Below are 143716 nucleotides of genomic sequence, written 5' to 3' on the forward strand. Positions count from 1 at the left end.
CACCTTAAGTAATCACTCTGGTTACAGTGTGTATGGTAACACCCATTGTTTCATGTTCTCTATGTATATAAACCTCCCCACTGTATTTTCCACTGAATGCAGCCGATGAAGTGAGCTGTAGCTCACGAAAGCTTATGCTCAAATAAATTGGTTAGTCTCTGAGGTGCCTCAAGTACTCCTTTTCTTTTTGCGAATACAGACTAACACGGCTGCTACTCTGAAACCTACACTCTTGTCACATTCAGACATGTTTTTATACTATTGAGGCAAAATAAATGTGCCCCTTTAAATAAACAGGTGGTGCCAATCATAATTTTAGGGTCCATCTTGCATTCTTTATGTACCCAAAACAGCCAGCCATTTCAAGGAAAGTGGGAAATGTACCTTTGTCATTCTTTTGTTTGACAATTAACAGCGTGCTTGCTTCTATATGCTGTAAATAACAGGACAAGAAACCAGGCTTTTCAACTTGGAGGTCTGTAAAATTCTTCTCTCTCACTGGATAAGGGGTTGCTATGGGAGAACTCTTCAATCTTCCTGGACATTCTATAACAGGCTTGAAAGTAGCTATACCTTGAACAAAAAAACTTCAGAAACAGACTTCAAAGAGAAACAGAACTAAAATTCATTTGCAAAATTAACACCATTAATTTGGGCTTGAATAGGGACTGGGAGTGGCTGGCTCATTAGAGAAGCAGCTTTGCCTCTCTTGGAATTGACACCTCCTCATCTGTTGTTGGGAGTGGACTACATCCACCATGATCAAATTGGCCCTGTCAACACTGGTTCTCCACTTGTGAGGTAAGTCCCTTCTCTTCATGTGTCAGTATATTTATGCCTGTATCTGTAACTTTCACTCCATGCATCTGAAGAAGTGAGGTTTTTTACCCACAAAAGCTTATGCTCAATTTCAATCCATGCATCTGAAAGAAGTGAGGTTTTTACCCAGGAAAGCTTATGCTCAAATAAATCTGTTAGTCTTTAAGGTGCCACCGGACTCCTTGCTATTTTTAAAAATGACTTAACAGCAAGGAGAGATGTCCAGACTTAAAAAAAAAATTATACACTTCAGATAATAAAAAACGAAGCACTTAAGTGTCTTATTAGTAATGTAACTTACTTCTGGAAGGTCATTTAAGGCATAAAGAAAAGGAGTACTTGTGGCACCTTAGAGACTAACCAATTTATTTGAGCATGAGCTTTCGTGAGCTACAGCTCACTTCAAGCTCACGAAAGCTCATGCTCAAATAAATTGGTTAGTCTCTAAGGTGCCACAAGTACTCCTTTTCTTTTTGCGAATACAGACTAACACGGCTGTTCCTCTGAAACCTGTCATTTAAGGCATAGTTTTCAAGACCGACAGCACCCACATCTAATAGAGGCCATTTTGGACTCTGATTTAAAAGGGTTTAGCACATGATCTCGAAGTCACGCTCCCAATGATCTATTTGCGAAATTCCTGGGAAGTCAAACTAAGGCCCCGGAGCTGCGGGAGGTGGCAAATAGCATGTTGTAATGCACTTAACATATGCTAATGCAAATGACAGAATAATGTCTAGAGGAACTACAAACAAATACATTTCCCGGGGCAGGTAAATTACTGAACTTTAGAAGGAAGACAGGTAAAAAAGGAGTGACCTGCCTCCATATCCTCCCTCAGGTGCGAGGCGAGCCCATGAACGATCATTGTCCTTTCCAAATGCAAAAGGCAGCCCATTAAAAGCAAAGGGCGGAGAAGGTGAGGTGTCAGGAAGAGGTCTGTTCTTTCCTGGGATGAGTGCGCTTTGCAAACCGCCCGGGGGAGGAAGAAGTAGCTACACGTGGTTTCTCGCTAGGCGCGGTCCCAGTCACAGGGCCCCCTGCTGCCCCCGGCAGGGTTCCTGGTGAAGACGACCCCAGCCGCTCCCCCAACTCAGCCACCCTCCTGCCTTCTCGGGGAGGAACCCCTGAGCTCCCACTCGCCTGCAGAGGGCTACACCCTGCACCAGTCCGCAGGGATTTAAATCACCGGTGCAGTGGGGCTGTAACAGGAGCTGGGCTAAGCCGAAACGCAAACACCTGCACAGCCCAGAGAAGGGAGCCACAACGCCAGGTGTGTTTCTGCAATCGCACCAAAGTCCGCATTTCGCTTCCGCCGTCAGGGCGCCTCGCTACCCCCCTTTGAACGATCTCGCCTCAAGACCCTCCCCTTCCACCCCACAGCAAGGGGGGCGCGTTATGAACCACCGGCCTTAACACCCGCCCCCCCCCGGCAGCAGCCCGGGCCCCCTTGGCGGGAGATCTGGCTGGGCCAGCCCCCAGGGAGCGACTGTCTGGTTTTCACGCCCCGGGGAAGAGCTGACTGGTGCCCGCCGCCTGGCAGGCTACAGCCCCTGGACGCCCTGTCTCCCGCCCCCTCCCCGAGCGCTTTGTGGCAGCCGAGCCTGGAATCCCGCCCGCCCGGGCGGCCCAGCGAGCTCCGGCGGCCACCAGGCTCCCGCCAGCGCCCGGGGAGGGGAGGGGAAAGGTGAAGGGGAGGGCAGTGACTTTGCACCACGCCGCCACCTGCCCCTTTGCCAGCCGCTCCCTCTCCCCCCGCCAGGCTCCTCCCCGCCCGCGGCCGCCGCCGCTCCGTGACTTTCCCGGCGCTGGGCAGGGGGAGCAGCAGCGGCGTCAGCGGGGCAAACTCCACGGCTCGCCCGGCAGCGGCACCGCTCTGCAGGGACCAGGGGAATCCCGCCCCACCGCGGGTTAGAGCAACGCGGGAGGCTTCCCCGCTGCGGCAGGCGGTGAGGGGGTTGCGGTGGCGCGCGTGTGTGTGTGTGTGTGGGGGGCTCGTTGACCCCGCCTGCAGCCAGCGGCGACTCGTGTGTGTCCTTGGCAGCTGTCTTTGGAAACTCGCTTTCAACTTCTTGGCTGGGCCGAAGGCAGCGCCTCGGGTGGCCCCGGCGGCTTGTGCCAACGCCGAGATCCCAGCCCTGGAATCGCACGCCGGCTGCGCTCGGTAGGGGCTGGAGCAGGTTCGTCCCTTGGCTGTGATCGTGGGGGCGGGCGATCGGCACGGAGTGTAGTTACTGGGTGGTTAGGTATTGCTGAAAAATAGCCCTTTCCATATGCAGGTAACCATTCAGGAGCCCTGGCTCCCCCTGGGAGTTTGTGGAACAGTAGATGTTGCCTTTCCAAAGGGATCTTTTGATGCCCCCTCTGGTCCCCCTTATATGACAGCTGGTGCTTCATAAATAACCCATCCTTCATGCCAGGCAGGTGTCTCAGAAAGAGGTGTCATTCGACGAGGATGGGATGGCTTTTGTTTCCAGGATCATATAAGCAAGAAGGAAATGAGATTGTTGTTACCTGCCTTGTCTTAGCTGTTTGAAATTTGGCGGCTTTAGGCTCATCTTGATGTTCTCGGGGAATACAGATCTGATGTGAATGTAGAACTGGGTGCTAGGACCTCTTGAATTTTGCAACAAACTTGCTACCTGCTACTAGGGATTCATGTGTCTGCTCTGTGCCTCTGTTTCCCCATTGGTAAAATGTGGATAATGGATATTTTCCTTACGGGGGTGTTGTGAGGCTTTACTTGGCAAAACACCTTGAGGTCCTTGGATGGAAAGCATTATGTAGTGCAAAACATTAAATGTGCATCCTGATTACTGTATATAATGTATACAATAGTAGTGTCATTGGTAGATATGGTGTCTTAAAGGCAAAACAGACACTTCCTTATATTGTAATCATTTCAGAGGAACATCTAATTTATGAAATTGTGCAAATAGTCTTTACGCATGTGAGTAGCTCATTGGTTTTAGTGGGGCTACTAGCGAGTGTGACTCAAATGAGTAAGGATTGAAGCATTAGGGCCTAACTTGCTTAGACACCCACCACTGTATGCCCTTGCCCACCACACACATCTCTTGGGTACCACAGTGGTTGTTGAGCATAATACACAACCCTGGATAAATACATTTTTCCATCCTCTGCCCCACAGTAGATAAGAGGAATGGGAAAGCCTGAGTGAATACTGTAGATGGAATAATAGAGTACTTTGATATCCCTGGAAAAAAAGGCCACTAGTGCTCTGCAAACAGTAAATTAAACCTCCTAATACCTCCTGAGTAAATATCCACCTTTCACAGTTTGTGGGGGAGGGGAACTAAGGCACTGAGAGATTGAGCAATTTGTCCAAGGTCACACTGAATGGCTGTCAGAGGTGAGACTAGCTCAGAATTCTTTACTAGTCCTGTACTCTTATAATTCAATATCAACATATTTTTATATATTCTTACAAAAGACCCCATTTCTGGGTACACATTTCATGCATTTTCAACTAAATTCATATAAGGTAACTCTTCCCACCCCCAAACTATCTCTTCTTCCCCCCCAGCCCAATTTAAAAAAGGATTCTGGGGGTGAAATTTTTGACCCCTTTGAAGTCAATAGCAGAACTTTCATTGACCTTAATAGGGCCTGGATTCACCCCAGGGTTTTTCAGCAGTAGACCAAAGAGAGACAAGTATAGTCTGACTTAATTCCTTTAAATATCCAGTTTTTAATATCTCTTATTTACTAAGTGCTAACAATGTCACTGGCTCTGTAGAAAGCATTAAATTACAAAAAGAAAAGGAGTACTTGTGGCACCTTAGAGACTAACCAATTTATTTGAGCATGAGCTTTCGTGAGCTACAGCTCACTTCATCGGATGAAGTTCCGATGAAGTGAGCTGTAGCTCACGAAAGCTCATGCTCAGATAAATTGGTTAGTCTCTAAGGTGCCACAAGTACTCCTTTTCTTTTTGCGAATACAGACTAACACGGCTGTTACTCTGAAACCTGTCATTAAATTACAGTCCCTCCTTTGCAAGCTTCTATTCTAAAAGACCCAGAGGAAACACCAGCACAGATTGGGAAACTCAGAGGTGGGAGCAACTTTGAATTTTGATTTCAGTGGTTTGTTACTTCAGATGAGCATCACAAAAGAAATGATGCTGTAGAGGTAGATGGATGAAGACAGGGAATTTGCTATAATCATTGCCGTTATACAAATGTGTGTGGGACACAGAGGAAAAACATAATAAATTCATATTAGGTTGGGCTAAAACAAATAAAAGCTGAGAAATACAAATTAAGGCTTGACTAAAGTAAACACAGGCTGAGAAATTTAACCTTTAATTTGACACCCAGGAAAGACAACAGTGTCAGCATAATTTTAAAAACTATTAATATAGTTCAAATATAGTACAGTAGTGCTACCAGGAAATCCCCCACCAACTTTAAATAGCAGGTTGGGTGTTGGCCAAGGTAACTTTTTGGAGACACCCACTATCTTTAAGGTCCCAATCCTTCAAGCTGATGCTCGTGGATGAGCCCCTACTCCCATGCACTGTTCCAGTAAAGTCAATGGATGACATATAGATGCAGGGGTCTGTACATGCAGTGCAAGTTGCAGGATCAAGGAAATAAATTAGACACTTGTGGCAGCATAACTAATCATAAATAGAGAGGAGCACATTTATTTTGATTTAGTCTATTTTCTGGTCCTATAATATGCACTAGTAAATGAAAATTACTGATCACTTATTTATTGAATGTATTCAAATATTCTTGATTTTTTTTTCCACTTCCCGTTTCTGGATTCCTTGTTTGCACTTGTAGTGGAAGGCCAGTTGAGTCAGGGCTTTGGAGCGGAGCCTGGAGCTGGAGCACGGAGCAGCTCCAGAGCAGCGGAGCTGCAGGTTTTTGCCTGGAGCTGGAGCACAGCTCCAAAGCCCTGAATTGAGTTGCATGGTATTGTTTCTGTTCCCTACCAGAATTAGCACACAAGTACTTCTGGCATGAACACTGGCTGATGTGTGTGGTGGGTTGCTTTTTTGCTTAAATTGGATGTTTAACTAGACTTTGCTACTGCCCTATGGCTCTCCAGTTCCTCCCTGTGGCACTTAGTATGAAGGGGGCAGAGTTCTGGTAATGTACATGTGCAATATAAATAGAACCATTTCTGTTTTTCTTTAAACCTTATTTTAAGTACCATATGCAGAATAATTCAGCAGTTTAATGATGTCCCAGAAAATACTCTGGTCTGAAACAATCAAGGAACACAGGAGCATTTACATTTTATCAGTGGTGTGAGTCTTCTGTCCAGATACTAGAGCTGGGTGGGAAATAGTTTTCCTATCCTGAAAAAGTTGTTGAGACTCTGAAATTCTTTGTACTGAATTAGGACAAAGAATTTCAATCTTGAACATTTTTGTGAACAGAAAATCCCCTCCCCAAATTTGGTTTGTGTTTATCAACATATTTCATAAGGTACCTGTTCCCTACCAAACACTAGGTGGGTGAGGTAATATCTTTTATCAGACCAACTTCTGATGGTGAGAGAGAAAAGCTTTCGAGCTTACACAGAGCTCTTCTTCAGGGCTGGGAAATGAATTCAGAGGGTCACAGCTAAATACCAGATGGAACAGATTGTTTAGCATAAATAGTTAACACATATTTCAAGGGACCATTTAAGATGAAGTGGCCCATTAACACCCTGCCAGTCACAGGGAGGAAAGGGGAAGGGAAAGCATTTGAGGGGAGGGTTGTTAGTGGGTTTCAAATTGTTGTAATAAGTCATAAATCTGGTGTCCAGTCTGTGATTTTTAGTGTCTAGCAAAGTTATGAATTTAACCTCCCAGGCTCGTCTTTTGAAAGTGTTGTGCAGATTTCCTTTTCGAATGAGGACTGATCGCTTTGTGAAAAGTGTTCAGTTGCAGATGATGTGGTGATTTTGTCTTATATAGTTTTTATTTTTTCTGAGAGCATAGTGGTGGTTTTGTTTCACCCACATAGTTGCTGTTGGGGCATTTAGTGCACTGGATGAGGTACACAACATGTTGAGATAGACAGGTATCTGACCCCTGGATCTTGAAAGGTGTGGTATAGGAGGGGGTATTGACCATTGTAGCAGTGGAGATATGTCTGCAGGTTTTGCATCTCTTTTTCTGGTAGGGTCTGGTACTGCTTTGAGTTGGTGTGCCCTGCTTGTGAAGAGCTTGCTTCTGATTATGAGCCTGGAGAGGCTGAGGGGTTGTTTGAAGGCCTGAAGAGGGGGTTTAGGAAAGATTTATTTCAGAATGCGTTCAGGCACTGTAACAGAAGCATTTGTTAATACTTCCCTGATAAAATGAAAGATGTCAATATTTTGATGAACATATAGTGCAGGAGCTCAAATGAGCACAGATGATCCAATAAGACCCTTTCTTTTAAAAGTAATCAGAATTGGAATATTTCAACAATTTTATTACACTTGTGTGTAAATCATGACATTATTAATTTGACTAATGCAAAATGCTATTGCTTCTTAAGTAGGGATATTGGCCTTGCTCCATGTATCTTGCCTATGCAATAAGGACTGAAGGATTGGGGGATGTGTGAAAAGATCACACAAAGTGAACCTGTAAAACAATTCCTTTCCCTGTTGTTTTCTCCTTTTCCACTCAGCTAAAATTCTTCAGTAATCTTGTTTACATATACACTGTTGAAAACTTGTTGGGGGTCACAATTGAATGATGGGTTTCAGAGTAGCAGCCGTGTTAGTCTGTATACGCAAAAAGAACAGGAGTACTTGTGGGACCTTAGAGACTAACAAATTTATTTGAGCATAAGCTTTCGTGGGCTACAGCCCACTTCATTGGATGCATAGAATGGAACATATAGTAAGAAGTTTTTATATATACAGAGAACATGAAAAGGTGGAGTAAGAGGTTAATTAATTAAGATGAGCTATTATCAGCCGGAGAGAAAAACTTTTGTAGTGATAATCAAAATGGCCCATTTAGACAGTTGACAAGAAGGTGTGAGGATACTTAACATGGGGAAATAGATTCAATATTTGTAATGACCCAGCCACTCCCAGTCTCTATTCACACCCAAGTTAATGGTATCTAATTTGCATATTAATTCAAGCTCAGCAGTTTCTCATTGGAGTCTGTTTTTGAAGCTTTTCTGTTGCAAAATTGCCACCTTTAAATCTGTTACTGAGTGGCCAGAGAGGTTGAAGTGTTTTCCTACTGGTTTTTGAATGTTATGATTCCTGATGTCAGATTTGTGTCCATTTATACTTTTTGTGTAGAGACTGTCTGGTCTGGCCAATGTACAATGATGGTAACTGATAAAAGGTGGGGGAGGATTTGTGGTACTCATAACAAAAGGGCTATAAAGTATAGTGTATCATTTTTAAAGACAAAATTTTGCAATGGAATTGTACTATTGCTTACTGTGTGAATTTGGGCAAGCCTCTTTAATCTTTCTATGCTCCAGTTCTCTATCTGCAAAATGGGAATTATATTCTTTCTCCCATGCTTTGTCTGTCTTGTGTATTTAAATTTTAACTTTTTGGGGCAGGGACTCTCCTATGTATATGTAGTGTCTAGCACAACGGGGTCAGGATCTCAGCTGGGTCTGTTGGAGTTACTGAATGACAAATAATAGTGTGGAGGTTTTAATATACTGCAGTGTACCTTTCTAAGGCCATGTCTACACTACCAGTTATGTTGGTAAAACTTATGTTGCCCAAGGGTGTGAATATTCCACCCCCCGGAGCAACATAAATGACACTGGCATAAGTGGCAGTGTGCACAGCAGGAGAGTTTCTCCAGCTGATGTAGCTACCGCGGCTCGTCAGCAGTCGTTTAATTGTGCTGACAGGAGAACTCTCTTCCATTTGCATAGAGTGGCTACACAAGAGATCTTACAGTGGCACTGCTGCATTGGTACAGCTTTGCCACTGTAAGATCTCTAATGTAGATATAGCCTAAGTAACCATTCTTTGGTAACTTGGGAGTTTTTCTACCTGTAACGTAATGTGTTTTTTATTGTGTATTTTGTTTAGCCATGACTATTGATCAGGACCATGATTTTGCATCATTTACAGTTTAGTGTGTTTGTGTTTTACTTTCTTCCTTGTCTTTTATCCTTCCTCATCAAAGTGTTTGCTCTGACGTAGCTTGACTTATAAATAACTGGTCTGATTTATTTACTGCTGATTCGTATCTCAGAAACTGGGCAAACAGCTAATAAGATTGCTAAAAACGTATAGTGAGTACAAAGGTGGAGGACATATGCTGTCATCATGAAGCTGGAGATGTCTAGACTAAGGTGAGTGAGTTTGCTTAAATTAGGCTTCTGAAAGTACTAGCATAGTACTGGTTTCCATACATGTTGTGTTGCTGTCAAAACTAGTGCTGTCTTTCCTTTTAGGTTATGTCTACACTACCACTTATGTCGGTATAGTTTGTCGCCCAGTGGTGTGAAAAAGCCACCTTCCTGAGCGACATAAGTCACACCGACCTAAGTGCTGGTGTGGACAGCGCTATGTACTGATGGGAGAGCTTCCCACACCAACATACGCCAGCCTCCACGAGTGGTGGTAGCTATGTCAGCTTAGAGCGGCTACATAAAGAGCTTACTTACAGCTGCGCTGCTGTAAACTCTCTAGTCTAGTGTAGCCATAGCTGATTACAGAGTCTGAGGAAGCTAATGTAATTAATAATAGGACTTTTTGTTTCCAAAGCTCTGTACGACTATAAAGTAATTCAGAACACTGTGTATGGCTTGTAAGCATTAATGCCGTTTTCCAGATGGGGAACCGGAGACAGAAAGAAATTACTTACTGTCAAGCTTTGAGGAAGTCATTGGCAGAGCTGAGATTAAAAGTCAGGATTTCCTGATCCCCAATTCCTTCCTCTAGAAATTGTTTACTTGTTTTAGTAATAGAGTAAAGGCTCCTAACTAGTGGGACTTTTGGAGACATTATGGTGTGAGAGGTCTTTCTTACAGTGTGCAATAAGCTTTCAAATACCACACAGTGATTTCAAATATGAAAAAGCTACTAAATTTAGGAGCAGACTAACAGTGATCAATTACTTTAAATATTTGAACAATGACCGGTCTTTTGTTCTACTTTTAGTTTTAGCTACAGATATATGTTTCAGTCGTGACTGATTAGAACAAACAAACAGGGATTTGATGTCCTCGTTCCTTAAATATTTGTCTCAATTTCAAATGAGGAGACTGGGAGGAAATGGCTGATTTTGTTTACTGTATTTTTTGAGGTGCAAAATTTATTGTAAAACTAAATTAAGATATTGGTAGCTTTGACACTGAGTAGCTTCAGGCTTCCCATAGGGTGAAATCAGATGGCTAGAATCTTTTTGAGGAATTTTCCCCAATTCCTTAAGAACATTATTGAGGCACTGCATTTTATGTGTTAAACATTAGAACCATTAAAAATGCCATATTAGTAACTGTACCGTAAAAATGCAAATGCAACAGGACTTGAGCTTCCCTTTCTCCGGGTCTGTGATTGGTGGATATTGTCAGTGTCTATGCTGGGTGTTCAGGGCTAAAATTCCACCTTTGTTATTGCACAGTGTTTTGCCAGCTACTTAGGGTAAAAAGAAAAGGAGTACTTGTAGCACCTTAGAGACTAACCAATTTATTTGAGCATGAGCTTTCGTGAGCTACAGCTCACTTCATCAGCTGTAGCTCACGAAAGCTCATGCTCAAATAAATTGGTTAGTCTCTAAGGTGCTACAAGTACTCCTTTTCTTTTTGCGAATACAGACTAACACGGCTGTTACTCTGAAACCTACTTAGGGTAGCAAGTTATAGCCGTGACTAAAGGGATGCTGGGAAGGCTGATGGCTCAGATTTAACATATAAGATATAATAGGGATATGTCTAATGCCCAATTAGTTGTGGAAAATTTATCTACTGCTCTAAAATAAGCTTTGCAGCATCCTCTGCCTGGCAATCCTATGATAACAAGCACAATTGCACGTATGTGACATTCTTCTACTCTGGAGGAAGTGCCTGGGGGAGAAACTGTGGGAGAAGGAGGTAAGAGAGGTGCCAGTGAAAATATTTAAAAAAAAAACATGCTTTCAAAATTCTTTCTGGTGACTTCTAGTATGTTGGTTATTCAAACATTTTTATTATTGTGATTCAGAGTTTTGTTTCTGACGGTTGTGAGGTCATCTGAGTAAAAAGTTCTGAATTGTGTGTCATGATCAACTCTTTGCATAGGCAAGGAACTACCCAATAACAACCTACACTTTCATAGGTTGTTATTTTAATAGTCTCTATTAAAGGATCTAGCTGTTTCTAATAGCAAGGAACAGTTATGCGGCCTTCCCCCTCCCACCTTTTTAATAAGCTATATCTTGTATATGCACTGAAAATAAACCCTGTACTTTTGCATAAGGCTTTTGGAAAGTTTCTGGTTCAGTCATAGCAATTTTTATTTACACAAACATTTCTGATTCATGCTTTGAAATATTCTCTTACTGGTTTTATTTACACTATGAACTGGCAGGCCTGCAAGCTGACAAAACATCTTCCAAACTGAACAAAAACAGATTTTGGACTGACCATATAGTTACAATATCATAATTAATTTGATCTATCACTTTAATGGAAATTTTGATAGGCAGAAAACTATAAATGTGCCCAATATGCAGGTAAAACCATCTTTGGACAGCCCAAGCTAAGGAATGTCCAGTATTTTACCTTGGATGGCTGGTCTTGAAGATAAACCTAGAGTGCTTCAGGAAGTGTTGCTGGTGGTCTCCCAAAGGCCTTCATTCTTCCCTGTAAACCAGTTATCAGCTAATGGTGCAGCATTTCAAGGTCATCAGATATTCCAGGGCACTGTTCCTGAGCGTGGGTGTAGGGCAGAGGAAAACAGTTCTAAGAGGGCACCTGGTAAGGTGACCACTCCAACTTCCATAAAGTCAGTGGGAGTTTTTCTGTTAACTTCAATGATTATTGGAACAGGAGTACTTGTGGCACCTTAGAGACTAACAAATTTATTTGAGCATAAGCTTTCGTGGGCTACAGCCCACTTCATTGGATGCATAGAATGGAACATATAATAAAAGATATATAAGATATAGTACATATAGTAAGAAGATATATGTGTGTGTGTGAACACAGAGAACATGAAAAGGTGGAGTAAGAGGGTAATTAATTAAGATGAGCTATCATCAGCAGGGGAAAAAAACTTTTGTAGTGATAATCAAGATGGCCCATTTAGACAGTTGATGAGGGTGTGAGGATACTTAACATTGGGAAATAGATTCAATATTTGTAATGATCCAGTCTCTATTCAAACCCAAATTAATGGTATCTAATTTGCATATTAATTCAAGCTCAGCAGTTTCTCATTGGAGTCTGTTTTTGAAGCTTTTCTGTTGCAAAATTGCTACCTTTACATCTGGTACTGAGTGGCCAGAGAGGTTGAAGTGTTCTCCTACTGGTTTTTAAATGTTATGATTCCTGATGTCAGATTTGTGTCCATTTACTCTTTTGCGTAGAGATGATCCAGTTTGGCCAATGTACATGGTAGAGGGGCATTGTTGGCACATGATGGTATATATCACATTGGTAGATGTGCAGGTGAACGAGCCCTTGATGGCATGGCTAATGTGATTAGGTCCTATGAGGGTGTCACTTGAATAGATATGTGGACAGAGTTGGCATCAGGCTTTGTTGCAAGGATAAGCTCCTGGTTTAGTGTTTTTGTTGTGTGGTATGTGGTTGCTGGAGAGTATTTGCTTCAGGTCTGTAAGCGAGGGCTGGTCTGTCTCCCAAGATCTGTGAGAATGAGGGATCATTTTTCAGGATAGGCTGTAGATCTTTGATGATGCGCTGGAGAGGTTTAAGTTGGGGGCTGAAGGTGACAGCTAGTGGTGTTCTGTTATTTTCTTTGTTGGGCCTGTCCTATAATAGCTAACACAAACTGGTAATTGGTGTTGGTAATTCTGGTGCAAAAGCCAGTGACTGACGAGGCACTATAACTTCATCCCTTTCTGCAAACACAGGAGGAAATAGTTCGTGAAATAACAAAGGATAAAGTGAGTATGAGAAACTTACTTTAAAAATTCCTAGCAGTATCTTACGCTATGGAGAGTGAAAATGCCTGGTGAACCTTACAAATTTGGGTTGACATAGTTACAGCACTTGGGGTGTTAAAAATCCGCACCCCGAGCACTATGCTGACCTAATTCTTGCTGTAGGGGCAGCTAAGCTGACAGAAGAATGCTTCTGTTGGCCTAGCTACTATTGCTTAGGGAGGTGAAGTTTACTACTGTGTTGGAAAAACATCTTCTATTGCTGGTTTCAGAGTAACAGCCGTGTTAGTCTGTATTCACAAAAAGAAAAGGAGGACTTGTGGCACCTTAGAGACTAACCAATTTATTTGAGCATGAGCTTTAGTGAGCTACAGCTCACTTCATGTCTGTGATTGCGTGACCAGAGAGATTGAAGTGTTCTCCGACTGGTTTGTGAATGTTATAATTCTTGACATCTGATTTGTGTCCATTTATTCTTTTACGTAGAGACTGTCCAGTTTGACCAATGTAAATGGCAGAGGGGCATTGCTGGCACATGATGGCATATATCACATTGGTGGATGTGCAGGTGAATGAGCCTCTGATAGTGTGGCTGATATTATTAGGCCCTGTGATGGTGTCCCCTGAATAGATATGTGGGCACAGTTGGCAACGGGCTTTGTTGCAAGGATAAGTTCCTGGGTTAGTGGTTCTGTTGTGTGGTATGTGGTTGTTGGTGAGTATTTGCTTCAGGTTGCGGTCGGAGAACACTTCAATCTCTCTGGTCAAGCAATCACAGACATGAAGGTCGCTATCTTAAAACAAAAAAACTTCAAATCCAGACTCCAGCGAGAAACTGCTGAATTGGAATTCATTTGCAAATTGGATACTATTAATTTAGGCTTAAATAGAGACTGGGAGTGGCTAAGTCATTATGCAAGGTAGCCTATTTCCCCTTGTTTTTTCCTACCCCCCCCCAATGTTCTGGTTAAACTTGGATTTAAACTTGGAGAGTGGTCAGTTTGGATGACCTATTGCCAGCAGGAGAGTGAGTTTGTGTGTGTGTGTGTGTGTGTCCCCGGGGAAAAAAGGGGGGGGGGTGAGAGAGCCTGGATTTGTGCTGGAAATGGCCCACCTTGATTATCATGCACATTGTAGGGAGAGTGGTCACTTTGGATGAGCTATTACCAGCAGGAGAGTGAGTTTGTGTGTGGGGGGGTGGAGGGTGAGAAAACCTGGATTTGTGCTGGAAATAGCCCAACTTGATGATCACTTTAGATAAGCTATTACCAGCAGGACAGTGGGGTGGGAGGAGGTATTGTTTCATGATCTCTGTGTGTATATAATGTCTGCTGCAGTTTCCACGGTATGCATCCAATGAAGTGAGCTGTAGCTCACGAAAGCTCATGCTCAAATAAATTGGTTAATCTCTAAGGTGCCACAAGTACTCCTTTTCTTTTTATCTTCTATTGCTGTAGTCTATGTTTATACTACCAGGTTACAATGGCATAGCTATACTGCTGTAGTGCAAACATGGCCTAAGGCCTGGTCTATACCGAAAACCTAAGTTGACCTAGCTATGTTGCTCAGGGCCGTGAAAAATTCACACCCTCGAGAGATGTAGTTAGGCCAAACTAAGCCCCAGTTTAAACGCCATTGGATTGATGGAAGAATTCTTCTATCGATCCAGCTTAGCTACCACCTCTCGGGGGTGGATTAACTACAGCAATGGAAACCTCCCCCCCCACCCCCCCCTTCTGTTGCTATAGCAATTGTTTACGCTATGGTGCTAGGGCAGCAGACCTGCAGCTTCATAGCTGTGCCGCTGTAGCATCTGTAGTGTAGATGTAGCCTAAGTCTTTTATTTAAGAAGCTGACAAAGCAACGGGTATTTCTGAGGTTGTGTTGATTACCATTCTGTTTTCATATCACCTTTTCCAGAGAATAGAAAAACCCCTTCTGCGAAGTGTTACTCAACCACTGAGGTGGGGCAGAACTGCATGCCACCATTATATGATGTGAACAACTGAGTAAGAATGGATGAGACATAAAACAGAGGTACTGACGACTTGTGTTCACTGGATTCGTTGCCTTTCCTGTAAGTAAGAGTGAACGGTGTTAACCCCAGTGTCTTGCCCAGATAAGACTAATAGCATTCTGCTGACCTAAATTTCTCCTGTAGCTTTGACCGGTTCTGTTCCCGCCCTTGACCCCCACCCCCCGTCTTTCCTATTCTAAATTGCTGTGGAGTGTTGGGATGTTCTAACTGTTTAAGCCACTGGTGCAATCCACCAAAGAGGTAGCAGCAGTTTAGCCCTATTCTCCCCATTACCAATCTTCCTATACCACGGTCCCCTGTGCCAGGGCTCTGTGCAATCCCATCCTTCCTTCTCCTCCCCATTCATGGCTCTAGCCTAAGCCTGAACATCTATATACGGCAATTTTATAGCCCTGTGAGCCTAGCACAGGCTTGCTGCTGGTGTTTGACTGCAGTGTACACTGAAGCAAAAATTTGCGCCTTTCTAAGGGGGAGACAAAGCCTGAGAGTATCAGTACTCTTGTTCTGAGAGCGAGCATGGCGTTCAGTTAACCTTCTCGGGCTGTGGGGCACTTATGCAGCTGGCTGTCACTTGCTGCTGTACAATAGTAAAGGCTGCATCAGTGTGTTGAGTTTTATAAAAGCATGTTTGTTTGCATGTAGCTTGAATGTAAAGATGAACTTTGTGCTGAAACTTGCACAGGAACATTCCTTTCTGCCTCTCCTTCAGTGCACCCAACAGGAGTTCATGTTTAATGTGTGGCTGCTTAATAGAGAGCAAACTTCTTCCCTTTTCTTTTCTGGGTGTGTGTGGTGGTCTAACTGAACTTGAAATTTTCCATGCCATTTTATTCTTAGTCCATAATGTAGCCTACATCCAGTGTTAATTTTGTAGTGTAGGGGAGGAGGATGGCTTTTTTAGTTTTGTCTCTTGTTAATTAGCCATCACTGCCTACCCTTCTCAACAATATTATTACATATTTGAGAACTAGAGCCTAACAGGAAAACTCGGGTATTAAATCTGTAATGCTGCTAGGTTTATTTCATGCTGTTATATTTAGTTAATGTTAGAGGGTTGAGAAACTAATTACCTTTAATTTAGGCAATATATTTCTAGTTATAAGTGGATGAGTTAAGAGTGAAATGAAAGTCATAACTAAGAACATCACTGTGCTTGTTGGTTTGCATCTTAACTAGAGATGGTTGAAAAATGGTATTTCTGTCCTGCAGGAGATTGAGACTTTGAAATTCCCGAAGTGGGACAAAAAGTTAATCTCTGATTTCTTCCCCCAACAAATGAAATATTCTGAAAAATTTAGTTTTAACCTTTATTGTTTTGAGAAGATCAAAACATTCTTATAAATTATATACATATTTCAGTAATTTCCAGGTATGAATTTTGAAATCATATGTTCCTGCAGAACATTTTGATTCTGTTTGGAAATGGCATTTTCCAACTGAAAACTGCTGTCACAACTTTTTCAGCCCGCTCTAATTGTAACACTATGAATGCATGTGTTTTTGTATATTTACAGGTTATCCCAAGTTTTTCAAACACTTGAGCTGTCTCAGCACTGTTGACAAAGCTGAGATGGCTGTAAACTCAGTAAGTAGTTAAATATTCAATTTTGTTTTCTGTGGGTAGCAGCCTATTGAGTAATGAATTAATAGTCAGGTCCATTAAAAGTGGACATAGGTATGCATGATTTTATTTTTTTAAGAAGTTTCTTGACTTTAGTTTCCTATTCTATAAAATGGGGAAAATACTTGCCTGTATCACAGGGTATTGTGGGGATGAATGAACTAATTCTTCAAGTCTCTGATATCACAGTGATGGATGTAGTTTATGAATCTAGCACTCTGCCATCAACTAATTTGTTCTATAGTGTATTTGGTAAAAGTAATGAAGTCTTATCAGATCTCACTACAGCACTCCGCTAATTAGCATTGAAGCGATGCTGTCAACTGGAAAATCAAATTTATTGCTGAAAAATTTGCACCGAACGTAGTAACTACCCCCTAAATTATTACAGCTGAAATAAGTTATCAGAAAAAAATATGCAATTTTTCCAGTTTGTTTGTTTGTTCTTTTTTCTTTTATTTTTCACTGTTTTTTCAATAAAAGAGAAACTAAGTGTGCAGAAGAGATTCTTAAGGAAGCAACATTTTTTTTTCTTTCTAAAGAAATTTAAAATCTAAAACATATTTAGAAGGTGATGTGATCTATTGGAAACTAGTTTTGGTGGGGTTTTTTTTGCTGTTTTTTTTTTTTTTCTTTAAATTAATCCGTCAGTTGAATGTGTCTCTAAGTCTCTCACTCCACTTCTCAGGAGACTTTGTATATCTATTTTTGTGTGTGTGTGAGTGTAATGAATTTCTGAATGAGTGCAATGAGAATTGGTGGGCTTTTACTGTATTTACATAAGTGACAATGTTTTTTAGAAATGATTATATTGTTCTAACTTTGCAATATTAATGTTTTTTCCCACCTTCACCTCAATTTTGCTATTTAGGGGCTACCACCTTACTATGAAAATCATGGTTATCAGCCAGAAAACTTCTATATTTCCAGACAGCCTGTGGATGCTAACGTGTATCCACCATATTATCCTCCATCGGTGCCACATTATGTCCCAAGAGTTCCTGCTCATCAGTCAGCTCCCCCAGTAGTACAGCCAAAGCCGCCATCAGCAAAACTGTGCACGTCAAGTAAGATTTGTCTGGAGTTCTTTTTATGTAGACCGATCAAAACTTGTTTCCTTTCAAGCTCTTATGTTGAGGGACTATCCCAGGAGCACCTCTTTGTCCCTCAGGGTGCTAGGTAGCTGAACAAGTCAATTACTATTATACTTTTTTGTAAAAAAGTGTGAGGAGTTGAGTGGTTCTTTGAAGTGATGATGAGATGGAGAGACTCTAACATCTGAATTGCAGATTCACGCCTGCTTACTAGTGATTGAAAGCTGTCCATCTAAGGGCACGTCTTCACTAGCAACATTAAAGCGCTGGTCATGGCAGCACTTTAACGTGGCTGTGTAGTCGTGGCATAGCACTGAGAGAGAGCTCTCCCAGCGCTATAAAAAACCCATCTCCACTGGGGAATAGCTCCCAGGGCTGGTGCACTGTCCACAGCGCTGCAACTTGCAGCGCTCAGGGGTGTGTGTTTTCATACCCCTGAGCGAGAAAGTTGCAGCACTGTAAAGTGCTAGTGAAGACAAGCCCTAATTTACTTGCAGGGAGATAGGGATGGAGGCTAGCCTAGTAAAATAATTTGTTTGCAAACCTAACTCTTCTTTTTCTCCCTTTTTAATTGCAGAAGTTAAGAAAACTCTATGCATCGTTTTATCCGTTGCAATAATACTATCGGTTTCCATAATTGCAGCTATGCTTATCTGGTATTTTGGTAAGGATGTGTTTGTGTTGATAGAAATTTTTTATTCAAAGCTAAAATGTCTTGAGTTTTTCCATTTCCCAACGTAAGTGTGTCATCTTCCAGAGGGTGGTAAATTAGAGCAGTAAACTCTTGTTATCGATCTCTTTTCTGAATGCAACTTATTTTAATATCTAAAAGCTTAATTATTTGCCATAACCAGTATCGCTGTTGCTGTTGTCCTTTCCTTTAACTTCAAATATATTTACATTTGATAAGTGTCCTTGACTCAGCAGCAACCTCTTATTCATCTGAATTCTCTGAGATCCCACAAACTGTTTAGCAACAGTTGGTCTAGGACAAGCTTTTGTACAACTATTTTAGTAATGTGATATCTAGGTATAACTGTGCCTCAGTGGGTCACAACTGAGGATGCCAAATTCAGGACGAACTGCTGAGAAATAGGGCAAATCCTATAGGGGATTAGCCACCAGTCTTGGGGTGTATCAAACCAGCAACAAAAGTAAACTTCTGTTTCACCACACTGGCTAACAAGAAGTCATAAAAATAGTTTCCTTGGGCATTCCAGTTCTTTTGTCACCACCAAAAACACTGGATTCAGAGATGAGTGGTTCTTTACAGCCAGTCTCATCAAAGAAAGGGTTCTTCTGATCTCAAAGGACCAGCCACACACCCAGGTCAATATACAACTTAGATCTTACCCAAAAATCACGCTGATGCCAATCCTTTAGTATCTAAAATCTAAAGTTTTATTCATAAAAAAGAAAGAAAGAAAGGTGAGAGTTAAAATTGGTTAGAGGAATCAAATACATACAACAATTGCAAAGTTCTTGGTTCAGGCTTGTAGCAGTGATGGCATAAACTGCTGGCTTGATAAGTCTTTGGTTGCTTCCAAATCATTGGAAGGTCCTCAGTGCCTTGGTTAGAATGCTCCCATTAGTATAAGTTCATAGTCCAGAGGGTTGAACAGGATAGAGGCAAAATGGGCTTTTTATAGCTTCTGCCATGTGGAGGGAATTCCAGTGTTCTCACTGTGGAAAATTACAGCAACAAGATGGAGTTTGGAGTCACATGGGCAAGTAACATGTCCATGCATTTCGACTAGTCACACCAGGAAATTCCATTAAGTGTAGATAAGTGTAAGTCTCCCATGGTCCATTGTCAGTTAAATGTTCTTTTGATTGGCCACTCAATTTGAATAGTCCCTCCAAGATGTGCTGGCTAGCTACCTTGTGGCGTTACCCCAGGAGCAAACATTTGAAATCCAGATATAGAGCCAATACTCAATAGCTTCAAATACAAAAATGATACATGCATACAAATAGCAGAATTATAGTCAGCGAGTCATAACCTTTCCACAAACACCTCACTTGACAACCTTGTACAAAATTTATTGCAAATTTATGACAGTGGTTACAACAATGATCTATATGGTCATATTTTAATCAGATAACGTCACACTAGGATTAAGAGTGCAGTTTACCCCAGAGCAAAGGGCATTTATAAGGTCTAAGTGACATTGGGCTTTGCGTGAGCCCTGTGTAGTGGGGTGAATTTAACCTAAGAGACTACTGATATGCACAAGGGCAGCCCATCCATATAGGTGAACTAGGCGGTTGCCTAGGGTGCCAAGTTAAATGGGGCACCAAATTTGAGGGAAAAAATCAAATTTAAAAAAAAAAAAGATGAAGGGAAAAAAATACAAATAAAATAACGAAGATGTCATTATTTCAATTCTTGTGTGCATATGGAGGGAATATGAATGATAATTTCTCTACACTTCTGAGAATTTATTAATGTCAAATCTTTTGTTTACTGCAAAAATAATATTTTAGCGAATATATATATATATATATATTTTCAATTTGCAACGTAGGGTCAAGATGACCCACTCCACAATTTTGATAAGCAATAACTCAGCCACAATGAAACGCATCCTCCAGCAGCAAGAGCTGCAATGCTAGTGACACCTAACTCGAATATACATCAAGGTCACATAGCTGGAGATTCATGTAGAGTGGAGATATCACCAATTGATACGTGTCAAACGGTCATTTTAACACATGTCGCTGGTAGATGGTTAAGAATTGAGTGAATACTGTGGAAAATTGTGTTTCTTGGTGCCAAAGAATAAAGAATAATGTCTTTCAGCATTATAAATCCATTATTAAACCTTAGTGTTATTATCGGGCTCTATAATTATGAACTTTTTCTTTGTTATAACTGGTTCACATGTAATAAATAAGGTCCATAAAAGAAAAGTAACAGCGTTAACGCTTAATAGACTATGAAAGTGATGACGTCACACTCCAAGTGGGTAACCGTGAGGAAGGGGATTAGTTTCCAAACAATCGATGTTGGGTTATAATGTCAAAAAAGATCATTTTGTTTCCATGTAAATGCTGTAACACTCACTCACCTATTAAAACAGTTAGTATGTTACTAATCATTGGACCTTGCAGCAATCCCAACATGTCTTTTCCCTGCTTAAATGTGGTTTAAATCGCCAACCATGTGGTGGGTCAGCCATCCTTAATGCTATAATACTTGCAGTCAGGAACACAGTTAGTACGTAACATGCCCCATGGCAGAAAGAGGAAAAAGAAAACGCTCAAAAACTGAGTATCGTAAATGAAAGGCTGAGAAGGAAAAGGACCAAGCAAAACAGCAGGGATCCTTCCTGAAATATCTTCTCTTTTAATCCAAATAAAGATGGAAGCAGTTCACAGCATCCAGATGAAGGAATTTTACTTGGAGAGGAGGATAGCATGGAAGCAGTTTGGAAACCCAAGATGATGGAAACTTACTTCTAGATGAAGGCAGCTCACAGCATCAGACTGATATGGAAGTGGAGAAAATGTATTTACCTTCAGAGAAACATGCAGAATTTGAAGTAAATGAAGTAGAAAGAAGAAAGGATGAGGAAGTTACAAACAAGTTACAGTAAGGGGACCCAGCTTCATAGCCCAGATGTGATGACAGTATGCGGCAACTTCTCGTGGAACATGGACCCAAAAAAGTTCACGAATTTTCCTTTCCTAAGGATGGAAATAAAAGAAAATTCTCTGCTCAGCATTACAAGAGGAAACTCATTAATGGAGAAGAAATTCATCGAAACTGGTTACAATATTCAGTGTCGAAGGACTCTGTTTTGCTTTTGCTGCAAGTTGTTTAGAAATCAAGCAATTGGTACATCACTTACTGAAAATGGTTCAAAGGACTGGAAAAACATCTCTTCAATTCTCTCTTCACATGAAAGAAGTACAGAACATTTGGAATGTTTTCAAAATTGGAAAGAATTTGAATTATGATTGAAAAAAGGAAAAACTATCGAAGAAAATTTACGTGTGATCGAGGAAAGAAGAATACTGGCAACAAATATTAGAGCGTCTGTTTGCTTTAGTGAGAGTTCTTGGTGGGCAAAATTTAGCATTCTGCGGCCGCGGTAGAAGTGAAAAATTTATATACTCCAGGTAATGGAAACTTTTTAAAAAATTTGTTGAATACCTCGCTTTGTTTGATTCAGTCATGAAGGACCATCTATGTAAAATAACTGATCATGAAACACAGGTTCATTACTTAGGAAAAAATATGCAGAATGAACTGATTCAAATCCTAGCAAATGCCATTAAAAAGAACATTGTAGAAGCTGCCCATTCTGCAAAATACTTTTCAATAATACTGGACTGTACACCAGATGTGACTCATGTTGAACAAATGACGATCATTCGTTTTGTGGATATGGAAAAGTCTGCAGATGAAGATAATGTCGGCGTGCTCATAAAGGAACATTTTTTGCGTTTCGTACCACTGAAGGAGACGACTGGAGCATTTATGACTGAAACTATTCTACAAGAGCTTGAAACAGTGTAATTATCTGTTGAAAACTTACATGGCCAAGGCTATGATAATGGGAGTAATAGGAAGGGTAAAGACTTGGCGTGCAAAGGAGAATGATGGAAATCAATCCTAGGGCCTTTTTCGTTCCTTGCAATGCACATTCCCTGAATTTGGTTGTCAATGATGCTGTTAGGAGGCAAGCAGTTTCTTTCACCCAGTGCAACATGTTTGTGTTTTTTCTCAGGCTCAACACGCCATTGGGAGATTCTGACTCACCATGTGAATTCTCTAACTGTGAAACCACTTTGTCAGACAAGATGGGAGAGTTGCATTGATGCTTTGACGCCTCTTCGCTATGAACTTGGAAACATTTATGAAGCCCGAATTGAAATTTCTGATACTACCTTTACTGGGTCATCTGGCAATAAGGCACGTTCAGATGCAGAAGCTCTTGCAAATGGCCTTTCCAAGTTCAAATTTGTGACTTCACTCATTTTGTGGTATAAATTCCTTTTCAGGATTAACCTCACTAGTAAGCAGCTTCAGGAAAAGAACTTGAACATACGTTCTGCTATTCAAAAACTTCAGCAAACTAAAAATATTCTGGAGGAATTCAGAAGTGATGAAGGGTTCAAAAGAACACTGGTAGAGTCTCTTGAGCTTGGTGAAGAAATAGACTTTCTGACAGAATTTGAACCAGAGCCAGTTCGCATTCGGCAAAAGAAACAGCAGTTTTTGTATGACTGACAAAACACACCCATTCAGAACCCAAAACAAAGGTTCAAAGTGAATTTCTACTTTTCAGTCCTTGATACTGCTATTCACTTGGTTGATGAAAGATTTCAACAGATGCAGCAGCTAGAGTCCATACTTGGCTTTCTATATGATATCCACAGCTTTCAAAAGAAAACAGAAAAACAGATAAGAGAATTTTGTATAAAACTGGAGTCTGCATGGACTCATGAAAATTCAAAAGACATTGATGCTACAGATTTGTGTAGTGAGCTTCAGGCTTTTTCAAGACAACTTAAGAAACGTTCCACTCGTGAAGAAGTACGGAAGTTTGTTTGTGAAAGTAAACTCTCAGACAGTTTTCCAAATATTTTTATAGCTCTATGCATTCTTTTAACTTTGCCAGTTTCCGTAGCTAGTGGGGAACGTAGCTTCTCAAAGTTAAAATTGATAAAAACATATCTGCGTTCAACAATGGTGCAAGAGAGATTTGTTAGACTTGCCACAATGTCAATAGAGCATGAAATAACTGGAAAACTGGATCTAAAAGGACTCGTGACTGAATTTTCAAAACTTAAAGAAAGGAAAAGTAATGTTTTAAGAGCACAGAGTTTTTTATTTGAAGTGTTTTGTAAATACAGGTTAAAGTTCATTGAGGAGTTTTCTTATTTCTTTCTACATTGGATGTGGTGGTAATGGCAGTTAAAGCAGGATAACGTAATGGACGATTTCAGATTTGTAGTAATAAAAATTATAATTAACATTTTTAATGCATTTTTATTTGAAATTGGACTGAAATATCATCTAACTGTCTTGTACAAATTTATTCTGAAAATTTTGTGTCTTTTTATCAGATCTCAGAAACATTGGTTGGATGGACGGACAAACCGAATAATTAAGCCTCTGTTTATTTAAAAAAAAAAAGCTTAAAAATATTAGAAGGAAAAAAGGGGCAAAATGTTTCCCAGTTTACCAAAAACCTCAGCCTAGATCTGTCCTTGGGGTTTGGGGGCACCGATTGCATGGTTCACCTAGGGCACCAGTTGCTGGCAGCTAGTCTAGGGCCGCTCCTGGATATGCAGTCTCTGGAGTGAGGTTTTAAGTTATACAGCTTCCCCCTAACTGCAACCGTGAAGGGAAGAAAGGAAGGATCAGGTATGGTAGACATATTAGGCCTGACTAATTTTTCACAAGTGCTGCATAGAACTGATTGGAGCACTTTATTTCCATGAAATATGCTGTTTTGTCAAAGCTGAAATGTTTTGTGGAGATGTATTGGTTTTCACTAAACTTTTGAAGAGAAGGATTTCGGGTCTGGGGCAGAGGTAGACAGTTGGAGATGCAGACACACCGAACACAACTTCCTGTGTCAAATGTGAACGCATTTCCTTAAACTGTCTGCAAATGGAATAGACCTCCTCTGGACCACTCTGCTGCTGAACACCAGCAGCTCTCACTTACTTCAGGTGGAGTCAGGAGAACTCATTAGCTCTTTAAAAAATATAAAATAAAATCAGACCCTCTATTCCATCTCCTAATATTAGGGCTGGTTCAAATAGTTTAATTGAAGCAGTTTTTCAGTGAAGAAACTACTTTTCCACTAAAACACAAATGTTCATTTTAGTAAAAATTTTCTGGTGGGAAGAACTGAAAATCTTGTAGTTTTCTGGGGCTTTTTGCCCTCTCTTCTTTTTCTTCCCCACACCTTTTTCGTGAGTGAGTGTGTGTGTGAGATGGTGATAGTGAAAGGAACAGGTGAAGAAGAGTGAGGGGGAGAATTCAAAAAAGAGAATATTTCAACTCTCAAACTGGAAGACCAAGGAATTCTGGGGTTGGGTGTAAGGGAGGGAAAAACACTGACCCCCTCCACCCGAAGTTTGAAGTTTTTCATAGAGGAAAATATAACACTTTTGGACCAGTTTTAATGAACATATACAAAAAATTGCAGAATGACCCATTCAGTACAGAGTGGATTTTGCTTGATATTGAATTCACTTCCTCCTCACAAGAAGAAACTTTTCCTCATTTTTATAGTGATGATTTGAAATGGAATAAGCTACTTAATTGGCATCCTAACAGAAATCTGGCTCCCAAGCAGGCTGTTAAGTATATATGTATAGTTTCCTTAAATTTAGTCAAACACCTGTTGCTGGGCTCAAAACAGGGGCACCTGGGTAAAACTTAATGGCTTGCATTATTCAGGAGGTCAGTCTAGATGGTTTAATAGTCCCTTCTGGCCTTAAACTCTATGAAAATTTATAATTGAGAACACTTCCAAAATGGGGAATGCCTGCTTAGATATTAATACCTATTTTAATATCCACCGCATGCATTAATCACACCAGTTACAGAATGCTGAATCTCTGAAAAGCAAGTTATTTTAAAAAGAGGTTCATGTATTCCTCTCATCTAATGGTCTGCTGCCCTTATAAAGTGACCAGTGTATCCCAGCAGGTCTGTCTTTGAGGTTTAAATTTATTTTTCAATGTATTTTACAACCTTTGATTGTATGGGAAAAAATAGTGTTTTAAAAAAAAAATCCTGTCCTGTTTAAAAATGGTATATATCTAGTGGTGGCAGTTAGTCTATATTAATTTCTTGCCTTTTTCATTTATAAATTAATCTTCAGTGCCAGCTGTGAGCTTAATGGTGCTAGTTTAATTCACGGTTATCACCATCAGGTTTAACTAGCTAATAAACAAAAATTTCCTTGACAGTTACCTCTGGCAACAGGTGCAATAGAATAGAAGAATATACATTCTTCCATTTTACCAGCCCTCTTGTCCATAATTGTTTTGTATGTGCTTTCCCCAAATTGTACAAACAATCAAAAGTTCTTTCAACATATGCCTTGATTAAATTGATATTCTCCTAGAAAACTCAGCAGAAATCATAACAATTTGTGGCTCACTCTTACCTTAAGGATCCTTTTTAATGACCCCTCACCTATCACCTATCTCCTTTCCACTCTGATCCCCTTGCAGAGGCCAATAGCTGTTTTGGCTCATCAATAGTGTGTGGATCTTCAGGAACATGTGTGTCACCATCTCAGTGGTGCGATGGAGTGGTCCACTGTTCCAATGGTGAAGATGAAAACCGATGTGGTAAGTATTTCAAGTATGCAGAGGTAAAATTGTTCTTGGAAACCTCTTGGTGACTTCTCCTTCCTTAGTCCTCATTTACATTAGAAAGTGGCACTAGCTTAGTTTAAGGTGTGACTTTAACTGATTTAGTTAAACCAGTTCAAACCCCTGTATGGACAGTTGTCTTTTGGTTTTAGAGTGGCTTAATATCAGTTAGCTTAAGTCCATTGCTAATGGAGTTGCTGGACTAAAATAACTCATACTTAAACCAAATCAAAATGTCCTCCACAGGATTTTGTGCCAGATCAGTTTAAAATCGCACCTTAAATTAAACTGGTGCAACTTCCTAATATAGAGTATGTCTACACTACGAAATTAGGTCGAATTAGTACTGAGGCAACTGTCGACTTCCGGAGTGTTGCACTGTGGGTAGCTATCCCACAGTTCCCGCAGTCTCTGCCGACCATTTGAATTCTGGGTAGAAATCCCAGTGCCTGATAGGGCTAAAACATTGTCGCGGGTGGTTCTGGGTACATATCGTCAGGCCCCCCTTCCCTCCCTCCTTCCGTGAAAGCAAGGGCAGACAATCGTTTTGTGCCTTTTTTCTTGAGTTACCTGTGCAGATGCCATACCACGGCAAGCATGGAGCCCGCTTGTCTGTATGTCTCCTGGGTGCTGGCAGACGTGGTACTGCATTGCTACACAGCAGCAGTTTATTGCCTTTTGGCAGCAGACAGTGCAGTATGACTGGTAGCCGTCGTCGACGTAGTCCTGGGTCCTCTTTCAACCGACCTCGATGAGGTCAGAGGCGCCTGGGCAAACATGGGAGTGACTCAGCCAGGTAATTTCCCTTTTAAGTTTCGTCTCATGGCGATTCAGTCCTACCGGCAGTGCACTGTCTTTTAATCGGCAGCCAGCAGAAGATGATGGCCAGCAGTCATACTGCACCGTCTTCTGCCAAGCACCCTGGAGGTGACAATGGCTAGCGGTCGTACTGCACAGTCTGCTGCCAGCAAGATGTATAAAGATAGGTGAAGTGGATCAAAACCAGAAATAGACCAGATTTGTTTTGTATTCATTTTCTCCTCCCTCCCTCCGTGAAATCAACGGCCTGCTAAACCCAGTTTTGAGTTCTATCCTTGAGGTTTTGAGTTCTATCCTTGAGGGGGCCATTCTGTTTCTCGCAAAGCCACCCCCTTTGTTGATTTTAATTCCCTGTAAGCCAACCCTGGAAGCCATGTCGTCAGTCGCCCCCCCTCCATCAGGGCAACGGCAGACAATCGTTCTGCGCCTTTTTTCTGTGCAGATGCCATACCACAGCAAGCATGGAGCCTGCTCAGATCACTTTGGCAATTAGGAGCACGTTAAACACCACACGCATTATCCAGCAGTATATGCAGCACCAGAACCTGGCAAAGCGAAACCGGGCAAGTAGGCAATGTCAGCGCGGTGACGAGAGTGATGAGGACATGGACACAGACTTCTTTCAAAGCACGGGCCCTGGCAATGTGGGCATCATGGTGCTAATGGATCAGGTTCATGCGGTGGAACGCCGATTCTGGGCTTGGGAAACAAGCACAGACAGGTGGGACCGCATAGTGTTGCAGGTCTGGGACGATTCCCAGCGGCTTCGAAACTTTCGCATGCGTAAGGGCACTTTCATGGAACTTTGACTTGCTTTCTCCTGCTCTGAGGCGCAAGAATACCAAGATGAAAGCAGCCCTCACAGTTGAGAAGCTAGTGGCGATAGCCCTGTGGAAGCTTGCAATGCCAGACAGCTGCTGGTCAGTCGGGAATCAATTTGGAGTGGGCAAATCTACTGTGGAGGCTGCTGTGATGCAAGTAGCCAACGCAATCAAAGATCTGCTGATATCAAGGACAGTGAGCCTGGAAAATGTGCAGGTCATAGTGGATGGCTTTGCTGCAATGGGATTCTCTAACTGTGGTGGGGCCATACACTAAAGCCATATCCCTATCTTGGCACTGGAGCACCAAGCCGGCGAGTACATAAACCGCAAGGGGTACTTTTCAATAGTGCTGCAAGCACTGGTGGGTCACAAGGGACGTTTCACCAACATCAGCGTGGGATGGCTGGGAAAGGTACATGACGCTTGCATCTTCAGGAACTCTGGTCTGTTTCAAAAGCTGCAGGAAGGGACTTTATTCCCAGACCAGAAAATAACCATTGGGGATGTTGAAATGCCTATAGTTATCCTTGGGGACCCAGCCTACCCCTTAATGCCATGGCTCATGAAGCCATACACAGGCAGCCTGGACAGTAGTCAGGAGCTGTTCAACTACAGGCTGAGCAAGTGCAGAATGGTGGTAGAATGTGCATTTGGACGTTTAGAAGTGCGCTGGCGCAGTTTACTGACTCGGTTAGACCTCAGCGAAACCAATATTCGCAGTGTTATTACTGCTTGCTGTGCACTCCACAATATCTGTGAGAGTAAGGGGGAGACGTTTATGGTGGGGTGGGAGGTTGAGGCAAATCGCCTGGCTGCTGGCTACGCACAGCCAGACACCAGGGCAGTTAGAGCACAGGAGGGCGCGGTGCACGTCAGAGAAGCTTGGAAAACCAGTTTCATGACTGGCCAGGCTACGGTGTGAAAGTTCTGTTCGTTTCTCCTTGATATAATCCCCTGCCCCTTGGTTCATTCTACTTCCCTGTAAGCTAACCACCCTCCCCTCCTCCCTTCGATCACCGCTTGCAGAGGCAATAAAGTCATTGTTGCTTCATGTTCATGCATTCTTTATTAATTCATCACACAAATAGGGGGATAACTACTAAGGTAGCTCAGGAGGGGTGGAGGAGGAGAGAAGCACCAGGAGGGGTGGTGGAGGAGGGAAGGACGAGGCCACACAGCACTTTAAAAGTTTAAAACTTTAAAACTTATTGCATGTCAGCCTTCTGTTGCTTGGGCAATCCTCTGGGGTGGGGTGGCTGGAGGCCCCCCACCGCGTTCTTGGGCGTCTGGGTGAGGAGGCTATGGAACTTGGGGAGGAGGGCGGTTGGTTACACAGGGGCTGTAGCGGCGATCTGTGCTCCTGCTGCCTTTCCTGCAGCTCAACCATATGCTGGAGCATATTAGTTTGATCCTCCAGCAGCCTCAGCATTGAATCCTGTCTCCTCTCATCACGCTGTCACCACCTTTCAGCTTCAGCCCTCTCTCCAGCCTACCACCTCTCCTCCCGGTCATTTTGTGCTTTCCTGCCTCTGACATTGTCTGCCTCCATGCATTCGTCTGTGCTCTGTCAGTGTGGGAGGACAGCATGAGCTCAGAGAACATTTCATCGTGAGTGTGTTGTTTTCGCCTTCTAATCTTCGCTAGCCTCTGGGAAGGAGAAGATCCTGTGATCCTTGAAACACATGCAGCTGGTGGAGAATAAAAATTAAGGGACAGTGGTATTTAAAGACACATTTTACAGAGCAATGGGTACACTCTTTCACGGTAAACCTTGCTGTTAACATTACATACATAGCACACGTGCTTTCGTTACAAGGTCGCATTTTGCATCCCCCCAGCACGTGGCTAGCCCCTCTCCCTCCCCGTGGCTAACAGGGGGGAACATTTCTGTTCAGCTACAGGCAAATAGCCCAGCAGGAACGGGCACCTCTGAATGTCCCCTGAAGAAAAGCACCCTATTTCAACCAGGTGACCATGAATTATATCTCACTCTCCTGAGGATAACACAGAGAGATAAAGAATGGATGTTTGAACGCCAGCAAACATACACTGCAATGCTTTGTTCTACAATGATTCCCGAGTATGTGCTACTGGCCTGGAGTGGTAAAGTGTCCTACCATGGTGGATGGAATAAGGCTGCCCTCCCCAGAAACCTTTTGCAAAGGCTTTGGGAGTACATCCAGGAGAACCGCGAATGCCAGGGCAAATTAATCATTAAACATGCTTGCTTTTAAACCGTGTATAGTATTTTAAAAGGTACACTCACCAGAGGTACCTTCTCCACCTGGCGGGTCCGGGAGGTAGCCTGGGTGGGTTCGGGGGGTACTGGCTTCAGGTCTAGGGTGAGAAACAGTTCCTGGCTGTCGGGAAAACCGGTTTCTCCGCTTGCTTGCTGTGAGCTATCTACAACCTCATCATCATCATCTTCCTCATCCCCAAAACCTGCTTCTGTGTTGCCTCCATCTCCATTGAAGGAGTCAAACAGCATGGCTGGGGTAGTGGTGGCTGAACCCCCTAAAATGGCATGCAGCTGATCATAGAAGCAGCATGTTTTGGGCTCTGACCCGGAGCGGCCGTTCGCCTCTCTGGTTTTCTGGTAGGCTTGCCTCAGCTCCTTAAGTTTCACACTGCACTGCTTCGGGTCCCTGTCATGGCCTCTGTCCTTCATTTCCTGGGAGATTTTGACAAATGTTTTGGCATTTTGAAAACTGGAACGTAGTTCTGATAAGCCCGGATTCCTCTCCCCATTCAGTGATCAGATCCCGTACCTCCCGTTCGGTCCATGCTGGAGCTCTTTTGCCCTTCTGGGACTCCATCATGGTCACCTCTGCTGATGAGCTCTGCATGGTCACTTGCGGCTTGCCACGCTGGCCAAAGAGGAAATTGACATTCAAAAGTTCGCGGGCCTTTTCCTGTCTACCTGGCCAGTGCATCTGAGTTGAGAGTTCTGTCCAGAGCGGTCACAATGGAGCAGTCTGGGATAGTTCCCGGAGGCCAATACCGTCTAATTGTGTCCACAGTACCCCAAATTCGACCCAGCAAGGCCGATTTCAGCGCTAATCCCCTTGTCGGGGGTGGAGTAAGGAAATCGATTGTAAGAGCCCTTTAAGTTGAGAAAAAGGGCTTCGTCGTGTGGACGGGTGCAGAGTTAAATCGATTTAACGCTGCTAAATTTGACCTCAACTCCTAGTGTAGACCAAGGCATAGACAAGGCCCTAGAAATGTCTGCATTACCTATTGTGTAGCTGTTTTCTTACAACAATCTCGGGGGTGGTGGTGATACTATCTGCTTGAGTTCAATGACCTGGCTTGGCTCACTTCTTATTAAACTTCCTTTTCCACCAGCTCTGGATAAATTCATGGAGGTTAAGTCCATTAATGGCTATTAGCCAGGATGGGTAAGGAATGGTGTCCCTAGCCTCTGTTTGTCAGAGGGTGGAGATGGATGGCAGGAGAGAGCTCACTTGATCATTACCTGTTAGGTTCACTCTCTCTGGGGCACCTAGCATTGGCCACTGTTGGCAGACAGGATACTGGGCTGGATGGACCTTTGGTCTGACCCAGTATGGCCATTCTTATGTTCTTATGCCTTCCCCGTGGAAAAAATCCACCTGTCTCATATTAGTGTGTGCCAATCTAACAAAAGCAAAACAAATCTGGAAGCTTACTACTGCCACCAAAAAGCTTCACCTTCCAAAGAATGCTTTACATAACTTTCAGCGTAGGAGGCTGTTTAACTGATTTGGTGATTTCTGCTGAAGAAATGGAGAGAGGGAGACTTTTGTGATGAGCTGGTTGTAGTCACTAATGTGTACCCTCAAAAGCCACATCCATCTTGTTTTTAATATCTGTTTTCTGCAATACATGACTTCCAGAAAATGGTCTTGAAGAGGACACACTGCTCCATTTTTTTCTCCTGCAGATAGTAGCTCATCTTAATTAATTAGCCTCTTACAGTTTGTATGGCAACTTCCACCTTCTCTGTATATGTGTGTGTGTGTGTGTATATATATATATATATATATATATATATATATATATCTTCTTACTATATGTTCCATTCTATGCATCCGATGAAGTGGTCTGTAGCCCACGAAAGCTTATGCTCTAATAAATTTGTTAGCCTCCAAGGTGCCACAAGTACTCCTGTTCTTCTTATTGCTCCATTTGATCCTGTCGTTAAAGCTGGGCAAGAAACAGTTTTCCTGTCCCATGAAAGTTTTTGAGATTTCAGAGAGAGACCTTTGAAACAGACACCCCTCAAACTCTTGAGAGAAACAACTAGCTATCCAGCCCAGAACAGTCCACTGGGAGGTAAGAGACCTGGGTTCAAGTCCCTGCTCCAATTTAGGCAGAGCAGGGATTTAAGCTAGAGTGCCTCGCATCCCAGTTAAGTACCCTAACTACTTAAGGTAGTGGTTATCGTCAGTCTCTTTCTGACCGGAGATTCCATCCTGGACTATTGAAACTGAACCTTTACTGGAAAAGTTTCAGTTTTAACTAATCAGAATTTTCTGACCAAAATTTTTTTTTTGTCAGTAATAATGATGATGACGATAATAATAAAAAACCCCCACACCAACGGCCCCCGCCTCCCTCCCAACTAGCGCTCTACCTATACCTGCTTTTGGAACTCTGCGATTCTGACCTATTCTGCATAGTACTGACACTTAGCTGATGATTTTTCCTGATTTTTTGGTTGTATAATTGGGTCTCTTTACAGTAGTATAGCTTATTCCAACCATTATCTTGCTCTTGAACTTTTCATATTGAACTCTTTTTTTCTGTCTTCCCTCTGTGACACACTCTTTCTTCAAATCAGAAACATAAGAGGGCTAGATGGTATAGGGCAAGCTCTTCCATGTTAAAATCTTTGCTTTGTGATCTTCTATACTAGTACAGAAAAGGAGTACTTGTGGGCACTTAGAGACTAACCAATTTATTTGAGCATAAGCTTTCATGAGCTACAGCTCACTTCATCGGATGCATACTGTGGAAAATACAGAAGATGTTCTTATACATACGAACCATGAAAAAATGGGTGTTTACCACTACAAAAGGTTTTCTCTCCTCTCACCCCACTCTTCTGCTGGTAATAGCTTATCTAAAGTGATCACTCTCCTTACAATGTGTATGATAATCAAGTTGGGCCATTTCCAGCACAAATCCAGGGTTTAATAAGAACGTCTGAGGAACGGGGGGGGATAGGGGGGTAGTAGGAAAAAACAAGGGGAAATAGGTTACCTTGCATAATGACTTAGCCACTCCTAGTCTCTATTCAAGCCTAAGTTAATTGTATCCAATTTGCAAATGAATTCCAATTCAACAGTCTCTCGCTGGAGTCTGGTTTTGAAGTTTTTCTGTTGTAATATAGCAACTTTCATGACTGTAATTGCGTGACCAGAGAGATTGAAGTGTTCTCTGACTGGTTTATGAATGTTATAATTCTTGACATCTGATTTGTGTCCATTTATTCTTTTACGTAGAGACTGTCCAGTTTGACCAATGTACATGGCAGAGGGGCATTGCTGGCACATGATGGCATATATCACACTGGTAGATGTGCAGGTGAACAAGCCTCTGATAGTGTGGCTGATGTTATTAGGCCCTGTGATGGTGTCTCCTGAATAGATATGTGGGCACAGTTGGCAACGGGCTTTGTTGCAAGGATAGGTTCCTGGGTTAGTGGTTCTATTGTGTGGTTGCTGGTGAGTATTCGCTTCAGGTTGGGGGGCTGTCTATAGGCAAGGACTGGCCTGTCTCCCAAGATTTGTGAGAGTGTTGGGTCATCCTTCAGGATAGGTTGTAGATCCTTAATAATGCATTGGAGGAGTTTTAGTTGGGGGCTGAAGGTGACGGCTAGTGGCGTTCTGTTATTTTCTTTGTTAGGCCTGTCCTGTAGTAGGTGACTTCTGGAAACACTTCTGGCTCTATCAATCTGTTTCTTCACTTCCGCAAGTGGGTATTGTAGTTGTAAGAATGCTTGATAGAGATCTTGTAGGTGTTTGTCTCTGTCTGAGGGGTTGGAGCAAATGCGGTTGTATCGCAGAGCTTGGCTGTAGACAATGGATCATGTGGTGTGGTCAGGGTGACAGCTGGAGGCATGTAGGTAGGAATAGCTGTAAGTAGGTTTCTGGTATAGGGTGGTGTTTATGTGACCATCGTTTATTAGCACTGTAGTGTCCGGGAAGTGGATCTCTTGTGTGGACTGGACCATGGGTACCCTCATGGCCCCACAGTATGCCAACATTTTTATGGCTGACTTAGAACAAAGCTCCTCAGCTCTTGTCCCCTAACGCCCCTACTCTACTTGCGCTATATTGATGACATCTTCATCATCTGGACCCATGGAAAAGAAGCCCTTGAGGAATTCCACCATGATTTCAACAATTTCCATCCCACCATCAACCTCAGCCTGGTCCAGCCTGGCAGAGGGGCATTGCTGGCATATGATCGCATATATCACATTGGTAGATGTGCAGGTGAACGAGCCTCTGATAGTGTGGCTGATGTTATTAGGCCCTGTGATCAGGTTGGGGGGCTGTCTGTAGGCAAGAACTGGCCTGTCTTCCAAGATTTGTCAAACTGGACAGTCTCTACGTAAAAGAGTAAATGGACACAAATCAGATATCAAGAATTATAACATTCATAAACCAGTCGGAGAACACTTCAATCTCTCTGGTCACGCGATTACAGACATGAAAGTTGCGATATTACAACAGAAAACTTCAAAACCAGACTCCAGCGAGAGACTGTTGAATTGGAATTCATTTGCAAATTGGATACAATTAACTTAGGCTTGAATAGAGACTGGGAGTGGCTAAGTCATTATGCAAGGTAACCTATTTCCCCTTGTTTCCCCCTCCCCACCCCGTTCCTCAGACGTTCTTGTTAAACCCTGGATTTGTGCTGGAAATGGCTCACCTTGATTATCATACACATTGTAAGGAGAGTGATCACTTTAGATAAGCTATTACCAGCAAGAGAGTGGGGTGGGGGGAGAGAAAACCTTTTGTAGTGGTAAACACCCATTTTTTCATGGTTTGTATGTATAAGAACATCTTCTGTATTTTCCACAGTATGCATCCAATGAAGTGAGCTGTAGCTCATGAAAGCTTATGCTCAAATAAATTGGTTAGTCTAAGGTGCCACAAGTACTCCTTTTCTTTTTGCGAATAAAGACTGACACGGCTGTTACTCTGAAACCTATACTAGTACAGGACATAATTTTCTTATCTTTTCATCAGCTTATCTGTTATTGCCATTCACTCAAGCTGAGGGTGGAGCATGGGAAAGAGTTGTGCTAATTGTAAAATGTTCATACAATAAGAAATGAACATTTAAAATGTAAATACGACTTAAGGTAGTAACTCATGGCTTTAGAAAAAAGAATTAAAATGACGTGTCAAAATCCAGTACATGAAAACTTCATAAAAAGTGTGTCAAAATATCGCATCAACTGGAAGTTTTTCTTTAAAAGGAAAAAGTAATTTCAGGTGCTACACCTGTCTGTAGAGCCCCTGACAACTTTTGTGGTGTCACAATCCCATTTTTTATTTATAGGTTTTAAAAAATGAATATACAGGAAAAAACCTGAAACTATCTATCTACAAAGTGCTGTCAAATGAAGAAGTAAACTGAAACGTTATCCTTCTATCTTTTCTTTAATCTTGCAGCTCTAGTACTCTTGCTTGTAAGAGTAGTAGGTGCAAAATACTTTTTAGGAATATGAAAATCATAGGCTTTGAACAGGATGGTCAGCAATATTGTCTTCTTTGATTGCAGTTAGACTCTATGGACCAAATTTTATCCTGGAGGTCTATTCATCTGTCAGCAAATCCTGGTATCCAGTATGTCAAGATGACTGGAATAATAACTATGGAAAGATAGCTTGTAAAGACATGGGATATAATGTGTAAGTATAACGATCTAATCGTGAAAGATGTACAGCCAACACAACTGTTTCATTAAATTTTTCAAAGAATGGACACCTGCAGCAAAAAAATCAGTTACTGCTTTTTCTGTTGCTAGTCTAATTTTCATGAAAACAGTCCAGTTAAAACAAAAACAAGTAGGCGATGCTGAATCAAAGTGACATTTCTTGAAAACCATGTAATGCATATGCCATATACAATAGTTGTGGGATGTGTTTGTGCATCAATACATGCATGCGCGCACACACCGTGCTTGCTTAGGAAACTCTTGGACTGATAGTGCTGTCTGAACTTAAAACCATATAGAAAAAACCTATTCATTGTGACCAGTATTACACAGACCACTCTGACCTTTGGAGGATACTAAAGATTTCATTGTGCTCTTTCACAAGAATGTTGACATTTAACCAGCTTCTGTACAAATTCCAACTACAGTAACTTCTTTTTATCTACCTGAAATCCTTTGTAGCTATAATTATCTATGTTGTTGCTGTTGGGAGTGAGGGGTGGGGGACGGAAAGACTCCCAAATGCAGATGGGCTGCTGTTGCTGCATTTCTATTCATGAGGTGGTTGGAGTGATTGATTTAGTCTGGTCAGAATTTGGCGATCTTCACCATGAAAAAATGTTAGATGAAAGCAAGGTCTTATTTGACTGTAAAAGTGGACATAGTGAATAGTTACTTAAAAACTAAAATTTAATTCTGCCATAGTACAGTGCCTTTGTGGTTCTTATGATATAGTATTCCGTAACATTGTGGTTCATGTTATAAGCTTTAGATTGGTGGAAAGTTTTACATTACTAAAAGGAACTTTCTGTTAGGATTTGAAATACCTTGAGTTTCTTACTAAATATTTTGTTTTATACAGAAAGTCTTATTACTATAGTCAAGGAATAACACATGAAAGAGGTTCTACAAACTTTATGAGGTTGAATACAAGTGCTGGGAACATAGATCTATACAAAAAACTGTATAACAGGTATTTATGTTTCATATAAGCATTTTTTATATTTGTTTACTTTTAAGTATTGGAAGTAAGGTGGCTTCCACCATTACTGTGATGCAAACACCTCTGATGGGAATTATTAGAGCTGGACAAAATTTTTTACATAAAGTTTTTATTGGCAAAATATACAGATTTGGTGACTATTTAATATTTCATCAATTCATATTGATTTTTGCCAAATTGGTTTGGGTGGAGGGAAAAAACAAAGCAAAAAAATGCCAGTAAAATCAAAACATTTGTATGGGTGTTTTGTTTAGTTTTTTTGTTTTGAAATGACTTTCTTTCAAAATTTCCTTTAAAAAAAAAAATTAAATGTTTAAAAAATGGTCAAAATTTAAATGCAACTGTTTGTTTGTTTCTGGTCAAACAAAATATTTAATTTGACCACAAACAAGTTTTTGACTTTTTTTCCAGACACGCTAGTGAACCAAGAAATCCATTATCCACCCTGCTCTACTTTATTTTTTTAAAATGGGGGGGAGGGGGGGAGAGAATTTCCTGTGGCTGATCACAATAACTGCTGTTCGTTATATTTAATCCACAACTTTTGAATAATTCCTGGCACTGTCTCGTTAAAGGTTATTTTTCAGGGCCCACTTAATAAAGCTTGATTTCTTGAGGACACTTGATTTTCCCTTCTTGCATTCAATTCTATTCTTTGCACGCCATCCAAAAGACTGTTCTGAGGAAAACTCATGATGTTAGTTACTATATGAACATTTGCGTTTAGAGTGGTAATAACCATAAAGTATTAAGACACACAGCATTATTTTGGTATCACTTTTTTAGAGTTGTATGAATATGCATGTAACAGAGTTAAAAGGACACCTTCAAGAGTGGCAGACCCCAAGTTAAACTACTTTATGAAACATACGTATGTTCTCATTTCAGTTCCCCAGTATGTGGGCAGGTGCATTTAGAAAATTCACCAATTCCCTCTCCTTTTTATTTTTTAAAATATTGCTGTATGAAGGACCGAGGGCCACCCTCCACCCCATGAGTAATAGGGACTGGTGTGATCAGACCTCTCTTCCAGTGCCCTATATCTTACTCTCTTCATTGTACTGATGTGCCTCAGAGTTCTATGTTTTTGCCGGTTACAATCAGAGCTGCTTGCTTCCCACTAATGCTGTTGCTGTGAATGGAGGAAACAGAAGTGAAAGTCGTGTGAGCACTGGCAGGGCAGTCAGAGAGAGAGAGAGAGTGAGTGAATGGGGGAAGGGGACAAGTGTGGCTGGATGGAGGGAACAGTGTATTGCTGTGGCTGGAGACTTGTCTCTGACTGCCATTTGCTAAGCACTATATGCACTATAAACACTAACTGTATGCTGATTTATTTTAGTGACTATTGTGCGTCTGGAAAAGTGGTATCTCTGCGGTGCATAGGTAAGTGTTCTCTGTTTCTTTAGAAGAATATAACTTTTTCATTTGTCTGTGCTTCCGGTCATTGTCTAGAAATCAGCTGCGCAAGGGTTCTGTGTGTTGAAGCACATCTTATTCTGATGGGATAGGCGTCTTGGTTGTAGTTGAAGTGCAGAATCTGGGGGGAGGGGGGGCTAGCAGATTGGGGGAGAGTTAGGGGAGACAAGCACGATGTTGGATCCCAAATTTTCTTTGTCTAACTATATTGTTGCAGGCTTTATGAGATCCTTTGAATAATCTACCCAAGATTAAATTAATATAGAAATTGCCATATAAAAATCAGACCTGTAGGCCATTTAATCCAGAATTGTGTTTCACAGTGGCCGGTATCAAATGTTTTAGAGGCAAGTCCAAAAAATCCTGTAATGGGCAATTGAGGAATAACCTGCCCATAGTGTAAATTTTTTTATGAATCCCTGACAGTTAGTGAAACATTCGTCCTTTCTAGCTTCTTTTACTCCTACCTGTGGATGTTCTCCTTACCCATAGTAATATTTATTCTCTTTGGCTCAGAGGGGAGAAAAGGTCTCTCCTCAGTTCTGCTTGTGCCTAAGTGTAGTTTTCCCCTTACCTTTATGGGAAGGTCCCTTGTTCTAAATAAATAAGGGACATTTTGTTATATAGTTTTGCAAGGACAGTCTGCCATCCCGGCAAACATCTAAGGACAGATTCTTGTATCTGTAGTAATGATACTTCACATAACTGTTATGTCTTTTATATATTAACTCATAATACATATTTTATGATGGGATTGTCTGCAATAGAGGGGGCTGAACATAACCCAGGAGATCCCTTCCAGTCCTGTGTTATATTTATCCCTACAATTATACGTAGAATCCAGAATGATCAGAATACGATGATGTCTGGCTTTTCAGCCTATATCTATGAGTATGGGAGCTCTTCTTTTTCCCTTGTGCAGGGTCTAGTACAGGAACACTCGTATGTGTGACAGCATGGTACAAATTCATATAGTTATGCAGTTCTTCTAAGGCCGCCCCAATTGTCACCCTTCTGTGTCAGTCATTTACAAGTAATCATGCATCCACCTCCTCCACATACCTTCTCCAAGTTTGATGGGAAGAAAGGTGGAATGAAAAGTTAAGCTAGTCCCACGTCCTTCTGTTAGAGAAGTAACCTGGTGACTCCTCTCCATTTCTTCAGTAGTGAGATTTTTAAGGATGCAACTTGGAGACCAAGTACCTTGGGGGGAGGAGAAGGGGAAATCTCTGAAATGTTATGCATTCTAGTGGTAAGCAGAAAGCAACAGCTCATATAGACTTACATTCCAAAAAAAAAAAAAAAACCCTCTGGGGGAAGAGGGTCAGTAATCCTATATACTGGGGGTATCCCTGATTTGGGTTTGTTTGTCTTCCACCTGAAATGCTCATAGTTAAAAGGACCCACACTTTCATTTCCCATCTAGAGGCCAGCATCTACCTGCAATAGTTCACACTGCAAGAGCAGTGTGAAGTGAGAATTGGGCATTTAGTATGGAATTTTGAACCCATGAGACTACTGATCCTGTCTAATTTAGACACTAATTTAGTTTAAATGGCAGACAATTAAAAAAGCTACCAAATAACACACCGAGAGTAAAGAAGCTATACGTATGTCATCTAGGTTGATACCAGTGTGAGTCTACATCCCCCTCTAGCAGATGGACCCCATAAGGAAGGTTACAGGTCTGCTCCTGCCTCTGACCCTCTAATTCAGGCAGCAGAGGCTTATACTTTTAGAGCCAAAGGTCCTGGATTCAATCTCTACAAAGACCCATCCAGAGGGTCATGACGCGTTTTTGTTGATAAACTGCATTTAAAATCTTCAGCCTCCAGAGTTCCTGTTCTCCACCTTGTTAACTGGTGGTGGTTTTTTAAATGGGAAAATCCCAGCATAACTTTTGAGTTATCATTATCCTGAGACGTGCAGCCAATAATAGTTGAAAACAATCTCTCTCCCACACACCCCATCTTTGTGTATTTTTTCAGAGTGTGGCTTATCCCGTAAAAATGTGAATCCTTCAGGCAGAATTGTGGGTGGAAGTGCTGCAAAGCTGAAGGAATGGCCATGGCAGGTCAGCCTTCAAGTCCAAGGCTCCCATGTATGTGGAGGCTCCATTATCACCCCTGAATGGATAGTGACAGCTGCTCACTGTGTAGAAGGGTAAGTCCTAAACTACTGCATTCTGTCAATTGGTTCCCCAAAGTGAGGGAATTCTGGTATTGCACAACAGACACGGTTGAGTGTAGATTTTTGGGATGTGGACATACTGACTTCAGGTTGTAGGGGAAGTCCAATCTAAGAGAACTCCTTCTGGATTTCAAACTGAATGGATCAATTTTCCCCCCTCATTTGCATGCACATCTTCACTGATTGCATGTGCACGTGGCGGGTGGGGAGAGACAATCTGGTTGTATGTTCTATGGTATTCTAACTTCGTACCATTTTAACACTATTAAAGGAAAATCACTTTGTCAGAGGGTAGTTTGAAAATTTGCTGTTTGCAATATGTGCTGTTATGTGCAATATATGCTGTTTGGGAATATTTTGAACAACACAAGTCCCAGTAGAGATCCTTGAGGGACCCTGCTGTTTACCTCTCCCCACCGTGAAAACTCACCATTTATTCCTACCCTTTGTTTCCTATCTTTTTTTTTAAATCACTTACTGATCCATGAGAGGACCTTCCCTCTTATCCCATGACTGCTTACTTTCCTGAAGAGCCTTTGGTATGGGACCTTTCTGAAAGTCCAAGTACACTGTATCTGCTGGATCATCCTTGTCCATGTTTGACACACTCAGACAATTCTGATAAATTGGTGAGGCATGATTTCTCTTTACAGAAGATGTGTTGACTCTTCCCCAACAATCATGTTCATCTGTGTCTGATAATTCTGTTTTTTACTATAGGTCCAACCAATTTGCCTGAGGCTAAAGCTGTGCTTACCAGACTGTAATTGCCAGGATCACCTCTGGAACCTTTTTTAAAAATCAGCATCACATTAGCTATCCACAGATAGCTGTCTGGTACAGAGGCTGATTTAAGTGATAGGTTACATATCTCAGTTATTCTGGATTTCTTCTTTGCATTCCTTCAGAACTCTTGGGTGCATACCTTCTGGTCCTGGTAATTTTTACTGTTTCATTTATCAATTTGTTGTTCCAAAATCTCCTCTATGGATATCTCTGTCTGGGTTTGTCTTTTAGGTTTGTCACCTAAAAAGAATGGCTCAGGTGTGGGAGTCTCCCTCACATCCTCTGCAGTGAAGACAGGTGCAAATAATTCATTTATCTTCTCTGCAATGGCCTTGTCTTCCTTGAGTGCTCTTTTAGCACTTCAGTTGGCGAATGGCCCCACCGGTTGTTTGGCAGGCTTCCTGCTTCTGATGTAATTAAAAAATTTTACTGTTAGTTTTTGTGTCTTTAGTTAGTTGCTCTTCCAATTCTTTTTTTGGCCTGCCTAATTATATGACTTGTCAGTTTGTTCCTTTCTATTTTCCTCAGTAGGATTTGACTTTCAATTTTTAAAGGATGTCTTTTTGTCTCTGCCTCTTTTACTTTGTTGATTTGCCATGGTGGTGTTTTTTTGATCCTTTTACTGTTTTTTATTTTTATTTAGGGTATACATATAGTTTAAGCCTCTATTATGGTGTTTTTAAAAAGTTTCCATGCAGCTTGTAGGCATTTCCCTCTTGTGACTGTTCCTTTTAATTTGCATTTAACTAGCCTTCTCATTTTTGTGTACTTCCCCTTTTGGAAATTAAATACTACTGTGGTGGGTTTCTTTGGAATTTCCCCCCCTACAAGGATGTTAAATTAACAACCATAATGTAATTCATTACCGAGCAGTTCAGCTGTATTCACCTCTTAGACCTGATCCTGTGCTCCACTTAGGACTAAATCAAAAATTGCGTCTACTTTTGTGGGTTCCAGGATTAGCTGCTCCAAGAAGCAGTCATTTAAGATGTCAAGAAACTTTATCTCTTTATCCTATCCTGAGGTGACATGTACCCAATCAACATGGGGATAATTGAAATCCCCCATTATTATTGGGTTTTCTGTTTTAGTAGTTTATCTCATTTCCCTGAGCATTTCACAATAACCATTACCATCCTAGTAAGGGGGTCGGTAGTATATTCCTACTGCTATACTCTACTCTTGTTCAAGCATGGAATTTCTATCTATAGAGATTCTGTGGTACAGTTTGATTCATTTAAGACTGGTACGATCTTTCATTCTATGCTTTTGTTTACATATAGTGTCACTCCCCCACCAATGCAACCTATCCTGTCATTCCTATATATTTTGTACCCTGTATTACTGTGCCCCTTTGATTATCATTGTTCCACCAAGTTTCTGGGATGCCCATTCTGTCAAAATCCTTACTTTAATGTCAGGCACTCAAGTTCACCCATCTTTGTATTTAGACTTCTTGCATTTTATATACAAGTACTTGTAAAATTTGTCAGTATTTGGTTATCTGCCTTCATGTGATGCAGTTAAACGGGACTCTCTTTCATTTTCTTTATCAGCTTCTATCCTCTCCTCTTTGCTAGGATATAGGGTATCTATCCCCTTTAATAAATCCTCCCCATGGATGTGTCTGTCTGAACCTTGTGCTCCTTTGCACCTGTCAGCTTTCCCCCAGCCCTTAGTTTTAAAACTCCTCTATAGCCTTTTAAATTTCGCATGCCAGCAGTCTGGTTCTATATTGGTTTAGGTGGAGCCCATCCCTTCTGTATAGGCTCTGCCTTTCCCAAAAGGTCCCTCACTTTCTACTAACCCTAAATTCCTCCTCTGAACACCATCATCTCATCCATGCACTGACACCCTGCAGATCTGCCTGTATAACTGGTCCTGCATGTGGAACTGGAAGCATTTCAGAGAATGCTACCATGGAGGTCCTGGACTTTAATCTCTTTCCTAGCAGCCTAAATTTGGCCTCCAGGACCTCTCGCCTATCCTTCCCTATGTCGTTGGTGCCTTCATGTATCACTGCCACCGGGTCCTCCTCAGCCTAGCACATAAGTTTATCTAGCTGTCTTGAGAGGTCCACAACCTTTGCTCCCAGCAGGCAATTTGCTCTGCAGTTCTCCTGGTCATCGTAAACCCAACCATCTGTATTTCTAATAATTGAATCCCACATTATTATTACCTGTCTCTCCCTAATAACTGGGGTTCCGTCCCCCAGAACTACATTTTGGTAGTTAGGCCCCCTTGTGAATCCCATCGTGATCTGCTGTCTTCATGGTCAGTCACTGAAATGGCACCAAGACTTCAAAAATGTGACTGTCTCTTTCTTATATTGTATGTCTACATCTTCACATTGTGGGTAAAATGTGGAATGTCTGTGCCTGGATTTCTGTACTGTTTGTTTCTTCTCTCACTACCATCTCCATTATGAACACTGGCTTTCCCAGCTTCATTGCCACATATAGATGAAATGTATTAACACTCTTCTTGCTATTAAATTTGGCAACCGAAGAAGGATTGGGAACAACAGGTGATAGTTCAATGTGCGTGCTTACCCATTCACAGTAAAAAGTCAATGAGATCTGAAATCATTTGGCTGTTGCAGGAGAAAGAAGATGGGGCTTCTGCTTAATACAGAAGCATATAGTCTAACCTTATTTTACTCTCCAGACAGCTTTCTTCTCCATACTACTGGAGAGTGTATGCTGGGATTCTGACGCAAAAGGAAATGCGCGAGAGAAGTGGATCCAGGGTGCAGAACATAATTTCCCATCCAAATTATGATTCAGATTCTAAAGACAATGATGTTGCCCTGATGAAGTTACAGACACCGCTGAGTTTTACTGGTAGGTATTCTCTTGTTCTGTGCTAAAACCCAAAAGCTCGGCTGCAGAAATTGCCCACCCCCTTTTATTTATTTTTTAAATTGTGTCAGCCGTTAAAGAGGAAGGGCTTACTCTGCAGACACTTAAAAAACATGAGAAAAATACAAAGCATGGGAAGATATTTTAATAACGTGTAGTCAGCGAACCAGGACTGAACACTAAGCTGCTACAAAATAGAAACTGTGATAAATTGACACCCAATTAAAAAGTATGTTTTTCTCAGAGTCTGCAGGTATGGCAGGGATGTAATGTCAGCACTACCCTCTTCAAGTACACTTAAATGATCTGCCAACTCTACTGGAACCCGGGATTCTTAATGAATGAGAAATTAAATCCTTGCTGTATGTTGATGACCTGGTCATTCTATTAACTACCCATAGTGGCCTTCCAGAGAGTCTGTACGTGCAAGGAATATACGGCAACATATGGAACTTTGCACATCAAATGTGACGAGTGATCTTCTTATGAAAAGAGGAGGTACATAAGGAAACACTCTCTAAATCCAGAGTGTGTGTACCACATAATCAATTCATCAGGGATTTTCAGACTAGCTATAACTCCTAGTGTCCTCTCCCTCAAAACAGCATACAGTTCTTCCACTATAAAGCACTTGAAAATGAACTACTAAAATCAAACAAACATAGTCCATTCCGGTGTACATAACTCCCAGGCCCTGCTACTAACTTCTGTACCTTGCCCTTAACTAAATAGTGCACAATGGATCAAGACCTAAAGCAGTTTCCAGGAAGAAGCAAAACTATTTCAGATCCTTGAAGAGCGTGCAAAACTGAGATGGGCATTTTTTTAAATGAAGCACAGTGGCCAAACTAGAAGTGAAAACTGGAAGACCAAGCATAGTGTGAACCCAGAGAGAGATGGCAGAGAGGATGCTCTCTGCTCCAGTGCCCCAAATTTTAAGGCATTCAAGAGACTTCTTCAGATTACCTGAAGTCCTAAGATTTTCTAACAAGATGCAATGAAGAAAAACAGTGTATAGCACTTGGAGAAATGGCAAAACTAGCATGAAGAAAACTCCCCCTTGCTGCTGGTGATAGGCAAGTGTGTGTGTTCACTAGGAATAGCATGAGCCCTATATGCTAAGGTGCAAACAAAGGTTTGCTTAACAAATATTCTACTGCTCGTATGCCTACGGTGCACAACCTATTTGGAATCTGTGGAAGAAGCAACATGCTAATTTCAATAGGACTTTGCATGGAAAGTACACAATGCTCATGTGAATTAAGCATTCTTGACCAATGTTTGCCCTCAGTCTGTGTCCTAGTGGATCAGTGTCTCGTCTCCATGTCTTCTTCCCTCTGGCCTCCCCGCAAAAAGAAACCCTCTCAAAACAGTTGGCATTAACTTGTTGATTAAATGTTACTTGAGTGATGGAGAGGGAACTAACCTCCCTCTGAATCCCCAGAGGCTGAAACTTTAGGTCAAGGCTTAGAAACATTTGGAAGCCTACACTCCTTTTACCCATCCTGTGCTTCTTGTGGATAAAGAGGTCTCAGTGTTCTCAGGCTGGTAGCTTTTATGACCACAATAATTGCTTAGATGCTAGGAAGCTAAATGGACAGGGGAGGAGCCTTTATATTTAAAAGCACTAGCGTGTACTTGGAGTCCCTAGTATTCAGTGTAGCATGGGTCTCCTCCTGGGTGGAAGACCCTCTAATAGAATTTGTTTTTTAAATTTATGTTCTCTCACTTAGGCTTGCTAATCACCAGTATATTCTTACTTCCCAGACACTGTAGCACCTGTTTGTTTGCCTAACCCTGGAATGATGTTCCAACCTAATCAACAGTGCTGGGTATCTGGATGGGGAGCAGAACACCAAGGGGGTGAGACTTCTGGTTCTAAAATACTGGGACATGTCTAGTTTTGTTCTACATTTGTACTAAACTAAAAAATGCTCTTCATCCGCGGTATGGTGATAACTTTCATGGGGTAGGAGACAATTTGAAAGATCCCTGCCAACTTGCTGTCACTCGCTCTGTCTTGTTGTCGTCTTTCTGAGGAAAAATGTCTGGTATTGTCAAGAAACTTGTCTCTCCACACCAGTCTGCAAAGCAGCTCAACTAAGAATGGGGTTAGAAATATTAGTGCAGGAAGGGGGGGGGGGAGGGGAAGGAAACTAGGATCATCCTGGCAGTCTAGCAATCGAACAGTCTTCTGTATCTCTGCTAGCAGGGGCTCGAAACACTGTAGTGACCGTGTGCCCCACCCATGTGACAGAGTAGTGGGGTGCATTCTACAGCAGTTCCTTGTGTGTGTGGTAGGGGGGGAGGGAGGGGAGTGTGGATTTTTGTCTGGGAGTGGATGAGGGTGGTGTAGTGTAGTGTTTATATTCGCTAGAGGGAATATCCTCTGGCTCTTGATGCTCTCCTTGGGACAAGACAGGGTTGCAGTAAAGCTGCAGTGAGCGGGAAAAGCAGAGATTTCTCAGGCCATGGAGGAGGGTGGAGCCTGATTAGGGAAAGTGTCAAGTGCCTCCTGTAAGGTGCAGGGCACCCCAACTCCTAGTGAACTTGCAAAAAGTTGTGGGAGGGAGGTTCAACACCTTGTAGGTTCATTCTCTCCTATAGTTCTGCGGGTAACTGATCAACTTACAGCTGTGCTGGCAGTTTTTATGTTCTGGCATTTTAACATACTTGTTCAGGATAAAGTATTGTCATCTTCAAAAAGTGGTTTTTAATATGTGTTCTTTTTATAATCAAATGTCCCTGTTTATGCCAAGGCATTGCTGACTTGTTTTTGATCTTGTGAACCACTGAAAGCAACTTTGTAACTTCTACACATGACAATCTGAGACCTGTTCTAACTTCATTTTTGTGTGTGTGCATGTTTCAACTTTAGGTAAAAGTTCAGGTGTCTTGAATGCCGTAATGGTGCCTTTAATACAGCGTTCTAGATGTAATTCTGCCAGTTTCTATAATGGCTTAGTTTTGCCTACCATGATATGTGCTGGGTATCTGGAAGGAGGAAAGGATTCCTGCCAGGTAATAATCTGTGTTCATTTTAGCTCTTAAATATTAATTTTTGATTATGCTAATACTTGCTGGAGAGGGTATTTAAAATGCTAGTGACTATGACAGGTCTAGCTAAATAGACAAGTGACTGTCTTTGAAGCATTGCAGTCAGGCTTCTGGTTTTCATCATGCTGAGAGAACTGCTAGAAGTAGGGCTGCTATTTGGATTCTCCCATCCCAGTTCCTCAGTCTTTGATGAAGGTATCCACTTGTTGCTAAATTTGTCCCCTCATTTTCAAATGCAAATCTGTAACAATTTCATGAGAGCGCTGAAAATGCGTGACTTTTCACAAATTTAGCAACACTTTTCTCTTGCTTTTGAGAAGAGGGAAAACCAGTCACACTCAATCTTAATACACATCCAACAATATATGAATTCTTGCATTTTTGCTGGGTAAGCTGACTGTGTAGTACTGTAACTGAGGTAGCACTTGTTTTAAGATCATTTGCTTTTTAAACTGGGGTATGCCCTCCCGGGGTTGGGGATGGGGCACAACAAGGTTATCGGGGAGGCAAGGACCTGGCTGGTTAAGAATTGTCTTGTTTCTTCAAAACATCATTGATAAAATACGAATTTCTTCCAATAGCTGAGCCTCTGGCTCAGCTCCTGCTGCCAGGCTGAAATAACAAGGAGGAGGGAGGGGTGGAGTGAGAGGGCATGGCCTCTCCCTGTGCAGGAGGGGTGGGGTGGGGTGGGTCGGGTTGGGTCATTGCAGCTCACTGGCCTCTCCAAAAGCTGATGTGTACACACCCCCTTGGGAGGTGGGTCCTCTCTGCCTGCATAGGCTCTTGCACATGCGTGCTGGGAATCATGCCAAGGCCAGAGGATCCTGCGGCCTGTTAATGATTCCGGCAGGTTCCAGAGGCAGGGACACAAGGAGAGCGCACAGCATGGCTGGCTGTGTCCTGCTGAGGCTGCCCGCCTGAAATAAGTCCTGGACAGGGGAGGCTTGTGGGCTGGGGAGCAGTGGGGTGGGGTACTGGACCCTAGGTGTTCATGGAATACATGGAATATGAATAGGTGTTCATAGAAAGAGGAGAGCATGCCTGGACATGAATCTCCACAGGGCATTGCAGCAAAAAAAGTTTGGGAACATCTGTTTTAGATGCACTGTGGAAGCAATACTCAGTGGGGTTTTTTATTGTTCCCTCTGGGACTTGGCCACAATGTTTGAATCTGTATTTATCAGCTCTTTCCAATGGGCAAGGTCACTAATAGCATGCTTGTGGGCTCGTATTTTTGTCCAGGGTGACAGTGGAGGTCCGTTAGTAACTGAGAAAAACTCAGTGTGGTGGCTAGTTGGTGACACAAGCTGGGGAACTGGCTGTGCCAGTCGCAGAAAACCTGGAGTTTATGGAAATATGACAATGTTCACTGACTGGATTTATAGAAATATGCAGGTAAAATATATATTCATGCTCTTTCTTCAACATTTTATACAGGCTTATAGAGTTTAGACCTTAAGGCCAGAAGGGACCATTGTGATCATCTAGCCTGACCTCCTGCGCACTGCAGGCCATAGAACCTCACCCACCCAGCCCTGTAATAGACCCCTACCTAACCTATGGCTGAGTTACTGAAGTCCTCAAATCATGATTTAAAGACTTTGAGTTAGAGAGAACTCACCATTTAGTATTCCAAATTCCCATTATTCATATTATGAAAAATAACATCACATTTTTAATGACCTTGAGAGCCATTATCTGGCTCTCATCATATCAAGTGATTGAGAAAACTGAGACATATGATACTCACCACTTTTTTTTTTTTTTTTTTTTTAAACAGGCAAATAGATGATCATGGTATCTGCCATTCGTGCTGAATCATTTTCAAGAACAATCCTAAATGGAACTAAGGCTTTCTTGGCTACCTTATTATGTACTTTTAAAAAGAATTTCTAGGTCCTTACAATTTTTTTACTACTTGCAAATAACCTGAAGTTTTGCACACTCAGTTCTGTGCTGGCTGCAGTGACTGATCTATTTAATGAAGTAGAAGACTCACAACAAGCACCTTTCTCATTATGATGTCTGGTGGCACAAAGTTGCTGTCAACTGGTAACTGACCTGTTCCTTTAGTTTTGTAGCTTCCGAGTTTATAGGGTTTTCCGTAATCACATTTGTAACTGAAATAATCACTGTTTCAATTACAAGCAGGGTGGTTTGACACTTGCTTTACTGGCATAATTTAATTTAAATGTAAGTAGTGGTGTAAATATGAATCTCTGGAGTCCTAGCTGGTGACTTAAAGAGGAAAACACATGGCAAATGTCAGTCTTGGCATTATAGGTGAAGGGAAGCTGTTTTGTGCATTGGAGAGTAGAGGCAAGGAGAGATGTCTTGGCATATATTCAGGTAGTTAAAAATCCTCAGGATCTTTACAGGTGCAGTAACAGCCAGGCTGATCTCTTTGGATTTACCCCAACATAAATAGGATCAGCATTTAGCTTGGTAATTGAAAATGTGCCATTGTTCTTCACGGTTGCCCTTCCTGGGTCCCACATCTATCATGCAGGAGAAATACGGTAACTACTGATCTAAAGCTAGCCAGCACAGAACAGCTCTTCCGGCTTGTGGCAGGACACTGTGTACCAGTAGCATGCTCAGTTTTATGAGCGGGGAGCCGCTAACTGACTGTGAGAACCCTCCTCTTTGAAATGCAAAGAACAAAGCTTTGCTGTGCAGCTGCCTGCCATGTAGTCGTTCTCTGTGATCGAAGTGTAGGTATGGAAGGCTTGGAAAGTGTTGAAATCAGAGATGCAAGAAAAAACACAACCAACCCCATTTCCACTTAAACACATGACTACCTCAGTTTTAAAGGAATCTGGCTTTTAATTCCATAGAAAGTTCTCTGTACATGTCCATGTAGCTGTTTTAGCAGGAGACCAATCACTTAAGCTTTTTTTGAAAAACAAAACAAAAAACAAAGCCAATAACCTTTCACATAAGTCTGATGATTTTAATGTTCTAGGAGAGGAAAAATAAAATGCTCTAATTCTGGATGTGTATGAAAAGAGACTGGTATGGCTCTGACAAATTGACCAAAAGTAATGACTTAGTATGTCTCTCTTGCTTTATGTGCTCTCCAATTCTAAGGGAGTGAAATGATCACGTTTGCTGTTACTTAATGGTACCTTAATTCCCAAAGCTTGAGTTGGAGAAATTTCTACTTCAGTTTTGGAACCACAATCTGTTATATATCAGAGTGCCACTTAATTAATATTTTAAAAATGGTTGTAAAGGCTAGAATGTTCATGGGGGGGATAAAGGCCATAATGAGTCACTTTTTATAGGAATGACAAATCTCTTTTGGGGAATGATGTTTTTTGTTTTTAAAATAGCAAGAAATTTTGTCTTGTTTTGGTATACATTAAGAAAACAAATGCAGTTGTCTTGCACACAAGTGGTACAACTAATAAATCTTTTACAAATCATTTCTCCTTGCAGTAATTTATTATGGCATTTCTACCTCCTTCAATCTTTTTGTCTGACTGAAAGTCTATAAAGCAGAGGTGGGGAAACTACGGTCCGTGAGCCACATGAAGGTCCACGGGACTGTCCTGCCCGGCCCCTGCGCTCCTGGCCCAGGAGGCTGGCCCCCGGCCCATCCCCCGCTGTTTCCCCTCCACTGCAGCCATGCTGCTGCGTGGGCAGCACTCTGGGTGGCGGGGCTGCGCGCTTCTGCAGGGCAGTGCGGCAGCGTGTCTGGCTCTGGCCAGGCAGCGCAGCTGCCAGACATGCTGCTCTGAGTGGCATGGTAAGGGGGCTGGGGGGTTGGATATGGAGCAGGGGGTTCTGGGGGGCAGTTGGATGGGGTGGACGTTGTGGGGGCAACAAAGGGGGTTAGATAGGGGGTGGGGGTCCCAGGGGGTGGTTAGGGGTGGGGGGTTAGGGGACAAGGAGTGGGGGGGGGGGTTGGATGGGTCAGGGGTTCTGAGGGGGGCGGTCAGGGGGCAGGGGCCAGGTTGTTTGGGGAGGCACAGCCTTCCCTACCCAGCCCTCCATACAGTTTCACACCCTGCTGTGGCCCTCAGGCCAAAAAGTCTGCCCACCCCTGCTATAAAGCACCTTGAGAGCCTCAGAGATGAAGGATATCTTCTGATTTAAGCACAAGAAGGGGCACCAAAGGGAACTGTTTTTTTTTCTTCCCTCCAATCTTTCAGCAAGCTTCCTGGTAGTCCTTTAAACAAGTTACTTCGCTTGATTTTCAGAAGTGCTGAGTACCCCCACTGCCAAATAACTTCAGTGGGAAGGACAATTTTAGTGATACTGGATCAGTGGACTTACAAGTGGCAAGGAAGCTCATTTTAAAGGCAGTAAGGGCTGAGGGGAACTATGTATTTTGCTACTTTGATGGATAGAAGGTTGGATTTGAGTCAGTACTGGACCTATCTTTAGTTGTAACAGGCACATGCTGTGTTCCGATGATACTTGAAAGAAAAGTATTCACCAAATTCACTACTGAATGAAAGATAACTTGAAATTTAACCAGAGAAAACTTGTGTGTCCAAAAGTGTTACTTTCTTTTTTCTTTTTAAGATTACAAGCCCACATTACTGTTGACTGAATAGCAGCAGAGTAATGTACCTCTTTTTATAAACAGAAACTTCAGTTTCTGGAGCTGAGTAGGGCCAAGAAAGTTTCCACACCACACAGCTGTAGTGAACACTAAAGATAGGTCAGTCTATGCCCATTTGCCCCTCAGCTCTTCCATGGTGGCTAACAAACACAGGTCCACCTAAGCTATGTATACTTCTCTACCACCCCCTTGGGTAGGCCATTGAACCGTCTGATAGTGTCAAACTCAGTCGCTTTATTAAAACTCATATTGTACTTGTAGAGTTTCACAGAAGCATAATTACAGTACACACTCACAGAAACAACTCATTATTTATTGAGCCACATTAAGATTAGTTTATTTGCCAGTGATTGGGCCAGGACATCAGGTGTCAAACACATACACCGGATCCAGCATCTAACAACTTTATATCTTCATGCTACACTTGCAAAGTGACATTTACCTTTCTTTTTTTTAAATACTTCCAAAATGTTAAAAAGAACTAACTAGTTTCTATGGCTAAAATAAAGCATGTGGAAGAACACAACCAAAAAAGTGAGTAAGAAAGCACACATTTAAAATATACTTACACTTTTGGTTCAGTCTCTGACTGCAATATGGTTTAATTCATTTGCCTACTGAAGGTTGTATGGTCTGTACCAGAGAGCTCATGTCCTCACTTGTTAAAATGAACATATGCAGAATGTTTCGCAGTAGCAACGTAATTACGGGGAAGCATAAGAAATTCATAATGCTATACACTAAACTAACTAAAACAAGACTTTCAAAATAAAATGGTTCACAGATGAACATGTGACACACACATAACTGATGATGTTAAAGCAATTATGTGATTTAGCTAAATTTTGAATTAGTTCATTCGGTTTTTAAGGCCAATGTAGACAGATGCACAATTTCTAACGGGTTATACAAAGCTCTGCTATGGGTCTTTTCAGTACCAAGAACTGACATTTGAAACAGACCATTTAAAGCAGAGAGGCTACAGCACAGAAAATTTTATTAAGCAAAAGCGAGCTCGTGTCAGACGATCAATTCGTCCACTCAGAAACTGCCTCCGATCGGCAGTATCTTTCCGTTCCTGAAGAAAGAAGTTCATTTTTTCTTTTTCTTGTAAAAGTTGCAGTATTGAATTCTGTAATTTATCTCCAAAGTCCTGAAGGATGTAGAATTGGATGATCAGAGGAATCTGGCTGGAGAGACGTTTACCTGCACTCTGAAAACAGAAGATGATTGTAAAACATGACTATCAAAGAGAGGACATGGGAAGGGCTCTCTAGCGAAATTCAGTAAGAAGCTACAACATTCTGTGTCAAGTGATTGTTCCAGTGAGTATCTTCATGAATTAGTCTGGAAATGGTTCAGACAGCTGAGATGCAACTTTTCCTTTTTAATCCCATTTGAAAACATGAATGAGATGCGCTGCTAATTTCAACCACAAGTTTTCTCAGGAGCATAAACAAAAGACAGACCAGTCTACTTGTATAACCTAATTAATGCTGACATTTGCCAGCAGAGCGCCATCCTGTAAATAATCAGGACCACATTAAGTGAGGAGTTACTGTAAGTGTTAACATTGTTATGTTGCTGCTCAATTAGGGAACATGCTCGTTTAAAGCTGCGCAATGCTCCCTTATAATGTTTGGCAGCCGCCTGCTTTGTCCACTGCTTGCAGAAAGAGCAGCCCTGTGGAGCTAGCAGGTGGGGGCTTAGAACCAGGGTGGCCCGGCAGCCCCCCGATCAGCTCCCCTAAGTTCCCTGTGCGGCAGCCACCCAGCAGGCTGTCAATTGCTGGGCAGTTCAGCTGTCCCTCTCCCCACTGTCATGTGCTGCTCCTGCCCTCTGCCTGGGAGCCTCCTGCTTGCTCTGCGTGGATGCGGGGGAAGAGGGGTGCTGATGTCAGCGTGTCCCCCTCCCCCCACTCTTGCCCCCCATCTCCACAGAGCATGGTGGGACACGCAGGGCTAAGGATGGAGGGAGCTTGTTGGCAGCAGCTGCCTCAACTTGCTGATCTATTTAAAAAGGCAATGTACTTACAGTGGGGTCAGCATACTTAAAGGGGCAATGTGCGTGTCTCTGTCTCTCTCTGCCATGCTGTCTCCCCTCCCTCCATTCGTGCTGCCTTGTAGAGTGTGTGGCTACATTAACAACAACGTATTAACCCTTGAGGGCTCAGCTGAGTGCTAGATCATCATTAAGCAGTAAGGCATTCCCTGGGAAATATCCCACCCTCTGACTCCACCACCTCAACCAAGCTTCACAAACATCACTGCTGTGTAAGTATTCAATTGTTTGCTCAAAACTTAGTGTGTGCGTGCGCGCACACAGACAGACACACACAAAATTTCCCTGGAACCTAAACTCCCCTTATTTACATTCGTTTTTATGAGGAAATTGGATTCACTTAACATCGTTTCACTTAAAGTAGCATTTTCCAGGAGCATAACTACAGCATTAAGGAAGGAGTTACTGTACTGTTGTAAAGAAAACTCCTTCCACAGAAGCCATAGCGTGTGGCTGACCTGCTTTCACAAACTGCTGAGGGTAGTAATGGAGTGGCCCATAAGTAATTATGTAGGACAAAACCTAAGGTACTATCACAAACTTCAAATCGTAGGATTCTAGCTTGAATCCCTTTAACATAATCAACCCGTCTGGCACAAGCAGTCTAATGGGCACAGCCCAAAGTCAACTCCCAGTATCTAGAACTTATTTGTACTAGTCCGGTGAAGTACAGGGCTGCCTTAGTACTATGCCCGAGCCTTAAAGGATGTCAACCTGGGGCTTTGATCACTTATTTAGAACCATGAAAGCTAACTGCTTTTAACTGAGCTAGTTCCCTCTTAATCTAACAAATCAGAGTACAACAGAGGCAGCAATTTATAATTCAGACAAGCTATTCAAGATGACTGACTGGCAGAGGAAACTTAAATGAAGGACACTTGTGAGAAATCTCAGTCTGTTGCCCAACATTTCTCCTTTCAAATCATCAAGCTAAGGGTAAAATTTTCCAAGAGTATTTAGGTGTTTAAATGCCATTATCAGAAGTGACAAACCGGAAAATTGATGGTATTTAACTGTATAGGGTCTCTTGAAAATGTTGCTGATTTAGGGTTGCCAACTTTTTACTTGCACAAAACTGAACATCTTTGCCCCGCCCCTCCTCTAAGGCCCCACCCCTGCTCACTCCATCCCCCTCCCTCTGTCTCTCTCTCATATCACACTCACTCACTTGTTCATTTTCACCGGGCTGACCCAGGGGGTTGGGATGCGGGAGGGGGGTGAGGGCTCCAACTAGGGGTGCGGGCTCTGGTGGGGCTGGGAATGAGGGGTTTGGGGTGCCGGAGGGTGCTCTGGGCTGCGATTGAGGGGTTCAGAGGGTGGGAGGGGGATCAGAGCTCTGGCATGGGAGGGGGTGTAGGCTCTGGGCAGCTCCCGAAAGCAGCAGCACATCCTCCCACTGGCTCCTACGCAGAAGTGCGGCCAGGCATTCTGCACTCTCCCCCTCCGCAGGCACTGCCCCTGCAGCTCCCACTGGCCGCAGTTCCTGGCCAATGGGAACTGCAGAGCTGGCATTTGGGGCTGAGGCAGCATGCGGAGCCCCCTGGCTGTCTCTAAGCCCAGGCGCCAGAGGAGGAACATGCTGCTGCCTTCCGAGAGGTATGAGGAGCCTGCCTTAGCCCAACTGTGCCACCGACTGGACTTTTAATGGCCCGGTCAGCAGTGCTGACCAGGGCTTCCAGGGTTCCTTTTCGACCAGGCATTCCAGTTGAAAACTGGACACCTGCCAACCGTATGCTGAGTGTCTAACGACTCTTTGCTGCAGATTCACTGTTCTAGTGTTATTTAACCTATTGCCAAGTGAAGCACTTTAGGATACTGTAAATATGTGAGAGATGATGTAAAAGCAAGTTCTCTTTTGCCTTTTCACCCTACCTCATAACATCTACTGCTAACATAACCACTTCTAATAACAGGAGCTACATGTAGTTTCCATTTTGTTCTCGGGGAGAGAACAGAGGTCTGGTTGTTCAATAACTGCCTCTAGTATTATGAATGCACTGATTTGTATCTACACATGCATCCATTTTTGTGCCATTGCACTTGAATTTTGCCAGTGGTGCATCGCTGCAAACCAGGCTATGGCTCACCTAAAAATCAGGACCTTAATTTCTGAGTTGATGTAGGGCTAAATTCAGAGGTGACATAAATTTTGTCATTAAGTTGAAAGTTGGTGTAATTTGAAAACTGCTTTTCCTGCCATAAGTCTACCTTAATCAAAAGGCAGATGCAGGATGAAGCAGGCCTCTGCTACGCACTCAGCCTGTGACTACACCTACATAATGATTCTGTACATTGATACTGTACATCCCTCTCACATCACTTCTGAATTTGCCCACAGACATTTTGCATCGGCTGTTCAAAATTCCAGTTAATGCAAAAAGATGTTATCCATGGACATAGGGGGTGTGTGTGTGTGTGTGGGGGTGTTATTTGCCTTTAAATGGTACCAGTGTTTTCTTAAACTGAAAACAAAGAGATACATTTTTCCTATTGTCTGCAAAGGGAACAGTATTAGTACATGCTGAAGGATTTGGAATGGAATAAAAACTGCTGTGGTAGGAATCCATAAACTCACACTGAAGTATGCCGCCAGGTGATAAGCCATTTCCTTAATGGCAGAGTGGTTCTGGGTTGGAACAGTTCCCAAATTTAAAACTGAGGAGGCTGGTTTCAGACTGTTGGCTGCTTCCTTTGGTGTTTCTTCCCTGATAACTTTTAAGTCTTGGCTGTAAACATTGTCCTGGCAGTATACAAGCTGCTCCATTTTAAACTGGACTCGGATCATTGTTTCGGCTTCCTGTGCTTGTTTGTCTCTAATGTCTTCAATTTTGTCCTGTAAAGGGATTGGGAGGGGGAAAGAAAACTATCAAAAACCACTAAACAACAGGTGGTACAGGTGAGTACAGGACCAACCCTATGTGACATGTAACATGGTGTCACAGGGTTCTCAAGAGCACAGGGTAAGTGCTAGATTCTGGTTCTGTGTCAACGGGCAGGAGAGGCCACATTGTTCTGTGTCCCCATTACACTTGTGGACAGGGACAGCCAAAAGCCTGCTGCTTGAGTTCCCTAAGTATGAACAAAGGAGGAGTGTTTGTGCTGCCAACTATGTGAGAAACCCCCCCAGGGATGGGTTTGTAGGGCAGGGGAAATATTGAAGGGATCATTCGATATGTTCTGATACAGCATGTAGTGATTGCTGATGCTGTATTCAGCCTCAACATATTCATTAAGGTGATATGTCTGCAGTAATCTCCACAAGTTGCTTTAAGGTGCAACTATCAAACAAGTGACTGATCAAGAGTGAAGGAGTAACATGTAGTTCTATATACAATATATTATGCCATTCAGTACTGCTGGTCTTATATCAGGTTACATAAAGTCATAGCAGTGTCAGACTGGAAAGGACCTCAAGAAGTCATCTAGTCCAGTCCCCTGCACTCAAGGCAGGACTACATAATAAATAGACTATTTCTGACAGGTGTTTGTGTAATCTGTTCCAAAAACCTCAGATGACAGAGATTCCGTAGCTTCCCTCAATAATTTGTTCCAGAGCTTAATTACCCTGACGTTTAGGAAGTTTTTCCTAATGTCCAACCTAAACCTCCCTTGCTGCAATTTAAGCCCATTGCTTCTTGTCCTATCCTCGGAGAAAAGGAGAACAATTTTTCATCTTTGCCCTTGTAACAACCTTTTATGTACTTGAAAACTTATGATGTCCCCCTCAGTCTTCTCTTCTCCAAACTAAACAAACCCAATTTTAATCAATCTTTCCTCATAGGTCACGATTTCCAGATCTTTAATAATTTTTTTTTTTGTTCTCTGAGCAGCATGTGGTGTCTCACCTTAGCAGCTCTGTTAAGATTGTGAAAATCCTTAAAATGATCTTTGGCAACTTCTGTAAAAGATTCTCGGACAAGTTCTGAGGGGAGAAAAGAGACATAAAATAAAGGTAGCAGTATAAACGTGATTACTGAACTACTGGTAGTACAAGATTTGTGAAAACTGGTCATTCACCATATCTATCCAAATGACACTACCATGGAGCTATGCTTCATCAATGCAATTTTTAATCCCTCCTTGTCATACCTATGATGATCTTTCATTTTACTATCGTGGTCGATTTCTAACTTTTTCAGAAATACTGTCCATTTAGGAATTTGTACTTTCAAAGTCTGAAGGCCAGGCATAGAGGATTGAGGTCTAGAGATCTGTCTCAGGGCTTGAAACTGGTTTGATTCAGATTCATTTTCCCCTGCCTGAAGCAGCCAAGATATGGCTCTTGCCATGTCAACCAAAATATAGACAAACCAATATTTCCGAAACTTAGGGTAAGCTTAGTAAATGAAACTCACCATTTACTTTCTTCAGTATCTCAATAGCTGGTTCTTCTAGTACCATGATTTGCTGTCTTACAATAGTCTCAAATGCCTTGTAACTGACAAACCCTGGGAGCTCTCTTCCACGATACTGTTTTTCAAATCTCCACACTTCATGTTGTATAGTTTTCCTAACTATAACATTAAAACAACAGCAATATTTAAATACACTAAATCCAATGAATTTATTAAAAAAAAATGGATTTAAAAGAAGTTTAGTTCTTTTTTCTGAAGACACTTGACTGGAAGAACTAATACACAGCTGGTCATTTAAGCAAGCTGATTTCCGTAGAACTGAGCCAAAATATGCTGTTACGACTTTTAAGAATGAACCATTTCAGTCATTGAGATGACCATATAAACTAATGGAAACAGGAGTTGCTGTACTGGATCAGACTACTGGCCCATGTTCCTATCAGTCTGATATCTTTTCAGCAGCTGAAAAATTGCCACAAATAAGGAAGTCTATTCTAGACCTTCGAGTAAACTCAGACCATCACTAAAACATTGTCAACACTGGAGAAATTTACCTTCCTAAATAATATTTGTTCCCCTTTTTGATACGTGTACCTCGCATCCACAAGTACAAGTGCTTTAAAAGGTGTCCAATATTGATTGATCATGAGTGGATTTAGAAATTGTAGCATAATCATAGAATCACAGAATATCAGTATTCAGGAAGTCACCTAGTCCAACCCCCTGCTCAAAGCAGGACCAATCCCCAACTAAATCATCCCAGCCAGGGCTTTGTCAAGCCTGACCTTAAAAACTTCAAAGGAAGGAGATTCCACCACCTCCCTAGGTAACCCATTTCAGTGCTTCACCACCCTCCTAGTGAAAAAGTTTATCCTAATATCCAACCTAAACCTCCCCCACTGCAACTTGAGACCATTACTCCTCGTTCTGTCATCAGCTACCACTGAGAACAGTCTAGAGCCATCCTCTTTGGAACCCCCTTTCAGGTAGTTGAAAGCAGCTATCAAATCCCCCCTCATTCTTCTCTTCCGCAGACTAAACAATACCAGTTCCCTCAGCCTCTCCTCATAAGTCATGTGTTCCAGTCCCCTAATCATTTTTGTTGCCCTCCGCTAGACGTTTTCCAATTTTTCAACATCCTTCTTGTAGTGTGGGGCCCAAAACTAAACACGGTACTCCAGATGAGGCCTCATCAATGTCAAATAGAGGGGAACGATCTTGTCCCTCGATCTGCTGGCAATGCCCCTACTTATACATCCCAAAATGCCATTGGCCTTCTTGGCAACAAGGGCACACTGTTGACTCATATCCAGCTTCTCGTCCACTGTAACCCCTAGGTCCTTTTCTGCAGAATTGCTGCCGAGCCATTCGGTCTGTAGTCTGTAGCAGTGCATGGATTCTTCCGTCCTAAGTGCAGGACTCTGCACTTGTCCTTGCTGAACCTCATCAGATTTCTTTTGGCCCAATCCTCTAATTTGTCTAGGGCCCTCTGTATCCTATTCCTGCCCTCCAGCGTATCTACCTCTCCTCCCAGTTTAGTGTCACCTGCAAACTTGCTGAGAGTGCAATCCACACCATCCTTCAGATCATTTATGAAGATATTGAACAAAACCGACCCGAGGACCGACCCTTGGGGCACTCCACTTGATACTGGCTGCCAACTAGACATAGAGCCATTGATCACTACCCGTTGAGCCTGACAATCTAGCCAGCTTCCTATCCACCATAATCATGCATGACTGGAGGCAGGAGGTGCACAGGTAACGCCTCATTCAATTCTTAAGGACCATTCCTCCTACCAGTTCCAAGAGATTCCAGAAACTTATGGGCTTATCATTAAACACTGCAAAAAAATTGCGGGATAGTTTGTATCAAATAGACTGGAATTTAAGAGGCAAAACTTTAGAAGGAAGGTACGTAGGGGTTTGTAAAATTAATCAGTCAACGAGAAAAACATCTTCCAATGTACTTTACAATAGGAAGCCCAAAAACCTGAATAATTTAGTAAAAGTATTGTCTGTTCCATTTATCTGCTATTTTTAATATGTATTCCAGCTCTCTGATGATTTGCAACTAGAACTGTTAGATGAACTTTCCTTGCAATGACTTCAGCTATATAAACAATAATACCTGCCTCATACACGGTTCTTTTCATGGGTAGATCTCAAATTACTTTCTAAAGGAAGGCAGAAGTATCATTATTTCCATTTTACTTGCAATGCAAGTGCACCTCCTATTGACACACACAAGCGCATCAACTGATTCTCAAAGGGAATAAGTAACATCATAAAGAAACTGGTTTTTAGTTGTTTTCTCCTCTTCTATTTTTCCTGTGTTTTTGTTCACCTGCTATCTCCTCTTTCCACCTGTTTTCCTACTTTTTTCACTCACCTAATACCTTTAGATTAACTGGCTCTGGGTATGCGGTGGGACAGGACAGATTAGACGATAGAATACACCTGTGTCTACATGTAGTTGCCCCTCAGTGACATGTACCCCTGCACACATTTTGGAACTATTCCTTTAGAATTACATTTAGCGATGTTTATGTAGACATGCACGGACAGCTAAAAACGTGTAGCAATAGGGGCCGCTCGACAGAAATGTGTGCTACGTGTTGACCAAGACGAAGAATTAATAGGTATTCGGAGAGTTTTAGAAATGTTTTGAGCTGATCTTAAACTTCAATTTCTGTGAGACATTCTTCTCCTTTTAGATCTGGATTCAGTAACCAATTAGCAGACTGGGTTATCTGGGAAACATGGGTGTTCTTTAGGTGGTTATTTTATTACTCATAAATTGCTGCGTCTAGACTTTAAAAAAAATCTTTTAAACACGTTATTCAGAGAATCAAGGGCATATTGTCAGCTGGTGAAATTGTCCTATCACCATTGACTTCAATGGAAATGGACGGAATCCATTGATTTCAATGGAGCTATGTGAGTTCACACCAGCCAGGGATCTTGGTAGATAAATTCTCATCACTTCAAGTTTTAAAATTTCATTAACATGATCTATTAGCTGTATTACAACGTTAGTCAAAATAAGTATTTCATAGCAGTTTCACAGGCAAGCCCCTGTACTTACCAGTCAATGCACTGTCATCAAGTATCTTCCCCCATTTTTGAAACTCTGTGCGGATTTTTGTAAACAGTCTAATTTCATTTTCAAACAACTTTTCTTCTCCTGTCACTGAACTCATGATGTCTTGATTAAACAGTTTGATTTTCTGTAATGAGATTGAAAAAAAACACCCTGAGTTCTGTAAAGGCAGCATAGCTAAGCAACAGTGAATTTGATTCTATTTTCCTTGTGGATCTAGGCAATCTTTTATTAAATTCCAATCAGTTAGATTTATGCAAAGCCAATGAAGGTACAGGTACAATGTACACAGGTATCAATGCTGAGGGCCTACTTTTGTCTGCAGAACCTATATTACTGGGGGAACATTCAAAAAGAAAAGCATCTATCTTGACTTGCAGATCCCAGGTTGAGATTACAGGCCTGGCAGTTAGAAAAACGACAACCATATATTTGTAAACTGAGGACGTGTGTTATGGAAATCACTGAGACGTAACCATGGAACGCTATAATGTCATATTGACCAAGTTCTGTCCAGCGTTGAACTGCTCTACAAGTCCGTGGGATTTGTGCTGCTAACTCACTTTGGTGCTTTTGAAAATCCCAACCTAAATCTTAATTCACCTCCTTTGTCCCTTTCTCTTTACCCTAAAAGCTGATCTAATATCAGCCAAGATTTTCAGAAATGGGTGCCTATATCTAGGCTCCTAAATCCAGATTCAGGCACATGGTGCGGCCAGGTCACCTCCTTGCACAGCAGCTGCTGGAGCCTGAGCTGCACCCCACAGGGAAAGGCAGCAGCAACTGCTGGGAGCTGCAGAGGGCGTAGCACTGCTTTCTGGGGTGGAGTAGGGAGGAGAGACTGAGTGGAGGAACCTTGATCGGGGGGGGGGGGGAGGCATGATTTGAGCTGTTCCGGGGGTGGCCAAAACTTTAAATTGCCCCCCAACCCATCAGCATTTATGGGTCGTCTCTGCTGTCTCCCTGCAACCATATGGTAACACGTAATCCCAGAAGGAGAACTTTGGCAGGGCCCAAGATCAGCTGGACCTGCTAAGTAGTATGGTTGACAGCCAGGGAGGTGTAACCTGGAGACCCAGTCAGAGAGTGATTGGATCACAGCATCCCACCCCAAAAGAGAAGTGGAGGCACAGGCCTCTGTCTTGACAGGGGTTCACTTGTGGGACTGGAAGAGGGTCTCTGTGGGAGGAGCCTACCCAGGGACTGTGGGAACAGCCATTCACCACAGTAGGTCTCAAACTTTAATGCCAGAAAGGATAGTTGTGATCATCTAGTCTGACTTCCTGGACATCGCAGGCCACCAAATCTCACCAACCTACACCAGTAATAGATCCATAACCTCTGGGTGGGGTTCATAGTAAAGAGATAGAAGAAACAGGTGGAAGAGCTTCATCAAACTGGACACCATGAGCCAAGAGCATCCATGGTTTAAATCCAGGGATGCACTTAGGCTTATGTGTATTGTAAGCAATGAAAGCCCTACAAAGTGTTGATGGCAGAAATGAATTTGTTCCCTTTGAAATTCTTGAGCTTATCAAAATCAGGAAAGTTTAGGACTTGTTCAGCTCTCTTTGCCGTGCCACACAACCAAATACATATTTATACTTACATCTATTAGGAAAAATAACTTCTCGCCTTCTGCTTTTGGTGTGCCTTTGCCATATTTGCGTAACTCTTCAGTTGCTTTTTGGAGTTGAATGTTTATTTGCTCTTCTAAAACAGGCAAAGATTTCTAGGGGAGAAAAAACAACTATACTTGTACAGTTTGGACAATTCCATTCTTTGAAAGAAACAGAACATTTCAGAGTGTGACATGGAGCTTTATGAATCTTGCACGGCCCTTAAACGTCCAGGTATGCTCTGAAGTCTAAACCAACACTGCCTGTACTGAGAAAAGAATGGGGAAGGTTTAAAGAGTGGTGTTCTTCGGTGCTTCTCTTACATAAAAAAAAGCAGTGTTGCTCTGCTGGTCTAGTACAGCATCCTAGTTAGAGAACCAGTGCATCTTAGCAACCTTTTCATTCTTACTAAACAGTTGTTTACAAAAGCACACATAGTATCTGAAATATTTCATATTCACTCTGTATAAATTATTCAGGCTTCCAAAAGTTGTCAGTGATGATAACAGTTCGCTCTAGTTAGCACTATTCATCCATAGATCTCAAAGCGCTTTACAAAAGAAAGCAAGTATCAGAATCCCTACTTTAAAGACAGGAACACTGAGTCATGGAGAGATTACGTGATTTGCCCATGGTTAAACAGTAGGTCAGCTGCAAAGCTGAGAATCGAATACTGGCCAACTGACTATCGCTGGGTAAAATTTTTGAAAGAATAGTTTATTCACTGAAAAAAGCAGTTTCTGTCGACCCAAAACTATCTGAATATGATCCGATAGTTTCAGGTGGGGAAGAGCTGGACTCTTCTACTTTACTGACAAATTCCAAACATTTTTGGAACCAAGATGAATATTTCCCCCGATTATACCCCCGGTTTGGCAGCTGAACTGAAAAATCAATTAATCTCCCAGCTCTATACCTGACTACCAAGCCAAGGCTCAGTATAGTGGACCATGTACTTCCAGATTGCCATCAGGCAGGGTAATTAAAGCTATTCATAGAAATAATTTTTACAGGCCCAGTCCTCCAAAACTGCAGGATTGGGTCCTTTTTTTTTTTTTTAATGGTTACTGATGTAAAGTGTTTCTTTGTTAGCTTACATTAATGTGTTCCACAAGCTCACTTGTAAGTTTCTCTGCCAAAATGGGGATAGTGGCCTTGTTTTCATCCAGAAGAACTCTGAAACAGAATAAGGAATATGAATATTCCTCGCATTTGCTGAATGTGACTCGCATTTGCTGAACAAGAGAGCAGTGTCTTCCCAAGTTCTGCAACACAAAGCAGGTAAATACAGTTTCTTCTGATCAAGCAGGGGAATGCTAGTGAAGGTGCAGCCATAGCCTCACTTCATCCTGCCAAATCTGCAAGATTAGATTTGAAATGATGAGCTGTTTGCTGAACAGACTGAGAACAGAAAAAGGTTCGGAACCATAACTTCAGAAAAAGATCATGAGATAAGAATATCCACATTTATTGCTGTATTATAAGAACGTATGTACTGCTATATATGGTAGGGATACTGATTCAGAATCACTTTTGGGTTCAAAAATTCTCTTTATGACTGAAATGCTGAAAAGCAATCATCTGTGGAGGAGAGCGTTCTCCTGACACAGACCATATCTTTCCTGGGGGTGAGTTTCCCCCCATACTTCCCAGTGGACAGAACGATATGCATGAATGCCTGAGCCAGCAAAGCACTTTAAAGCACGTGCTTAACTTGACTCCTATGGGACTACTTCAGAGTTTAATGGTCACCATGTTTTTAAATGGTTTTCTGGATCAGGGCTTAAATCAAACCTGAATCTGAAAAGAAGCTGAGTTTAAGAGAAGTTAGTTGACATGTAAACTCTTTCTTGCATTTTGGAAAACACTACCACACAGACAATGCAAAACAAACAAACAGAACAAACAAAACCCCCACCCCAAGCACCCCAAGCTACGTTTGAGGATAATTCTCATTGTGGGCCTAACCCAAATCCGATGGGAGTGAGCAGGAATCTTTCCATTGACCTCAATGGACTTTGGATCAGGCCCTTTAACTGTTTGAAAACTACCTAAAATGTTCATGCTGCTCAAAGAATTCTCTCTCCTTCTGGATTGCAGATGCCAGGGTGAGCTTGTCATGAATGTCTTGCTGCCCACGACATTTAACAATCATATAACCCTTCCTTAGGTGGATGACAAGGTTTCGTACAATATCAACAACTGACGACTCAGTTCCCCTGTCCACCAAATCTGGTTTTGTCAGGATCCCTGTGAAGTAATATGATGAGAAGATTAGACAAGCACAGAAATTAATGATGGGAAAGATCTATTGCGGGTATCTAGTCACCCAATGCAGCACTGTTCCCGACAGCATATACTAAAGCGACTTCTACAGTGGTGCTGTAAGTTTCCCCGCCCCCCGCATCTCCTCCCACTTTTTCCAGGAACACCAAATTAATAGCAGAGCTTTTACAATATTAACTTTTAATGTTTTCAGTTTTCAAGATATTTATAGGCATAGTATCAATGGCAGTAGGGCCCCAAATTGAGCTATCCCTTTAGGTATCCGTTCCCTTTTATCGGTGTGCAAAATTCATGTTATTCCACAGAGCTTGTTTTTTCCTCATAGCAGGTAACTCTTGGCAGGGTTGGGGCAGGGTGGGAAGAATATTAGAACTCTATGACCTACCTTCCCCCCATTTGTATTTTTAAAAGTACGTCTCACCTAGAGTTCTCTCTCCATCAGGGTCTACCTCTTGAGCCATTTTCAGTGCCTCTGTTGTTGCGATATCCACATTACTTGGCACCACTACCAAATTTATAGTCTCTTGCTTAGCAATAAATTTTTTAATTAGCTTTTTGATCTGTAATAAAATATGGTAAGAAAGAAATGCAGCAAAGTTTGATGTGACAAATGGCTTTGGATGCCAGGCTGCTCATCATCTGACTAGGTGGAATGTCATACACACGATGGATACAATCATACAATAGAAGCTCAGGTGCAAATGTCAGTGGCTGAATTCAGCCTGATTATCTAAAGGTAATCCAAATGTGGTACATGCCACAGAACAGACTGGTTTTATATCAGCCTTGGGAAATGGTCATAAAATTTTACTAGGCCCGGAACACAATCTATTCAATGATGAATATTCTTATGATATTTTACTTGCATTAGAGACAACCAAATGCTATCGTCTATTCACAGCTAAGAAAAAAAATCTAGTTGGATTATATTTATACGTCAAGTTCAGGTAAAATGTAGAGCTAAATACATCTATCTCAAAAGTGTACTTCTCAAAAGAAAGCAAAATGTCTTTGCCTTTCAATGAGAAATTCATGAAAAGAAAAAAAAGGACATAAATTGTTACGCAAAAGTCAACATGGTTTCTGTAAAGGGAGATCATGTCTTATTAATCTATTAGAGTTCTTTGAGGGAGTTAACAAACATGTGGACAAGGGGGATCCAGTGGACATAGTGTACTTAGATTACCAGAAAGCCTTTGACAAGGTCCCTCACCAAAGGCTCTTACATATATTAAGTTGTCAGGGGATAAAAGGGAAGATCCTTTCATGGATTGAGAACTGGTTAAAAGACAGGGAACAAAGGGTAGGAATAAATGGTAAATTTTCAGAATGGAGAGGGGTAAATAGTGGTGTTCCCCAAGGGTCAGTCCTAGGACCAATCCTATTCAACATATTCATAAATGATCTGGAGAAAGGGGTAAACAGTGAGGTGGCAAAGTTTGCAGATGATACTAAACTGCTCAAGATAGTTAAGACCAAAGCAGACAGTGAAGAACTTCAAAAAAAGATCTCACAAAACTAAGTGACTGGGCAACAAAATGGCAAATGAAATTTAATGTGGATAAATGTAAAGTAAAGCACACTGGAAAAAATAACCCCAACTGTACATACAATATAATGGGGGCTAATTTAGCTACAACAAATCAGGAGAAAGATCTTGGAGTCATTGTGGATAGTTCCACGCAGCGTGCAGCGGCAGTCAAAAAAGCAAACGGGATGTTAGGAATCATTAAAAAAGGGACAGAGAATAAGACGGAGACTATCTTATTGCCCTTATATAAATCCATGGTACGCCCACATCTTGAATACTGTGTACAGATGTGGTCCCCTCATCTCAAAAAAGATATATTGGCATTAGAAAAGGTTCAGAGAAGGGCAACTAAAATGACTAAGGGTTTGGAACGGGTCCCAAATGAGGAGAGATTAAAGAGGCTAGGACTTTTCAGCTTGGAAAAGATATGGGGGGATATGATAGAGGTGTATAAAATCATGAGTGGTGTGGAGAAAGTGAATAAGGAAAAGTTATTTACTTGTTCCCATAATATAAGAACTAGGAGCCACCAAATGAAATTAATGGGTAGCAGGTTTAAAACAAATAAAAGGAAGTTCTTCTTCACTCAGCACACAGTCAACCTGTGGAACTCCTTGCCTGAGGAGGTTGTGAAGGCTAGGACTATAACAGGGTTTAAAAGAGAACTAGATAAATTCATGGAGGTTAAGTCCATTCATGGCTATTAGCCAGGATAGGTAAGAAATGGTGTCCCTAGCCTCTGTTTGTCAGAGGGTGGAGATGGATGGCAGGAGAGAGATCACTTGATCATTACCTGTTAGGTTCACACCCTCTGGGGCATCTAGAATTGGCCACTGTTGGTAGACAGGATAGTGGGCTGGATGGACCTTTGGTCTGACCCAGTATGGCCATTCTTATATTCTTAGAAATTTCTTTAGTTTTGACCTATCTTTTTGCTAAATTTTGTCTGTAGGGCTGACCAGCATGTGTTTCATTCTAAGCGACCACCACACTTCTTTTCAGCACTTCCTCCATCAATAACTGTCCTGTCTGTTATCTGCAACATCTTTAATTCTGGTTATGAGCTAAGTGAACTGTATAGAACTTTATTGTCTAGATCCTCCAGCAAAACCTTCTGTTTAAGATAATTTGTTCATTAGATCTCCACTAATGTAACTTAACTGTTTCCTAGCTCAGAACATGTATGTTGCATTACCTGTTCTCCAATGTCTTGTGGCTGATTCCCTACAGCCACCCTAGCAATCCCTGGCAGATCAATCAGTGTCAGATCTGGAACATTCGGAGAGCTAATTTCGAGGGAAATTAATTCCTGGCTAATGCCCACTCCTTCACCAGCCATTGCATCCTGGGCTACAAAGGAGGAAAGGGAAAGAGAAGGAAAGCAAAGTTTAGATCAGCACATATCAGAACTGAAAAGCCCCTGTTGCCACCTGTTTCTTTAAAAAAAAAAAAAAAAAAAAAGGCATTTTGGGACACAAAACTGCCCAGGAAAAAATCCCATGGAAATCAATCGACTCCTTTTCAGGATTTGAACCTTAATAAAACTTGAAGAATACACTGTCTATGACAGGGATTGCCAATCTTTGGCACGCGGCCCATCAGGGAAATCTGCTGGCAGGCCGGGACGGTTTGTTTACCTGCAGAGTCCACAGGTTCGGCCGATCGCAGCTCCCACTGGCCGCGGTTCACCGTTCCAGGCCAATAGGGGCTGTGATCAGCCAAACTTGCAGACACTGCAGGTAAACAAACCGTCCCGGCCTGCCAACGGATTTCCCTGATGGGCCGCATGCCAAAGGTTGCCGATCCCTGGTCTATGAATTAAACTTTCAGAAATCTCAATGTACAAAAATCAAATATCTGGAGATGGCTTATAAAAATAATAATATAGTGTTACAATAAAATACTAAGTATTACACAATTGATTCATCATCTTCAAAATGCTGGACATGCATTAGTTAATCCTTGACAACCTTGCAAGGTACCAAAGGATTATTTTACACATTCTATAAATGGATGAAGTGAGGCATAGAGATTAAGTGACCTGTCCAAGTTTATATAGAAAATCTGTGGCAGAGCCACAAACAGAATGGAAGGATAGTGAGTGCCTGTACTTTGCTTTAACCATCAGACCACACTGTCTAAATCAAACACCACCTCACAGAAGCCTGCTAGTACATGCGACTGATTTGTTAATTCAACATAACACCACCATTTTATAGCTCTGTATTGCTGCTATTTCTTGATATCAAGATAAATAATTTCTCATGAGAAACCTTCAGACGCATAATTAGCTTATTTGACTTTTATGTCACTTACCTCGCTACCGTACCAGTTTTTTTAAATTATTTCTTGAAAACCTTTGAGAATAAATGGTCACCTTCCTTTTACACAGCATCATAGTGTACAAGTATATCACTGTTGTTACCACTGTTACAAAATTACCATAAATTTGTACGAAGTATTTCATGTAAGGTATCAATAGAAAAGTTATAGACTGCTAAGTATGATAATCCTGTTTATATGCACGAATCATATTTGTATGTGAAGTTATGAATATTTGCTATGTATTTGTATTTCAAACATGTGTGGTGTTCTTGGGTAAACCTCCGCCTCCCAAGTCAGATTTCCATCAGGTCTAACCATCCATGTATTGATGGGCTATTCAAGACACTCAACTCAGCCAGTGAGTTCCTCCTGTAGATATTTCAGAGGGCACCGAGTACGGTGACCATATTTCCAAAAAGGAAGACGGGATATGGCACGGGGCTGGCCCTCCCTCTCCTCCCCATGAGGCTGGCCCAAGCCGCTCGCCTGAGCTCCCCACCCCAAGGGTGGGGGGCATGCAGGGCTCGGGCAATCAGCAACACACATACTGGATAGGGTGACCATATTTGCCAAAGGCTGGGGGTGGAGTCTGTGCTCCCCCTCACATTCCTCCGCACCCACCTTTTTTGACAACAGAGGGAATCTGTCACGTTTGCTCTTGCCAACTGATCAAGTTGACAAGAACAAATGGGACAAATACTCGCTTTTGCCAAAGACAGCTGGGACAGGGCTTAAAAAAGGGACTGTCCCTGCCAAAATGGGATGTATGGTCACCCTAGCACTGAGGCAATCGCTGCACAGTGACTCAGCAAGACATGTGATAAGGATATGTGACTTAAGAATCCATCTTTTTGCCAGTAACTTTCCAGGCACATGGGCTAAAGTATAAAAAAGGATAATGTGACATCACTACTTTGTCTACATTCCTACTTCACTCCTCTGGAGGGTGATTTCTAACAAGGAAGCTTTGAACAAGGGACTGATGACCCCCAACTTACTTGGGTGATCCAGAGAGACTTTTTGCAAGCTAGAGGACTTACCATCACTGCTATGATCCTGACCTCCAGACCCTAAAATCAGTTTGTAATGTATATGATCCTTTTAATCATTTAATAACTCTCTTCTTTTATTTTATATCAATAAACATTTAGTTTTAGATTACTAAAGGATTGGCATCTACGTTGTATTTGGTAAAATGCTAAAGTTTATAATTTGACCTGGCGTGTGTGTCTGACACGTGTGTGTCTGACCCTTTGGGATTAGAAGAACCTTATGTATGGTGAATCTAGTTTTCAGTAACCTTTCATCATAAAGTCCAGTGGTCTGGGTGATAAGCCAGGGACTGGAATGCCTAAGGAGACTGTGTTTTTGTCTTCTTGTTCACCAGTATGGTGATACTTTTGTTACTGGCTTGATCAACTTTAATGACAGAATAACCACCAGTTTAGAGTGTGCCTGTTTCTCAGCAGTCTGTCCTGAGCTGGCATTTGCAGCTATGTCCCACTTAGGCACAGTGACATATACTTAAAACCAAACAGTGTTACGACCAATAACGATGAATGTAAGTATGCAATCTACGACAACAAGGACAATGAAAAGTTAAGCTTCAGAGCATAAGATGATAGCCCTTAGGGGTGGGAGAGATGTTTTCTCCCATCACGTGGAACACTGTACAACTAGCTAACTACATGTTTTTTTGTCTTCCCATAGAATACTAGGTATTGACCAATGCCAAGTGCAAGATGGTGATTCAGATACTCTATGGCCTGAGCTGGTCTGAAAACTCCTGGAGCAAATCACTTTTGATGTAAAATGCTGCAACGCCACTGAGATCAGCTGAGTTGTGCCGGTTTATTCCAGGTGTGAATGTGGCTCCCTGTGTTCTTGGCATTCTCAGCAGTTATGATTAGGGTGTTAATTTGGGAAATGTTATGCTGCCTAACAGAAGGGAATAGAGGATGAAAAGGAGGATCTGATGAATTAAATCAGAATGCAATAAATAGCACTTACCTTTTCTTATTTCTTTTTCCACCACTGAGGGATCATGGAGTTCATCATCTATATCCCGGTAACTAATTTTCCCTTTCCAGTCCCGCTGAGGAGCCAGTTTTTTCAGTTTGAGCACTAAGGGACATCTGGTAACAATACCTGCAGTTGCCCATAAAGAGAGTTAATTCTGTTAATGAGCATCCTTGTTACTTTGAATGGGTACAGAGCACACCACAGAATGTAGCTTTTCCCACAGTATGCAGAAGAGTGCCCAAAGCATAGGTGGCGACTACGCTGGAGCACCCACTGGGAAAAATTGGTGGGTGCTCAGTACCCACTGGCAGCCAAGCTCCCCGCCCCAGCTCACCTCCGCCTCCTCCCCTGAGCACACTGTCCCCGCTTCTCCTCCCAGAGCTTGCCACCGCAAAATTTCGCGGTGTAACAAGCTGTGGGAAGGATGGGGGAGGAGTGGGAATGTGGTACGCTCAGGGGAGGAGGCGGGGAAGAGGCGGGCCCAGGGTGGGGATTTGGGGAAGGAGTCCAATGGGGCAGAAAGGGGGCGGAGTTGGGGCAGGGACTTTGGGGAAGGGGTTGGAATGGGGGCAGGGCAGGGGTGGAGCGAGCACCCACTGACACCAGGAGAAGTTGGCACCTGTGGCCCAAAGCTTTCAGTGTGTTCACACAGCTCACACACTATGGAATATCTGAGAGTTGGGAAAGGATGCTGGGCATTGGTAGCGCAGTGAGGAAAACTATCATGCCATTTGTATGCAGCACTTCGCAGTGACCATATTTTAAAAGTTCTTTCTGTTTTGAAAGTTTTCACATTTGTTTGAAAGCTATTTCATATAGTTAAAATGGGTAATGGAAACCAGTAATATATATCTGAAGAGAGAGGAAACTTTAAAGGTGTGTGTATGCTAGATGCTTTATACCTCGCACAGCCATTTGAAGTATCAAATCCCTTCTATAGAATTGTACCCTGATCCTGTTCTATAGTAGGGAAATGATTTTGTATTGTATTGTATAGGATTATTTTAAAAAAAGCTATACATGTATTAATTTCTACAGGTTTTTAAGAGTAATTTCTATAGAACCTGTTTAATTTTAATAAATGTTAAGGCCAGAAAGGACCATTATGACCATGTAGTCTGACCTCCTACGTAACACAGGTCTTAGAATTGCACCCAGTGATGCCTGCATCAGGCCAATATCTTCCTGTCATACTAGTGCATATCTTTTAGAAAAAACATCCAGTCTTGATTTTCATTTTCATAGAACCCTACTGGTTTCAACTCTATTAATCTCCATGGCACTTTCCCTTAGGAAATAGCAGCTGAACTTGATGGATACAAATAAGGAGGAGATTTCCACTCTGACCTACATCACACCCAGAAGGTGTGAAGTGAAGCAAGGATGCGGAAGAGTGCTCTGGAAGTACTGTGGTTTACCTGCCTTGTCCCTGCCAGTTCTTCTGTGGTTAGAGAGAGTAAAGTGACTTAGAATAACAACACCTTTTGCCAAGCTTTAACAAGGTATCTTTTGTAAATACCTGGAACACAATGAATGTGACTCCTGTTTAGACACTAGCTTTAGCATATACTGTCAGAAGGTCTTTTGCATGCCCATACGGCTGCCTGGGTCATGTGAGCTGCAGGTGTGTGTCCTCCTGTGCCAGCACAGGGTTGATATTCTGCTTCTGTACCAAATGACTGGAGGATAGCTAATGTGATGCCAATTTTTAAAAAGGGCTCCAGAGGTGGTCCCAGCAATTACAGGCCAGTAAGTCTGACTTCAGTACCAGGCAAACTGGTTGAAACTCCAGTAAAGAACAGAATTGTCAGACATATAGATGAACATAATTTGTTGTGGAAGAGTCAACATGGTTTTTGTAAAGTGATATCATCTCTCACCAATCTACTAGTATTCTTTGAGGGGGTCAACAAACATGTGGACAATCCAGTGGATATACTGTACTGAAATTTTCAGAAAGGCTTTGACAAAGTCCCTCACCAAAGGTTCTTAAGCAAAGTAAGCTGTCATGGGATAAGAGGGAAGGTCCTCTCATGGATTGATAACTGGTGAAAAAATAGGAAATAAAGGGCAGGAATAAACCGTCAGTTTTCAGAATGGAGAGAGGTAAATAGTGGTGTCCCCCAGGGGTCTGTACTGGGACCGGTACTATTTGACATATTCATAAATGATCTGGAAAAAGAGGTAAACAGTGAGGTGGCAAAATTTGCAGATGATACAAAACTCAAGATAGTTAAGTCCAAAGCAGACTGTGAAGAGCTATAAAGGGATTGCACAAAACTGGGTGACTGGGTAACAAAATGGCAGATGAAATTCAATGTTGATAAATGCAAAGTAATGCACATTGGAAAACATAATCCCAACTATACACATAAAATGATGGGGTCTAAATTAGCTGTTACCACTCAAGAAAGAGATCTTGGAGTCATTGTGGATAGTTCTCTGAAAACATCCACTCAATGTGCAGTGGCAGTCAAAAAGCTAACAGAATATTGGGAATCATCAAGAAAGGGGTAGATAATAAGCCAGAAAATATCATATTGCCGCTATATAAATCCATGGTAGGCCCGCATCTTGAATATTGCGTGAAGGTGTGGTCACCCCATCTCAAAAAAGATATTTTGGAATTGGAAAAGGTTCAGAAAAGGGCAACAAAAATGATTAGGGGTTTGGAACGGCTTCCGTATTAGGAGAGATTAATAAGACTGGGACTTTTCAGCTTGGAAAAGAGACAACTAAGGGGAGATATGATAGAGGTCAATAAAATCATGACTGGTGTGGAGAAAGCAAAGAAGGAAGTGTTATTTACTTCTTCTCATAACACAAGAACTAGGGGTCATGAAATGAAATTAATAGGCAGCAGGTTTAAAACAAACAAAAGGAAGTATTTCTTCATACAACGCACAGTCAACCTGCCCCACCCCAGCTCCCACTGGCCGGTTTCTAGTACTGGGTCGCGACCTGAAGTTTGAAAACCACTGTTCTAAGATATTGATCAGTGTTTAAAATCTTTCTGTGGCTCTGATGAAGGAAAACTTTATTTTAAATATGAAAATAGAGCCTATGGAAAACGAAATTAAAAGCTGCATCTTGGCATAAGGAATGGTGTGGAATATACTGAAATACTGGATGTTATCAGAAAATAGTTTCATGTGCTTGAAACATTACTGCCCATCAAATATGAGCCACCCTGAAACTGTGGAGGTGTATTAGATTCCTTGCGGAATTTCAGTAACATACTCACTGAATGCGGCAACCCCACTGAAAACATGGCTAAGCTAAAGTATCAAGTCCCCTTTATATCTTTCTGTGATTGGAATTGGGTGCTGGTTATGAAGAGATCTAACAAATGATTTCTTGAACTAAAAAATGTTTCCTTAATATGTTTCCTGATCTGTGTAGATCAACCATAATGATTAAGCAAAAATTAGATATACTATATCAAAAGTGATAAAAATTCAATATTTATTGAGGAATTGAAAGATTTTTCAACTGGTAGGGAGTTTGCAGTTTGTTTTATTTAATGTAATGAATAAGGATGTACATCCTTCTGAACTGCAAAAAGTCCCTCTTACCTAGTAGAACACTTCTAGATGTTTCCCACCTGACTGGAAAAAGTGACTTACTGCCCAGGGATATGGTCATAACTTGAACTGCTCAAAAATTTTCTGACAATTTCCAGCAATGTTCTGAATCAGAAAATGCTGATTCAACAAAATCAAAATGTTCATGGAATCATAGAACTGGAAGGAACCTCAAGAGGTCATCTAGTCCAGTCCCCTGCACTCATGGCAGTACTAGGTATTATTTAGACCAGTCCTGACAGGTCTTTGTCTAACCTGCTCTTAAAAATCTCCAATGATGGAGATTCCATAACCTCCCCAGGCAATTTATTCCAGAGCTTAACCACCCTGACAGTGAGGAAGTTTTTCCTAGTGTCCAACCTAAACCTCCCTTGCTGCAATTTAAGCCCATTGCTTCTTGTCTTATCCTCAGAGGTTAAGAAGAACAATTTCCCTCCCTCCTCCTTGTAACAACCTTTTATGTACTTGAACACTGTCTCAGTCTTCTCTTTTCCAGACTAAACAAACCCAATTTTTTCAATGTTCCCTCATAGGTCATGTTTTCTAGACCTTTAATCATTCTTGTTGCTCTTCTCTGGACTTTATCCAATTTCTCCACATCTTTCCTGAAATGTGGCACCCAGAACTGGACACAATACTCCAGCTGAGGCCTAATCAAAGTGTAGTAGAGCAGAAGAACTACTTCTCATGTCTTACTTACAACACTCCTGGAAATACATCCCAGAATGATGTTCGCTTTTTTTACAACAGTGTTACACTGTTCACTCCTATTTAGCTTATGGTCCGCTATGACCCCGAGATCCGTTTCCACAGTACTCATTCCTAGGCAGTCATTTCCCATTTTGTATGTGTGTAACTGATTGTTTCTTCCTAAATAGAGTATTTTGCATTTGTCCTTATTGAATTCCATCCTATTTACTTCAGACAATTTCTCCAGTTTGTCCAGATCATTTTGAATTTTAATCCTATCATCCAAAGCACTTGAAACCCCTCCCAACTTGGTATCATTCGCAAACTTTATAAGTGTACTCTCTATACTATTATCTAAATCATTGATGAAGATATTGAACAGAACTGGATCCCGAACTGATCCCGGCAGAAACCCACTCATTATGCCCTTCCAGCATGACTGTGAACCACTGATAACTACTCTCTGGGAACGGTTTTCCAACCAGTTTTGCACCCGCCTTATAGTAGCTCCATCTAGGTTGCATTTCCCTAGTTTGTTTATGAGAAGGTCATGTGAGACCGTATCAAAAGCTTTACTCAAATCAAGATATACCACATGCCCCCTATCTACAAGGCTTGTTACCCTGTCAAAGAAAGCTATCAGGTTGGTTTGGCACAATTTATTCTTGACAAATCCATGCTGATTGTTACTTATCACCTTATTATCTTCTAGATATTTGCAAATTGATTGCTTAATTATTTGCTCCATTATCTTTCTGGGTACAGAAGTTAAGCTGACTGGTCTGTAATTCCCTGGATTGTCCTTATTTTCCTTTTTATAGATTGTCACTATATTTGCCCTTTTCCAGTCTTCTGGAATGTCTCCCGTCTTCCATAACTTTTCAAAGATAATTGCTAATGGCTCAGATATCTCCTCAGTCAGCTCCTTGAGTATTCTAGGATGCATTTCACCAGGTCCTGGTGACTTGAAGACCTCTAACTTGTCTAAGTAATTTTTAACTTGTTCTTTTCCTATTTTAGCCTCTGATCCTACCACATTTTCACTGGCATTCACTATGTTAGATGTGTTTCAGAGGAACAGCCGTGTTAGTCTGTATTCGCAAAAAGAAAAGGAGTACTTGTGGCACCTTAGAGACTAACCAATTTATTTGAGCATGAGCTTTCGTGAGCTACAGCTCACTTCATCAGATGTTTACCGTGGAAACTGCAGCAGACTTTATATACACACAGAGAATATGAAACAATTATTAGATGTCTAATCACCACCAACCTTCTTGGTGAAAACCGAAACAAAGAAGTCATTAAGCATCTCTGCCATTTCCACATTTTCTGTTGTTATTCCCACCCCCCATCCATCATTGAATAACGGGTCTACCCTGTCCATGGTCTTCCTTTTGCTTCTAATGTATTTGTAGAATGTTTTCTTGTTACCCTTTATGTCTCTAGCTAGTTTGATCTCGTTTTGTGCCTTGGCCTTTCTAATTTTGTCCCTACATACTTGTGTTATTTGTTTATGTTCATCCTTTGTAATTTGACCTACTTTCCACTTTTTGTAGGACTCTTCTTTGATTTTTAGATCATTGAAGATCTCCTGGTTAAGCCAGGGTGGTCTCTTGCCCTATCGTTCCTATGCAGTGGGATAGTTTGCTCTTATGCCCTTAATAAAGTCTCTTTGAAAAACTGCCAACTGTCTTCAATTGTTTTTCCCCTTAGACATGCTTCCCATGGAATCTTACCTACCAACTCCCTGAGTTTGCTAAAGTCTGCCTTCTTGAAATCCACTGTCTTTATTGTGCTGTTCTCCCTCCTACCATTCCTTAGAATCATGAACTCTTATCATTTCATGGTCACTTTCACCCAAAACTGCCTTCCACTTTCAAATGCTCAACCAGTTCCTCCCTATTTGTCAAAATCAAATCTAGAACAGCCTCTCCCCTAGTAGCTTTCTCCACCTTCTGAAATAAAAAATTTGTCTCCAATACATTCCAAGAATTTGCTGGACAATCTGTGCCCTGCTGTGTTACTTTCCCAACAGATGTCTGTCTAGTTGAAGTCCCCCATCACCACCAAGTCCTGTGCTTTGGATGATTTTATTAGTTGTTTAAAAAAAGCCTCATTTACCTCTTCTTCTTAGTTAGGTGCTCTGTAGTAGACCCCTACCATGATATTACCCTCATTTTTTACCCCTTTTATCCTTACCCAGAGACTTTCAAGTTCTTCCTGCTTATTCCCTATACTTTTCACATTAGTATACAGACATCTAAGATACTGATTTGATTCCTTCCCCCCCCCCCCAGTTCTGTGTTGTCTCTCCTTTATTTCCTTTATGATGCATGGGGATGTGTTGATTTAACCAAAATTTAATTTAGAAAAACCTAAACTATTGACTTAGATTTTTTTTCATTTCAGATGACTTTTTGTTTCAATTTTTATTTTATATTCGAAGTTATAATAGAACATAAAGTCAACACTGAAACAAAACAAAACATTCTGATGCTATTGAATCTAACTGTTTCAACTGACCCAAAATAATGTTTCCAAAAGTTGTTTCACAATTAAGTCTGAAATACTATGTTTTATTCCCGCATGGAATGAAAGCAAATTTCAAAATAGTGGAATTTCCCACAAAAGGGATGTTCCAGGTGCCACACAGTTCTCATCATAACAGCGTTTTCTGTATGATGGGATGAGGAAAATACAAATTCTTTTGGGTTGCGTCAGGGATGAATCTAAACCCAACTTTCAGTATCCCCAAACTGACATGAATTACAGAATATCAGATAGAAACACACCACTGCGACTCGGGGAAGAGTCCGATTTCTGAGATGAAAAGCTGAAAGGTAAATTCTTACCACTGCCTCTAGGGAGAGCAACTCCGGACAGGGCTTCTAGAACCGAGCTTTTTCCAGAACTCTGGTCTCCAATCACTGCAATTGCTGGCAAAGCCAGGTCCTTTTCTACTCCAAGCGCTCTCAGGGAGTCAATGAGATCAATACAGGGACGGATTTTCTCCTCATATTGGTTGTACAAGGTGTGTTCTGCGTTCTGTAAGAAAAACTTTACATTTCATTGAGCTCATTTCACAGAATCAGGCAAAGTTAAACATGTCTGTGCCATAAATGATGTACATCATCAGCAAACTGTCCTTCACCCCACCATACCACTAGCTTTGTACTGTGAGCTACAAGCCTTCTGTAGTATTCTTGACAAGGTAAACATGTTTCTGTAAATTCAGCAAAATTTAGCTAATTTACACCAATGACTGAAATATCCATTGCAAATTACTGTATTTTATAAATTAGCAAGTGAATACACAATAAGAAAAGCAAGAACACCACCCCATCAAATATCCTTTCTTCAGTTATTTTTGGTAACTGCAGTTTTTTCTTTTATCTATAATGCATCATACATTTACAGTGCAAATATCTGTAATAAAAAATAAATATAAAGTGAGTACTGTACACTTTGTATTCTGTATTGTAATTGAAATTAATATATTTGAAAATGTAGTAAACATCCAAAAATATTTAAAATAAATGGTATTCTATTGTTTAACAGCGTGATTAATCTTGTGATTAATTGTGATTAATTTTTTTCATCGCTTGACAGCCCTAATGTTATGCTATAACAGGTCAGGCAACTTCCTATCTTAATCTAAAATTTGGTATCTGTGTATAGAGCTAAAAAGCTAAATTCTTATCTTCCACCCTGAATTAAAAACACTATTTCAGGAAACAAACATATCAAAACACAAATCCAGAATAGCTATCTTTAGTGATAAGTCAGACAATACTTATCACCAGGGGAAAATATTTTTGAACCCCCTGATCATAACTGCAATGATTATTATCTAATAACTTTATTATTTAACTGGTTTATTAACTTTAATATAAACTTTTCAAATGTCTATTCTGATTTTCTCAGTGTTAAATATAAACATAAGAAATATTAAATAAGAGTCTTGGTATTTCTATCAATTTCTATCGAATACACTGGAGCCTCATGTAGAAGAACAAAAACCCAAATACCATGATACCCCTTTAAAGTTTCTAATTGTGAATATTCATTAAGATATACATTCTAGGGGAAAGTTGGAGTTAGGCTGTGGCCCTTCTATTTTCTATGCCTACATTTTTTTTTACACCTGCAAATGAAATGCAGGTGCAAATCTTAGTAATTACATGACTGCGCATTAAAATCTTAGAAGAGGTGTCAGGTGTGAGCAGGATTGGTGCTCACACTTGCACACACAATCACACACAGAGACAGAAAGAACTGTTTTGATCTGTGTCTGCAGATTGTGTATGCAGAAGTGAGCCCAGACCACTGAAAATTCAGCCCTGACAGCAGCTGAACATTAATCTCAGAGGAGTCAGTTTTCACTCAAATGCCAAATATCTGACTTGCCTTATTCTGTTGCTCTTGGAAATTATATATTCCCCCTTGCTGTTTCATCTTTTCTTGATGATATTCCTCAGACTCCGCCCATTGGACTGCTGCTGTGTGTCTCACACAGCAGCCCTGGGACTTGTCCATTAACTGTCTGTCACTGAAAAGCAAATGTCTGGTCCAGCAACTCTTCTATACGGCTCCTGAAATGATAGAAGGGCTTTAGTGGATTCAGCTCTGCAATAGTAATAACTGTGGACAAAGTCAAAACCATATTGTTATTGGTTGGGCCAGATCTCTGCTAGAATCAGCTGGTGTAGTTCTTTTCAAACCAATGGATGAGTGTTGGTTTGTACCAGCCGAGATTCTGACCCCTTATTTTGCTCCTGCGGGAATTCTATGCCAAAAAATTAAAAATTCTGTGCATATTCTAAAATTCCACATATTATATTTGTCAAAATAACACAGTATAATCACACCAGTTTCAATTATTTTGGTAATTTATTTCAAAATACCTGTCAGCAAGTAGGTCTGTAACAATACAGACAACAAAAAAGATTCCCCCAGATGCAGAGAGCTAAAGAAACCTCTGTACGCACATGATCCGCACTACAGGATCAAGGTATAAGTGACCCGAAAGTAGGGGAGATGGGGAGGAAGGCAGAGAGCACATTAGTCAGTTGAGAGACTGCATTAGCTTAGTGGGGGCTGTCCCCAGCCTCTTCCCAGGGAGAGGTGAGAGTGCTCCCTGCTTCTCTCAGGTCAAACAGACCCCAAGACCCACTTAGCTGCGCCTAGCACCCTCCCTTCTTTCACTCTCCTTCCCTCAGGATCCTTGTCCCAGGGTCTTTTCTCCCTCAGCTCCTTCTCCCACACTCAGTGTCCCCTCCCTCAGGGCACAGCCCTGGGCCCTCACTTCTCCCTAGAGATTGACTCCCCTTTCCCATCCCACTGGCCCGCCCCCCACCACTGGGGACTCTCTGCTTCTGCCCCTCAACCACCTCTGGGGCCCCTGTGCTTCCCCTCCCACCTTGACTGACTCTTTACTTGCCTGCCCCATCCTCAGAGGCCCTAGTGCAGTGGAGGAAACTGATCATGTGAGCTGCAACCGGACAACCCCGACTCCTGGAGGAGGGGATCTGCCTGGGTGCTGCAGCAGGTAAGAGCTCCAATGGGGGCTAGGCCTTGTGCTGCAAGCAGACCTCTGGTGTGAAACTTGGGAGAGGAGGGAGGAGCCCCTCCACCCTCCTTAAATGACGCCCCTGGCCAAGGCTCCCCAACAGCTGCTTGTGTCAGCCCCAGCCCAATTCATTTTTCAAAAGGACGAATCTGGACAACTTGTGGCTGACTCTTTACTCTGGAGGCTCTGCTTCTTGGGGCCACTCCCTTTGCTTAAAAGTGGTCTGTAAAAGAACAAAAAAGGGGTTGTGGCCTTTTTGCTGCATTATATTATGAAAAAGAGAACTGGAAGTTTTTTATTTTTTCTTTTCCTGTTTAGTTTTAATGTAGTAAAAATTCAGGTTTTGTCTCTCCTCCTTTTCCTGGAAGAATGTCTGAATGGCTGGAGAAACAGGAGGCTTATGATCTCAAAGTTACTATGGCAATTAGACTGATTGAGAGAGGCAGTGATTTTTTTTTCTTTAATGTAGTTGGTTTAAAAATGGAGGGGGTGTTTGTTTTACTGAAAACCTACTTAATTGAGATGCTTGAAAAAAGGAGTAGGAAGAAAAATTCGTTAGTAGAAGTATAACTCTCATCCCTTTAATTAATGGCTGACCCAGACTTCTGGGTCTTCTAAAACAAGCCTAGAGCAAAATGCGGAAGACTAGACTTAACATTAGTTATAGTTCTAATGTAGAAAACCAGCAGGAAAAAAAAACAGAACTTTTAAAAAACACCAGCCATTTAGGGTTTCTTTATACTTCATAAACAAGAAAAAATGGTACATGCCCTTTGTTGTTGTCAACAGGACTGCTGCTAGCAAAATCACACATATTATTCCCTTCCAGAGCAACTTGTAATGCCATTCATCAATATAATGCTGGGTTAATTTTTTCCTTCGCCTTTATGTATTTATCTCCCAATGTGTCATGAATCCATTCCTAAATACACCTGAAATAGCACCCACTAATTTCATTGTTAGTAATTAAAATTATGCATTAATTAACAAGTTTTTTAATATGTGACCCAGACTCGAATCCTGCTCACTTCCCCATGGCTGTTTCGGAGCTGTGGTGCTAAAAGAAATAGCCAAAATTTAGGGCATGTCTACACTACCACTTATGCTGGTAAAACTGGTCAGCTCAGGGGTGTGAATATTCCAGTCCCTTGAGTGACATAAATTACGCTGGCGTAAGTGGTAGTGTGCACAGTGCTATGTTGGCAGAGGAGTTTCTCCCGCTGCTCGTTAGGGGTGGTTTAATTATGTGGAGGAGAGATCTCTCTCCCCTCATCTTAGAGTAGCTACATCAGAGATCTTAGAGCAGTGCAGCTGCGCCGTTGTAAGCTCTATGGTTGAGACATGGCCTTACTTCAGTCACTAAATCAAGCAGCTGTTGAAACTGAGTGCACAGGGGACCTGACTGTTTAGTAAGAAGGTGCCATTTTCCCACACCCTCTTTCCCAAACATAATTTTAATTCAACTTTTCTCCACCGGAAAAGCGGCACAGACTTCTGCCTGCGATATTGTTGTGATTGCCTCAGAACTATGGCCCTCAACCCAGAGGCCGAGATTGGGGCAGGGCCTGGGCGGGGTATTGCCCCCCAAACCGTATACCGGTCCCCGCGCGGGCAGCAGCCGCTTCACCCACAGGCGCCCGCGCCCCTGCCGCGCCCGCAGCCCCGTGCGGGGCCAGCAGTGTGCGGAGCCTGCCGGACGCCCGGGGGCGGGGCTCTGGCGTTAAATCAGCGCAAGCTGCGCGCCCGTGTCTTCGGCGGGGGGGCGGGATTTAACCACGGGACACGCCGTGCCCTGGCCCGGGGCCCCCTCTCACCGGCGCACCCCCTGCAGGGGGGGCTGCCCCACAGGACGGGGGCTGCAAGGGTGGAAGCTGTGCGGAGCAGGGAGGGAGGCTCACCCGCAGCCACAGGGGAGCAGGCGGGGACGCGGGCCGGAGGACTCAGGAGGCGCACCGGGCAGCTGGCCGCAGAGGAGCGGCGCTTTGGCGGGGCTGCCCCCCCGCTCCTCCTAAGTCCTCCCGCCCGTGCTCGCAGGGCCGGCTTCAGAAAGGGGGCGGGGCTTTAAGGGCTGCAGGGCGGGGCGCCGGGGCCCACTTCGACCCGGGCTGCAGCCCCTAAAGCTCTTGGGGTGCGGCCCTGCCGGGCAGGGGGGAGGCAGCTCTGAGAATCGCGGCCAAGGGGAGCTGCGGGGGGGCGGTGCCTGCGGGGCAAGCACAGGGCTGCGCAGCGCCTCCTACACTCCCCACACCGAATGGGAGCTGCCCCACGTTAGTGCTCCAAACCCCTGCCCCAGCCCTGAGCCCCCCTCCCTCACCCTAACTCCTGACCAGATCCCCCCCCCAGCCTGCTCCCGCACCATTGCTCCCACCCGGACCCCGCACCCCAACCCTGAGCCCCCCCCGCACCATTGCTCCCACCCGGACCCCGCACCCCAACCCTGAGCCCCCCCCCGCACCATTGCTCCCACCCGGACCCCGCACCCCAACCCTGAGCCCCCCCCCGCACCATTGCTCCCACCTGGACCCCGCACCCCAACCCTGAGCCCCCTCCTGCACCATTACTCCCACCTGGACCCTGCACCCCAACCCTGAGACCCCCCCCCCGCACCATTACTCCCACCCAGACCCTCCACCTCCAGCCCACTCCCACACCCTAACTACCTCCCAGACCCTGCATCCTGAGCTCCCGGAGGAGAATGCAGAAAAAAAAAATGAAAACCGGGGTTGGGGGAGAGATAAGAGAGAATTCTTGCCTCTCTCCCTCAATTCCTCGTTGGGGTGGGGGGGCAGGATCTAGGGATGGGTTCTGTTGGTCCCCTCCCAGGGCAGGGGTACAGGATCTAGGGAGGTCCCTATGGGGTGCAGGGGGTTCCTGGAGGCTGAAGGGGGGTCTGTTGGTCCCTCCTTGAGTCAGGGGGGATGGGATATGGGGGGGTTCCCCATGCAAGTGCAGGGGTGTCTATGGGGCTGTGGAGGTGGTCTGTCAACTGGTAAACCTGGAATTTAGACCTGTACCCACTATTAATAGTATTAAGCCCTCCCTACAACCCCCCCAAATTTAGAAGTCAAACTATGCCTATGTCTAAATCCCATCCTCTTTGTTATACTTTAACTTCACACAGCATCCCAGAGGAGATCAAAGTCGGGCCAGACGTAGTGTTCACAGCACTGAAAACTATTAGAGGTTATCCAGGCTGTCTGTCTCTCTCTCACACACTCATCTAAAAATGCAGTGCACTTTAACAATTTAAAACGTTGGCTCCCAAGCACATCCTCAAAGAGGTAAAAAACGTTGTATTTATTTTGCAACCTGTATCATTATGCTGGTAGAGATACTGATAATTTTATAGGGAAAATGCCTATGCCCAATAATTCATTTATTCCTCTCTTATTTCAGATTTCCTTGCAGTGTCTGCCAGCCTACCCACACTTAGCTATGAAAAGAGATGAATTAAACATACCCACAAACTTTTAAATACTTACTGAGAAGAGGCGAAAAAAGTTCCTTCCTGTATTGTGCTCGGTTCAAGAAAAAACTAATACAGAATTCTTTTGTTCTTAACCTTGTCACCAGCTCCACCTACAATACATGACAGAAAACAGGAGAAATGAAAGTTACTCAAAAGCTTACCATTTGGTGGCAGCACTGTGAACTGATTTTGTAATGCTATACATTTTCTTTCTTTTACACTTTTGTCATTAACTCCATCCACATTCTCAGGCAGTAATCAGGGGAAATGAAACTAACTTGAAAGAGTATCTTAGCATCACTGTAAATTAGTTTCACAATGGAATTCATGTTTCCAGAATCAGTGTTGCATTTACTCTCACATGTTCATAGAATCATAGAACCTGGGTTCTATGACTGGAAGGGCCCTCAGGAGGTCATCTAGTCCAACCCCCGGCTCAAAGCAGGATCAATCCCCAACTAAATCATCCCAGCTAGGGCTTTGTCAGGCCTGACCTTAAAAACTCCTAAGGAAGGAGATTCCCCCACCTCCCTAGGTAACCCATTCCAGTACTTCACCACCCTCCTAGTGAAAAAGTTTTTCCTAATATCCAACCTAAACCTCCCCCAAACTGCAACTTGAGACCATTACTCCTTGTTCAGTCATCCTCAATAAGGATTCTTTAAAATACAGCCAGCTCTCCTGGACTTCTTCTCCCTCATGTTGTTCTCCCAGGGGATCTTGCCCATCAGTTCCCTGAGGGAGTCAAAGTCTGCTTTTCTGAAGTCCCCAGGGTCCATATTCTGCTGCTCTCCTTTCTTCCTTGTGTTAGGATCCTGAACTCTACCATCTCATGGTCACTGCCTTCCAGGTTCCCATCCACTTTTGCTTCCCCTACTAATTCTTCCTGGTTTGTGAGCAGCAGGTCAAGAAGAGCTCTGCCCCTAGTTGATTCCTCCAGCACTTGCACCAGGAAATTGTCCCCTACACTTTCCAAAAACTTCCTGGGTTGTCTGCACCGCTGTATTGCTCTCCCACCAGATATCGGGGTGATTGAAGTCCCCCATGAGAACCAGAGCCTGCGATCTAGTAACTTCCGTTAGTTGCCTGAAGAAAGCCTCGTCCACCTCATCCCCCTGGTTTGGTGGTCTATAGCAGACTCTCACCACGACATCACCCTTGTTGCTCACACTTCTAAACTTAATCCAGAGACACTCAGGTTTTTCTGCAGTTTCATACTGGAGCTCTGAGAAGTCATAGTGCTCTCTTACATACAGTGCAACTCCCGCACCTTTTTTGCCCTGCCTGTCCTTCCTGAACAGTTTATATCCATCCATGACAGTGCTCCAGTCATGTGAGTTTCCCACCAAGTCTCTGTTGTTCCAGTCACATCAGAATTCCTTGACTGTACCAGGACTTCCAGTTCTCCCTGCTTGTTTCCCAGGCTTCTTGCATTTCTGTATAGGCACATAAGATAACTCTCTGATTGTCCTGCTTTCTTAGTATGAGGCAGGAGTCCTCCCCTCTTGCGCTCTCCTGCTCGTGCTTCCTCCTGGCATCCCACTTACCTCAGGGCTTTGGTCTCCTTCCCCCGGTGAACCTCGTTTAAAGCCCTCCTCACTAGGTTAGCCAGTCTGCTTGCGAAGATGATCTTCACTCTCTTCGTTAGGTGGAGCCCCTCTTCCTAGCAATCCTCCTTCTTGGAACACCATCCCATGGTCAAAGAATCCAAAGCCTTCTCTCCGACACCACCTGCGTAGCCATTCGTTGACTTCCACGATACAATGGTCTCTACCTGGGCCTTTTCCTTCCACGGGGAGGATGGACGAGAAGACCACTTGCACCTCAAACTCCTTTATCCTTCTTCCCAAAGCCACGTAGTCTGCAGTGATCTGCTCGGTATCATTCTTGGCAGTATCATTGGTGCCCACGTGGAGGAGCAAGAAGGGGTAGTGATCCGAGGGCTTGACGAGTCTTGGCAGTCTCTCCGTCACATCATGAATCTTAACTCCTGGCAAGCAGCACACTTCTCGGTTTTCCCAGTCGGGACGACAGATAAATGACTCAGTCCCACTTAGGAGGGAGTCGCCGACCACCACCACCCACCTCCTTCTCTTGGGAGCGGTGGTCGTGGGAACCCCCATCCCTAGGACAGTGCATCTCATGCCTTCCAATCGGCGGAGTCTCCTTCTGTTCCTTTCCCTCAGATTTATCATCTAGTCCACTCTCCCCATTAGTACCTGTGGAGAGAACTTGAAAACAGTTGCTCACCTGTATCTGCGTTGCTGGTACATGGATGCTCCTCTTTCTTCTTCTGGAGGTCACATGCTGCCAAATTTCTTCACCGTCCTCCTGTCCCCGCTGCGCAGCCTGCTGTGATTCTTCAGAACATTGTGCCCATAGGAGTGTATCCTGACGTCTGTCCAGGAAATCTTCAGGTTTCTCTTATGCAACGCAGGGTGGATACCTGTTGCTCCAGACTTTAAACCTTCTCTTCCAGTATGGAGACTAGCTTGCACTTTGTACAGACAAAGTCACTTCTGTTCTGTGGAAGAAAGACAAACATGGCACATCCAGTGCAGGTCACAACAGCCGGTTGCTCACCATCCATATTACTTTCGTCTGCGAGCTTCCTCAGCTGTTGCAATAACTACTCAGAGAAGCCTGCAAGATGTAAGCCTCAGTGGGCTCTCCCCAGGTGAACTCCCAGTCAAATTCCCTCTGTTAGCCTCTCTGCTGTTCGCCGCTCAGCTGGTTCGCAGCTGGCTGCCTCTTTCTAACAGTGAGGCCCCCTCAAGGCCCACCTGGAACAAAGCACCCCCAATTCACGCTTTGCAAGCCATGTTGTATATGGTTAATGCAACTTATATTTATAGATGGCTGCAGTTACTGCTCTTTTTTAATACAAGGTGGCAGGGTCTAGTGCAGGGGATCCAAAGCTGTATAGTAGTATGTGCTGCCTCTCGGTCTCGCCAACCCAAGAAATCAAAAATAACGAATCAGGCCTCCAAAAATCAAGAGATTGGCTTTAAAAACCTTGATTTTAAAAAATGCTGGGTCTTTTTATTTGCCTTTGGGCTTTTTGAGCCTTTAGATTTCATGCATACAAGCTTTTCTCTGCAACCAGGAGGACTAGAAACCAACTTTAAAATGAATCTGAGGTTCCTGACCCCAGAAGCTGGGGCTCTAAGAAAATCAACAAATCATCCTGAGCGTTGGCAGCACTGCTGTAGTAAAGAGAAGACCTGGACATGACAATGCAGCACAAATGAACCCACACCCAAATCAATTTCTGATCCACTCAAAAAATCAGTCTTAATACCCCCCCCTTGCCGATTCAAAAACCAATTTCCTCAATAATAACAGTCAAACTCGCCAAATATACAAACTCAGGCCTACTCCCCCCCCCCAGTCCATTGTCACTTCAGCCTCCAGATTCTTTCCTCCTCCTCGTCTCCTCTCCATGCAGGGTCCCTCGCTCCAGGTTCCTGCTCTACTTCCCCTTACTCCCATCCAGGCTCCCTGGCCTCCTTTCTCTTCTTTCCACACTCCCCTGCCAGTTCTCCACCCAAACTCCTTTTTTTCTGCCCAGCCTAATCTCCCATGGAGGGGCCCCAACACCTGGGTCCCCAATTCATTCCCCCTCTCAGATGCAAAAGTATCATTATTATTAGGACTGGGCGGGAAATGGTTTTTCCCTTCCCATGAAAATTTGAAGAAATTGAAAAATTGTCCCATCCCGAATCAGGATGGGTAAGGTTCCTCAGGTCTCCTTTGAGGAGCCCCCTTCGGTGGTAGCGGGGAGTTGGTGCTCGCGTCAAGTGGGGTGATCAGTCGTCCTGGTTCGCAGCTGAGCCATGGGGCAAGTGGCAGTTCCAGCATCCTGGATGGGGGCTAGGCTAGTAAGAAGTCTGTGGCTCGGGGCTCCTGCCCAAGGACTAAACTGACAAATAGTCAATGGCTCGGGGCTCCTGCCCAAGGACTAAACTGACAAATAGTCAATAGCTCAGGCCTTCTGCAATGCGCTCTCTGTGGGATATTTAAGTAGTAGTTTAATTCCTCCGTCCAGATGTGAAGCGTAGTGGGTGGGGGTGGGCACATGGCGTCACATTCCCCCAGACTTCTGGCACCCTTGTCATGAGGTCTTAGATCATCACATGAAGAGGAATCCCATTCTGCTTCCTGTGTCAGGAAGCCCATCAGGTCAGGGGTGGGCTTTGTCCCCCAGAATGTTCTGAGGGAGAGCAGTTCAGCTGCTGAGCTGTCTCCCTCCATGATTGAGAGCCCTGGCTTCATCCGTGGTAGATCTTCACCAAAAGAAGCTGAGGAGCTCAGATGAGAGATGGACCCTCCCAAGAATGAGGGTCATTAATATGGGACAGCACTTACAGGGACATTCCTGCCTGTCTCCCTCATGTGTGCAATTATCCCCCCTGCCATATGTATCCCCAGTCTCTCCCACTGTCACCCCCCCCCCCCCACACACACATACAGCGTGGGGGAAGACAGAAGCCATCTGTGCTCCCCTCATCCATAAAACACCTTGTAGTGTTCTCCATGTAGGCCTCTTGACTCCCCATAAGCAGAGGGGGAGACATAGAGCTGAAGCTGTCTGAGGCCCTGAGAGACCATCACCAGCTCTAATCCCCTGGCTCCATCCTTGTCTGTTGAGCCTTCTGCAGATCAGCAACAGGGATTCCCACTCTGCCAAACCTTAGGTGATTCATCCTCACAACAGGAAGGCAGCAGAGAGGCCGATGATGTCCTTTGGAGCCAGACGAGCTTATGAGGGGAGCCAGAGATGTGTCCCCAAACTCCTCTATAATTGCAAGCTTCCTGACTGCCTGCATTTGATCTCATTCTCCCTGCCACACTCCCCTCCTCTCTCTCCTCCAAGTGGGAGGATTCGATCCCTTGTTCACATCCTTGGCTGGGGGGAAAAATCTGTTTCTCCAGTGACTGGGTTTCTTGGGATCAATTTACACTTTGGGATCTATCTCTGTGGTGAAAAAGGCAAGCAGAACTTCCTTTTGTTTAAAGGAAGTGCATTGTTCCTACTGTGCCTGACAAGCTCTCCAAAGCATGCCAGATACGAAGAACCACGGCATCCTCCCAGGCTGCCTGGCCCAGTAGCTAAGAAACCAGAGGGGGACACAAAAGACCTAGATTCTAGTCCCAGCTCTGCCAATAAGCTTGTGTGTGACCCTAGGCAAGTCACTTCACTGCTTTGTGTCTTGCAACTTCCACACTCCCTCATCTTTGCTTTCTTTCCCAGTTCAATTGTAAGCTCTTTGGAGCAAGAACTGTGCCTCATTATGTGTTTGCACAGTGCGTGGCACAATGGGAGCCCAATACCTTTTGGGACCTCTAGGTGCTACAAATAATTAATAGTAATGTTGATGATTAGCTTCATACAACTATATTTTGGTACTGTGCACCGGATATCATCTAGGGGAATCCATCCAGTGACATTAACTTTATTTCTCTATTGTTTTTTTTCCCCCACTACAAAATGGACAAAAACCCCCAAAACTTTAGAAACTCTGAAAAAACCCTTTATTTTTATGGCATTATAAATCAGCAAGCCCATGTCCAAATCACTTTACATTTTCCAGAAGAATTCAGTGGCAGCTCAAGACTTAACCTATCATCAATTTGGAGGCTAAGCTGTCTTTTATTGTCTTTCTCTTTTTAATATTTTTATTATTTATTATTAAGGGGTGGGGTGGGGGCAAACTCAGACTTATCATGAAAACTCAGCAGCATCTTTATGTAGCAACTGATATAGCTGCATAATAGGAGCAAAGATGAGGAAAAAAGGATGTGACAGCTAGCAGTGAGTAAACAAAAATTACATTTAAGGAGAAGCTCCTCACACATTCTTTTTCTGTGGTTAGATTGCTCCACTTAACAGCAATTTCATAAGAATTCTCTTTTGGCAGTTTATAATTTTATCCATTTTTCCCTTTTAATCACCTCAAAATGACATGGATGCAAACTTCTGAGGCTCGTCGTGCACATTCGGTCAGTCATGGGAGTTCTCTTTGCCTACATCATCATGTCAGTTTCAGTTTCCATGCTTCAGACTCAAGAACTGAAACTTAAATTTAGCAGAGCAGAAGAAAACAGAAGTAAGAAGAGAGTGATGGGGGAGATAAGAAGAGGGGAAAAGAGTGGGTGAAAGAGGGTGATAGAAAAAGAGGTGGAGAGAAAGGATGGAGACTAGAAAGAGAGGGAAATGTGAAAAAGATAGAGGAAAGGGAAAAGGAAGAAGAAAAACGGGAGGGCAACACTAAGAATAGGGAGGGGAAGTTATAATCACTGAAGGAGAGAGGAAGGAAATGGAAGGGGAAGTGCTGGTATTCCCCAATGCTAGATGTTTAGGGCTTGGTGCTGTTGAAGATGAGCTCTGGGGCATTTATTCCAGGGCTCCTAGTATAGGGAGGCAGCTGGAGACATTGCTGGGGTGCAGTGTGCTGCGCTCCCAGGTTCATTGCCAAGAATAAGGTACACATCTGCCCCCCTACAAGGCCTGTTCCAGCAGTGTCTTTCATTGACTCTTCCAGGAGAGCGTCCCAACTCAGTAATGAATCTGCTCTTAAGCTTTCATGCCTTTCCCAGACTTGAAGTATGAAGGGTAGTAGCTAGGCAAGGGATGGTGGGAGCCTGGTATTGGTGTTGAGAGGGGAAGCCGAGAAGGTTGGCACGTCTTGGAAATGACTCTATAAAGGACCATAGGAAAAGCTTCTGCTGGGAAATAATTTAATGCAAATGAAGTAGTGCACCCTTCATTTTACATCCTAAGGAGGAGCAGCAGGCCAGGAAGGTAGCCTATTATTTCCTGCTGAGAACTATCATGTTCATAACTATCAGAGAGAGACTTAGGCACTGATCATAACAGAGACAGCTGTAATTTGCATGAATGGGCCACTTCCTTTGGAATTGCTCTACAAAGACCTGAGACCCTTGATAAAGGGATTATATATGCTTGAAAAAAAATAGCATTAATGGAAATAAAGTTGGAATATCATGTTTTCAAAGGCCAGGACAAATTAAAAGCTAAAGGCTGTCACTACCTCTTTAACATGGCTATGATCTGCATCTTTTTATATAAATACATTTTTATAAACAACAACATATTGAAGTTAACATTTAAAAAGGAAAACAAGAATAGAAAACATACATCTGTACAAAGTAGCTGAGTTAACTTCGGTGGAGCATCCTTAACTTCAGGAATTTCGTAATGACACCAGCGTGCTTGAATATTTCAGCCTTAACATTAACTGTTTATTATTATTATTTCATTGATTCTGCTAACATTTTTCTAAAAGGGGAAATGTTGGACTTACCCCTCAGTTTTTCTTCTCTGATAAAGGCATGAGTCCCTTCCTTGCAGCCTCTGGAGATAGAGTTCTTACGTGTTACTCCTGGGGGAATTTGGCACCAAAAAATTAAAAATTCTGTGCACAATATTTTAAAATTCTGCAAAATTCTGTATATTTTATTTGTCAAAATAACACAATATAATCATGCCACTTTCAATTATTTTGGTAATTTATTTCAAAATGCCTGTCAGCAAATATGTCTGTAATAATACAGACAACAAAAAAGATTCAGGAAATGTGTTTTTACAAATAGATTCCTTACTAGGCAAATTAATACAGAACTTTGAGTAATAATTCATTTAAACTACCATACAGAACCGTATTTCCCACACCCCTCAGAAGCAGTGCAAAGGCTTGGAGGAGTTAGGGGTAATAGAGGAGCTGAGGGAGAGGGAAGTAATTGCTGGGAAGAAGCCTGGGAGTGAAACTGGAGGGTTCCTGGGTATGGGTGGGAGAAATATGGAAAAGGGTTTTCTTTGGAGGGGGAGAGATTGTTAGGGAGTTGGGGAACCTCCCCCATGCAGACCCTGGTTGACCTCTAGCCTCTTCCATTCAGTCAGGCACATCTGCCTTGTCTCCATGTGTCCCTGCACCCTCCTCCCCCCACCCCCATGTGTCTCTGTATCCCCACTCAGTCACCCCTCACCTCTGTATGGTCTTGTTCCACATTTCCATTTAGCCCCTGTCCCAGTCTGTCCCCCCCACTGGCCCTTTTGAACCTCAGTCGGTGACAGCCCCCGCACCCCAGCAGCCGCAAATGCATCATCCATCCACATGTCCCATGCTTCCTAACCTGGCTCCACTGGCAGGGTGCTGTGAGGAATGCAGCCAGCTGTTGGCTGCTACTGCTGGTCAGCCAGCTGCTCTCTGCTCTGGTGCCACCTCATGGGCAAAAGGTGTAACTGCAGTGCCTCTCCAACCAAATGTATTTTCTGCAGAGAAAAAAATTCTGCAGAGGACATGAATTCTGTGCATGCGCAGTGATACAGAATTCCCCCAGTGGTAAAATAAGGCTTCAGTTTCTGGAGCTGAGTAGGGCGAAGAAAGTTTCCACACCATCTGGCTGTTGCCAACACTAAAGATACGTCAGTCTATGCCCATTTGTCCCTCAGCTCTTCCATGGTAGCTAACAAACACAGGTCCACCTAAGCTATGTATACTTCTCTACCACCCCCTTGGGTAGGCCATTGAACCATCTGATAGTGTCAAACTCAGTCGCTTTATTAAAACTCATATTGTACTTGTAGAGTTTCACAGAAGCATAATTACAGTACACACTCACAGAAACAACTCATTATTTATTGAGCCACATTAAGATTAGTTTATTTGCCAGTGATTGGGCCAGGACATCAGGTGTCAAACACATACACCGGATCCAGCATCTAACAACTTTATATCTTCATGCTACACTTGCAAAGTGACATTTACCTTTCTTTTTTTTAAATATGTACCATACTTCCAAAATGTTAAAATAGATTAACTAGTTTCTATGGCTAAAATAAAGCATGTGGAAGAACACAACCAAAAAAGTGAGTAAGAAAGCACACATTTAAAATATACTTACACTTTTGGTTCAGTCTCTGACTGCAATATGGTTTAATTCATTTGCCTACTGAAGGTTGTATGGTCTGTACCAGAGAGCTCATGTCCTCACTTGTTAAAATGAACATATGCAGAATGTTTCGCAGTAGCAACGTAATTACGGGGAAGCATAAGAAATTCATAATGCTATACACTAAACTAACTAAAACAAGACTTTCAAAATAAAATGGTTCACAGATGAACATGTGACACAGACATAACTGATGATATTAAAGCAACTTTGTGATTTAGCTAAACTCTGACTTAGTTAATTCAGTTTTTAAGGCCAGTGTAGACGGATGCACAATTTCTAAAGGGTTATACAAAGCTCTGCTATAGGTCTTTTCAGTACCAAGAACTGACATTTGAAACAGACCATTTAAAGCAGAGAGGCTACTACAGCACAGAAAATTTTATTAAGCGAAGGTGAGCTTGTGTCAGACGATCAATTCGTCCACTCAGAAAATGCCTCTGATCGGCAGCATCTTTCCGTTCCTGAAGAAAGAAGTTCAATTTTTCTTTTTCTTGTAAAAGTTGCAGTATTGAATTCTGTAATTTATCTCCAAAGTCCTGAAGGATGTAGAATTGGATGATCAGAGGAATTTGGTTGGAGAGACGTTTACCTGCACTCTGAAAACAGAAGATGGTTATAAAACATTACTGTCAAAGAGAGGACATGGGAAGGGCTCTCTAGCGAAATTCAGTAAGAAGCTACAACATTCTGTGTCAAGTGATTGTTCCCGTGAGTATCTTCATGAATTAGTCTGGAAATGGTTCAGACAGCTGAGATGCAACTTTTCCTTTTAATCCCATTTGAAAACATGAATGAGATGCGCTGCTAATTTCAACCATAAGTATTCTCAGCAGCATAAACACAAGGCAGACCAGTCACTGCTGACTACCTGTATAACCTAATTAATGCATCCGATGAAGTGAGCTGTAGCTCACAAAAGCTTATGCTCAAATAAATTTGTTAGTCTCCAAGGTGCCACAAGTCCTCCTTTCCTTTTCTTTTTGCGAATACAGACTTACACGGCTGCTACTCTGAAACCTAATTAATGCTGACATTTGCCAGCAGAGGGCCATCCACGAAATAACACTATTGTAAAGTACAAGCTCAGAAACTGCTTCCACAGAAGCCATAGTGTGTGGCTGACCTGCTTCCACAAACTGCTGTGGGGTAGTAATGGAGTGGCTCATAAGTAATTACGTAGAACTGACAAAAACCTAAGATACCACCCTAAATTTCAAATCGTAGGATTCTAGCTTGAATCCCTTTAACATAATCAACCCATCTGGCACAAGCAGTCTAATGGGCACAGCCCAAAGTCAACTCCCAGTATCTAGAACTTATTTGTACTAGTCCGGTGAAGTACAGGGCTGCCTTAGTGCTATGCCCGCGCCTTAACAGATGTCAGCCTGGGGATTTGATCACTTATTTAGAACCAGGAAAGCTAACTGCTATTTACTGAGCTAGTTCCCTCTTAATCTAACAAATCAGAGTACAACAGAGGCAGCAATTTATAATTCAGACAAGCTACTCAAGATGACTGACTGGCAGAGGGAACTTAAATGCAGGACCCTTTTGTGAGAAATCTCAGTCTATTGCCCAACATTTCTCCTTTCAAATCATCAATCTGAGGGTGAAATTTTCAAGAGTATTTATGTGCTTAAATCCCCTTTTCAAAAGTGACACACCTAGGATCCTAATTCTCATATAAAATCAATGGCACTTAACTGCATAGGGTCTCTTGAAAATTTTGGTGAGTGTCTAATGGCTCTCTCTGCTGCAGATTCACTGCTCTAGGGTTATTTAACCTATTGCCAAGTGAAGCACTTTAGGACACCACAAATCTGAGTGAGATGATATAAAAACAAGTTCTCTTTTGCCTTTTCACCCTACCTCATAACATCTACTGCTAACATAACCACTTCTAATAACTGTCATAATATGTTTGTTCTCTCCATGAGAACAAAATGGAAACGGAGGCCTGCTTGTTCAATGGCTGCCTCTAGTTTTATGGATGTACTGATTTGTATCTCCAGGTGCATCCATTTTGTGCCACTGCACCTGCATTTTGCTGGTGGTGCATTGTTGTAGACCAGGCTGAGGCTAAAAATCAGAACCTTAATTTCTCAGTTGGTGGACATAGGGCTAAATTCAGAGGTGGCCTAAGTTTTGTCATTAAGTTGGTGAAATCTGGTGTAACAGAGCAGGAAAAACAATCAAAAGGCAGATGCAGTATGATGAAGCAAGCCTCTGTTATACACTCAACTTGTAACTATACCTACATAATGATTCTGAACATTGATACTGTACTGTACATGCCTTTCACATCACATCTAAATTTGCCCATAGACATTTTGCATCGGCTATTCAAAATTCCAGTTAATACAAAAAGATGTTATCCATGGACATCAAGGTGGGGGATTATATGCCTTATAAATGTTACCAGTATTTTCTTAAATTAAAAACAAAGAGAGACTCTTTCTATTGATTGCAATGGGAACTGGATTGGTACATGCTGCAGGATTTGGAGTGGAATAAAAACTGCTGTGGTAGGAATCCATAAACTCACACTGAAGTATGCCTCCAAGTGGTAAGTCATATCCTGAATGGCAGGGTGGTTCTGGACAGTTCCAGAATTGAAACTCAAGGAGACCAGGTTCAGACTGTGGGCTGCTTCCTTTGATGTTCCTTTCTCAAAAACTTTTAAGTCTTGTCTGTAAACATTGTCCTGGCAGTATACAAGCTGCTCCATTTTAAAATGGATTTTAATAATTGTTTCAGCTTCCTCTGATTGTTTCTTGCTAATGTCTTCAATTCTGCCCTGTGAAGGGAGAGAAGTGGGGGGAAGAAAACTATCAAAATCCACTAAACAACAGATGGTGCACGTAAGTACAGGACCAGCCCCATGTGACAGATAATGTGTGACATGGTGTCACAGGGTTCCCAAGAGCACACGGTAAGAGCCAGATTCTGGCTCCCTGTCTCCTGGTGCAAGGGGGCAGGAGAGGCCACGTTGCCTTATGCCCCCATTACACTTGTGGACAGGAGCAGCCAAAAGCCTGCCACTTTGAGTTCCCTGAGTGCGAACAAAATCCACACCTTTGGCCATGCCCAACAAACCAACCTTCAGCCAGGCACTGAGCATCTAATGGTTCAGCTATAGCAACCCCTCCTCTCTGGCCTTCCAGATTCCTTACCCTTTCAATACACCCAAAACTTCAGTGGGAAAATCATCTACCTCTTCTCAGTGCTACAATTACATTCAAACCTTCTTAAAATCCTTTCACAGGATCCACATTGCCTCCCGATCCAAATTCAGCCTTGTTCTCAGCTTCAAGGACTTCCACAACATAGCACCTGCCTTCCTCCCCCTCTGCTTTTGTCTCCCTTTAAACTTCCTGCCCTCTGCTCAGCCAAAGTCACTTACCTGATTGCTGCCTGATTTTTCAAAGCTGCTGAGCCTCTGCATCTCCCAGAGATTTCAAAATGATTTGTGGATGCTCATCACTTTTGAAAATTAGGCCATAAATGCCTCTATCTTGTGTATGCCCCTGGGCCTTTTTTCAGGCAGTTCCCTGTGAGTGGCAGCCCTTCCAACCTCTCTCTCTCAAAGTCTTTTCTCAAAACTTAGTTCTTCAGTGACCACAGTCACATCAAAAAAAAAAAAAAAAAAAAAAAGAGTCTCTCCCACATGATATATATAAATCTCTAAGCAATCCCATCATCATATTGTCTTTGACCTTTCCACTTCCTGTGGTGTTGTCTTCTGTTCTTCGCTTAACACAGGCACTGCAAAGACTTATAAGCATGCTTGACTTCAAGTAGTCCCATTTAACTCTCTGGGAGTACTTACATGCTTAAGTCCCTGCAGGAATGAAATCTGAGATTGTAAACTCCTTGGGGCAGGGACTCAAAATTTGTTGTGTGCAGTGCTGTGCACATATATGGTGTAAATTATAGTGCAATCCATTCAAGAAACTGGGAAATGTACAGTTTATAGCGATGACAACGTTACTGGATGAATGTAGCCAGACAGCCAGCCCCCCCCCCCCTCAGACCAGCATTGCTGGAAACAAGGAGGAAGCCGGAACAGGGTACTTAACATATATTCCAGCACAGCCTTTGAAGCTGTGAAAGCACAGGTGTGCTGCTACAATGTGCCTCTGGGAACAGATACAACGATTAAGCTCACAGCAGGCAGAGGCCCTGTGACAGACATGGCTCTTAGCCCCTACTAAATAGCGTGATGCACACACACCAACATCCTAGGTGGGAAAATATTTACCCTGATAAAAGAAATGTCCAGTAGTCGACACTTATTGTTTCTCTCCCTTGCAAGTGTAAACTACTCTTGCGAAAGCTGGCGTCACCCAGACAGACCAGCCTCAATTTGGCATAAGAAAGGAGAAAGAGAATAAAGGAGTACAGAGGTATAAGTAGGGGACCTACAGCACCATGATTTTTGAGTGCTTTTCACTATCTATCTGCTGGTCAGATAAGTGACAGCCTCCCAAGGCTTCTGCAGCTAAGAGGGTCCCTAAGCCTTGTCCCTTATTCGTCTTTCCGCGGAATTGAGTGACCGATCCTGGCTTGGCACCGCTGGAATCGAGAGATGCAAGGAGGGTAAGAAGCACCCACACCTGATCTCCTATCTTTAGTGTACACATATTTTGAATAGAGCTCTATACTTTGTTTTCTTTCTTTGGGATTGTGGCTTCAGTTTTGTAACTTGTTTGTGTGTGTAACATCTCTACATTTAAATAAGTAGGCACTAGCAATTTTGTAACCACATGATTAGAATCTAGCTTAATAAATTTTGGTAACCATTTGTGCATAAGCCTGACTTGTTTTCTCTGGTTTACTGTAAAGCAGCCAACACAATTAAAGAACCTCAGCCGTTTTGGCTCTAAAGCCTGGCCATTAGGTGAGAGTACTAAGAGCCTAGCGTTGAGTTGTGCCGCCTCCACGGGGCAAACTCTTGGGGCACCTGTCAGTCAATCCTGGCTGCCCGCTGCGAAGGAGCTCTGAGCTCTAGCAGTTAAAGTCACGGGTGTGGAGAGGCTCTTAGTGCTGCCATTGGGGCACCTGTCAGTCAGTATTGACTGCCCGCTGCGAAGGAGCTCTGAGCTCTAGCAGTTAAAGTCACGGGTGGTTAGGAACTTGGGGCATCCGTCAGCCTAGCCCGGGCTGCCCGCCGCGAAGGGACAGTGCGTCCTAGCAGTTAAAGTCACGGATGGTATAAACGGGCATAGCTGGCACCTCACCAAACATCCTTGGCCGTCGGCTAACAATGATGTAACAAACCTTAATTTCTCCTGCATATAGAAATTTCCATTTATTTACAGTTTCTCTGTTACCTTATTGCACAACATATTCATAAAGGTGCAGGAATCTCCCCAGTTGCTTAAAGGTACAACAATTAAATAAGTGACTGATCAAGAGTGAAGGAGTAACATGTAGTTCTATATATAATACATTATGCCATTCAGTATTGCTTGACTTATATCAGGTTATATAAAATCATAGACGTGTCAGACTGGAAGGGACCTAAAGAGGTCATCTAGTCCAGTCCTCTGCACTCAAGGCAGGACTACACAATAATTAGACCATTCCTAACAGGTGTTTGTGTAGCCTGTTCTCAGATGATGGAGATTCCACAGCTTCCCTTGACAATTTGTTCCAGTGCTTAACTACCTTGACAGTTAGGAAGTTTTTTCTCATGTTCAGCCTAAACCTCCCTTGCTGCAATTAAAGCCCATTGCTTTTTGTCCTGTCCTGGGAGATTAAGGGGAACAATTTTTCATCTTTGCCCTTGTAACAACCTTTCATGTACTTGAAAACTTATGATGTCCCCCTCAGTCTTCTCCTCTCCAAACTAAACAAACCCAATTTTATCAATCTTCCCTCACAGGCCATGTTTTCCAGACCTTTAATCATTCTTGTTGCTCTTCTCTGGACAGCATGTGGTGTCTCACCTTAGCAGCTCTGTTAAGATTTTGAAAATCCTCAAAATGATCTTTGGCAACCTCTGTAAAAGCTTTTCGGACAATTTCTGAGGGGAGAAAAGAGACATAAAATAAAGGTAGCAGTATAAACGTGATTACTGAACTACTGGTAGTACAAGATTTGTGAAAACTGGTCATTCTCCATATCTATTCAAAGCACAGGTGTCAACTTTTGTTGGTGCCGGTGGGTGCTCGCACCCCCCCTGGCCCCACCCCCGCCCCGACTCCGCCCCCTCCCTGCCTCTATTGGATCCCTCCCCAAATCCCTGCCCTGGCCCCGCCTCTTCCCCAAGCGCTCCGCGTTCCCCCTCCTCCCCCCTCCCTCCCAGGCTTGCCCCGCGAAACAGCTGTTTCTCGGCGCAAGTGCTGGGAGGGAGGGGGGAGAAGCAGGACCCATCGGCCCGCTCAGGGGAGGAGGCGGAGGTGAGCTGGGGCAGGTCGGGGAGCTGCCAGTGGATGCTCTGCACCCACCAATTTTTACCCACGGGTGTTCCAGCCCCGGGACACCCATGGAGTCAGCGCCTATGATCCAAAGGACACTGCCATGGAGCTATGTCTCATCTATTCAATTTTTAATCTCTCCTTATCATATCTGAGATGATTTTTCATTTTCCTATCATGGTCGATTTCTAACGTTTTCAGAAATACTATCCATTTAGGAATTTTGTACTGTCAAAGTCTGAAGGCCAGGCATAGAGGTTTGAGGTCTAAAGATCAGTCTCATGGCTTGAAACTGGTTTGATTCAGATTCATTTCCCCCTGCCTGAAGCAGCCAAGATACAGCTCTTGCTGTGTCAACCAAAATGTACGCAAACCAATATTTCTGAAGCTTGGGATAAAACTTAGCTAATGAAACTCACCAATTACTTTCTTCAGCATCTCAATAGCTGGTTTTTCTAGTGCCATAATTCGCTGTCTTACAATGGCCTCAAATGTCTTGTAACTGGTAAACCCCGGGAGCTCTCTTCCACGATACTGTTCTTCAAATCTCCACACTTCATGTTGTATAGTTTTTCTATCTATAACATTAAAACAACAGCACTATTTTAATATAATAAATCTAATGAATTTATAAAGACAACTATGGATTTAAAGTGGAAGTTTAGTTCTTTGTTCTGAAGACACTTTTGACTGGAAGAACTAATACACAGCTCATAATTTAAGCAAGTTGATTTCTGTAGAATTGAGCCAAAATATGCAGTTGCTACTTCTAAGAATGAACTGTTTCACTCATTGAGATGACCAGATAAACCAGGGTTGGGCAAACTTTTGGCCCGAGGGCCACATCTGGGTGGGGAAATTGCATGCAGGGCCATGAATGTAGGGCTGGGGCATGAGGTTGGGGTGTGGAAGGGAGTGCGGGGTGTAGTAGGGGGTGCGGTGTGCAGGAAGGAGCTCAGGACAAGGAGTTGGAGTGCAGGAGGGGTACGGGGTGGGCTCGGGGCAGAGGGTTGGGGTGCAGAGTGTGGGAGGCATCTCAGGGCAGGGAGTTAGGGTGCTGGAGGGGTGTAGCATGTGGCAGGGGGCTCAGGGCAGGGGTTCAGGGTGCGGGCTCCCTGCCTGCCCTGGCCCCGCGCCGCTCCCAGAAGCGGCCGGCATCACGTCCCTGTGGCCCCTGTGGGGAGGGGGGCCAGAGGGCTCCATATGCTGCCCTCGCCTGCGGGAAACTCCCCCAAAGCTCTCATTGGCTGCAGTTCCCCATTCCTGGCCAATGGGAGCTGCAGGGGGCGGTGCCTGCAGGCAAGGGCAGCGCGCAGAGCCCTCTGCCCTCCCTCCCCCAAGGACCGCAGGGATGTGGTGCTGGCTGCTTCTGGGAGCGGCGCGGGGCTGGCAATCCCGCGGGCTGGATCCGGCCCGTAGGCCGTAGTTTGCCCACCCCTGATTTAAACTAATGGAAACCGGAACATGGGCCAGTATTCTGATCCAGTACAGCAACTCCTATCAGTCTGATACCCTTTCAGCAGTGGCCAATACTTGATGTTTTAGAGGAAGATGTAAAACAATTTGACAACCAAATATAAGGAAGTCTAGTCTAAACTTCCTGGAACACTCAGACAACACCAACACTAAAACATTGTCAATATTGGAGAAATTTGCCATCCTAAATAATATTTGTTCCTCTCTGACTGATACATGTGTACCTCACATCCACATTTACTAGTGCTTTAAAGGCATCCAATCTTGACTTATTGTGGGTAGGTACAGGAGTTATAGCATATTCATGCGTGACTGGAGGCAGGAAGTACACAGGTAACACTGCATTCAGTTCTTAAGGACCATTCCTCTCAGAACCTCTAAGAGATTTCAAATACTTATGGGCTTATGGTCAAACACTACAAAAAAAATTGCGGTGTAGTATGTGTCAAATAGACTGGAGTTTGAGAGGCAAAACTTTAGAAGGAAGGTGTATAGGGGTTTGTAAAATTAATCAGTCAACGAGAAAAACATCTTCCAATGTACTTTACAATAGGAAGCCCCAAAACCTGCATAATTTAGTAAAAGTCCTGAGAATTCCATTTATCTGCCATTTTTAATATTTATTCCAGCTCTCTAATGATCTGAAACTAGAACTGTTAGATGAACTTTCCTTGCAATGACTTCAGCTATATAATAACTTCAGCTAACAATAATACCTGCCTCATACACGGTTCTTTTCATGGGTAGATCTCAAATTACTTTCTAAAGGAAGGCAGAAGTATCATTATTTCCATTTTACTTGCAATGCAAGTGCACCTCCTATTGACACACACAAGCGCATCAACTGATTCTCAAAGGGAATAAGTAACATCATAAAGAAACTGGTTTTTAGTTGTTTTCTCCTCTTCTATTTTTCCTGTGTTTTTGTTCACCTGCTATCTCCTCTTTCCACCTGTTTTCCTACTTTTTTCACTCACCTAATACCTTTAGATTAACTGGCTCTGGGTATGCGGTGGGACAGGACAGATTAGACGATAGAATACACCTGTGTCTAGATGTAGTTGCCCCTCAGTGACATGTACCCCGCACACATTTTGGAACTATTCCTTTAGAATTACATTTAGCCATGTTTATATCGACATTCACAGACAGCTAAAAACGTATAGCAATAGGGGCTGCTCGACAGAAATGTCGACATTTGACATTGGTGAGGCCTCATCTGGAGTACTGTGTCCAGTTTTGGGCCCCACACTTCAAGAAGGATGTGGATAAATTGGAGAGAGTCCAGCGAAGGGCAACAAAAATGATTAAGGGTCTGGAACACATGAGTTATGAGGAGAGGCTGAGGGAGCTGGGATTGTTTAGCCTGCAGAAGAGAAGAATGAGGGGGGATTTGATAGCTGCTTTCAACTACCTGAAAGGGGGTTCCAAAGAGGATGGCTCTAGACTGTTCTCAATGGTAGCAGATGACAGAACGAGGAGTAATGGTCTCAAGCTGCAGTGGGGGAGGTTTAGATTGGATATTAGGAAAAACTTTTTCACTCAGAGGGTGGTGAAACACTGGAATGCGTTACCTAGGGAGGTGGTAGAATCTCCTTCCTTAGAGGTTTTTAAGGTCAGGCTTGACAAAGCCCTGGCTGGGATGATTTAACTGGTAATTGGTTCTGCTTCGAGCAGGGGGTTGGACTAGATGACCTTCTGGGGTCCCTTCCAACCCTTATATTCTATGATTCTATGATGAAATGTGTGCTACGTGTTGACCAAGAGGAAGAATTAATGGGTATTCGGAGAGGTTTAGAAATGTTTTGAGCTGATCTTAAACTTCAATTTCTGTGAGACATTCTTCTCCTTTTAGATCTGGATTCAGTAACCAATTAGCAGACTGGGTTATCTGGGAAACATGGGCGTTCTTTAGGTGGTTATTTTATTACTCATAAATTGCTAGACTTTAAACCATAGACTTAAAAAAAATTTTTTAACATACGTTATTCAAAGAATCAAGGGCATATTGTCAGCTGGTGAAATTGTCCTATCACCATTGACTTCAATGGAAATGGACGGAATCCATTGATTTCAATGGAGCTATGTGAGTTCACACCAGCCGGGGATCTTGGTAGATAAATTCTCATCACTTCAAGTTTTAAAATTTCATTAACATGATCTATTAGCTGTATTACAACGTTAGTCAAAATAAGTATTTCATAGCAGTTTCACAGGCAAGCCCCTGTACTTACCAGTCAATGCACTGTCATCAAGTATCTTCCCCCATTTTTGAAACTCTGTGCGGATTTTTGTAAACAGTCTAATTTCATTTTCTAACAACTTTTCTTCTCCTGCCACTGAACTCATGATGTCTTGATTAAACAGTTTGATTTTCTGTAATGAGATTGAAAAAAAACACCCTGAGTTCTGAAAAGGCAGCATAGCTAAGCAAGAGTGAATTTGATTGTATTTTCCTTGTGGATCTAGGCAATCTTTTATTAAATTCCAATCAGTTAGATTTATGCAAAGCCAATGAAGATTGCTGGAGTTACACAGGTATCAATGCTGAGGGCTTATTTTTTTCTGCAGAACCTATATTCCTGGGAAAAAGAAAAGTTTCCAGATTGACTTGCAGATTCCAGGTTGGGACTGCAGGCCTGGCAATTAGAAAAAACAACCACCATCTTATATTTGTAAACTGAGGACGTGTGTTATGGAAATCACTGAGACGTAACCATGGAACGCTATAATGTCATATTGACCAAGTTCTGTCCAGCGTTGAACTGCTCTACAAGTCCGTGGGATTTGTGCTGCTAACTCACTTTGGTGCTTTTGAAAATCCCAACCTAAATCTTAATTCACCTCCTTTGTCCCTTTCTCTTTACCCTAAAAGCTGATCTAATATCAGCCAAGATTTTCAGAAATGGGTGCCTATATCTAGGCTCCTAAATCCAGATTCAGGCACATGGTGCGGCCAGGTCACCTCCTTGCACAGCAGCTGCTGGAGCCTGAGCTGCACCCCACAGGGAAAGGCAGCAGCAACTGCTGGGAGCTGCAGAGGGCGTAGCACTGCTTTCTGGGGTGGAGTAGGGAGGAGAGACTGAGTGGAGGAACCTTGATCGGGGGGGGGGGGAGGCATGATTTGAGCTGTTCCGGGGGTGGCCAAAACTTTAAATTGCCCCCCAACCCATCAGCATTTATGGGTCGTCTCTGCTGTCTCCCTGCAACCATATGGTAACACGTAATCCCAGAAGGAGAACTTTGGCAGGGCCCAAGATCAGCTGGACCTGCTAAGTAGTATGGTTGACAGCCAGGGAGGTGTAACCTGGAGACCCAGTCAGAGAGTGATTGGATCACAGCATCCCACCCCAAAAGAGAAGTGGAGGCACAGGCCTCTGTCTTGACAGGGGTTCACTTGTGGGACTGGAAGAGGGTCTCTGTGGGAGGAGCCTACCCAGGGACTGTGGGAACAGCCATTCACCACAGTAGGTCTCAAACTTTAATGCCAGAAAGGATAGTTGTGATCATCTAGTCTGACTTCCTGGACATCGCAGGCCACCAAATCTCACCAACCTACACCAGTAATAGATCCATAACCTCTGGGTGGGGTTCATAGTAAAGAGATAGAAGAAACAGGTGGAAGAGCTTCATCAAACTGGACACCATGAGCCAAGAGCATCCATGGTTTAAATCCAGGGATGCACTTAGGCTTATGTGTATTGTAAGCAATGAAAGCCCTACAAAGTGTTGATGGCAGAAATGAATTTGTTCCCTTTGAAATTCTTGAGCTTATCAAAATCAGGAAAGTTTAGGACTTGTTCAGCTCTCTTTGCCGTGCCACACAACCAAATACATATTTATACTTACATCTATTAGGAAAACCAACTTCTCGCCTTCTGCTTTTGGTGTGCCTTTGCCATATTTGAGTAACTCTTCAGTTGTTTTGTGGAGTTGAATGTTTATTTGCTCTTCTAAAACAGGCAAAGATTTCTAGGGGAGAAAAAACAACTATACTTGTACAGTTTGGACAATTCCATTCTTTGAAAGAAACAGAACATTTCAGAGTGTGACATGGAGCTTTATGAATCTTGCACGGCCCTTAAACGTCCAGGTATGCTCTGAAGTCTAAACCAACACTGCCTGTACTGAGAAAAGAATGGGGAAGGTTTAAAGAGTGGTGTTCTTCGGTGCTTCTCTTACATAAAAAAAAGCAGTGTTGCTCTGCTGGTCTAGTACAGCATCCTAGTTAGAGAACCAGTGCATCTTAGCAACCTTTTCATTCTTACTAAACAGTTGTTTACAAAAGCACACATAGTATCTGAAATATTTCATATTCACTCTGTATAAATTATTCAGGCTTCCAAAAGTTGTCAGTGATGATAACAGTTCGCTCTAGTTAGCACTATTCATCCATAGATCTCAAAGCGCTTTACAAAAGAAAGCAAGTATCAGAATCCCTACTTTAAAGACAGGAACACTGAGTCATGGAGAGATTACGTGATTTGCCCATGGTTAAACAGTAGGTCAGCTGCAAAGCTGAGAATCGAATACTGGCCAACTGACTATCGCTGGGTAAAATTTTTGAAAGAATAGTTTATTCACTGAAAAAAGCAGTTTCTGTCGACCCAAAACTATCTGAATATGATCCGATAGTTTCAGGTGGGGAAGAGCTGGACTCTTCTACTTTACTGACAAATTCCAAACATTTTTGGAACCAAGATGAATATTTCCCCCGATTATACCCCCGGTTTGGCAGCTGAACTGAAAAATCAATTAATCTCCCAGCTCTATACCTGACTACCAAGCCAAGGCTCAGTATAGTGGACCATGTACTTCCAGATTGCCATCAGGCAGGGTAATTAAAGCTATTCATAGAAATAATTTTTACAGGCCCAGTCCTCCAAAACTGCAGGATTGGGTCCTTTTTTTTTTTTTTTTAATGGTTACTGATGTAAAGTGTTTCTTTGTTAGCTTACATTAATGTGTTCCACAAGCTCACTTGTAAGTTTCTCTGCCAAAATGGGGATAGTGGCCTTGTTTTCATCCAGAAGAACTCTGAAACAGAATAAGGAATATGAATATTCCTCGCATTTGCTGAATGTGACTCGCATTTGCTGAACAAGAGAGCAGTGTCTTCCCAAGTTCTGCAACACAAAGCAGGTAAATACAGTTTCTTCTGATCAAGCAGGGGAATGCTAGTGAAGGTGCAGCCATAGCCTCACTTCATCCTGCCAAATCTGCAAGATTAGATTTGAAATGATGAGCTGTTTGCTGAACAGACTGAGAACAGAAAAAGGTTCGGAACCATAACTTCAGAAAAAGATCATGAGATAAGAATATCCACATTTATTGCTGTATTATAAGAACGTATGTACTGCTATATATGGTAGGGATACTGATTCAGAATCACTTTTGGGTTCAAAAATTCTCTTTATGACTGAAATGCTGAAAAGCAATCATCTGTGGAGGAGAGCGTTCTCCTGACACAGACCATATCTTTCCTGGGAGTGAGTTTCCCCCCATACTTCCCAGTGGACAGAACGATATGCATGAATGCCTGAGCCAGCAAAGCACTTTAAAGCACGTGCTTAACTTGACTCCTATGGGACTACTTCAGAGTTTAATGGTCACCATGTTTTTAAATGGTTTTCTGAGTCAGGGCTTAAATCAAACCTGAATCTGAAAAGAAGCTGAGTTTAAGAGAAGTTAGTTGACATGTAAACTCTTTCTTGCATTTTGGAAAACACTACCACACAGACAATGCAAAACAAACAAACAGAACAAACAAAACCCCCACCCCAAGCACCCCAAGCTACGTTTGAGGATAATTCTCATTGTGGGCCTAACCCAAATCCGATGGGAGTGAGCAGGAATCTTTCCATTGACCTCAATGGACTTTGGATCAGGCCCTTTAACTGTTTGAAAACTACCTAAAATGTTCATGCTGCTCAAAGAATTCTCTCTCCTTCTGGATTGCAGATGCCAGGGTGAGCTTGTCATGAATGTCTTGCTGCCCACGACATTTAACAATCATATAACCCTTCCTTAGGTGGATGACAAGGTTTCGTACAATATCAACAACTGACGACTCAGTTCCCCTGTCCACCAAATCTGGTTTTGTCAGTATCCCTGTGAAGTAATATGATGAGAAGATTAGACAAGCACAGAAATTAATGATGGGAAAGATCTATTGCGGGTATCTAGTCACCCAATGCAGCACTGTTCCCGACAGCATATACTAAAGCGACTTCTCCAGCTGTGCTGTAAGTTTTTTTTTTTTTCTCCCAGCCCCTCTCTCTTCCCCCCACCTTTCTCAGGAACACCTAGGGATATCAAATTAATAGCAGAGCTTTTACAGTATTAATTTTTAATCTTGTCATTTTCAAGATATTTATAGGCATAGTATCAATGGCAGTAGGGTCCCAAATTGAGCTATCCGTTCCCTTTTATCGGTGTGCAAAATTCATGTTATTCCACAGAGCTTGTTTTTTCCTCATAGCAGGTAACTCTTGGCAGGGTTGGGGCAGGGTGGGAAGAATATTAGAACTCTATGACCTACCTTCCCCCATTTGTATTTTTAAAAGTATGTCTCACCTAGAGTTCTCTCTCCATCAGGGTCTACCTCTTGAGCCATTTTCAGTGCCTCTGTTGTTGCGATATCCACATTACTTGGCACCACTACCAAATTTATAGTCTCTTGCTTAGCAATAAATTTTTTAATTAGCTTTTTGATCTGTAATAAAATATGGTAAGAAAGAAATGCAGTAAAGTTTGATGTGACAAATGGCATTGGATGCCAGGCTGCTCATCATCTGACTAGGTGGAATGTCATACACACGATGGATACAATCATACAATAGAAGCTAAGGTGCAAATGTCAGCGGCTGAAATCAGCCTGATTATCTAAAGGTAATCCAAATGTGGTACATGCCCCAGAACAGACTGCTTTTATGTCGGCCTTGGGAAATGGTCATAAATATTTACTAGGCCCGGTACACAATCTATTCAGTGATGAATATGTAATGATATTTTACCTGCATTAGAAACAACCAAATTCTATTGTCTAAATGCACAGCTAAGAAAAAAATCAAGTTGGATTATACTGATATGTCAAGATCAGATAAAATGTAGAGTTACATACATCCATCTCAAAAGTGTGCCTATCAAAAGAGAGCAGAATGTCTTGTCTTTGCCTTTCAATGAGAGATTCATAAAAAGTAAATAAAACTGACATATTTGGCTGTTTTCCCCCCATGTTTGAATCCCAACAATCAGAGTTTCTCATGGTTTTCTGTTGTGTTGCCAAAGGTTCACATAGCTCTAGTTATATTAAATTCATGTAACTATTATCCTGAGTTTCCATAAATCTTCCCTTGTCTTCTACATTTCCCTTCAACACCATTTTCTGTCATATTCAAAAGTAAGATGCTTTATCTCCCTTATTTTACATCTGGAGAATGTGGGACATTCAGGACAATTGTCATGTGCAGCTGGTGTCACACCAACTATTTTATTGTGGATACAATGAGCAGAGTTGTACAAATTACTATAGTAATTTCATCGCAAAATAAAGTGATTTTTTTCCTGCATTCTGGCTGGATAAGGGAGCCCACTTGTATTATCTTTGACAATTCGTTGCCCAAACCCTTTTGATTCAATCAACATTTGCTGACATTTGTCAAGTCCTGCACCTCTCATTGCAATTTACTATTTACATGAATTGTGGGGGAGGTACTAATACACATATCTACTATACATCACCATCCACCCCTCAAACTCCTGCTAACATTAGGGCAGTGGTCTCCAACCTTTTAACGTCCAAGATCACTTTTTGAATCTGAGGTCACCCCAGGATCTGTCCTGCCCCTTCCCCAAAGCCACACCCCTTCCCCAAAGCCCCGCCCCACTCACTCCACCCCCCTCCCCATTGCTCGCTCTCCCCACCATCCCTCACTTTCACCAGGCTGGGGTAGGGTGTTGGGGTTCGGGAGGGGGTGCAGGTTCTGGGCTAGGGCCGAGGGGTTCACAGTGTGGGAGGGGACGCTGGGGCAGGGGATTGGGGGTGCACGAGGGAGTGAGGGGTGCAAGCTCTGGGATGGAGTTTGGGTGCAGGAGGGGGCTCCAAGCTGGGGCAGAGGGTTGGGGTGCAGGAGGGGGTACGGGGTGCTGGTTCTGGGAGGGGGCTCAGGGCTGGGGGTTGGGGTGTGGCCTCCCGACAGGCAGCACTTACCTCCAGCAGCTCCTGGTCAGTGGCAGGCGCAGCGAGGCTAAGGCAGGATCCCTGCCTACCCAGGCCCCACACCGCTCCTGGAAGGGGCCAACGCGCCCCTGTGGCCCCTAGGGTAGATGGGGGGCCATGGCTCCGTGGGCTGCCCCTCTCTGCAAGCACCACCCCCGCAGCTCTCCCGGCCAGTGGGAACTGCGGGGGCGGTGTTCTCAGGCAGGAGCAGCGCACGGAGGGAGACCCCTGACCCCCGCTGCGGGGCCGTGCTGGCCGCTTGCGGGAGCGCCATGGGGTCGGCAGGGAGCCTGCCTTAGTGGCCGCCACACTGCACCGCCGGAAATCGCAATCGACTGGGAGATCCTCTAGGATCGACCAGTCGATTGTGATTGACTGGTTGGTGACCCCTGCACTAGGTCTATATTACAAGTGGCCTTGTTCTTAGAATTCCTATTTGAATTATAAATATTTTAGTTTGTTACCTTTTCAAAAAGAAAGACCAGAAAATTGGCACTCACTTCTACTTTATGCATTGTCTTTTTCACTCCATAAAGTGTTCAACATGCTTCAGAAAAAAAGAGTCAAATACTACTCTCATTTACACTGCTGTAAATTCGCAATAACTCTGCTGAAGTTAGAATTTGATCCATTATGTGGGGAAGCACTGAGAGACAGTAAAATTAATGGAGCCAGTTTGTCTTTTCCTTACTATACACCATAGTCCTCAGTTGTAGAAGAATACACTAGACAGAGATTTATTTAATTATGAGACTTTCTTTTGCTGAATTTCGTCTGTAGGGCTGACCAGCATGTGTTTCATTCTAAGTGACCATCACTCTTCTTTTCAGCACTTCCTCCACCAACAACTGTCCTGTCTGTTGCCTACAACATCTTTAATTCTGGTTGTGAGACAAGTTAACTGTATAGAACACTATTGTCTGGATCAGTGGTGGGCAACCTGCAGCCCATCAAGGTAATCTACTGGGGGGCCGCGAGACAGTTTGTGTACGTTGACTGTCCACAGCTTCCAGGGGCCATGGTTCACCGTTCCCAGCCAATGGGAGCTGTGGGAAGCAGTGGCCAGCACATCCCTGCGGAGAACTGTGGCCACTGGGAGCTGCGGGCAGCCCTGCCTGCGGATTACCCTGATGGGCTGCAGGTTGCCAACCACTGGTCTAGATCCTCCAGCAAAACCTTCTGTTTAAGATAATTTGTTCATTAGATCTCCACTAATGTAACTTAACTGTTTCCTAGCTCAGAACATGTATGTTGCATTACCTGTTCTCCAATGTCTTGTGGCTGATTCCCTACAGCCACCCTCGCAATCCCTGGAAGATCAATCAGTGTCAGATCTGGAACATTCGGAGAGCGAATTTCGAGGGAAATTAATTCCTGGCTAATGCCCACTCCTTCACCAGCGATTGCATCCTGGGCTACAAAGGAGGAAAGGGAAAGACAAGAAAAGCAAACTTTAGAAACGCCTAATGGGAATTTCAGATTAGAACATATCAGAATTGGAAAGCTCCTATTGTCCCCTGGCATTTCTTTTTTTTAAATGAAAGGCATTTTGGGACCCAATCCTCCCCACACAAAATCCCATGGAAATCAATGGGGCATGATTGGACTCCTTTTAAGGATTTGAGCCTTAATAAAAATTGAAGAATACACTATGAATTAAACTTTCAGAAATCTCAGTGTAGAAAAATCAAATACATGGAGATGTTTTAATAAAAATAATAACATAGTGATACAATAAAATACTTAGCATTTACACAATTGGCTCCTCATCTCCAAAATGCTGGACATGCATTAGTTAATCCTTGACAGCCTTGCAAGGTAGCAAAGGATTATTATACACATTCTATAAATGGATGAAGTGAGGCATAGAGATTAAGTGACCTGTCCAAGGTCATATAGCAAATCAGTGGCAGAGTCATGAACAGAATGGAAGGATATTGAGTGCCAGTACTCTGCTTTAACCATCAGACCACACTGTCTAAATCAAACACCACCTCACAGAAGCTGGCTAGAATGTGCAACTGATTTGTTAATTCAACATAACACCACCATTTTATAGCTCTGTATTGCTGCTATTTCTTGCTATCAAAGTAAATAATTTCTCATGAGAAACCTTCAGACGCATAATTAGCTTATTTGACTTTTATGTCACTTACCTCGCTACCGTACCAGTTTTTTAAAAATTATTTCTTGAAAACCTCAGAGAATAAATATATATGTAAAAACAAACAATGTTATGACCAATAACAATGTAGGTAACTACGCAAGCTAAGCCAAGGACAATCAAACCTTAAGCTTCAGGGCATAAACTGTTAGCCCTTGGGGTAGAAGAGGTGTTTTCTCCCATCATGTGGAACACTGAACAACTAGCTAGTGCCATGTGAGTACAATACATGTTTTCTTTTTGTCTTCCCCTAGAATACTAGGAATTCGTCAAAGCCAAGTGCAGAATGATGACTTAGATACACTATGGCCTGAGCTGGTCTGAAAACTCCTGGAGCAAATCACTTTTGATGTAAAATGCTGCAACGCCGCTGAGATCAGCTGAGTCGTGCTGCTTTATTCCAGCTGGGAATGTGGCTCCCTGTGTTCCTGGCATTCTCAGCAGTTATGATGCAGGGTGTTAATTTGGGAAATGTTATGCTGCCTAACAGGATGGAATAAAGGATGAAAAGGAGGATTTGATGAATTAAATCAGAATGCAATAAATAACACTTACCTTTTCTTATTTCTTTTTCCACCACTGAGGGATGGTGGAGCTCTTCATCTATATCCCAGTAACTAATTTTCCCTTTCCATTCCTGCTGAGGAGCCAGTTTTTTCAGTTTGAGCACTAAGGGACATCTGGTAACAATACCTGCAGTTGTCCATAAAGAGAGTTAATTCTGTTAACGAACATCCTTTTGAATGGGTACAGAGCACACCACAGAATGTAGCTTTTCCTACAGTATGCAGAAGACTGCCCAAAGCTTTCAGTGTGTTCACACAGCTCACACACCTTGGAATATCTGAGAGTTGGGAAAGCATGCTGGGCATTGGTAGGGCAGTGAGGAAAACTATCATCCCATTTGTATGCCGCACTGTGCAGTGACCATATTTTAAAAATTTATTCTGTCTTGAAAGATTTCACATTTGTTTGAAAGCTATTTCATAAAGTTAAAATGGGTAATGGAAACCAGTAATATATATCTGAAGAGAGAGGAAACTTTAAAGGTGTGTGTATGCTCGATGCTTTGTACCTTTAAAATAGCTGTTCAGAATGATATCCCGAAGACAGAATTGTACCCTGATCCGGTTCGATAGTAGGGATATCATTCTGTATTGCATAGGCTTGTTTAAATATTCTGTAGATGTATTAATTTCTATAGATTTTTAAGAGTTATTTCTATAGAACCCTGTTAGGAGTGCTAGTGATAATGTAGGATTCAGGCCTGTATTTTTACTTGAGATAGTATTTTGGGTTTTGCTTGCCTGTTTGATTTTTTGATACACATACATTCTTACTAATATGTGTGAACAAAGGACAAAGACACTGCGTGTGTTACTTCTGCCTAGCTAGATGGGTTTGTTAGCACAATGGGAACAGATAAGAGCAGTTAAAGTGTTACTGGGCGTGATGGGAATATAATATATGAGCATACTCTTGAAGACTGACACAACTCTTATCTCAGGGCAAGGTCAAGCAACAAATCAGGAAGGGCAAGGGAGGATTGGGGGGAAGATAAAACACTAAAAGGCCAGACAAATGCCTGCCCTTGACCATAGCACATCCTCACTCCTTACCCCTCCCTTGGGGTACAAAGGAGGTTGGACAAAGACTCCAGACCCATGACCCCCTGTTAGAATCATAGAATCATAGAATATCAGGGTTGGAAGGGACCTCAGGAGGTCATCTAGTCCAATCCCCTGCTCAAAGCAGGACAAATCCCCAACTAAATCATCCCAGCCAGGGCTTTGTCAAGCCTGACCTTAAAAACCCCAAAGGAAGGAGATTCCACCACCTCCCTAGGTAACACATTCCAGTACTTCCCCACCTTCCTAGTGAAAAAGTTTTTCCTAATATCCAACCTAAACCTCCCCCACTGCAATTTGAGACCATTACTCCTCGTTCTGTCATCAGCTACCACAGAGAACAGTCTAGAGCCATCCTCTTTGGAACCCCCTTTCAGGTAGTTGAAAGCAGCTATCAAATCCCCCCTCATTCTTCTCTTCCGCAGACTAAACAATACCAGTTCCCTCAGCCTCTCCTCATAAGTCATGTGTTCCAGTCCCCTAATCATTTTTGTTGCCCTCCGCTGGACTCTTTCCAATTTTTCAACATCCTTCTTGTAGTGTGGGGCCCAAAACTGGACACAGTACTCCAGATGAGGCCTCACCAATGTCGAATAGAGGGGAACGATCACGTCCCTCGATCTGCTGGCAATGCCCCTACGTATACATCCTAAAATGCCATTAGCCTTCTTGGCAACAAGGGCACACTGTTGACTCATATCCAGCTTCTCGTCCACTGTAACCCCTAGGTCCTTTTCTGCAGAATTGCTGCCGAGCCATTCGGTCTGTAGTCTGTAGCGGTGCATGGATTCTTCCGTCCTAAGTGCAGGACTCTGCACTTGTCCTTTTTGAACCTCATCAGATTTCTTTTGGCCCAATCCTCTAATTTGTCTAGGGCCCTCTGTATCCTATCCCTACCCTCCAGTGTATCTACCTCTCCTCCCAGTTTAGTGTCATCTGCAAACTTGCTGAGGGTGCAATCCACACCATCCTCCAGATCATTTATGAAGATATTGAACAAAACTGGACCGAGGACTGACCCTTGGGGCACTCCACTTGATACCAGCTGCCAACTAGACACGGAGCCATTGATCACTACCCTTTGAGCCCAACAATCTAGCCAACTTTCTATCCACCTTATAGTCCATTCATCCAGCCCATACTTCTTTAACTTGCTGGCAAGAATACTGTGGGAGACCGTGTCAAAAGCTTTGCTAAAGTCAAGGAACAACACGTCCACTGCTTTCCCCTCATCCAGAGAGCCAGTGATCTCGTCATAGAAGGCAATTAGATTGGATCTGTTGGATCATATTAAAGAAGTTCTGTATTAAAATCACAAATGAGTTTGATTCCCCATAGTTTAAATTCCAGGGTATTACTAATTAAGAGGTCTCTTGGTTTTTGGTACTGTTTCTCTCCCTCTATGTGTGAAACTTGCAAGCTGCTAATTGTGTTAGTACATCCTAAAACAGAGTCTGTTCTCAAAACAATAGTTTGTAATAACAGAAACAGCACAGAGAGACTCCCCGCCCTTTTGTTGTATTTATCTCGCTTTGTTAACAATTGTGATTAAAATAGAGATAGAGGATGTATGTGGATGGATGCCTGATGTGGATAATAACTGAATGATCAGGGAAGTGCCAGCCTAAGAATCCAGTGTCCATCTGCTGAAGTGGAAACAACCAGAGGACCCCCAGAGGGCAGACTGGAATCCAGCCAACAGCCTCAAGGATGGGAGAACCGAAGAACAAGGTAACAGGAAGAGCAACCAAACTTGACAGATACAAAAAAGGAGGAGACTTCCACTCTGGCCTACCTCACACAAAGAACGTGTGAAGGTGAAGCAAGGACGCGGAAGAGTGCTCTGCAATTACTTTGGTTTACCTGCCTTGTCCCTGGCAGTTCTTCTGTTGATGGACAGAATAAAGTTGTAGAATTGATCAATGAAATTGTTTTTAATTGTTCACTTTATTAATATAACTTCATAAGGAAAGTTTTATGAATGAAACAACATTCATTCATAAAACTGGTTACCCCAATAAACTGGCTAATTGAGTTTCACTTTCAATCCAATTGCTGCTTAAATCGCTGAAACTCCTGCTCACTGTTTGTCATTCATTATACTTTCTATATTGTAACTTCTGCTCACTGTTTGCCCTTCCTTACACGTGTCCATATTGTAACTCAAACTCCATTTTAACTTGTGCCAAACTCCATTTTAAAATGCTCACTCCATTCTGTAAAAGCTTGCTGCATTATTTTTGCAAAACCCTGCTGTAATCTTATTAGTTTAGTTTAGATGTGTGAATGAGGTATGGATGGATGATGGAATCAACCTCCAGCCCAGCCTGTCCTGATGAAATAAAGTGTAAACGCCCAATGGCTGAAGATGCAGACAACAGCCCTGACAAAGTAAGAGGAGTCCACCCTCAAAAGAAAAGAACAAAAGTACAATTGAAGAAACATCAAAGCCAGGTCCTAGGCTGAAAGTCATGTCTGCAATTGACGGGTGATCAATCACACCAGACCCAGTGACACAGCAAGACCTATAGACTCTGGATTCAAACTAAAGCCTACGAAAAGGATGGGTGAGATGGAAGACTTTGGAGGGTAGCATTCTGCTACCAACATGGAAGGGCATCGGTGCATGCCCAACAGAGACCGAGCTCTTCCTTGTGCCCGGCTTTCCTGGCCAGTTAGCGTCCACAAGCTACGAACCCAAGCCACGAACTCAAGCTACATTCAGGACTGGTAACTATACAGCAGCTGCAGAACCTGTGTGTGTGTATGAAGGAACATGTGAATTAATGTGAAACTGAATGAAATGTTATAGCTATAACTGACTGCCTACTACAATTCTTTTTGTATTCACAGTAAATGTGACATTTTGTCTTATCCCCTTTAATAAGAGCCTGCTGGTTTTTATTTTATTGGTATAACGAAGTGGCTTAGAATAACAACACCTTTTGCCGAGCTTTAACATGGTGTTTTTCGTAAATACTTGGAACACAATGCATGCGTCTCCTGTTTAGACACAACACTAGAAGATCTTTTGCATGCCCATACTGCTGCCTGGGTCATGAGAGCAGCAGGTAGATGTCCTCCTGTGCCAGCACAGGGTTCTCTGGAACAAAGGTTGCTATTATCTGGCTAAGGAGCAGTTGATTCCCTTTCAGAGGTTTCACTCCACACAATTACCTCTGCTGAATATAAAGTCAACATTGAAACAAAACATTTCGATGTTATTGAATCTAAATGTTTCAATTGACCCAAAATAACATTTTCAAAAGTTGTTTCACAATTAAGTCTGAAATATGACATTTTATTCCCCTACGGAATGAAAGCAAATTTCAAAATAGTGGAATTTCCCACAAAAGGGATATTCCAGTTGCCGCACAGTTCTTATCATAACAGTGTTTTCTGTATGATGGGATGAGGAAAATACAAATTCTTTTGGGTTGTATCAGGGATGAATCTAAACCCAACTTTCAGTGTCACCAAACTGACATGAATTACAGAATATCAGATAGAAACACACCACTGCGACTCGGGGAAGAGTCCGATTTCTGAGATGAGAAGCTGAAAGGTAAATTCTTACCACTGCCTCTAGGGAGAGCAACTCCGGACAGGGCTTCTAGAACCGAGCTTTTTCCAGAACTCTGGTCTCCAATCACTGCAATTGCTGGCAAAGCCAGGTCCTTTTCTACTCCAAGCGCTCTCAGGGAATCAATGAGATCAATACAGGGGCGGATTTTCTCCTCATATTGGTTGTACAAGGTGTGTTCTGCGTTCTGTAAGAAAAACGTTACATTTCATTTGAGCTCATTTCACAGAATCAGGCAAAGTTAAACATGTCTGTGCCATAAATGATGTACATCATCAGCAAACTGTCCTTCACCCCACCATACCACTAGCTTTGTACTGTGAGCTACAAGCCTTCTGTAGTATTCTTGACAAGGTAAACACGTTTCTGTAAATTCAGCAAAATTTAGCTAATTTGCACCAATGGCTGAAATATCCATTGTAAATTACTGTATTTTATAAATTAGCAAGTGAATACACAATAAGAAAAGCAAGAACACCACCCCATCAAATATCCTTTCTTCAGTTATTTTTGGTAACTGCAGTTTTTTCTTGTATTAATTTATAATGCATCATAATGTGCTAGTTTATGTATTGCGGTATATGTCGTTAAATACTGAAGGTCTTAGTAATAAGAAACCTCAGTACGTTATCCCTATTAAATCACTGTTGTGTGCTCTGGAGAAATATATAGTTTGTATGTGAGTCAGAATGTGCAAAGATAAGTGAGAATCATAGAATATCAGGGTTGGAAGGGACCTCAGGAGGTCATCTAGTCCAACCCCCTGCTCAAAGCAGGACCAATCCCCAATTTTTGCCCCAGATCCCTAAATGGCCCCCTCAAGGATTGAACTCACAACCAGGATTGAACTCACAACCTTTAGCAGGCCAATGCTCAAACCACTGACCTATCCCTCTCCCCAGGTTCTGCTGTAATTTCTTTATGGGTTAACAGCTGGTCAATAGCTTTTAGATTATTATGTTGATCCTTCCCCTACCTCCTCCCTTCCAGGGCAGGATATTGTGCCCAGGGAAAGAATGAATACACCTGATTTTTTTAAAAAAGGTGATTACTTGATGTCACTTGTTTCATGTACCACCTGCTTTGTAATAACACACGAGGACTCCACTTTTATTAAACAAAACTGGCTGTTTACTAGAGCAGTTATTTACCGTGCTGTTCCAACTACATCTTAGTGTCCCTGACTGCGCATACAGACTGACTTCCTGCAGCCTCCTCCAAATTCTTCCCTCAGGCAACCTCTCTCCAGGTCTCAAGCGGGTTGCTGCACTTAAGGTAGCCATGTTATTTTGAGAAAACTAGTATTTTATGAAAAAAAATGAGGAGGACTTCTGGCACCATAGAGACTAACAAATTTATTTGGGCTTTTCAATAAGCCCATAAGTTTTCATGGGCTTAAACCCACTTCGTCAGATGCCCAAATAAAGGTGTTAGTCTCTAAGGTGCCACAAGGACTCCTTGTTCTTTTTGCTGATACAGACTAACACAGCTACCACTCTGAAACCTGTCAGTATTTTATGATTTAACAGGTGAGGCAGCTTCCTATCTTAATCTAAAATTTGGTATCTGTGTATGGAGATAAAAAGCTAAATTCTTATCTTCCACCCTGAATAGAGAGCACTATTTCAGGAAATAGATATATTGAAACAAAGTGCAGAATAGCTAGGAAAGACAATACTTATCACCATGGGGAAAATATTTTTGCACCCCCTGATCATAACTGCAATGCTTATTATCTAATAACATTATTTAACTGCTTTAATAACTTTAATATAATTTTTTCAAATGTCTATTCTGATTTTCTCAGTGTTAAACATAGAATATGAAATAAGAGTCTTTGTATTTCTATCAATTTCTGTTGAAAGCACAGGAGCCTCATTTAAAGAACAAACAAAAACTCAAATCCCATTATATCTGTTTAAATTTTCTTAATATGAATATTCATTAAGATATACATTCTAGGGGAAAGTTGGAGTCAGGCTGTGGCCCTTCTATTTTCTATGCCTACATTTTTTTACACCTGGAAATGAAATACAGGGGCAAATCTTAGTAATTACACGACTGAGCACCTGGCCCCCAGTCCTGGAAATATTTACGCATGTGATTTACAAAGTACTATACCAGTCAAAGGGATTTACACATGTGCATGAAGTTCAACATGTGTGTTTGCAGGATTGGTGCCCAGACTTGCACACACAATCCCACACAGAGACAGAAAGAACTGTTTTGATCTGTGTCTGCAGATTGTGTATGCAGAAGTGAGCCCAGACCACTGAAAATTCAGCCCCAACAGCAGCTGAACATTAATCTCAGAGGAGTCAGTTTTCACTCAAATGCCAAATATCTGACCTGCCTTATTCTGTTGCTCTTGGAAACGATATAGTCCCCCTTGCTGTTTCATCTTTTCTTGATGATATTCCTCAGACTCCGCCCACTGGACTGCTGCTGCGTGTCTCCGAATCATCTCATACCAGGCTGGAGGCATGCTCTGTGCGCAAGGCTGTGGCACTGCAGTAGCTCCTTTTGACTCCGTTGGTTGCAGGCTTCTTAAAGCTTCTTTTGACTGTGCTGGGAGAGATCCTGGAAAAACTGCTTTAGTCTGCACCGGGAAATAGCCTGGAAATCCTCCTTTTGACTGGGCTGGATGTGATCCTGTAAACACGGCATTTGACTGCGTTGAGAGCAATCCTGTAAAAACGGTGTTGGTCTGTGCCGGTGCGGGCGATGTCACAAAACTGTCTTCTGACTCAGGCGGGAGTGGTACTCCAAAATCTTCTTCTGACTGAGTTGGGAATGATCCTGCAAAAACTGCTTTAGACTGTGTTGACAGCGATGCTCCAAAAGCTGCGTTTGACTGTGTGGGGGGTGCTCCTCCACAGAATCCTTGTGATTCTTTGGTCATCAAGTAAGTTCCAGGCCCTGACTGTGCCGGCATCCTACGCAGTGATGGTTTATACATTACCTGTCTGCTTCTTTGCTTGCCAGATGAAGATGCCCAGCAGCTCTGGGACTTATTCATTAAGTGTCACTGAAAAGCAAATGTCTAGTCTGGCAACTCTTCTATATTGCTCTGAAAACGATACGTGGGCGTGAGTGAATTCAGCTCTGCAATAGTAATAACAATGGAGAAAGTCAAAACCATATTGTTATTGGTTGGGCCAGATCTCTGCTAGAATCAGCTGGTGTAGTTCTTTTCAAACCAATGGATGTGTGTTGGTTTGAACCAGCTGAGGTGACCCCTTATTTGTACTGCATCACTGTGCTGAGTTGCTCCAAAAAATGCCAATTACTTTTAATGGGAGATTTTGAAACATTTTAACATTTTCCCAAATTTCCCTCAAAAATGCCCTTTTAACAATGATCAGCTCTCAAAAAATGATTTTCAATCATTTTCTTTTTCATTTAAAAAAATCAGAACATTTTGACCAAACTTGTTTTTTCCCCCATTAATGTTGAAAAAACATGTTTTCATCAACAGAATATTTCGATGGGAAAAAATGTGAGCAGCTCTACCAGTGTGATAGGGGGTATGAACAGAATGCTTCTGCCCCACAAGTGTCCTATTTAAGGCCCAGATCCTGCAAATACTCACCCCCACACTTAAATTTACTTTTGTGAGTTGGGAGTTTAGCACATTTGTATCTACAGGAATGGGGCCTAAATGGATAGTTGACAAACAGAGGTAAGGACCACAAACCAACACTCCGCTTTCCAGCCATTCCTTTTGTGGAGAGTTTCCATGAGCCTGTGGATTTAGAAAAATAACATTTCATTTTTCAAAAAGGCAAATCTGAACAACTGGTGGCTGGCTGTTTACAAGTGGACCACTCCCTTTGCTTAAAAGTGGCCCATAAAAGAACAAAAAGGGGTTGTGGCCTTTTTGCTGCATTATATAGTATTGTGAAAAGGAGAAGTGGAAGTTTACTCTATTTTTCTTTTCCTGTTTAGTTTTAATGTAGTAAAAATTCAGGTCATGTCTATCCTCTTTCTCCTGGAAGAATGTCTGGAGAAATAGGAGGTTTATGATCTCACAGTTACTAGACTGACTGAGCGAGGCAGTGATTTCCCCCCCCCCCCCATTAATGCAGTTGGTTTAAAAATGGAGGGGGCGTTTGTTTTATTAAAAACCTACTTAATTGAGATGCTTAAAAAAAGAGTAAGAAGAAAAATTCTTTAGCGGAAGTATCATAACCCTCATCCCTTTAATCAATTGCTGATCTAGACTTCCGTGTCTTCTAAAACAAGCCTATAGCAAAATGGGGAAGACTAGACTTGACATTAGTTACAGTTCTAATGCATGAAACCAGCAGGAAAAAAATAGAACTTTTTTAAGAAACAACCACCATTTAGGGTTTCTTTATACTTCATAAAGAAGAAAAAATGGTACATGCCCAATTTTATTTTTAAAGTCACCTTAAATCAACACTTTGCAGGCCTTCAGTCCAGGCCCTAGGGCAGCTAAGCTTGACTGGGTAGCAATCAGTCCCCAAATGCTCCTGAAAACACCTGTTAATCTGTGGAGATATCTCATCCAAGGGAAAATACATGGTTGAAATAGGGACAATATTTGGAAATGAAAAAAAAAAAACAAAAAAAAGAGGATTTTTTTGAAGAAATTGTCATTTTTTAACTAGCTATAGAGCTGGCTGACTTTTTTTCAAATTTTGTGAAAAAATTATATTTTCCAAAAGTATTCCACAAGTCTCTCCTCCTTTTTCCCACCCCCATTTTGTTGTTGTCGACAGGGCTGCCGGTAATAAAGGCACACATATTATTTTCCCCCAGAGCAACCTGTGCCTCCATTCATCAGTATAATGGTGGATTAATTTTTCCCTTGTTTTCCTGTATTTATCTCCCAATGTGTCATGAATCCATTCCTAAATATACATTCAATTGTACCCATTGATTTTATTGTTAGTAATGAAAATTATGCATTAATTTGCACAATTCTTTTAATATATGAACCTGACTAGAATCCTGCTCACTTTTCCATAGCTGTCTTGGAGCTGTGGTGCTGAAAGAAATAGCCAAAACTTACTTTAGTCACTAAATCAAGCAACTATTGACACTAAATGCACAGGGGGCCTGACTGTTTAGTGAGAAGATGCCATTTTCACATACCGCCTTTCCCAAACATAATTAATTCAACTTTTGTCCATCTGAAAAGTGGCACAGACTTCTGCCTGCGATATTGTTGTGATTGCCTCAGAATTATTGACTCTAAACCCCATCCTCTTTGTTATAGTTTAATTCCATGCAGCCTCCACAGGAATGAAAGTCTGACCAGACACAATGCTCACAGCACTGAAAACAATTAGACAGTTATCCAGGCTGTTAGGCTGAATTCCCGAAACAACTCCAGCCTTCTCAACACACAAACCCCTAAAAATGCATCACACTTCAGCAATTTAAAACTTTGGCTCCCAAATACATCCTCATAAAGAGGAAACGATCATATTTATTTTGTAACCTGGATAATTTTATAGGGAGAAATCCTGTGCCCCAAAACTCATTTATTCTTCTCTCTTATTTCAGATATCCTTACAGTGTCTACCAGCCTACCCACGTTTAGCTATGAAAAGAGATGAATTAAAGATACATACAAACTTCTAAATAGTTACTGAAAAGAGAAGGAGAACAATTCCTACCTGCCTTGTACTCAGCCCAACAGGAAACTATTATCCAGTACAGAATTTCTTCTTTTATCAGCAGCTCCACCCAAGATACCAGATGGAAAACAGGAGAAATGAAACTAACTCAAAAGTATACCAGTAGCATCATTATTAATTGGTTTAGCAATGCAATGCCATTTCCTTTGTCACTGACTCCACCCACATTCTCAGAGAAAATCAGGAGAAATGAAACTAACATGAAAGAAGAAAAAGAGTACATCGAATGTGAAGTGAACTGTAGCTCACAAAAACTTATGCTCAAATACATTTGTTAGTCTCTAAGGTGCCACAAGTCCTCCTTTTCTTTTTGCGGTTACAGACTAATACGGCTGCTACTCTGTAACCTGAAAGAGTTCCCTTAGCATCACCCTAAATTTGCTTCACAATGGAATGCATCATCCTTCTCTCCTATGCCTTATGTCAAGCTGTGAGATCTTTCAACAAAGAAGTGATTGAAGTTTCCAGAATCAGTGTTGCATTTACTCTCACATGTTGTATTCATAAATGGTTAATGCAACTTATATTTATAGAAGGTTGCATTAAAAAATGAATAACTAGAAGGTGGCAGGGTCTATTCAGGAGATCCAAAACTTTACAATAGTATGTACTGCCTCTCAGTCTCGCCAACCCCAAGAATTCAAAAATAATGAATCAAGTCCCCAAAAATCAAAAGATTGGCTTAAAAATCTTGAGATTTTAAAAAATAATAAATGTTGGGTTTTTGGGGGTTTTTTTTGGCCTTTGGGGTTTTTGAGCCTTTAGATTTCATGCATACAAGCTTTTCTTTGCAACCGTAAGGACTAGAAACCAACTTTAAAATGAATCTGAGGCACCTGACTCCAGGAGCTGGGGCTCTAAGAAAAACAACAAATATCATGGCGACTCATGGTATAAACGTCTCTTACTTTGTAAGTGTTGTAGTAAGGCTAAGACATGGATAACAACCCAAAGCAAAATGAATCCACACCCAAGATAAATTTCTGATCCATTCCAAAAATTAGTCTTTGTGCCCCCCCCCGCACATTCAAAAATCAATTTCCTCGACAATCCCAGTCAATTTCCCCAAACACACAAACTCAAGCCTACTCCCCCAGTCCATTGCCTCTTCAGCTTCCAGATTCTTTTGTCCTGTTGCTTTACTCTTGTGACAGTCTGAACCCCTGTGTTTACCCTTTTTACAGGACTATGATAAATTCTGTACAAAGTATGCCTTGTGAAGGATCATTTGAAAACTCATAATTTTCTGATCATTATTGTCCTGGTAAAATGTGGGGGGCAACACTGTATGTAAAGTTATGAGAGTCTACTGTATGATATTACTGAGACATATTCCAAGTCTGCAAAAATAGTCACAAACCAGGTGTCAACAAAATCAAATGGACTATTGCCTGTACAAGTGGCCAATCTTTGGCAGGTAAAAGGGTGTGAATAAGAAATCTACATCTTGGCAAAGAAACAGCTGGAGGTTCCTGTCCCCACAGAATTCCTGTCTCCTGAACTTCAGCTGGAAATGATTTTTAAAGAAAAAGGGAAGTATAAGAAAGGAGAACCGATGCCCCCAAATACTCCTCCCTTTCTCTCTGCCCAGGGCATCACCACAACCTGAAGGACAAGGAAAGTAACATGGAACTGCCGGATGCAGGGCCAGATGCTCCCCTAAGGCACAACATCTTCAGCCTAAAGCTGCCTAAAGCTGACCTTCATGTTTTCTGTAAAAAATGAAACTTTTAACCCACTTTTAACTTTTAGGCACCTTTAGAATGCTGGTGTCCTAAGTACGTGCCTCCTGTGCTAATTGGAAATTCAGCCCTGTCCACAGAGGTCCTGGCTAAAAAAAATCCAGCCAGCAAGACTGCTGAAGCACATGGTGAGAGAGAGAGAGACCCTTGTTTTGAATTCATTTAGCTTGTTAAATTAGATATTAGTTGCATTTTGCCTTTATTTTCTCGTAACCAAATCTGACTTTTATGCCTCATTACTTGTAATAACTTAAAAATCTCATTTTATGTAGTTAACAAACTTGTTTTACTGTTTTATCTAAACCAATATGTTTGGATTGACGTGTCTAGGAAAATCCATTTGAAATAATAGTTAATTTTCTATTAATGAAATGACAGACTTTATATGAGCTTGTATTGTCCAGGAGGGTGCTAGACAGTACAAGATGCACATTTCTGGGGGCAAGTCTGGGAATGGGAATTTGCTGGTGTTACTCTGCAGTGTAATTCATGAGTGGCTGGCCATAGCACTCAGACAGTATAGCTGGGAGTGTCTTACATGCTGGAAGTTGTGTGTGGGCAGACCAGGAGTGGTGGCTTTCACAGCAAAGCAGTGTAAAAAGTGCCCCAGGTTGGAGAACTGAAGGGGCACAGCTATTCATCAGTCCAGATTGTACCTTGGGTAATTTCACAACTCTCTCCATCTGTCGTCTCCTCTCCATGCAGGGTCCCTCGCTCCAGGTTCCTGCTCTACTTCCCCTTACTCCCATCCAGGCTCCCTGGCCTCCTTTCTCTTCTTTCCACACTCCCCCTAGGCCCCTACCCAAACTCCTTTTTTTCTCCCCAGGCTAATCTCCAGTTGAGGGTCCCCAGCACTAGGATCCCCAGTTGAATTCCCTCTCAGACAGAGGTACCATTTCAGATTTTTTTGGGGGGGGGGACGGACGGGACACAACTTAACTGTGATTCCAGGGCTCCTTAGACAACTGAAAACTCTAGGGGTTTTTGTTTGTTTGTTTGTTTGTCTGTTTGTTTGTTTGTTTTTTAGACAACAATTTAGAAATTAGCTGACAGGAGCACCGTATCTAATTCCTATATAAAAAGAGCGAATTAAATACATATTAGACCCACTCAGCTCTAATACTAACATTCTCATATCTTGTGCCAAATCACTTAAGGGACACTGGTTAGGTTTAAAATTTTAGTGTATATTCCTACTTTGTTACTAACTCTTGAATACAGCAATTGAAACAATTGTAGAAAAATCTAGATTACTTTCTATCACTTTTTTGCAGCTCACCAAGCTTGGAATATGATGTTTGCAAAAGTTAAATGATCTACTAGGCCAACACCCTGTGAGTTTACACTGCACCTGCCTGGACCCGTATGTGTGACTCACTACAAATAATAGAATAGAAACTGTCCTTAAACAGGAGTGAAACTGACACTTTCAAGTCACTTTCACGGTATTGCCAATCCCAAATGTTCAAAAATCATGAATCAGGCTCATCAAAAATCATGAGATTGGCCTTAAAACCATAAGATTACGTAATAATAATAGATCTGGTGTTCTTTATTTTTGCCTTCTGCTTTTTGAGCCTTTAGGGTGTATGGGGGTCACATTTGAAGCTTTCTCCATAGCCAAAAGGGCTAGATACTTCATTTTTCTTTAAGAATGAAGGCTGAAATCATCGCATACCTACTTGACTCCAGGAGCTGGGGCTTTAAGGAAAACAATAATTATGAGACTCATGACAAAATCATGAGAGTTGGCAACACGGCTTTCACTTCTATATAAAGACTAGTTACTTTCCAGAAGGCTCTTAAACACAGCACTAAAAGTGACTGAGTTGCAGTTCTCACAGGAGAATATTTACAACCCAACACCAAGAAAATTCCACATTTTAAAGCTGTCAAGGTTCCTCCCCCACTCTGAACTCTAGGGTACAGATATGGGGACCTGCATGAAAAACCTCCTAAGCTTATCTTTACCAGCTTAGGTCAAAACTTCCCCAAGGTACAAAATATTCCACCCGTTGTCCTTGGACTGGCCGCTACCACCACCAAACTAATACTGGTTACTGGGGAAGAGCTGTTTGGACGCGTCCTTCCCCCCAAAATACTTCCCAAAACCTTGCACCCCACTTCCTGGACAAGGTTTGGTAAAAAGCCTCACCAATTTGCCTAGGTGACTACAGACCCAGACCCTTGGATCTTAAGAACAATGAACAATCCTCCCAACACTTGCACCCCCCCTTTCCTGGGAAATGTTGGATAAAAAGCCTCACCAATTTGCATAGGTGACCACAGACCCAAACCCTTGGATCTGAGAACAATGAAAAAGCATTCAGTTTTCTTACAAGAAGACTTTTAATAAAAATAGAAGTAAATAGAAATAAAGAAATCCCCCCTGTAAAATCAGGATGGTAGATATCTTACAGGGTAATGAGATTCAAAAACATAGAGAACCCCTCTAGGCAAAACCTTAAGTTACAAAAAAGATACACAGACAGAAATAGTTATTCTATTCAGCACAATTCTTTTCTCAGCCATTTAAAGAAATCATAATCTAACACATACCTAGCTAGATTACCTACTAAAAGTTCTAAGACTCCATTCCTGGTCTATCCCCGGTAAAGACCAGCATATAGACAGACACAGACCCTTTGTTTCTCTCCCTCCTCCCAGCTTTTGAAAGTATCTTGTCTCCTCATTGGTCATTTTGGTCAGGTGCCAGCGAGGTTACCTTTAGCTTCTTAACCCTTTACAGGTGAGAGGAGCTTTCCCCTGGCCAGGAGGGATTTCAAAGGGGTTTACCCTTCCCTTTATATTTATGACAAAAGCTGAGAAAAAAAATGAGTCTTCTGAGGTATATTAGAGCCACTGCAGGCAGGAAAGGAAAATAAACAGGCACAGAAGTTCTGGGCAGCTCTTCCTCTTGAAAGAAAGTTGGAGGTGTGACAGCGCAATCCATATGATGTCATGAAACTATGCTAATGAGCGTGAATATAATGTAACTGGACTATGCTTCATGCAAAAGGGTATCGTTACAAAGCTGATAATCTACTGAGTGTGGTCATCCTATTTGTATAAATGTAACATTTTTGTATCTGAAACTAGAAATTTGAACTATAACTCTGAGGGCCTATTGTAGTTATGCAAAGTGTGGGCCATTAACGGTGGCTTGGAATCTTGATGGCTCCCATTAACCAGGACAATTGGTTGTAAATGGCACTGTTTACTTTTAAGTCTTCCTGTATACATGTGTGCTGGCAAGTGGGTAATGAAGTCTTACAGTGACATGTGATCATGTCACCTGAACTGGAATCCATCTTTAACCTGGGGCTTGTCCATTTAGAACATCTGTACAATGGGGATAACAGCACTGCTCTACCTCACTGAGGGGCTAGGAGAAGAAATAGGTTAGACCTTGTGAGGGGCCACATAAGTACCACAAGTAAAATGGGAACCTCTCTATACCACTGCTATCCCTTCCCTTGGTTTTAGCCCCTTTTCACCAATGCCCCTCAAATCTCTCTGTTTTCCGAATAACCTTGGCTCAGAGGGGTTGGCTGTATTTCTTCTGAGTGCCCTGTATTCTCTCTAAAACAACTACTCCTCCCCCCCACCCCGCCCCAAGGGCTTCCTGTTTTATAGGCTTGGTTTCAGATCCTTAATTTAATCTCCAGCCCATACAAGGCCTTGGGTGGGGGCCTAGATTGCCCTGCCCTAAGGCCGGCCCTTGACATAGCTGTAGTTTAAAGGACACATCTTCAGAAGACTCTAATGGAGAACAGGGTACTGGGAATTCTTGGAATGAATATTATAAGAGAGCTCAAGGAATTACTACCAGTAGGAGAAGGACCCAAGAGATGAACTGTCATGGGCAACCTAAGAAGGATGCTACACTGAAGTGGGTACTAGCCCAAGTGGAGAGACAGGGCTGTTTCCCAGGTCCCATGGGACAAATTGGTTATGTTAAGGTGGCAGGAAGACAGAATATGGTTATACCCCCCTGGAGTGAGAAATTCACTGATGGACACTACTGGGTACCAGGTGACTTTGGCGGGTTCCGAGTGCTTGTGGAGCCAATACTGGTTGGCACTAATGGACTCCTGGTTACATATGTACTTGCTAATGCCAGCAAAGGAAAAGTGCCAGTCAGGCTGTTAAGCTCAAGTGAGAAGGCCATAAAGTTGTGCTCCCAAACCAGGGTAGCAGAGGTACACTGACCCAAAGGAGTGGTTCCCTCACTGAGGATGGCCCTGGAAGAAAAAAAAGTTACTAACTTTTCATAACTGTTGTTCTCTGAGATGTGTTGCTCATGTCCATTCCATGTAAGGTGTGTGCATGCCCCTTCCAACACCAATTGGGGGTCTGTCCACCAAGCCAGGGATGACAGGATGTGCAATGGGACTGTGACCACTAGGTCCAAATCTTGCCTTCCGGGAGCATAGACCAGCTATGTCTGCAGGGGTCTGAGGCATATATGCGCATGCTGGACCACATATGTACATGTTGCCACATGTCCCAGCGACTTAAGGCATACCCGGGCTGTTGCAAGCGGGTTGGCTCTGACGTAGGTGATGAGGTCTAACATGGCTTGGAACCGAGACTCTGGCAGAAAGGCCCTGGCCTAGGTAGAATCGAGTATTGCTTCTATAAACTCTATTCACTGAACAGGGGCCTCATTTATAAGCAGATCCCGACAGGTGGCCCGCACCAGACTGATGTTGGGCTGAACCTGGGCTTGTGACCTACCTCTGACAAGACAGTTGTCAAGGTATGGGTAGATCTGCACCCCTTGACATCTCAGGTAAGCAGCCACTACCGCCATACACTTTGTGAAGACCCTCAGAGCAGACAAAAGGCTGAAGGGCAGTGCCTTGAATTGGTAATGGCATTGACCCACTAAAAATTGGAGGAATCTCTTGTGTCCGTGGAAAATAGAAATATGGAAATAGGCATCTGTTAAGTTGAGGGCGGCATACCAGTATCGTGAATCCAGAGAGGGGATATGATGGAGGCCAAGGAGACCACGCGGATCTTCAACTTCCTGAGGTATCTGTTGAAGCAACACAGGTCTAGAATGGGTCTGAGGCCCCCTTTGACCTTTGGGATTAGGAAATATCAGGAATAAAACCCCTTTCCACATATATGTTGGGGCATTTAATTTACAGCCCCTCCCTGTAGGACAGTTTCCATTTCCTGGATGAGGAGTTGCTCGTGAGAAGGGTCCCTGAAGAGGGATGGGGAAGGGAGGTGGGAGGGAGGAAAACTACAGCATGTATCTGTAACCAGTCCATGTAGTGAGAAAAGGAGACAAACAGTTCAGGAACAAAAGGGGGAGAATGGATCCTGAGGCCAGACTGGAACACCATCCTCAGGAGCACCCTCAAAATGCCTGCCACTGGCCACCTGGGTGTCACGCAGGGCCCAATTGGGCAGCCAAGGAGGATGGGGTGGAATGACGATGTTTAAAGCCTCTATTTCTGTCCCTTCTCTTGCAGAAGCTCTGATGTGGTGGACCCGAGAATCTAGTTGGTGGAGGTGGCCAGAAATGTTTTCTGGAGGCCTGTGGGGTGTATAAGCCCAGGGAGTGAAATTTGGCATGGGAATCTTTCAGGGCATGCAGCCTGATATCTGTCTGCTCTGAAAAAAGAGCATAGCCCTTGAATGAAAGGTCCCGAATAGACTGCTGCACTTCTTGGGACAGCCCCAAGGATTGCAGCCACGAGCCATCTGAAGAGAGGCCCTGGCTACCGTTTTGCCCTCCTCCAGGATAGACGTGAACTCCTGTCAGAGTTCTTGTGGCAGGGAGTCCTTCCATTTACCAAAGAGCCCTAGATGTTATAATTATATTTCCCCAGCAATGCCTGATGGTTGGATATTCTAAATTGGAGACTGGCAGTGGAATAAATTTTTCTCCCAAAGAGGTCCAGCTTCTTAGTGTCCTTGTTTTTAGGCATGGCACTCGCCTGTCCTGCTCATTTGCGGCAGGCACTACAAGAGATCTGAGGGGTGGGTGAGAACATAAGTACTCATAGCCCCTAGCTGGAACATAATATTTCTTCTCCGCCCTTTGAAATGTTGGTGGCAGAGAGGAGGGGGTCTGCCAAAGGGCCTTGACCACCTTCAGCACCCTTTCGTGCACTGGCAGTGCAACTTCAGAGAGTGCTACGGCCGCCAGTATATTGAAGAGGCTACCTGTGAACTCAGTGAGCATCTCTGCCTCTAAACCCTAGTTTGAGGCCACCCGTTTAAGGAGTTCCTGGTGGGCCTGAAAGTCATCTGGTGGGAATGGGTGGGTGGGACCCACAACCACCTCATCTAGGGATAAGGAGGAGGATGGAAATACTAGGGAAGGGGCTGCCGCCCCAATCTCCATCAGGGAAGTCTCCAACAGGGACAACACTTGCCCTTCGGTAGTGGTGTCAGAGCCCAAGTCTGGTTCCTGCCTCGATGCAGGCGACACCATAGACTGCTTCTCGGATGTGGCTGATCGCTGGGAGTACAGCCCTAGCTTCACGGGGAGCCCCCATGGATTCCAGTACGGTCAGCGTACTGGCCACTGTTCTTGAGGCTAGGCACCCGCTGCGGGCCCTGCTCCGAAGTCCGGTTCCCAAGCTGACTAGTGCTTCTGAGGCTGGGAACCAAACTCCCGCTCTGACTCTGAGGAGGACTCTACCCTCAGGGACCATGGCAGGGCTGTCAGTGCCTTCCTCCGTTGGCTATGATGGGAGGCCAGAGAACGGTGCAGAGGAGAAGGTGACTGGCAGTGTTCTGGAGAATGGTACTGTGTAGGCGGGGACCGGTGCTGAGATGGTGGAGAGTGGCGCTGAGCCAGTGATCAAGGTGTTGGGGACCTTCAGGGGGTTGATGATGGGTGCTGCAGTGTCAGCGACCATTGTCAAGAGGAGGGTGGTTGATACTGGGAAGAAGGAGACTGATGTGAAGCTGGAGAATGCAAACAAATACAGAGCCGGCAACCTGGGTCGCAGGGTCAGAGACCGTGGTTGAGGTGTGGGAGATTGGGACCATGATGTGATAGATCAGTGCCATGACTCTGGGGACAGGTGATGGCTGAGTGACCATTGTGGCAGCCCCATGGAGGGCTTCCCTTTGGAGGGAGATGCCTCCGCTTACTCTGCAGCTGACGGGAGGTCCTGCTACCTGGTCATTTGAAATGCCTCCAGTGTTGAAGGGACTACCAAACATAGAGGTCCCCTACCGCTCTCAGGAATTGGGAGTAGTTCCCTAGGTGAGCTTGGGGCCTTGGTGGAGAGGCTGCCCCTTGCTGCTCCAGAGAGGGCAGGTGGCCTGGCACGGGTCCTTTGCCTGCCACCCCTTTCTTGTCCTTGCTCAGTGCTGGGGAGTGCCCTCGCTGTTTCTTGTGCTGCTTTCTTGGAACCGGTGATGGCGAATGGCATCAGGGTGAGCCCTGTGCCAGTGGAGCACGCTGTATCAATGTAGACATGCTCGGTGCAGAGTCAGAAAGGGATGGTTCTGGGGTGAGTCTAAGAGCTGCCTCCATCAAGAGGGCTTTCAGATGGATATCTCTGTCCTTTTGTGTTCTCAGCTGGAAGTTCTTACAAATTCTGCACTTCTCTTTAATGTGCATCTTTCCCAGATTCTTCAGACAACTGGCATGGGGGTCACTAACTGGCATAGGCTTATGACAAGTATAACTTGGTTTAAAACCCGGGGACAGGGGCATGCCCCATCCCTGGGACAACGTCCCTAAGGGGACCAGTAACTAACTAACTCAACTAACCACTAACTCTATGAATAACTATATACAAGAATCTAGAAGACAACCACTATGAGCACTTGCAGTCACAAGAGAGAAAGGCATTCCAGCAACCTTCATGGGCAGTAAGAAGGAACTGAGAGGGCACAGGGCTGGCGGTGCCTGATATACCAGCATATGAGCGCGGGGCTCCAGGGAGCTCCAGAGCCGGCCCTATGGATACCACTAAGGCAAAAATCTCTGGCAGCCATGCACATGGGCACGCACACACCTATCATGGATTCGACATTAGCAAGCACTTGAAGAAGAACAGGGATGAGCTGCGGGTGACAAAAGTGGAAAAGGGAGCACAGTTTATCTTACCACAAGTGGCACCCAACGGAGAGCTACCCATTCCAGTCGGTTAACCCCTACACAGGTCAGCCATTTGCAGGCGCTTCTAGAGAAACATCAAGAGGTCTTTTCCAGGGATGAGTGAGACTTTGTTTACACCACCACAGTGACACACTGAATACCCACTGGAGATGCTGTCCCGATAAAGCAGAGACATTGGAGAATTTCACCACGAATGTTGTAGGAGTAAAAAGACATCCAGGACCTAGTGGCTCAAGACGTCATTAAAGAAATCCAGAGCCCCTGGGCATCGCTCTCAGTGATCGTAATAAAAAAAGATGGATTGCGATTCTGCTGTGACTACAGGAAATTGGGTGAGGTAATGTGCAAGGGCAAGGTGCCTACCCACTATCACTGGATGCATTAGGAGATGCAAGAGTGTTTTGAACCCTCGATCTAACCTCTGTTTACTTCCAGGTTGCGGTGGAAAAAGAAGACCAGGAAAAGACGGTGGTGACAACTCCGTTTGGGCTGTTCAAATGGATCCATGTGCCATTCAGCTTGTGCATTGCGTCCGCTACATTCCAGAGACTAATGGAGCGGGAGTGTTGGGAGACTATATCTTAGACACCTTGCTGATATACCTGGATAATGTCATTTGTGTTTTCAAAGATGTCAAGAGTCATATGGAAAAATTGGACTTGGTTTTCACATGATTGAAGGAACATGGATTGAAGCGGAAGCTGAACAAGTGTTGCCTTCTACGTGAAAAAGTCAAATTCTTGGGCCATGGGATTTTGAAGGATGGAATCCAGGTAGATGAGGAGAAGACCAGGGCACTGGAAAATGGCCGGTACCCAAGAATGCCAAGCAAGTGCGGCAGGCTCTAGGTTTCATGAGCTATTACAGATGATTGATCCCAAAGTTTGTGCACATTGCTGCTCCACTATAGACTAGTGGGCCAGCTGGCTGAAAGGAAGGGAAAGGACCAGTGCTTTGTGTGGGATGGTGCCGGTCAGACAGCTTTTGACGAATTAAGACACCAGCTAAGTCACCACCTGTGCTTTAGGTGGTGAGTTATATGGGCCCGTGGTGCCCAGGCTCCATGAATATTCATGAAGGTGGGCCCAGCTCCACCAATGTTTGGGCCCCAGGCCCCAGGCCCCACGCCATGGGTCGGCAACGTGGTGTACTCTCACCTCGGGGGTGGCTCCCACACCTCCCCACAAGCAGCTCCCCCCATCCCCGAGTGCTGCAGAGAGTCTCGGCAGAGACTCCATTCCCCTCCTCCCACAGAGCTGACCTGGCTCCCAGCCAGCTGGCACCGGTGGCAGAGCTGCCTGGCCGCACCTCCACAGCAGGGAGGGGGAGGGAGCTGCAGGTGGCGGCTCTCAACCCTGGGCAGAGAGCAGCAGGAGTCTGTCACTGTCAGACACAGACATAGCAGGGGGGAGGGTGAGGGTTGTGGGGACAGACAGATGAAGCCGTTGTGGGGAGAAGGAGCAGCGATGGGCACCCCGGGGCTGGCATAAAATACAGAGTGCAGAGGGGGCTTCTTGGGGTGGCTATAGCACCCCCCCCCCAGAGCAGACATGGGCTGCAGCTGGCTCTGTCCATCACTCCCCTTCTGCCCCCCTGAAAGAACCCCACCTGCCCCTATGCCCCATCACCCCTCTCCAGAGAATCCCCCCTTTGTGTCTCCAGACAGCTCCCCTTCCCCTTGCTCCCGAGCTCCCTACAATCTCCCCCTTTGCCTTCCCCCTCCCCCGCAGCCCACTGGCCAGGAGATTCCCCCTATTGGCCACTGCGGCCAATGGGAGCTGCACCTGAGGCGGCATGCCTGCTTGCAGATGTAGATCTGCCTGGCCCTGCCTCCACAGCACGGGGAGCCACATGTGAGCAAGCCCTGGTCATCATCAGCACAGGCCCAGCATTGCTCTGGGTATAGAATTTCACTGAGGCAAGTAATTCAATCTACTCTTCCTTTCCAGGCAGTTTGTGGCTTTTCCTATAAGAAAACTTCCAATTTCTTTGCAAAGAAGTCCAGTTATAGTTTTTCACTTGGGAAGTATGTTTTCTGGTTGTTCATAAGCTCATTTATTTTGTTAACTCAGTTTCATAGGCAATTTTAAAAGTCACTTGAATGGTACCTGTTTTTTTCCATTGGTCCAAAACCACAAGGAAGATGTGCAGATTTTTATTTCTGTGGGCCAAACCACCCTGTGTAGAAATGTAAATGTTGGTGCTAGAAAAGGGATAGCTCAGTGGTTTGAGCATTGGCCTGCTAAACCTAGGGTTGGGAATTCAATCCTTGATGGGGCCATTTAGGGATCTGGGGCAAAACTTGGGGATTGGTCCTGCTTTGAGCAGGGGGTTGGACTAGATGACCTCCTGAGGTCCCTTCCAACCCTATGATGATTCTATGAAAAGCTCTGCAAGGGCAAGGGTCCCATCAGGAAATTGTCCTCAAGTCATTCATTCTTCTAGGCATTCCATTCTATTGTTCCCTCCAATAGCGATAGTGATCAGTGTTTCCACCCACAGGGGAGAGGCAGAAGATTGGGCCAACCCTGCAGTGACTCTGCCTCTACCCTTGTTCTCTGTCCACTCCCTCTAACAGCCCCTTTGGCCTTCCTAGGAGTCCCCCTACCATTACTCCGTCTGGGTCTTCTTTCTCTGGAGCATCTCATGAAGTAAAGTCTGTCATTACAGGTTCTTATCTCTGTAATGGATTTAATTTTGATGTATTTATTAAGTGTTAATTAATGCACTATGTGAGTCCCCCTTCAGCCCTCTGTATAAATTGACCCCCTTCTTTCCATATGTTTTGTCCATAGGGTTTTCTGCAGCCCTAGGGCAGCCAGCAATAGCCCCTGTGCCTTTGCAATGGGGTGAGGGAAGGGGACCATGGATTCCCTATTTATGTGATTTGCAAGAAGTGTTGTTATTACTCAGGGTACCAAATGTGTTTAAATGATATAAGTGCCTTGTAAAATACCCAAGCAAGCTCACTTTCATTTCTCATGTAATAATCTCATATACAATATACACAATTTTTTCATTAATTATACAAGTTCAATTTATTATTATTATTTTTGTTGTTATTAGCTAGGTTGCTGTTTTTTTCCAGTGTGGAAAATTGTGTGCTATTTTATGGGTTGAATGACTGAATGACATAATTACACCCCTCTTCCCCCCCACCAATGTTCGTCACTAAGTCTGGTAATTTTGTCAAGTGTCCGTCGCACAACATGGTGGTGCCTACCCCTGCCCCGCTCTGCCCCTGGGGACGCAGGGTCCAGGGTGGCCTGGGGGGTTAGTTTGGAGGCCTGGCACCAGCAGCAGTGAGTGACCTGGCTCCAGCCCCAGCATTGCTCAGGGGCGGGGGCTTGGGCGAAGGGGTGGAGTGGGAGTGGGGTGGGAAGAGGTGGAGCAGGGCGGGATGGGGCTGGGTTGCTCACTGCTGCCAGCGCCAGGCCCCCCACTAACCCTCCAGTCTGCCCTGGACCCCGCAAAGTGCAGGGCCCTGGGCGGTTGCCCCGGTCCATCCTATTGACGGGATGGCTCTGCTTGGGCACCACCAAAAATTATACAAACCTGGCACCTATGGTGCTTGCATCTCCTGACTTTAGCCTGCCATTTATAGTGACAACCGATGGAAGCCTGCATGACCTGGGTGTGGTGCTCAGCCAGAGGGGGCCAAGTGCATGATCACATACGCAAGCCAAGGGCTGAAGAAGTCAGAAAGACATGACAAAAACTACAGTGCTTTTAAACTAGAACTGCTGGCCTTTGAAGTGGGCTGAAATATTTAAGGATTATTTAGCGTACTCTAAGGTCACAGTGATCCCAGATCACAATCCACTCTGATACCTCGCAATGGCTAACTTAGGCACAACTGAACACTGGTGGGTGGCCCAACTTGCTGCATTAACTTTTGAATTACAGTATAAACCTGCAAAAACAACGAGAAGTCCTTGTGGCACCTTGGAGACTAACAAATTTATTTGGGCATAAGCTAAAGCCCACTTCATCAGATGCATGGAGTCAAAAATACAGAAAGCAGTATATATATGAAAAGATGGTATAAACCTGGAAGACAGAACATCAATGCAGTCACCCTATCTAGATTGCCTCTACAGGAGGGATCAGAAGAGAGCGAAGATCTGGAAAAAGACTTGCTGGTCATTCCTGCAGATGTTGTGCAGACCTGTTTGTGGCTAGAGAATCCAAAGCCTGAGGATGAAGTGATGGTAAAGAATGCAATAAAAAACCTGGTAAAAGGGAGTGCGATAATCTTGGAGTACTCATGAGAGGAGATCCAAACTCTGCAATGAGAAGGCAATGTCCGACCTGTCTTAGTGGCAGTCACGAGCCAAATGAGGCCAGACCAGACATTTGGGGCCAGATACCCCCAGTCTAAGAAGCTGGCCAGACAGTAGGAATGATTTAGATTGCACCGCAGAGTGCTGTTCTAGATGTCCTACCACCCCCCGAGATGGCAAAGAAGTGTGGCAGTTAGTGGTGTCTGTTTTGCTATGCCGGCAAGTTTATGAAGCTAGGCATGATCATAGGGGGCATTCTGGAGACAGGAGCACTCGAGGTGCTGAGGAGAAACTATTACTGGCCCACGATGGGTAGCGAAGTACAATCAGGGATCCATCAGTGCAAACGGTGTGCCCTAGCCAAGGATGTGTTTCCTCCCACCTGAGCCCCTTTAATCTGTACTAATATGACTGTCCCAATGGACTACACACTGCTAGAGAGATCTTCAGAGGAGGTATGACAACTTATTGGTTCTCATGGACACGTTTACCCAATTCAAGTCGCAGTTCCAACTAGAAACCATACAGTGTGGACAACAGCCGAAGTCCGCATGAAACACTGGTTTGCGGATCAGGGGAAGAATTTTGAGTCAGAGGTGATGTTTGAGTTGTGCAAACTGTATGGCATAGGTAAAAGCTGAACAACGCCCTATTGTATGCAAGGAAATGCTCAGTGAGAGAGGTTTAACTGGACAGTGCATGACAGGCTAAGTTCACTCCCTCCCAAAAAAGAAGCGAGCCTGTCAGGAACATCTCCCTGAGTTGGTGTTGACCTATGACAGCCACATCCATTCATCAACAGGTTATGCTCCTTTTTATTTCATGCTCGGGAGAGATCCCAGGTTGCCAGAGAGGGCCCTGAAGAAGATGATGTGACCAGTTTGGATGACTGGGTCAAAGGTCACCATGACAGGCTGAAGACAACCTGTAAATTTGCTCTCAGTATAAATAAAGACACAGCCCAAAGTAGGAAAAGGACTTATCATCACAAGTCAAGTGGGGCTCTCATCAAGCGAGGTAACTGTGTACTAGTTTGTAACCATAGACACTGGGGGCATAATAAAATAAAGGACAAGTGGGAGTTGAATTCCCCGCATTGTAATCACACACAACAATCCTGAGCTGCCAGTTTACACGATCCAGCCTGAATGCCTAGTTTCTTCTCATGCAGGAAGGCTTTTGGAACATGAAGAGTTTTGCAACGTTCTGAGCATTGTCAGATTTGGACATATTCTGATTTCTTCTGCGGGATCACTGCCAAGGATTCTTTACCCAAAACATCTTGACCTCAGTAGTTTTACCCTGGGAACCAATAGTTCCAATGTCTGCAGTAGATGCAGATGTCTTTGTGTATCATGCATGGAAAGGCTATCTCAAGACATCTCACATTAACGTGATGCCTTACAGAAGCATGTTGCACTCGAGGATGCAATATTATAGAACGAGGCAATGTGCTGAATAGAGTCAGACATTTCATCCTGCTTATCTAAAAGAGTTTTCATTAAAATTCCCAGCTGACTGCCAAAATATATTAAAAAAAGAAAAAAGAGTACTTGTGGCACCTTAGAGACTAACAAATTTATTTGAGCATAAGCTTTCGTGAGCTACAGCTCACTTCATTGGATGCATACAGTGGAAAATATAGTGGGGAGATTTTATATACACAGAGAACATTAAACAATGGGTGTTACCATACAGACTGTAACAAGAGTGATCAGGAAAGGTGAGCTATTACCAGCAGGAGAGTGGGGTGGGGGGTGGGGGAACCTTTTATAGTGATAATCAAGGTTGGCCATTTCCAGCACTTTACAAGAACAGTAGGAGGGGACAGAAACAAGGGGAAATAGTTTTACTTTGTGTAATGATCCATCCACTCCCAGTCTTTATTCAAGCCTAAGTTAATTGTATCAGTTTGCAAATTAATTCCAATTCAGCAGTCTCTCGTTGGAGTCTGTTTTTGAAGTTTTTTTGTTGAAGAATTGCCACTTTTACGTCTGTAATCAAGTGACCAAAGAGACTGAAGTGTTCTCTGACTGGTTTTTGAATGTTATAATTCTTGACGTCTGATTTGTGTCCATTTATTCTTTTACGTAGAGACTGTCCAGTTTGGCCAATGTACATGGCAGAGGGGCATTGCTGGCACATGATGGCATATATCACAGTGGTAGATGTGCAGGTGAACGAGCCTCTGATAGTGTGGCTGATGTGATTAGGCCCTATGATGGTGTCCCCTGAATAGATATGTGGACACAGTTGGCAACGGGCTTTGTTGCAAGGATAGGTTCCTGGGTTAGTGGTTCTGTTGTGTGGTGTGTGGCTGCTGGTGAGTATTTGCTTCAGGTTGGGGGGCTGTCTGTAAGCAAGGACTGGCCTGTCTTCCAAGATCTGTGAGAGTGATGGGTCATCCTTCAGGATAGGTTGTAGATCCTTGATGATGCGTTGGAGAGGTTTAAGTTGGGTGCTGAAGGTGATGGCTAGTGGAGTTCTGTTATTTTCTTTGTTGGGCCTGTCCTGTAGTAGGTAACTTCTGGGTACTCTTCTGGCTCTGTCACTCTGTTTCTTCACTTCAGCAGGTAGGTACTGTAATTGTAAGAACACTTGATAGAGATCTTGTAGGTGTTTGTCTCTGTCTGAGGGGTTGGAGCAAATGCGGTTGTACCGTAGAGCTTGGCTGTAGACAATGGATCGTGTGGTGTGGTCTGGATGAAAGCTGGAGGTATGTAGGTAAGTATAGCAGTCAGTAGGTTTCCGGTATAGGGTGTTTATGTGACCATCGCTTATTAGCACCGTAGTATCCAGGAAGTGGATCTCTTGTGTGGACTGGTCCAGACTGAGGTGGATGGTGGGATGGAAATTGTTGAAATCATGGTGGAATTCCTCAAGAGCTTCTATGGGTACCCACATGGCCCCACAGTATGCCAACATTTTTATGGCTGACTTAGAACAACGCTTCCTCAGCTCTCGTCAGGGTTCCAGGGTGTCCAGTGTTACAAGGGAACTCTTCTTTCCCCCTGAAGACATGGCAATCCACAAGGAACTCCACACACTGAAATTTGAAGGGTTCCCCTCACCCCTATGCAGGCAGGGGCAGCAGGTCTTTAGAAATTTTGGTGGTGCCCAGAACGCTCAGAGCCTGCCCCCCTCTATCTCCACCCCCGGCTCGCCTAAGGCTCTGGGAGGGAGTTTGGGTGGAGGGAGGAGGTCTGGGGTGCAGGCCCTGGGCTGGGGCAGCTGATTGGGGTGCAGGACGGGTGAGAGATTGGGCTCTGGGAGGGAGTTTGGATGGGGGAGAGGGTCTGGGGTGCAGGCTCTGGGATGGAGTTTGGGTGCTGGGTGCACGCTCCGGGCTGGGGCAGAGGGTGGAGGTGCAGGAGGGGGTGAGGGGTGCAGGCTCTGGGATGCAGTTTGGGTGCAGGGGCTGGGAGGGAGTGTGGAGGGCTGGGGTGCAAGCTCTGGGAAGGGGTGGAGGGGTGTGGAGCTTATCTGGGGCTCCTAGGCAGGGCGGACTGGGGGTCCCCGTGTGCTGCTACCCCCAGGCACTGCCCCTGCAGCTTCCCATTGGCTGCAGGGGCGCTTGGGGCAGGACACAGACCCACCCTACCCAGGGGCCGCAGGGCGGGGCTGGCAGCCATGTGGAGCAAGCAGGCAGGAAGCTGCTCAGCTCTGCTGCGCTGTCGGTGGTGAGTGAGGGCCCCAGGCTGTTTTAAGTGGCCTGGGGGACCCACGGGGGAGGGGGATGTGTGCCCGGGGGCAGAAGGCAGGGCTGAGGGAGACCCGGCCTCAAACAGTGCTGGAGCCAGGCCTATGGTGTCTGGGCACCAGGAATATTCACCGCCCATGTATGCAGGTTATTCCCAATTAGAGGTGAATGGGTCACAGGGGCCAGGATTTTCAAAAACAGGAACTTAAAGTTAGGCACCAAAATCCATATTTAGACATGTAATAAGTGGCCTGATTTTCAAAAGTCCTGAGTACCCAACAGTTCCCACTGAATATTTAGGTCTTGGTTAACTAACTCACACAGAAGAGAGTTAAAGAAAAGTGATAGTGCTTTGCACATCTGCTTTAACCTGGGAACTTTGCTAAGCGTTGTCGAGCTTGTGTCAGACGTTTAATTCTTTCTTTCAAATTTTTCCTTTCAGTGGCGGCATCTTTCTTCTCAAGAAGAAGAATGCTAAATTGATCTTTGTCTTGCAAAAGTTGCAACATTTCAGTCTGTAACATTTCAGTGTAGTCCTGGAGGACATAGGACTGAATAATCAAAGGAATTTGAGTGGAGACACGATTGCCTGCACCCTAAGAGAAAAGAAGATCATCAACAGGATGATGTATCAATAGTCAAGGATGTATGAGGGAAACACAGAAAATAAGATCCTGCAATTTTACAACTGATCAGTCCACTTAGAGGCTTTCTAGCTATTAGGCTGGGAATAGAAAAGTATAGTTAATTAACTCCCTTTCATGTTGTGGTTATGACTTCTCAGTGTTACAACACTCCTAGTAATAGGGCACACTATTACACTTGGCAGCACGTGGTTATTCCATAGCTTACTGCAAATTGTGAACAGTAATGGGAACAAGTACCAAAAAGCAATGACTACAACTAGGGATATTTGAACATTTGTTGTCCGTAAAGGTCTTCTGTGTTCAGTACTGTTAATCTAGTATTTACTCGAAGCATACTACTTTCTTTAAAAAAAAAAGTTACGAGTAAAGGAATCACCCCTCTCCTTAAATGTCAGCTGTACATTTCCCCCCAGGTACTTATGTTCTATAAAGTAGGACTGATAGGGGGGAAATACACGGACAAGAAACTCACCTTGAAATATGCATTCAAGTGATAAGCCATTTCATCAACGGAATGCTGTTTTTGAGATGCAATAGACTTAACATGAGTAACAGCAACACCAAAAGGGAGGACTTCATGAGCCTTCCTAGTTTCCTGTAAATCTTCACTGTAAAGACTGTCCTGACAGTAAACGATGCGTTCCATTTTGAACTGATTGGCAATTACAGTTTCAGCTTCCTCCTCTTTTTTTTGTTTTATGTCTTCAATTCTATTCTGTGATTTAAAATTAGAAGAAGAATCAATAGAGCAGACCCAATACCACCCAACAATTTATAAAGCAACTCATGATGCTTAAGCATCCATCCAAATGTATCTACTTTCCCAAAAGAAGCAACAGTCAGCACTGACTGCAGTCTGTAGAGGCAAACGGTCCACCCATGACAAAGGTATTATTAGACACTCACTGAATCATCAACCTCTGCTCAAAAAACAGCTGTAGAGCATTTTCCACTCTAAGCATAGATCCAGAAACAACCTACATTGTATCTCTGATTGTCAAGGCAGTCATGAGATACCAAGATGACTCAATACAGCTTTCCTCTGTGTAGACATCAAAGCCACCCAGAACAACAAGCCTCAGTGATTTCATTTGCAGGCTGCACAAAGCTGTAGTCAGCTTGGCTGGAATGCAGAGGGGCAATAGACACTCTGAACCCCCCATATCATTACTAGGTTAAGCTCATCCCACAACACACACTTAGGAGCAGGGAGATTCCCAGTTTTGAAGTCAGATGCGAAGAATGAAGCTATACCACCACCCTGAGCCTTTCAGACCATACTGAGAATGCAGCTGGGGTGAGCTGAGCTGGCAAAGCAGTAGCTGCACCCTCCACCCAAGTCTCTGTGACACCTTCAGAGTCAGGAATCTCCTCTATGATTAAATTATGCATCAGTTTAATGACCAAATTAACCTATTTATTAACAAACAATTTTGCATTAAACTAAATGAAAGTCAAGGTCTCCTCTAATTGTGCTCTGTATACTTGATGTAAGGGGACTGTTGCCCCCTTACTAATATTCAGTGGGGTGTTTTGGTTGGCTAGCTCCCAGTGCTCAAAGGGGAAAGGTCGATGGGAAATCAGGACCCTGAGACTGACAGTCCCCAGGAACAATGGGGAGAGGCCAATGCTCCAGGTCAGCCTGAATGACATGGTGGGCAGGCTAATCAGAGAGTCAGGAGGCCAGGGAGGTCCCGTTCTCCATGTGAGCTGGTTTTGCCTGGGTCAGACAGAGTGGGGCCGAGCTAAGGAGAAAGCAGGGGCCCAAGGTGAGCTGGGGAGCAGAGCTGTGCCAGATACAGAGAGAGCAGACTTGCCCTGGGAGCATAGCCAGCAACCAGAGCCAGAGGGGCCAGAAAAGCAGCCCAGGAAGAAGGTCAGTGCTGGGAGCAGAATCACAGAGGTAGCCTGCAGAGCAGACCTGTCCTGGGAGCAGAGCTGCAGCAACCAGAGGCAGAGGGGCCAGAGAAGCAGCCCAGGGAGCTGGAGGCAGAGCAGCAGCAGTGCAGAGACAGAGTGGTGCAGCTGGGGCTGGAGCAGTCCGGAGCTGGGTGCGGTGAGCAGCTGAGGAGACTGAGGGGGACCCTGGGCAGTGGGCCCAGCACAGGGAGATGCCTCAGCCAAGGGGCTTTGCAGGCCAGGCTTGGATCGTAACCCCGACAGCGCGGGGGCGACACTGGGAAGAAGGGTCCTGCCACTTAGAGCCTGAGAGCGTGTGGCCACCACCAGAGCAAGTGTCCAACCCACAGCATCCCTGCAGCACAGCCAGGGCCTGAGCAGGAGGCCTGGGACTTACAAGGAACAGTCTGTGACCTGCCCTGATGTTCCAGAGACACTGTTTGTGATGTTCCCTGCCACAGAGCAGGTTGATGTGTTTCCTTTAACCTTTCCCATTTTTCCTTATTCTTTTTAAAATTAAGTGTTGATTAAATAACTTGCATTTGCTTTAACTTGTATGTAATGGTCAGTGGGTCAGAGAAGTGCCCAGTGCAGAGAGAGTACCCCGGAGTGGGGACACCCTAGCCCCTGTCCTAGGTGACCACAGCAGGGTGGGGGGTCGAGCCCCCAGGAATCCTGGGCCCAGCCTTGTTGGGGTTACGAGGACTCTGCCAGACAGGAGAGTGGAAGGGGAGTCCTCAAGGGAAGGGAGGCCACTGGGTAAAGGAAGTGGGAGCGAGGACTCAGATCCTTTTGCTAGCCCGCTTCATGGGGGTAGTGCAGAAGCCAGGAAAGTTCCCCACAAGAGCGGGACTATTCCCCCACTTACACTGAGGCAAGACCTCACAGGACAGGCTAACTGCCAGCCTACACGTGAAGATTGTCCCACCAATTCCCCCTTTGACAGCAATCAGGGAACTGAAGTCCCACAAACTATGCACCCAGTGGAACTTCATGAGTTTAACTGTGATTCTGGTCTCAGTGTAATTCTGGAGTAACTCTAAGGAGGCCTGTGAAGTTACATGTGTGTAAAACCAGTTACGTGAGATCAGAATCAGGCCCCATGCCCTCAAGCTCATGGCATTATTGTTCAGCACCTTC

At 43.3% G+C, this 143716-nt stretch overlaps 4 protein-coding genes across 13 annotated transcripts in view; 1 reads left to right on the plus strand and 3 right to left on the minus strand.

Moving 5' to 3' along the window:
• The first annotated feature begins 2004 nt into the window (after positions 1–2004).
• TMPRSS2 (transmembrane serine protease 2) lies at positions 2005–50301 on the plus strand. Of its 6 annotated transcripts, none has more exons than XM_075132637.1 (15): positions 2005–2092; positions 14792–14948; positions 16424–16494; positions 17402–17597; positions 18202–18288; positions 25833–25952; positions 35405–35534; positions 36423–36533; positions 37903–37946; positions 39968–40142; positions 43623–43798; positions 45584–45679; positions 46695–46837; positions 48116–48268; positions 48654–50301. In XM_075132637.1, exons 2-15 carry the CDS (start codon positions 14891–14893, stop codon positions 48663–48665), a joined length of 1572 nt encoding a protein of 523 aa, XP_074988738.1. In that variant the 5' UTR covers positions 2005–2092; positions 14792–14890; the 3' UTR covers positions 48666–50301. The 6 variants fall into 6 exon arrangements, with proteins under 6 accessions (XP_074988738.1, XP_074988739.1, XP_048721974.1 ...); XM_048866017.2 differs by lacking the exon at positions 2005–2092 and adding an exon at positions 2397–2768; XM_048866026.2 differs by lacking the exon at positions 2005–2092 and adding an exon at positions 2792–2999.
• A 1453-nt stretch (positions 50302–51754) lies between these two features.
• On the minus strand, positions 51755–84176 carry MX1 (MX dynamin like GTPase 1). Of its 3 annotated transcripts, none has more exons than XM_075132646.1 (14): positions 84073–84176; positions 79429–79613; positions 77874–78066; positions 70736–70873; positions 67596–67750; positions 65291–65429; positions 64635–64833; positions 63681–63759; positions 62574–62696; positions 60950–61091; positions 57863–58021; positions 57353–57429; positions 56083–56340; positions 51755–52659 (listed from the first exon to the last, which is right to left on the minus strand). In XM_075132646.1, the coding sequence occupies exons 2-14, from the start codon at positions 79555–79557 to the stop codon at positions 52426–52428; spliced, it is 2025 nt and encodes a 674-aa protein (XP_074988747.1). In that variant the 5' UTR covers positions 79558–79613; positions 84073–84176; the 3' UTR covers positions 51755–52425. The 3 variants fall into 3 exon arrangements, with proteins under 3 accessions (XP_074988747.1, XP_048721950.1, XP_074988749.1); XM_048865993.2 differs by lacking the exon at positions 84073–84176 and adding an exon at positions 82489–82599; XM_075132648.1 differs by lacking the exon at positions 84073–84176 and adding an exon at positions 82405–82491.
• An 8541-nt stretch (positions 84177–92717) lies between these two features.
• Positions 92718–122271, minus strand: LOC125643514 (interferon-induced GTP-binding protein Mx1). The gene is made up of 14 exons (XM_048866242.2): positions 122181–122271; positions 118886–119637; positions 116527–116719; positions 111877–112014; positions 110418–110572; positions 107513–107651; positions 106849–107047; positions 105895–105973; positions 104786–104908; positions 103171–103312; positions 99880–100038; positions 98990–99066; positions 95584–95835; positions 92718–93634 (listed from the first exon to the last, which is right to left on the minus strand). Exons 2-14 carry the CDS (start codon positions 119549–119551, stop codon positions 93401–93403), a joined length of 2556 nt encoding a protein of 851 aa, XP_048722199.2. The 5' UTR covers positions 119552–119637; positions 122181–122271; the 3' UTR covers positions 92718–93400.
• Positions 122272–137889: 15618 nt separating this feature from the next.
• The window catches only part of LOC125643437 (interferon-induced GTP-binding protein Mx1), a 31039-nt gene continuing 25212 nt past the window's right edge, over positions 137890–143716 (minus strand). For all 3 annotated transcript variants that reach the window (XM_075132651.1, XM_075132652.1, XM_048866005.2), the window contains exons 13-14: positions 141150–141392; positions 137890–140626 (exon numbers count right to left, since the gene is read on the minus strand). In XM_075132651.1, the coding sequence (XP_074988752.1) occupies positions 140396–140626; positions 141150–141392 (474 nt within the window). In that variant the 3' untranslated portion in view covers positions 137890–140395. The remainder of the gene's footprint in view (positions 140627–141149; positions 141393–143716) is intronic.

This window comes from Caretta caretta, chromosome 1, assembly GCF_965140235.1.
Source record: "Caretta caretta isolate rCarCar2 chromosome 1, rCarCar1.hap1, whole genome shotgun sequence".
NCBI lineage: Eukaryota > Metazoa > Chordata > Testudines > Cheloniidae > Caretta > Caretta caretta.

What these genes read in the sequence shown, in the direction of transcription:
- TMPRSS2 (XM_075132637.1), top strand. Translation starts at nt 14,891, where the DNA reads ATGAGACATAAAACAGAGGTACTGACGACTTGTGTTCACTGGATTCGT. An exon ending in CTGAGATGGCTGTAAACTCA is followed by an intron (nt 16,495 to 17,401) that starts GTAAGTAGTTAA and finishes TTTGCTATTTAG; the next exon opens with GGGCTACCACCTTACTATGA. An exon ending in GAGGAAAGGATTCCTGCCAG is followed by an intron (nt 46,838 to 48,115) that starts GTAATAATCTGT and finishes ATTTTTGTCCAG; the next exon opens with GGTGACAGTGGAGGTCCGTT.
- MX1 (XM_075132646.1), bottom strand. Translation starts at nt 79,557, where the DNA reads ATGGACAAGTCCCAGGGCTGCTGTGTGAGACACACAGCAGCAGTCCAA. An exon ending in TCCAAGAGCAACAGAATAAG is followed by an intron (nt 78,067 to 79,428) that starts GCAAGTCAGATA and finishes TTTTTCTTACAG; the next exon opens with AACGCAGAACACACCTTGTA. An exon ending in TGATGGAGAGAGAACTCTAG is followed by an intron (nt 64,834 to 65,290) that starts GTGAGACGTACT and finishes ATTACTTCACAG; the next exon opens with GGATCCTGACAAAACCAGAT.
- LOC125643514 (XM_048866242.2), bottom strand. Translation starts at nt 119,551, where the DNA reads ATGAATAAGTCCCAGAGCTGCTGGGCATCTTCATCTGGCAAGCAAAGA. An exon ending in CACAAGACATTGGAGAACAG is followed by an intron (nt 107,652 to 110,417) that starts GTAATGCAACAT and finishes ATTTTATTACAG; the next exon opens with ATCAAAAAGCTAATTAAAAA. An exon ending in TGATGACAGTGCATTGACTG is followed by an intron (nt 100,039 to 103,170) that starts GTAAGTACAGGG and finishes TTAATGTTATAG; the next exon opens with ATAGAAAAACTATACAACAT.